This window comes from Mytilus edulis, chromosome 9 (genome assembly GCF_963676685.1).
Source record: "Mytilus edulis chromosome 9, xbMytEdul2.2, whole genome shotgun sequence".
Taxonomy (NCBI): domain Eukaryota; kingdom Metazoa; phylum Mollusca; class Bivalvia; order Mytilida; family Mytilidae; genus Mytilus; species Mytilus edulis.
Genome location: NC_092352.1, coordinates 46,409,904 through 46,518,310, shown reverse-complemented (window position 1 = coordinate 46,518,310; position 108,407 = coordinate 46,409,904). Strand labels below are relative to the sequence as shown.

Below are 108,407 nucleotides of genomic sequence, written 5' to 3'. Positions count from 1 at the left end.
TATATAAACAGATTGTTGTGTCTAACTCGAAAAGATTTGATAATAATTGGTCATCAAAAGTGATTAAAAACATGAGGAAAATGTTTTTGGGTGATTTTATGATTGAATCAATGCAAATTGTCAAACATATTTTGTAAAAACAATAACGAAATTGTGTGTTAATCATTTTATATTTTTTTGTAGAAGTGTCATTTTTTTGCTTTTGCTGTTGGTTACATGTTGGGTTATTACTATTTAGGTGTTTAATGCAAGTTATCTAAGAAATTGCTTTGAAAAAAAAGACATTCTGTTTGAGGTGCAATATATGTTGCATCAATATTGAAAACCTATATTTTTTTAACAGAGAGGATATAAATGTTTAGTTTTTAAGAGAAAGAATTTTCATTGACATTGACTTTGTTTTTGAGAGAGAGAATTTTTATCGACAATGAATTTGTTTTTGAGAGAAAGAATTTTTTACTAACAATGACTTTGTTTTTGAAGGTATATACAGTTGCATCATATCTTACTAGCTTTATCGATTCTTTTTCGAACCATCAGCCAGGCTTGTCATTCTATATGGCAAAGAACCTTGGTACTATGGAGCTGCATAATAACAAAATATAGTATTGATACAAGAAGATTTATGAGCCATATAATTTGCATAATAAGCATTCCATATCTTTTTCCTGCTCAATTGTTCTCTTTACTTCCAGGTTCTCAGGGATGACTGGTTTATTTGGGGTTCATAATCTTTTTGACAATCAGTTCTTTAAAATTGACATATCATTATGCTGTCCTAAACAAAGAGTAAAATTATAGTTTATAATGTTTGATCACTGTTGTTAGGAATGGGTCAGTCTTAACGTTTATGTGGTAGATTTATAAAGCTTATTCCAAAAAGTAAAGTTACATGGAAATGAACCATCACTGCACACAAGTATAAAAATAAACTTCAATAAATTCAGGAATGTATGATTTTATGTGGGGTTAAAATCTTTTGTCTCTATTCAATGGTAGTAAATGCTATGCAGAAAATTTCAAAATTTTGTAAAATTTTCTGTAAATAATTGCTTCTTCATGATGTTATTTTATCCTCTTAAAATCATTATTTTTCACTTTAATTATTGAGATCTTATCCAAATATTTAAGGTCTTTAAGGTTTTGCATAATTTTGAACAAATTTCATAAGAGGGGGCAAAATTGGCAATTATAACACCTATGAGCTAAAATCAGCTAGAGCATTGAATATAGAGCAGATATTTCTATCTTGACTTATGCAGTGAAAATCATTCCAATACTGCATTTTGCTTTGTTGTTTTTTTATCTAAAAATTGTGATCTCTCCTTGATGTTATGTGATTATCATTGCCTTTCAACAAACAAATCCATCCAGATAAATTCTATGCAGACAAAAATATCATTCCAGAAGAATTGTAAATATTTGTTGTTTTGTACTGCCAAATTTTTTAATGGCAATGCATTGTTAAGAATATTTTAAGCATATCGTGAAATACATATTTTTGTATTGTTCTCAGAATTCCAGAACTATCTGTCATCATATCTTTAATATACGAGATTTATCATAATTTTTTCTTGTCTCTAATAAATTTTTATAATTCAATTATTTTAATTTGTCATCATTCAATTATTTTAATTTGTCATAAACCAATATTTTAATTGTTATAATTCTATATATTTTTGTATGTAAATAATTGTGTAATTTTTATGTTTCAAGAAATCCAATGCATAATGCCATTACTTTTTTGTGTAATCATGATATAGAATATATTTAATCTTATAAATAATTTTATTATTACCATTATATATGTATATTTACATTTAAATTTACCTTCTGTTTTCTTAGTTATACATGTATTAGCTTTATTTGGGCTTTAATATTTGCCAAAAGATAGTGTTATACTTGCAGTGTGCAATATGCAGTTTATTTTTTGATTGAAATTGGCAATGTCCAGTTGTAGCCAGAATTGGTATCTTTGACAGAGGTACAACCAGAACATGATGATTTTTCAAATGATTCAATAGTCACAAGAATATTTGTGCAATTGTTTTATTGAATGTCAAAACTTTAGAAATAGTAAGGTACTATTTGAAAATTCTCTTAATGTAACAGTTCTTAAATATATTAGTCCTGTGCAGTTCTATGGAATTTTTACCTGCAAGTGCAGTAATATAGAATGTTGCCTGTGAGTGCAGAACCACATCTTCTGAAAAAATCATTAAAGTTTGTCATATTTATTAAGACTCTTTTAGTTGACCTTTTGGAGGTGCTTATACTAGTTTTTATCAATTATTTAGCCATGGAAAAAAGTATCATGTTGCTTATAGTGGGAAAGAATATTATATAGTAATACTTCACCGGGTTTCATTGTTTATTATTAGGGTGAATATTGTTTTAATTCAATTGTTTATGAAGAACAGTGACGAAGAATTTTTTAGTTTTAATCTTTTGGTTTTTTTAAACATAAACAAAATTAACTTTAACTTTAAGATATGGTCTAGAAAGTTATTTTAATTTTTTTTCTAAGATTATTAGTTCCATTCAGGTTCAGGTTTCTTGGTTTTGTTACAAATGCACAGATTTAGATTGGGAGCTTTTCGTCTAGTTTTCCCTCAGTTTTAGTTTGTAACCCAGATTTGTTTTTTTTCTCAATTGATTTATGATTTTCCAACAGCGGTATACTACTGTTGTCTTTATTTAGAAAAACATAATCTTCCTCAAAATTTAGTTGACTATATTCTTTGGTATTAACTTGCTGGTTGTGATATGTCCTTCTTTAAACATGTGATCTCTGTTGCTGCTTTGTACAATGTCAGGAGCTTTATTTAATGTTTGATACGCTTTTGTGATCTTGATATTGTGAAGTTTTTTGTTAAATTTGAAAATTTGTTTGTGACTGATTGTTAAAAGGAGTTTTTGCGTTAATGGATAGTATTTCTGCAAATAAGGCCTATTTTTGGGGGTATAAATGAACAATACCCATTTCAAATTTAACATTCACTTAAAAAATTAATAAATTTAAGACAAAATAAATCATGTTAGCTTTATTGTCATAAAATTGTTTATTTTTTGTATAATAATTTTACTAACAATATACATAGATTATTTGACTCAGTTATTTTTAAATGATTCAAGAGAAGTTTTGAATTTACCTTTGATCTTTGCTAAAATCTTTCACAATGTTTTTATGTTTAAAAATTTAAAACTTCACCTCAATATGGTTTCAAATGTTGATTTATCCAAATGACTTCAGATCAAAAGTCACCAACTTATGATCATGACAAGTGTTCTATAATACAATTTTAATTGAACATACAGATTTACTTTTTATCAAAATGTATATTTTGAATGTGCCTTATGTTTCCATTTACATGTATGTGTAAATGTTTCACAGATTAATAAATGTACTTTTACATGGTAAAATGTTTTGTTATTTGTTAGTAGTCAGAATTCACCAGTAGCTTAATTTAAGAGTTAGGATTCCAATTTCAAATATGTTATAGTAATCAAAAACATTACTTTATATAATGTTGTGTTGCTTCCATAACATATATTGTTGAAAGGGTGTATTAAAATACTAATTCAGTGGACACACGTTTACATCAGACTACTAGCAAAAAACATGAGTCTGTCCCAATGACAGTCAGTTTATCTAAAAAAAAACATTTCACTATTGTTAGAGATGAAAGAAGTCTTCTGCTGCTTTTACCTGGACTGCCTAGGACTGTACTATATGAAAATCCATGTTAACTTTTTTAAAGACTGTCAAAATTAGTTACAGTGACTAACAGTTGATGATAGTCCAAGGTAATGTTTTTCATCTTAAACTGTTTAAAGTGATCAGCAATTCTTATACAGACAAAAAATACCACTTGTATGGATGCTTGTACAGTAATTTTTAGTTGAACAAAGGGCCAGGTGAGGTATTGTTATCACTTGGCTTCGATCATCAACCGAAACATCTAAACATAAGACAATGTGACTGAAATCCTCCAGTTTTTTAAGAAAACTTTTTAATTTATTTTCAACTATTTTGAAACATATAATACACAGAGAGAAAGCTTAGCTGCTTAACTGATATGCAAGATAAAAAAGACTTATTGTAAGAGTGAAAACTTCAACTAACATTGAATCCCCAGTTTTTGCATTTTCAGATATTTTCTTAAAATCTGGCATACTTAATGGAGAACAAAATGTAAAAAAATATTAGTAACATAAGTTCTGAAAAATAAGCAATCGCAATTGCTTGCAATAAAGACAAAAAAGAATGTCAAGATCTCATGTTTTTTGCCAGTAGAGCAATTCAGTTCCCGAGGAGCCTCTTGTATTTGATGTTGCCTCCCCGTTTCAGAATTTTCCACACAATTTATCTTATCGATTTATTTATCAATAAGAACTTAAGAAGTTCTATAAAATATTCATGAGAAGAAAACACAGATCAGAAATAAATGTCTTCGTGAAATATCGAATATGTTGAGCTTTCAGTGTCCAAGGTATTTACTATTATCATCTGTTGATGATCAATGTGCTTTAGTCCAAATCTCCCCCACAATCATTCCAGCAGCCTCTTTTATGACATGACCTACCTATTGTATTTACTGTTAACTTGTTCTCGTCCTGAACATGCATGAAATAGAAATATTTGCCACAGGACGTTAAGCAACCAACAATCAATCAATCATGTTTTTCAAGTCATCACAGTGTGAGTTTCCGTTGAGTTCTTTTTGTTATCCTTATTCCGACACTGTCAATCTGAACCTTTTTGAAAAACGGTTCTGCTCTGAGAAAAACTTGTTCAAATGTTATTTAAGACTATAGGAATGAGACTGATTAGGGAGAATGTGTATTCCAAATTTCACAAATATATTTTCACGTGGTCAACTAGAATTAAACTGCACAGCTGTTAAGAAATATAGCCAAACTGCTTTCGGAGAACCACAATCAAGACATCATTTTTAAGATGCAAGTGAAAAAAGAGGGTACAGAAATTTATCTACAAATGGGTTTTTTTTTGCTGTCATCTTGAAGATATTATAGTTATATGTTATATTTGATGTAACACCACTGTCCCAGTTGAGGAGATCATTGGATGTCCACAAACATATCTAAACCCGCCATATTGTATGACACTGTGACCTAAATTTACTGACTTCTATATTTTTTGGTCTCTGGTAGAGAGATGTCTCAATCGCATTCATACCACATCTTTTTTTATAGCACATAATACTTGAACGTGGGCACCCTCAATCTTAATTGTATCCTAAAATGTTTGGTGTAGAAAATGCATTATCTCTCTTATCTGCATTTATCGGCAATTGCTTGATAGTCATATTGAGGTCCTAAACCGACTTCCACTTAGGATCCACTCAGTGATATATTCTATGCATCGGATACTCATCTGCAATCGTCTTATCATTCATTTTGATTTCCAGAAATGAAAACCGAACGACATTACAGATCTTTCGTCGGCACTAAAACCAAGCCTTGGACTTTTCATTAAATTTCTTGTCTTCTAACTTCTTGACTTCATCATCATTTGTGTGTATAAAAAGGTATTCTTTGCAGTTTCTTTACTGAACGATCGTATTGCTTTTTAATCCTATACACACAAATCGTTGATTTCTTCCTGTAGAACAATTCGCTCATTTTAAGTTCGAAGCCAGACTACAATGTTTCTTCTTTTCTATATTCATGTTTTGGCATTTCAAGTGTGCACAGTTTGTCCGTCTTACTGTATAGTCATGATATTGATGTATGAAACCTTATGTGAAGTATAAGGTATAACACTTCCGATATTAGGGAGTAAAAATTGTTATATCTATGAGCCGGACAAATACTTTGATATAAATACAAAGAAAGGGATAATAGGAATAACCAAAGCTGTGCAATAGACCACACCAACAGACTACTCGGTATTCTTCCTAGAAAAGACCGCACAAAGACAAATAACAACAAACAACACCCAGTGCGTCGACTACTAGTATGTTTTGATATATTCTATAGATCGGATACGCATCTGCAATCGTTCTGTTGTTCAATTAAGAAATAATTCATGGAAGCCATAGATTTGTTGGAAATTTACACATGGCCTGGGCCGTGATATTCGAATTTTATCCTGAGCGTTAGCGAGGGATAAAATTAACGAATATCACGGCCCAGGCCATGTGTAAATTTCCAACAAATCTATGGCTTCCATGAATTATTTCGATTCTAATAGGACAAATAAGTTCATTCAAATACTGAAGCGAGAGTGGGTATGCCATGTGTGAAGCTGTTCTTTTTTACTCCTTGTTAGATAAAGCTCAAATATTCTCATAAATATTTAGCTTGCATTGATTATTTCGTTAATAACCGCTGGAAAAAATATGTTTAATTCTCAAACCCAATATTTCCGATTTTTAATTTACATATTTTCTCGTAAGCTACCGTCAAATCCAAAATTGACATTTCGTAACGAAGGAGCTGCCATGTTGACTCGCTGAAATCAAATGCAATAGAATAGAAAACAAAACAAAACCTACCTCAGAATTCCATTTTAATACAATTTATACGAACTTCAATGGTTACAAAAAAAGATTATATTTTTGTGACATTGACTAAATATTGTTTTTATACTGCAACTTAAATTAGTATATTAATAGCTTTTAAAATCGTAACATAAATATCAAGCTTATTTTCATCCCTTAATGAACCCCTGATTGTAGAGAAAGTGTTCCATGATGAAATTGACATTGCACAATATAGCTGTGTTACTATATTTAGGAAATAAACAAAACTAGTTGCATTATATTAATTCTTTTTATTATGCATCCGAATAAGAATAAAAGTTCTTTTGTCTTTTGTTTTATTACAATTTCTAATACAATAAAATTGGCAAAGCGTTTGCAAAGTAGGTTCAAATACATGTGGATTTACGTGGGAGGTATATTGTAACATCCATTATTATGTATATCTCTGAGTCTGCGCTGAGTATAGATATATCGAGAATTTTCACACAGTGTTGTTTACAAAGCGAAAGAAGCATGTCATATTAGAATATCCTAAAATTAAAGCACAGACGCAACCACAGATCTTTCGTCGGCACTAACACAAAGGATAAATAGATAAAGGCAACAGTAGTATACCGAAAAATTAGCACCTCTTGTTTGTGGTTTATTATGTTTGCCGCAAGTCAATTGTTTTCTGTTTGGTATTGAATTAATTTAAGGATCCATTTGTTACATCTTGTGATCAATTTATTTGGCAATCGTCAATAGCAGTCATCATGGTTTAGGAACATCAGTTGTTCGACCTGTTAGTCAATGTGTTTTGTTGAAATATGCTTTTCACTCTTTTTTTGTCTTTTGGAGAATGTTATTTGTGCTGTATTTAGACCCCTCTACAACGAAATATGTTTTACATGCACACGTATAAAAATTGCGGTTTGTATCCAACGCAATCATAGGTTTGAACGTTGTTTTCAATTTAGACTTGTATATATATAACGCAATCATTGTTTGAACGTAGGCAACGTGAAGATGGGTATCGTGAGCCTAGGAAGGCAGCCTGTCTAGGAGATGGAAAACTCTGATTTCAAATACCGTATGGTGGTGACCGCTAGTCCTACAAAGACAACCATTATATATACTGGACAAACAGCAGGGAGATCACTTCCCCGGCGGAAGATAGCTGCCACGCCACAACGGCAAAGGGCATAGGAGGACAAACGATAATTTCCAAACCTTGTGTGAAAAAGAAGGAAGACCTTTAGATAGAAGGAGAATGACGTTAGATGGCCAAAACTAATGGAAGCCTCACACCTGAGACGTTTTAACTCTAGTTCTGCAACGAAGATAGGAACATGGAAAGTGCAATCTAAGTATATTCCAGAAGAAGCGAAAACCGTCGAAAATGAAATACAAGCATATAAGATAGTTTTACTAGAAATAGCAGAAGCAAGATGGTCAGTTTCAGGACAGTCAAAGATGTCCTCAGTAGAAGTGAGTATAAGCTCTGGACACATGGAGGAGAACGTCCAACATACTGAAGGAGTTGCCAACACACTATCAAAAGAAGCTCAGAAAAAATAAAAACATTAATTAGATCGAAACCACTCAGTGTCTCATAATCATCACTGCAAAATTCAAGACCACACATAAATGAATATCATTAAACATCATCCAATTCTATTTTCCGACAAATGATTCAGAATACTACATCAAAGAGGAAGTATATCGCATGTTAGAAGAAACTACCAAAAATTATAGCTAAAAACCACTATCTTAATGTAGGGTCTAAATGCTAAGGTAGGAAGTGACACTGGTAACGAAAAAGTGAATGAAAGACCTGGACTATGAGATATCAGTGAAAATGGCGTGCTCTTTGTCAATCACTGTTGAGATCACAATCTTGTCATTTGTGGATCACTTCCCCGTCCTACCCCACCCCAAAAGTGTCATCTAGTAAAATAGACCGTGTCTGTATCTCGAAGAATTTTAATAGAAGTTTACTAAATATCTAAGTTGAAAGAGAAACAGACACTGCTATAGCCATCACCTTATTATGACAAAAGTAAAACTAAAGTTAAAGAAACATCATCAAACAGGTAAGCAATTAAACATATCAATGTTGTCCAACAAAACAAAGAAATCAGAAATCCACTTCTCAACATTCCAGATTGTTACTGAGAAAATAGTTACAATAGATGATATCCGTCAACAGATTAAAGAAGCTTTCACAACAGCTTACGAAACATCAGTTTGCAAAATGGGAAACATCAGACATGGATATCATCAGAAACACTTCTAAAAGTGGAAAAAATGAAAAACAAATCCTGAAAACAGCAAAACAAGATTAGCAAAACAAACAGTCTCAAAAGCGTACACTATAGCTAGCAAGAATATCAAGAACAGAGGAAGGTTAGATAAGAGGGCCTTTGTAGACCAATAAACAGCAGCAGAAAAAAAGCAAACAGAGCAAGCAACATCAAAGCTCTGTTTAACAACACAAAACTGCTAACCGGGAAATATCAGAAAGGATGTAGACAGGTAAAATGCAAAGAAGGGAAAACACTTTACACACATGAAGAAGAAATGAAACGGTGGGTTGTGTATTCCAAGAATGTTCTAAACCAAGAGCCACCGTTTAATAATTAAACTCATCATAGATATAAGGACTGATTATATATTTTATATCTACGACAAACATATCTACGACAAACGCGCGTTTCGTCTTCGAAAGACTCATCAGTGACACTCGAATAAAAAAATGTTAAAAAGGCCAAATAAAGTACGAAGTTGAAGAGCGTTGAGGACCAAAAATTCCTAAAAGTAAAATAAGTTGACACTCCATCCTGTGAAGAGCTTTTGGCAGTTGACTGTTAAAGACCATCTAAAGAAGGAACAAAGAAAGCCATAAAAATGCTGCTGAATAAAAAAAATCCAGGGCATGATAGCATATCTGCAGAAAGAATGAAAGCAGATATTGAAACATTAACTCAAATGCTATATGAACTGTTTGGAAGGATCTGGGAAGAAGAAGAGGTATCTCTTGAATGAAAGGAAGTACACATTCTTAGGCTAATGGTTCCAAAGAATGGCAATTTAAACGTTTGTGACAACTGTAATGCTACTGTCAGTTCCAGGGAAGGTTTTAAATAGAATTATGTTAGGTCGTCTCAAAATACAATAGACGATACAAATCATGTGCAGACCAAGCAGTAACCATACGCTTCAGCCTCGAACAATCACAAGAGTTCAATTAATCGCTCTATTCTGTTTTTGTCGACTTTACGAAATCATTTGGCAGCTTAGATAGAGCTGTGTTGTTGAAGTTAATGAGACACTATGGCATTCATGAAAAAATATTACCAACATCAGAAACACGTTCACAGGAATGCAGAGCAAGATCATCCATATAACACAGGCCTTTGATATTCTATGCTATTCCTCCTGGTGGTTGACTAGATTATAAAGCAAGCCACAGACGACAGAAGAAATGGTATCCACTGGACCATGTTGACCCAGCTAGATGGCTTAGACTTTGTCGATGACATTTCTATGCTGTCCAACAACCAACACAAATGCATGGCAAACTAGCACAGTTTGAAATAAGAGCTACAGAAACAGGCCTATTTATGAAATAGTATCGGACCACAATTTTTTTTAAACAAAACACAAGGACCCTAGCAAGTCTGGTGGTTTATATCAAAGCTTCAGAATAAGTTGATTCCTTTACATATAATGGAAGCGTAGTGGACCATCTTGGTGGCTCAGATAAAGGTGCAAAAACCGAATTGGCAAAGCTAGAACTGCATTTAATATGATGGATAGGACACACACTGGGAAGACAGATAACAGCATTACAAAGCAAGCCTTACGATGAAACCCGTAAGGTAAACGTGGCATGCTTAGCTATACCGTGACAAGAAACGTTGCAGTCGAGATGGAGAAAGAAGAATGTCATTTTGGTCTCTTGTGGAGAGTTGTCTGATTGGCAATCATACCACATCTTCTTTTTTTTATACCAGTGGCATGATCATGAGAGGCTAGCAAAAAAAAAAAAAAACAGTACAAGGTGGAGGTGGATCGTGGTCTAGATCGTGGTCTAATAAGATTAAGCAAGTAAGCATAAGTTGGAAATTGTGTTCAATTGACCATCAGTTGGGTTCACGGCCACGAAAGAAGAAAAATTTAAAGAATGTTCTTACAGTGAAGTCATTTAATTTGTTTTAGCTATAATGTTAGCAAAATTAATGAATTCGAATGCATGCATATATACTAAACCAAGTCATGTCTGCACATTTCACATTTATTTCGAAATCGACAAAAAATATTTCATTCGAAACATGCAAATTTTGAGTTTGTTACCAAAATGTACCGGATCGTGACATTGATAAAAAAAAATAAGCATAGAGCATGTGGAGCACGTGAAAAAATGAGTCAATTGATAGAGCCATGATCGATCATGATCATGATAGTAAAGTAAAGTAAAGTAAAGGTAAAAGGAAGTTGAAGTCAAGTGAAGTTGAAGTTGAAGTTGAAGTTGAAGTTGAAGTTGAAGTTGAAGTTGAAAAGTGAAGTGAAGTGAAAGTAAAGTAAAGTTAAGTAAAGTTAAGGTTTAAGGATGAACTTAGGTGAGTTTTTGGAATGTGTGTCAAATGTTCGGACTCCTTGGTGTTTTTTCCATACAATACAATGTAAAATATTTTGCCCCATAACACCCATTTATTTTTTCATATAAGACTTAATAGCTCTTGAAAGGTCATTTACCAAAATTTTAGAAGATTCTTGATTTTCTCTCTTTTGTTTTGAAACCCAAATAATACCAATGCAAATATAAGGTAAAAGTCCGAGTCAGCCTTTCCCGCCATATTTTTAATCTCAAGTATCTGGAAAAGGAGGTCCATGACCTATCAATATGTTTAGCCTATCTTTATCCTTAATTGATGCTCTACCAGATATAGTATCAATTTTAATTTTTTAATTTCTTAATTTTTACATAACCTCACCTAAGTACATCCTTAAGTAAAGTACAGTAAATTATGTAATAAAGTAAAGTAAAGTAAAGTAAAGTAAAGTAAAGTAAAGTAAAGTAAAGTAAAGTAAAGTAAAGTAATCTTTATTCAAAGTAAAGTAAAGTAAAGTAAAGTAAAGTAAAGTAAAGTAAAGTAAAGTAAAGTAAAGTAAAGTAAAAGTAAAGTAAAGTAAAGTAAAGTAAAGTAAAGTAAAGTAAAGTAAAGTAAAGTAATCTTTATTCAAAGTCGTTGCATATTCATATATACACAGTGGCGGATCCAGAAATTAATATAAGTGGGGGCCTACTGGCTGCCTAAGAGGGTTCCCGATCTCGTCACGCTTCAATGATTCCCTATATAAGCAACCAAATTTTTTTCTCAAAAGGGGACCTAAATCCGCCTCTGATAGAGTACACACAACTAAGTACATCCTTAAGTAAAGTACAGTAAATTATGTAATAAAGTAAAGTAAAGTAAAGTAAAGTAAAGTAAAGTAAAGTAAAGTAAAGTAAAGTAAAGTAAAGTAAAGTAAAGTAAAGTAAAGTAAAGTAAAGTAAAGTAAAGTAAAGTAAAGTAAAGTAAAGTAAAGTAAAGTAAAGTAAAGTAAAGTAAAGTAAAGTAAAGTAAAGTAAAGTAAAGTAAAGTAATCTTTATTCAAAGTAAAGTAAAGTAAAGTAAAGTAAAGTAAAGTAAAGTAAAGTAAAGTAAAGTAAAAGTAAAGTAAAAGTAAAGTAAAGTAAAGTAAAGTAAAGTAAAGTAAAGTAAAGTAAAGTAATCTTTATTCAAAGTCGTTGCATATTCATATATACACAGTGGCGGATCCAGAAATTAATATAAGTGGGAGCCTACTGGCTGCCTAAGAGGGTTCCCGATCTCGTCACGCTTCAATGATTCCCTATATAAGCAACCAAATTTTTTTCTCAAAAGGGGGACCTAAATCCGCCTCTGATAGAGTACACACAATATAACAATAGCTAAAAAGCTTAAAAGTTTTAAAAAGAGCTCTTTAACGGACTGTTATTAAATACATGTTATAACATCAGAACGTAAAAAGGCCACCATAAATTGAACCCGGTATTTATTTATTGATTTTTTTATTTCATATATCACCGTCTCATATCAAATGGAACAGGAACGGATTTTCATTGCACCGTTTATAATGATTTTGTCTGTGCCCCTCCCTTTTTTGTTGACTAACCAATGAAGTGTACCGTAACAAAGATGGAAGCAATATGGCAGACAACATGAACTTGGTTGTGGAGGGGCTTGTAAAGTTTCGAGACGGCAAAAAAGTGAGTATCTTTGCCTAAATTTAAATCAAATATTGTTTAAATACTGGTAGCAATGTTTATTTTCACTTGTAATTTATTTTACAGTGGAAACCTCGTTGGTGTGTACTGAAGAAACCGTCTCCGGTCGCTGGTAAGTTTTACAACTTTTTGTTTACATTTTTTCGTGTTCATTGCTGTCTTTGTATATAATTTTTGTTTCTGTTAATTTAAAGAGATCCTAACAAAGTAGCATTCTCTTTATTTGCCAATTGAAAGTGTCTGTGAACAGTTGATGAATTGTCATACACCCTAGTACATTTATTATTATTTTGAGTGTGGTTCCTTATTATGATTTTACCCAGAGTAATACATAAGTGTTATCAAGTTGTTGCCCTTGGTACTCATACCACATCTTCCTTTTTCTCTGTACTTTGGAGGACTGTTGAGGTCCAATTTGTGAGTTGGCATGAAGTATTCAACTTTACATATATCTTATATATGACAATGTTTTCCTCATAATTAATGATTCCAATAATTAACAGATTAACAAGTTTTAATCCAATTTCAATACCAAATCCAAAAGTATACATTTCCCGTAATTAATCAGTACGTTCGCCTCTGTCAAGCGCACCACCAAGGGATGTTTTTGGGATTTGATATATACACAGGTCATATTAATCACATCCAAGCATCATTATACCTTGAGGTTTCAAAACAAGTGAGAATTGGATATCGCTTGATATTAACTCAAGTTATTATATAAATATTATGATAAATAAACCTTCTCTCAATATAAAATAAACAAGGAATTGATTAAATATTTCAAGCACAAAAAATTATGCAAATTCCATAATTAAAAATAGTTCCAAGTTCAAATAATAGCCTGTTTCTAACTTTCTACTAAATTCAATCATTGGTCTCAAAAATATATCTTTATGTACAAGTAGTTTCCTGTTGTAATACGAAAACCAGGACTGATTCAAACACAAAGATTTTGAAAGCAGAGAAAACTATACACATTATAATCATCATGACTTAATCAAATGACGAAATGAATACTTAAAATCCAGGCTAAAAATAATGCGTAGATCTCAAGGCGTAGATACTTTAGTTCAATCATGGACCCAAGGTGTTCTTGTATGTATTCAAATAAGTATCTGTAACAGAAATTATCAAAAAGTCTTGCATGGCAATCTCATGTATTTGATTCAAATATGTGTTATGTAAACCCTTGAGGGATTTATCATATTCAATACAATGTATATATACATGTATATATACAACTCGTCTAAACATCAACCCAACAATGTTAGATCTGTAAATTTGCTTTCGCAAATTTTTGGTTCTTCCCTCGCCGGGATTCGAACCCATGCTACTGTGATATCGTGACACCAAATCGCCTGCACTGCAGCCGTCCCGCTAGACCACACGACCACCTGGGCTCTCAATAAAAGAGCTTTCGGTGGGCATGTGTTACCTTTCCACGTCAGTTTTAATCTAGCGGCGTACTACAGTACATGATATATAAGGCATGAAGATGTTATTGTTACAGATCAGCTAAATTATCTATAGTAAAGGATCCTACAAATTAATGTAAGATAGTCACAGAAAATAATTATATTCATAAGTACGTCTGAGTCAGTGACAACCCTACAACAGATGTATCCATTGGATCGCCATCAATGATGGTGATACATGGCTGTGTACATAATGTATATACAACTCGTCTAAACATCAACCCAACAATGTTAGATCTGTAAATTTGCTTTCGCAAATTTTTGGTTCTTCCCTCGCCGGGATTCGAACCCATGCTACTGTGATATCGTGACACCAAATCGCCTGCACTGCAGCCGTCCCGCTAGACCACACGACCACCTGGGCTCTCAATAAAAGAGCTTTCGGTGGGCATGTGTTACCTTTCCACGTCAGTTTTAATCTAGCGGCGTACTACAGTACATGATATATAAGGCATGAAGATGTTATTGTTACAGATCAGCTAAATTATCTATAGTAAAGGATCCTACAAATTAATGTAAGATACAGTCACAGAAAATAATTATATTCATAAGTACGTCTGAGTCAGTGACTCAGTGCATGTATATATATATATATTAAAATTGTATAGTTTATCAATATTGAATTTTAAAATTAGATGATGTGGTATGATTTCCAATTAGACAACTCGTCATTTGAGTCCAAAAGACACCGAAATTAACAAGTATAGGCGTCAACAATGAATAAAATCCATACATCATAGTCAGCTATGATAGGTCTTGAAATGATGATAATTCAAACAATAAAACTTACGGCCTGATGTATGTATAAAATAATGAACACTAACACATATGTAGTACAGCAAAAATTGACAACCATCGAAATATAGGCTCCTGACTTGATTGCCAAATATTAGGGATACTGTCCATTTCGGAAACAATTCTGCTATAATTTTATGTAACTCATTACATTTACATCACTGTGCACAACCATAGTTAGTTTGACATGAAAGGAATCACAAAAAATACCACTCAGAAGTTCAGAACAACATTAACATCATTATGACTCCTCCATAAAAAAAACTCTTGACACACAAAGTTTAAAAATAAGAACACTAGATACTAAGTCCAATAGCTGGACTTAAAAATGCACAAAATGTGTTAGGTTACACCAGTTTCAAATGATGTCAGATTGCATATTTCACAATACCCTTGGCTTGAAAGATAAAAGCTTTTTTAAGAATAAAAGGTGATTTCCTATTGTGTAATATGCTGATAAGAGTATTATGGCTTCGAAGCAAAAGTTACTTTTATCTATACATTTTTTAGCTATAGATTCTAAATTCAAATCTCAGATTCTTTCATGTTTTTGCAAGACCTACATGTACAACTATATAAAGATTATAGGCATCTAGACTACATTTGCAAGTGAGCATCTCATACCAACCCTAGACAATGTTAGGTTAATTTGAGTCCTTTTCATGCTTCATTGACTTTCATTTTTGTATTCCCATTTCAGTACTCAGATACTAAACAAGGCCACAATTAAAAATATTTTGGTTTGCCCAAACCCTACCCAAAGGTTGAGACAGTGGGTAGGTAGGTAGGCATTTTCTTTTTTTGTTTTTTCAACAAAAAGAAATTATAGTATCTATGGTTTATAAGTCTTCATGGCTATCTGATTAAAAAAAACTTCTTCAAATCAGGACAATAAAAGATTTTAAGTAGGCAGCTTTTTTCTGGGTAGGTAGCGTTTGGGCAAACAAACCTATTTTTTTTTTATGGCCCAATAAGAACAAGGCTTATTAAATATGCTATCTGGATGCTTCTACACATGAACTGAAGATAAATGGCCTTTTATCAATTAAATGTGAAGCTTTAATCACTCTCATTAGGTTTATACAATTTTCAATCAATGTGTAGTTCCTAGATACATGTACTATATGGACTTAGTTTTTGTCTATCGATATAATTATAATAAGATGGCTTCTATGGGAGAAAAATACTTTATGAAGAATAGATAAATAATAAAGTGTCATATTGGAATTGTTAATTGATAAAACACTATATCAGAATCATGGTACCTACTCAATGGTACATTTTTCACCACAGCTAGAACTTAAATGTGCTATAAAAAAAATTGAAATGAACAAACACTTTTTTGAGATTTTCTGATTTTCTTGTCATATATATATATATATATATATGTAATCATGGTAATAAGATTTTTTGATAAAAAAATAGTTTTTCAATCAATTTTTGACAGATTTTAATGCAGCTTTTACAATGTATTCATCTTAGCATTTAACTCCTAAGTCTAATTTGGTCTAGATCTATTGCAGACCATTTGACAAAGAAATTAAAACATTAACTTAATTATTTTCCTTGATTTCTCGGATAAACGAGACAATATGCTTTGCCACATCTTGCAATGTGTTGTAAATTGTAGTAAGTGCATGCTGTAAATTGATTTAAAAGATTTAAATTTATAGATGCTTTGACCTATTTCTTCTGGAAAAAATCTACAACACTTCAAACATTGTAATCATCTAAATTCTTTGGCACACTGTCAGGTTATGGTGCCTTCATCATAAAAAATAATAATGAATCCAATTTATTTTCATAGCAGGCTTAAAAAAAATACAAACATCAATTTCATTATTGAAAGACTTGTAAAGTAACATATATTGATATTTAATTTAAAAAAGATACAATATATTTATAGCATGTATCTAATTTGCTTCAGCAATTCCTAAGGCAACAGTATTAAAAAGTTTTTCTCTAAAAAAAAAATGAAAATTGCAATTCTTTGTTGTATGAGATATATTTTGAATTTCATTCATTTAGTGGGTTTATTGAAACATATCCTGACCTTATTATCTGCATGTAAATACACTTGTAGGCTAGCCAAGGTTAGGAGTTTCAGGCTTCCAGGTCAAATAAAAATAAAAAGCGACCTAAATCTGAACATCTTGGTTACTGATCTATTAGTATATTCATGGCTATCTCAGATATGAGAAAACTATATCTAATATATACAGTTCTTGTAAATTTCACTGTCATGACTGTAGTCTTCAGCATCTCTAGAAAAGATACAGATTACTTGATACGACTAAGAAAAAGTGGTATAAATGACCACAGTGAAAATTTACATGAGTTTATAAGAACTTGGTCATGTACTTCAGAACAGACAAACTTTATTTTTGATATACATGATATATTAAATATTAGTTTAACTTGAGGACTAAAAATCAATACACAACAATGAGAGATATTTAAATTTACTCTCAGTTGTTCAATAATAAATGATAGATTAAGCAGATTATCAGCCTTATGTAGACATACTGTGTACCTGTTGGCCTTTCTATTTAAATATCTGTTTAGTCTGGGTCAAATTACAATACATGTCAGCGAAAGTAGTTATGCCTCTGCCACAGGCCTCTCAAAGAAAAAAAATAAAGTTTAATATACACTTGTTCCTGATATTTATATAGGTTATATTTATATAGTCCTGTATTTAATCCTCCTGAGAGTGTTCATTTTTATACGACCGCAAAAATTTTAATTTTTTGGTCGTATATTGCTATCACGTTGGCGGCGGCGTCGTCGTCCGAATACTTTTAGTTTTCGCACTCTAACTTTAGTAAAAGTGAATAGAAATCAATGAAATTATAACACAAGGTTTGTGACCACAAAAGGAAGGTTGGGATTGATTTTGGGAGTTTTGGTCCCAACATTTTAGGAATTAGGGGCCAAAAAGGGCCCAAATAAGCATTTTCTTGGTTTTCGCACTATAACTTTAGTTTAAGTGAATAGAAATCTATGAAATTTTGACACGAGGTTTATGACCACAAAAGGAAGGTTGGGATTGATTTTGGGAGTTTTGGTTCCAACAGTTTAGGAATTAAGGGCCAAAAAAGGGCCCAAATAAGCATTATTCTTGGTTTTCGCACAATAACTTTAGTATAAGTAAATAGAAATCAATGAAATTTTAACACAAGGTTTATGACCACAAAAGGAAGGTTGGGATTGATTTTTGGAGTTGAGGTCACAACAGTTTATGAATTAGGGGCCAAAAAGGGGCCCAAATAAGCATTATTTTTGGTTTTTGCACCATAACTTTAGTATAAGTAAATAGAAATCTATGAAATTTAAACACAAGGTTTATGACCATAAAAGGAAGGTTGGGTTTGATTTTGGGAGTTTTGGTCCTAACAGTTTAGGAATAAGGGGCCCAAAGGGTCCAAAATTGAACTTAGTGTGATTTCATAAAAAATTGAATAATTGGGGTTCTTTGATATGCCGAATCTAACTATGTATGTAGATTCTTAATTTTTGGTCCCGTTTTCAAATTAGTCTACATTAAGGTCCAAAGGGTCCAAAATTAAACTTAGTTTGATTTTAACAAAAATTGAATCCTTGGGGTTCTTTGATATGCTGAATTTAAAAATGTACTTAGATTTTTAATTATTGGCCTAGTTTTCAAGTTGGTCCAAATCGGGGTCCAAAATTAAACTTTGTTTGATTTCATCAAAAGTTGAATAAATGGGTTCTTTGATATGCCAAATCTAACTGTGCATGTAGATTCTTAATTTTTGGTCCAGTTTTCAAATTGGTCTACATTAAGGTCCAAAGGGTCCAAAATTAAACTAAGTTTGATTTTAACAAAAATTAAATTCTTGGGCTTATTTGATATGCTTTATCTAAATATGTACTTTGATTTTTGATTATGGGCCCAGTTTTCAAGTTGGTCCAAATCAGGATTCCATATCAAGTATTGTGCAATAGCAAGAAATTTTCAATTGCACAGTATTGCACAATAGCAAGAAATATCTAATTGCACAATATTGTGCAATAGCAATTAATTTTCAATTGGAGTTATCTTTCTTTGTATAGAATAGTAGTTGATAATATATGTTGGAAATTTGCCAGACATGACTATGATGTCATTTTCTATTTTTATTTGCCAATAACTTTATGTAAATAACTTCATTGGAAATTTGCCAATATAAAATGTTGCTGATGAAGTTTTTTTTATTGTTTTATACAATAAACAATGTATATTCACTTTTACTACCATTGTAACCAATCTTTACTATTCAGTGATAACAAGCACTTTATTTTACATTTTAATATTTTATGATGTATTTAAAAGAGTAGTTATTGTTGCAAACTCCATTAGAAATTTGAATTGATATCAGTTTTGGAAAAAGGGAAACGGGGATGTGAAAAAAGGGGGGGGGGGGGTTTAAATTTTTCTCATTTCAGATTTCATAAATAAAAAGAAAATTTCTTCAAACATTTTTTTGAGAGAATTAATATTCAACAGCATAGTGAATTGCTCAAAGGCAAAAAAAAACTTTTAAGTTCATTAGACCACATTCATTCTGTGTCAGAAACCTATGCTGTGTCAACTATTTAATTTTAGATTTAAAAGTTTGAAGAAGAAATCTTTAATTGATTTGTAAAATCTTGACATTTGTTTTGTGTAAAAAAAAAAACCACCATGTAATGTCAAAAATTTGATGACAATCCAAATTCAGAGCTGTGAATGTTTTGTCCATACTTGCCCCAACTGTTCAGGGTTCGACCTCTGCGGTCGTATAAAGCTGCGCCCTGCGGAGCACCTGGTTATATTTTTTTCCTTCCCCTAATATAGTTTAAATGTACTGGTAATCGAAATTGGTTGTTCCAATTACATGTATGTTTTCACTTTAGTAGGGGCTAAATTGCAATTACCTTGTCTGTTCAGTGTTTCATACAACAAATATTTTCAACACAGAAAATATTAAAGAGAATTACTTCAAATTTGGACAGCATTTCAACAGTGATTAGCTGTAACAAAATAACACTTTTTTGCTGCATGTTGAATGCACTTAAAAATTGTCAACACACTTTTTCCCCAAACTTATTAGCAGAATGACCTCATATTTGGTCAGCAACTCAATATTGATGACGTGTAAGTCCCCGTTTACACTAGCAAAAAAGATTGATCTTTGGTCTAATGTAAACATGAAAGATCAATACCATCTTTCTCTATGTTTCCAATACTTTTCATTACTAGTGGGGTAAGCTAAAGTTTGACATGTATTCTTGTTCAATAAGCCTTTACTACTGGAAAAGCATACATTGTTGACATGCCAAGGGAATAAAAACTGAAACCTGAACACATAAAGCTGACAATTTATGCTTGTCCCTTTAAAGCATATCTATTGCAAAAAATATATTATGTAATACCGTTCATGAAGTTAACTTACATGTTTACATGACATGAAGAAAATCTGAAGAACAAAACAGTTGACAAAATACCATACAAAATTGATAGTTTTTAGGTACATGTATAGATTACTCATTAATACAGAACATTTTAGTATATATATGTAGAACAAATGCACTTTGAATTTTTATAGGAGATATAAATATTGCTATCATTTGGTCCTTTTGTATTGCAGGTATATGTATGAAAAAATGAATATTTTGATATATAACATAAGTAAAAAAAAATTCATGCGTTTGAAAGTTCTCATTCATGTTGTTTTTCTTTAGAGAAAAATTAGAAGTGTTTTTTTTTGTGTATTTTGTATCTTTTATTTCTCAAGTGGAATAGAGATAATAAGGGATACCAAGTGGAATAGAGATAATAAGGGATGCCAATTCATATATAACTTCTTTGCTGGTTCTTTTGAAAGTTGAAAACAAAGTCTGAAAGCAGATGAAACAAAACAATGCATACAAAACTTCTGTTTAATTACTTAGGTGTGATGTTTGTAGAATGATATGAAATGTATCCATGCATAGTTCAAAGCAATTAGGACATATGCAGAATCTGTACTGGTAGTCAAAGGAGTATTTCATTCAGATCTGTTTTTGTTGTTCATTTATAATGAGATGTAGATTACATCTACATAAGTAACATATCTTTGTGGATTATATCATAAAAGTCATTCAAAACTTCCTTCATAGTAAATAGTGTACACATAAAGTCACAAATTGTGTCAGAAAAAAAAAATCACTCCTAATTTTTTGTGGTGAATTTTCAAAGTGAATGTTGGAGATTGTGAGTGATTCACTCTGAGTCTGAGGGATATCTATTGATGATGTAGGTAATATACAACAGGGTTATTAATTAGACTGTTATCACCTCATGTCACTAACAATCGCTGTTTGACAGTTTATCAATAAACACCAGTGAAAATGATCATTTACTGAATCACATTGTGTGTTTGTAACTGTTACCACATAAGATGTCTCATGGTGATTTATTGAACATTTTGCAACTTGTTCTCCCCACAAACTGGTTAACAGGAAATTTTGAAATACCATCTAGTTTCTAAGAAATTAGACTTAAAACATCACAGCAATAACATAATCTACATGAATAAGAAAATTATATCATATTGAATCACACACCTTAATAAGCTATATAGCATCACTTTAACATGATGCTAAATGACCCTTCTTGGGAGAATACTGATAAAAGGCTGATTCTGTCACAGGGACTTGTTTATTGGGTCAGACAAGGTTTTACTGTCAATGGCGATCACTATTCTATATGCATAAAACATAGGATAGCAGCCACCATTGACAGTAAAACCTTGTCTGACTCACTAACAAGCTCCTGTTATTCTGTTTCTTTAGATCATTCTAACATTGTGAGTAGTGAATATTAAATGAATGCATGATCTATGTCAATCTTTAAAGGATAGTTGATGTTTATATACAGACAAACACTGTGGTAAATTTTCTACAGTAGCTGCTCCTCTTATGTGGTCTTGTACTTTTGAGTCAGAAATCTATTTGAAAATCAGTGATTATTTAGTTTTCAGAAAAGAACCTCAGGAGATGCAAAGAAAATGTGTATACCCAGTGGAGCACTGGGGTGGCACGGGCCCCCCTTTTGTGGTTGATTTTATAGGGAATCACTGAAGCATGACTGGAGTGGACCTCCCCCCTATGAAACGTTCTGGATCTGCCACTGATATCCTTAATATTCAAAACCATGCTGATCTGAATGTCATCTTGTCCTCTTTCTATATATAAATACGTTTGTATATATATATATATATATATGTAAGAAATATTGCAGCAAAAAGTGTTCAGGTGTTCATCATCGGGTTATCGTGGCATAGATAAGCTATTTATTTAACTTTAAAAATAGCACTGAATCAGTAAAGGTTCACAAGATGCAGACTATCAAACATAAAAATTATCATTTTATAGTTCTGCCATTATAATCATTAGAATTGATACCAACCATATTAAAAAACGTGAGATGCTGATTATTGCCAGAGTAATTTGAAGTTAAATTTTGATGTCAGATAATTTTTTTGTCTTTTTAAGTAAATATTATCAGGTTAGGTAAATGTAGGTGCTCACTCAATTTTGTCAACACGACTCATATACAAATCAGAGGTTTAGCCTAGTGTATACTTTCTTAAGAATTGTCTGTACCAAGTCTGGAATATGACAGTTGTTTTACAGTTAGCAACATTTTTAATCAGTATCACTTATAATAATATTACTTGTTCGAGTAAACAAGGTTTTGATACCTAAGAACTCTGGAGGAAATAAAAATGTTAAAGTTTGGAAAGTCATCAGAAAGTGTATTGCTGATAATGTTTTGTCATTAACAGTTTCTACTTATATTATAGTTTTGAGATAGAGGCTCAAGCTAAAAGAATGGCAAAAAATTGTCATTCAAGTGCAATAACTCAGTATAGAACTATCTGATAATTTTGTTGAATACACGTGGTTCATGTACATGTAGGTAAAAAATCAGTTTTGAGCATTTTGCTCTTATCAAATTGTTGATTTATTATAGTTTTCAATACTTTAGAAAAAGAATGTGGTTAGGAGTGTTTCAGAGCATTGAGGTTTTCCTGTATTTTTATAATCTGTAAATCCTGTTTAGTAAATAGTAAACAGTGCTAATTTTTGGTAGACATCATGTTTGTGGTAATTCAAGATTTTGATAGTTGCATGAAAGTTCAAAGCTATTCATAATTATTAATTTTCAGTTTATAGAAAAAATGCAAAATTTGTAAAATTCCAAGGATATCCTCTTGATGCACAGGTGTTTCTTATAGTTAGTTTTTGTCTCATTCTTTTGTGTTATTTCTGAATAATGTTTGATACTTAAAGATTTTCAATATTTATTTTTAAGTATTTCTGATAAGAAATAGATTTTTAATATGCAATGTTGTATGCTGCAAATTAAATTTGTGACTTTTTAACCAATACCTTTCATTTTATTACCTGCAATTTTTTGCAGCAAATTAAATTTGTTTAATTTTTAACAGCCACATTTCATTTTCATTATCTTTTATTGTCTCTTAACCAAGATATACATAGTACTTTCTCAGTTTGTGTTGGCACATTTTATAATGAGATGTAAAATTCACTAAACAAACTGGTAGGAGCTTTGACCAGGGTACCTATTTATACTTAATTATACTCCACCCACTGGGTAAACTAGAACCACCTATAACCAACTCTTTGTCCTGTTATTTTGTCAGTCCACATCTTTTGTTGCAAATTTTTGTCAGCTTTTGTATTCATTCAGGAATTATTTGAAATTTGGTTAAAAAGCCATATTATCTGTAGGCTATTTTCCTATCTTCCAGGCAGTTATTGCTTGTTTGACTGTAAATTGAATTTTACTTTAAATACCCTCTCACCAAGAAATTATTTGTCAACATCAAATGACGGTATACTTTTACTTTGAACATTGTTTGCAACTTCTTTATTTGGATTGACCTGAAAACTTGAAACTTCTTTGACTTATGTTTTTTTTTGTACTGCCAAATCTGCATTAATAAGAATATCTTTATGCATGTCTTTGAAACAAACAGCTGTATAGTTAAGAAGGTTTTCAAAATCATAAAAAGAATAATTATATAGATCTACAAAGTAAATATTTTTATCCTAATTGTTTTAGAAAACTGCAAAATAAGCAGAGTATTTGTTTTAGCCATATGTTTTTCTATAGTTTAATTACAGCCATATTAGATGGAGTAGCAGTTATCTGTCTGTTTCATCTCTTTGAACAGGAAATAAATGAGTCACAGGTTATGGCGAATTAAAATTCTTCTCCCCTCTTCCAAAGTCTTAAAAATAGCACTCAAAAATAACCTATGTATATTTTGTTGTTTGTAAATAAATTGATGTTGATATTTAGTTGCTATCTTATAAAGATAACACATGTTGTTAAGTATGGATATGTTTTGCTTTGTACAAGTATAAATAATTATATTTATTAGGATTTTGAAGTGCCCAAAGAATTTTTAACAGTATTCCTTGGAATAATGGGCATATTGTAAATTCCTGTATGTTATCATAGACTGGACCTGTGGATCGGTTTTAAGTTTACATTTGTCAGTGCATCCACCGCATTTGAAAATTATAGGTTTTGAAATCATTATCAGATCTATAATCTCCTCAAGGTTATAATATACTACAAAACTAATCACGGAAACCATCACATTTTCCTGATGTTTGGTGCATACAGTACACATTATCATTTCCATATGGTATTACATGTTTGTCATGACTAGAAACTAAGAAATAATGTCTTCCTCTGAAATATATCAAGATTAGTTGTCATGACATGAAATTCTTACTTTCATGTCTCAAGTTAAAATAAATATACATGTGCGTAAGTGTTGAAGTACATAAGTATCATACTTTGTAAATGTCAGTGCTGCTACTGTGGAATCATTATTTTTATGGGTACTATTTTTCGTGGATATTTGTAGTTTGATTTCCAGCTTTTATCAAAGTCTGCATACCTAAGCCTAAAGAAAATGAATAACTCAACATTTAAAATTTTTGGTTCACCTTAACTCATGAAATACTCGATAATTGGTATCTGATAAATAAAAATTGTCCGGATAAGGGACATGATTCGAACTATTTCAATAACTAATATTATTGACTTTTATGTCCTAGTTATGGGCATTATGTTTTCTGGTCTTTGTATCTGCTCAATCATCCCTAAGTCCATCCGTCGTCCCACTTCAAGTTAAAGTTTTGGTGAAGGTAGTTTTTGATGAAGTTTAAGTCCAATCAACTTGAAACTTAGTATGGTACACATGTTCCCTATGATATGATCTTTTTATACGACCGCAAATTTTGAAAAAATTTTCGTCGTATATTGCTATCACGTTTGCGTCGTCGTCGTCGTCGTCGTCGTCGTCGTCGTCCGAATACTTTTAGTTTTCGCACTCTAACTTTAGTAAAAGTGAATGGAAATCTATGAAATTTTAACACAAGGTTTATGACCACAAAAGGAAGGTTGGTATTGATTTTGGGAGTTTTGGTCCCAACATTTTAGGAATTAGGGGCCAAAAAGGGCCCAAATAAGCATTTTCTTGGTTTTCGCACTATAACTTTAGTTTAAGTTAATAGAAATCTATGAAATTTTGACACAAGGTTTATGACCACAAAAGAACGGTTGGGATTGATTTTGGGAGTTTTGGTCTCAATAGTTTAGGAATTAGGGGCCAAAAAAGGGCCCAAATAAGCATTATTCTTGGTTTTCGCACAATAACATTAGTTTAAGTAAATAGAAATCAATGAAATTTAAACACAATGTTAATGACTACAAAAGGAAGGTTGGTATTGATTTTGGGAGTTTAGGTCCCAACAGTTTAGGAATTAGGGGCCAAAAAGGGACCCAAATAAGCATTTTTCTTGGTTTTCGCACCATAACGTTAGTATAAGTAAATAGAAATCTATGAAATTTAAACACAAGGTTTATGACCATAAAAGAAAGGTTGGGTTTGATTTTGGGAGTTTTGGTCCCAACATAATAAGGGGCCCAAAGGGTCCAAAATTAAACTTTTGTTTGATTTCATCAAAATTGAATAATTGGGGTTCTTTGATATGCTGAATCTAACTGTCATGACTGTGTATGTAGATTCTTAACTTTTGGTCCCGTTTTCAAATTGGTCTACATTAAGGTCCAAAGGGTCCAAAATTAAACTTAGTTTGATTTTGACAAAAAATGAATCAGTTAGGTTCTTTGATATGCTGAATCTAAAAATGTACTTAGATTCTTGATTATTGGCCCAGTTTTCAAGTTGGTCCAAATCGGGGTCCAAAATTAAACTTTGTTTGATTTCATCAAAAATTGAATAAATGGGGTTCTTTGATATACCAAATCTAACTGTGTATGTAGATTCTTCATTTTTGGTCCTGTTTTCAAATTGGTCTACACTAAAGTCCAAAGGGTCCAAAATTAAACTTAGTCTGATTTTAACAAAAATTGAAATCTTGAAGTTCTTTGATATGCTGAATCCAAAAATGTACTTAGATTTTTTATTATGGGCCCAGTTTTCAAGTTGGTCCAAATCAGGATCTAAAATTATTATATTAAGTATTGTGCAATAGCAAGTCTTTTCAATTGCACAGTATTGCGCAATGGCAAGAAATATCTAATTGCACAATATTGTGAAATATCAAATTTTTTTTTAATTAGAGTTATCTTTCTTTGTCCAGAATCAACTTAAATCTTTGTTATATACAATATACAATGTATATTCACTTTTTACTACCAACTGATAAATTAAAATAATCTTTACCATTCAGTGATAACAAGCAGTTTTTTTACATCTTAATATTTTATGATGTATTTAAATGAGTAGTTATTGTTGCAAACTCCATTAGAAATTTTAATTGAGATTAGTTTTGGAATAAGGGAAAGGGGGATGTGATTAAAAAAATTGGGTTCAATTTTTCTCATTTGAAATTTCATAAATAAAAAAGAAAATTTCTTCAAACATTTTTTTGAGAGGATTAATATTCAACAGCATAGTGAATTGCTCTAAGAGAAACAAAAATTTTAAGTTCATTAGAACACATTCATTCTGTGTCAGAAACCTATGCTGTGTCAACTATTTAATCACAATCCAAATTTAGAGCTGAATCCAGCTTGAATGTTGTGTCCATACTTGCCCTAACCGTTCAGGGTTCAACCTCTGCGGTCGTATAAAGCTACGCCCTGCGGAGCATCTGGTTAATTTTGATGCCAAATTAGAGTTTTGACCCCAATTTCATGGTCCACTGCACAAAGAAAAGGATAGTGCAAGTGGGGCATCCATGTACTACGGATACATTTTTGTTTGTATCAATTTTCATCATTAGTAAATGTTGGGCTCTTGTTAGAATCTATCTTTTATAAATAGCTACAATTGGGGATTTCTGATTTTTGCAAAGAGGGATCAACCAAATAGTTTACAAAAAATATGTTGATGGGTGGAATCTACATCTAAGAACTGTACTTAAAAACACAAATGTCTGGCTTTTAGTAGTGTGGCAGGCAATAACTCTGTCTGGCTTTTAGTAGTGTGGCAGGCAATAACTCTGTCTGGCTTTTAGTAGTGTGGCAGGCAGTGGCGTAGCTAGGTCATTTTTACGTGTACGCCCGAACCTTGGCAAGGGATCCGAGGACCCCAAACAGGTCAATGTCAAACAACTGCTTGGTAGTGGGTTAGAGTTAGGGAGCTAAATCGCCGGAAGCCAACGAGATATACCATTCCTGTTATGAAAAACTCATCAGTAGCAACATACTTAGATTTTAAATGGTTTATTATATACTTACTGGAGGTGTGATGAGATGATTGAAGCTGTTAATTTCTCCTTGATAATATTTATGTACGTTTCGGCAACAAAGTTTATCAACAGGTTGTAGGTATCCCCATGGGCATTAATTGTGCCCCTTAAATAGCAGACTTGTTTTGTACTGTTACGAATCACAGTTCATGACTAAACTCAGTAAAGACCCGTCGAAATTGCATTTAATTGATAAATTCAACAACACTTACCGTTATCTTGATGATATTTTTTCGTTAAATAATCAAGAATTTTCTCAATATACTGCGGAAATTTACCCCAAGGAACTTACTTTAAATAAATCAAATATATTCGGTAATAACTGTCCTTTCCTGGATTTAGATATTTCGGTTTTAAACGGGAAACTCCACACTAAAATTAACGACAAAAGAGACGACTTTTTGTTCCCTATTGTTAATTTTCCATTTTTAGATGGTGATGTTCCTTTGGCACCATCTTACGGTATTTATACTTCACAACTTGTTCGCTATGCCCGTGTCTGTTGTGAAGTTTTTGATTTTAACGAACGCAACCTATGTATTACTGGTAAATTATTAAACCAGGGATATCGTTACCATAAATTATTTAAAACCTTTACTAAATTTTTCCATAGATATAAAGATTTGGGTTTGAAGTTTGGTTGTACCTGAAGAAAACTTATTTCAAACGGGATAGCACATCCTCATTTTTACGTAAATGTTGTTAACCGTGCCTGGAAATTTAGAAATGACCCATGTAAACTTGTCGCTCCTTTAAATAAACTTATTCTAAAAGGTTACCTATTCAACACTGTAATAAGATTATTGAATATTGTTTTTATTGGTATAAATATTGATTTTGTTATCAGTAAATTAAAAGCTAACTAAATATTACTAGTATGTTATATGCATACAAATATTCATGGATCTACAATCTGTCGATACCTGTAACTTGGCATTGCACAAGGTCATGTTTTTCTCTGACTGTTTATGACGTCTTTACACTAAATCCATTGGATGTTGGATGTGTACGGATTGATAGTTTAGTCTTAGTTGCATGATTTTTGGAAAATGACGCAGTCATTGTTCCATAACTGCCGACCTGATTTCTCTGCCTACCGCGCTTGGTTTCATATTTACTAATTTCAATACAAACTGGAGGAATGTGCTTGTGTTATCATTATGCATGAGCATTGTGTAGTAATCAGCCAGGAACCAGTTTACAAACTAACTGGTTTCTGTTTGTATTCCACTACAGTCGAAGAAAGTGTTGTAGTTTGACAGGAACCAGTCCAGAATTTTGTAAACTACAAAACGTAATCGGTTATTATCATTCCGTTTTGGTGTTTCATACCGACTTATATGGTTTGAATAAGCTTAAGACCCTTCAAACATTAATGTGATAGGTATATTAAAGACTGTTTTACAAAAGGATGAAACTGTTTTGCTTTAAAAGTCGTACTATAGTGATATATGTTATGTACGGATTTCCACTCTCACCGGTTAATTTCTTCTTTTACACGTGCTTTTGAAACTTCCTGTTTAAACATCGCAAGTTTTAAAATTGTTTTTTGAGTGAATTAAACTTATTTTAACAATCACGAAGCGTTCGGGAATCATTTCAAGCAGTGTCTTCTTCTCTTTGATGATGGAAAATAGGTTTTCTCAAGAAAATACCGCAAACGATCGCAGAGGAATTGAAACGTACAAGTCAAATCGGCACCTGGTTAAATTGGCATCTAGTCAAATCGGCACCTATTTGACGTCAATTCGGCTTCCAATAATATTTATTATAATATTTTCTATTCAATTAATTAATAACTGTTACCAAGTACATAAGTGAATATTAGGTAAACAACGAGACCAAAGTGAATATGTTGTTGTGTATAAAAGTAAACAACGAAGCTATTGTTTTAACCATTAGACAATTATTAAAATTAAATGGAAAACTATGAGTCCCTTTCAATAAATCAAACTTTCATGCCAAATAATTAGCAAATTTAAGGTGGTTTTTTTTCCAGTAATGTTTAAACAGCATTAAACAAACAATCCTGTAAAAGACTCAAATGGTTAAATAATGCATAAAAATATCCAATAAGGCTATTTTATTTTTTTCTGGGACGCCTTCCTAAGACGTTCGTAGGAAGGCTTCCTAAGAAGGCGTCCCAGAAAAAAATTAACATAGCCTTGTGGTCATAGGAAGGTGTCCCAGAATAAAATTTAAAAAGCCTTGCCAGACTTAATAATTATTTGGACTACTCATATATATCATTAAAAATACACCAAAAAATTCATGTAGTTGAGAAAAATAAATACATTCAAAATGTACATGAACATCCAAAAAAGTGAAAGTTAGTATTAACTCTTTTTGCTTTAAAAATTTACAACTGCATATAAGTATTGAATGCTTTTTTTTGTAAATTCATTGAGGTGTAAAAGCGTTGACCGAAGTACTTTTTGTATGAAGCGCATAAGCGCTTCATTCTAAAAATGTGCACACGGTCAACGCTTTTGCAACCCTATGAGGTTACAAAAAGAAACATTCAATACTTATAATTACTTTTTTTAGCTAGGATCATGAAAACACGAATTTTATAACTTTTTTATTCAATTCATCTGTGCACTTTATTGTGGGACCATGTGTTATCATGAATGAAAAGTTTTATTGAGTGATGCAATTGCTTGAGGAATAACATGTGATGTGCAGTTAGCCAATCAGAATAAAGTATTATAATGAAACATATATCAAATGTAATTATAACAAAATACATTACGTTGTAAGAGTTATCTCCCCAAACACTGTTTTTCTTGTGGCCACCTCTCCTTCGTAACCGTAAAAGATTTTATTTTACCAAATTGCTCGTTACATATTTAGGATAAGAATATTCGTTTGAACCATAGCTCTATGGGGACTCCATATGAGAGTTATTCCCCCTTTTTCATTTGATTCAAGCGATATGCATTTTCAACTGGTAAACCATAACTGATAGAGACCTAGGGTCTTCATGAGGTCATTGGTACTAAAAATGAAAATGAGGTCAATGTCAAAGGTCAAGGTCATATTATAAATTTTGATTTTGGCTTATTTTCACTTCTTTTCAAATACTGTATGACATTTTGACAAATAATTTTTCATAAATTATTAGTTGCGACATGTCCTTACTTGTATATTTTGGTTGAAAGGCTGCGCATACAATAAAAGGGAGTTTTTGTCCATCTTACATTTAAAATTACGCGTCAAGTGGTAGTTCTCATTAACCAAACATATTAAAGACCTAGGATATTTTGATTCAAGGTCCATGGTTTGTGACCTTGAAATTGAGGTCAAGGTCATAGGTTAATAGGACGTCATAAAGCCATAGGAACTAACATTTTAAACTGATTTTTCATATTTCAATATAAAAATAGATCTTTTCTAGTGGAAAGACTTCAATTATTCTCTGAACAATTTGTTTTTAATTTACATCATATTTTGTGGGAGAAGGGGGTTCAGACTATGTGGTATCAGGTCTGTTTGCGCCCAATACACTTTCGCACCTCGCACGTTCACACCCAAGGTCCATTCGCACTCTACTCATTCGCGCCCAATTTTAATTCAATTCAAGTTGAATAATTGGAAAATCATGATTGTTGTTTTAAATTGCTTTGGTGTAAATACTGAATGTATTTTTAGCTTGGTATGAGTAAAACATTGAAGATTTTAAAGGAAAAACACAAAAGATAATTGTTTTTAAGCCCTTTGATCTGAAACAACGAAACAATAAAATATAGGAACCAAAATATAGAAATCCACTATTATAACCAAAACATGATAAAATTTATTCAACACACAGAAAAAAAAAAGTCAGAATCTCACTTCATTATGAAAGAGGTCAATGAAACAAAGTATAGCAATACACTAACCAAAACATGATTAAGAGTTATTCAACGCTAAATAAAACGTTGACAAAATACCACTTTATTTAGAAAGGATTATTATTATCTTTAACAATACGCTATCCAAAACATGATTAAGATTTATTCAACACAAAAAAAAATGCTGTCTCACTTTATTTTGAGACAATGACAACAATTATACTTATAAGAAAACACTTGCTTAGAGTTATTAAACACAAAACCAATTAAGATTAGTTGCGAACATGTAGGGTGTGAAAGTGAAAGGGGGCGAACATGAGTTGGTGCAAACGTGAATGGGCGCGAACGGACCCGGATTCAGCCTATGTACCAGTGAGAAATATAGAAGCCTTTCTACGGTATTTATTTGTACAATTCAGGTAGTCTTGACCTATTCATTTGTCTTAAAAAAAAACCAGCCAGTTGGCACCTTCACTTCACACACACACATATACGAATATCAATTATATGCTTACGAGACATGTTGCATTGTTAAACTAATTACGGTATGTGAAAATCAAGACTTGCATAAAAACTATCCCAATATTAGAGACAGTGGCGTCATTTTTCTTCAGAGCTTTCAGCTCTTTGATTTTATTAGTTGTTAGTGGCTTTGAACTAGCTGTCAGATAACTGCGAGTACTCTCAGATCTGTTCATTGTGTCTTTTTGTGTCGGGATGTATAAGTACCGGGCCACGTCCACTTGTATTTTTGTCCTTCTGATGAGTCAAGCCTTTTTCAACTGATTTTTATAGTTCTTTCTTATGTTGTACTGTTATACCACTGTCCCAGGTTCGGGGGAGGATTGGGATCCCGCTAACATGTTTAACCCCGCCACATTATTTATGTATGTGCCTGTCCCAAGTCAGGAGCCTGTAATTCAGTGGTTGTCGTTTGTTTATGTGTTACATATTTGTTTTTCGTTCATTTGTTTGTACATAAATAAGGCCGTTAGTTTTCTCGTTTGAATTGTTTTACATTGTCTTATCGGGGCCTTTTATAGCTGACTATGCGGTATGGGCTTTGCTCATTGTTGAAGGCCGTACGGTGACCTATAGTTGTTAATTTCTGTGTCATTTTGGTCTTTTGTGGATAGTTGTCTCATTGGCAATCAAACCACTTCTTAGTTTTAAAATATTAGTTATGTTAAATTATTCATTTTGTTTATTTGAAATATAATGGTAATTGGATTTAGATAAAATGTCAAAACCAGTAACTTTGAAATATGTGTAAAAAGAGCCGTGGGGGTAAAGCACGCGACCAAAAAATTGTGTCCAAATTTCGTAAATGAACATGTAATAATAAATCTGCAGATATGTGCAGGTGCAATACTTAAATATCGTAAAGGGTTCTGTGGAAATAGGGGCATTTCCCCCGCAAAAAGTGAATCCATTTATCAGTCCATTACAGGATTTAAAAAAAAAAATCAAAAAAATTCTTCAGATAATTTTTCTTGATCTGGAATATTAGTTTCGGCCCAAGTTTCGTGACAAACTTTGAAGGTTTATGCATTTTTAATTAAAAAAAAAAGCCATACAGTCTGCCAGTATCAATATTCATATTGAAAAATGAATAAACAAATTCACTTTCAAAACTTTGCTTCAAACCAAAATATTAAAAAATGCTTGCATTCTGCTCAATTTTAATTTAATTCGATTTGACAAAGAATTTGTTGTTTTAAAAATGTTAACCACAGACTATAACTATTAGTACCTGTTATTTTTTCCCGTAAAACTGCATATACAATATTATGCTCTCAGTCAGTTTACTCATTTGACCACAAACAGTTTTTGTTCAACTTCCGTAAAATTTCACAAAAGTTTGGCAAAGTTATTGTTATCTAAAAAAAGTTTAACATAATGAACCTAAATATTGACACTTTCAACGAAATTAAGGATTGCTATGTCTTGCTTTGGCGTCATAAATATGTCACAGGCTCGACAAAACTGTAAACCACAAAACGAATCTCCGAAGATGACGAAGTGCTTTAAACAAAAGGGAAATGAGTATAGAACTCACAGCATAGATTCAGACTTGACAGAAAATAAACGAATATATAATATGATACCATTTGGCTGAAAAGTAAATTCGATCCGCAATTACAAGCCAATGAAGAAAGAATTATAAAGCTGATGTGCTTCTAACAAGTTCTTTTTATTTTCTTTTGGTTAAAATATTTTTTTTTATCTCAATTCAAGTGTACGCCCGGGCGTTTTGACGTAAACGTAGCTACGCGCATGGCAGGCAATAACTCTGTCTGGCTTTTAGTAGTGTGGCAGGCAATAACTCTGTCTGTCTTTTAGTAGTGTGGCAGGCAATAACTCTGTCTGTCTTTTAGTAGTGTGGCAGGCAATAACTCTGTCTGGCTTTTAGTAGTTTGGCAGGCAATAACTCTGTCTGGCTTTTAGTAGTGTGGCAGGCAATAACTCTGTCTGTCTTTTAGTAGTGTGGCAGGCAATAACTCTGTCTGTCTTTTAGTAGTGTGGCAGGCAATAACTCTGTCTTTTAGTAGTGTGGCAGGCAATAACTGTCTGTCTTTTAGTAGTGTGGCAGGCAATAACTCTGTCTTTTAGTAGTGTGGCAGGCAATAACTCTGTCTGACTTTTAGTAGTGTGGCAGGCAATAACTCTGTCTGTCTTTTAGTAGTGTGGCAGGCAATAACTCTGTCTGTCTTTTAGTAGTGTGGCAGGCAATAACTCTGTCTGTCTTTTAGTAGTGTGGCAGGAAATAACTCTGTCTGACTTTTAGTAGTGTAACAGGCAATAACTCTGTCTGACTTTTAGTAGTGTTGCAGGCAATAACTCTGTCTGGCTTTTAGTAGTGTTGCAGGCAATAACTCTGTCTGACTTTTAGTAGTGTGGCAGGCTATAACTTTGACTTTTAGTAGTGTGGCAGGCAATAACTCTGTCTGACTTTTAGTAGTGTGGCAGGCAATAACTCTGTCTGACTTTTAGTAGTATGGCAGGCAATAACTCTGTCTGGCTTTTAGTAGTGTGGCAGGCAATAACTCTGTCTGTCTTTTAGTAGTGTGGCAGGCAATAACTCTGTCTGTCTTTTAGTAGTGTGGCAGGCAATAACTCTGTCTGTCTTTTAGTAGTGTGGCAGGCAATAACTCTGTCTGTCTTTTAGTTGTGTGGCAGGCAATAACTCTGTCTGACTTTTAGTAGTGTGGCAGGCAATAACTCTGTCTGACTTTTAGTAGTGTGGCAGGCAATAACTCTGTCTGGCTTTTAGTAGTGTGGCAGGCAATAACTCTGTCTGGCTTTTAGTAGTGTGGCAGGCAATAACTCTGTCTGTCTTTTAGTAGTGTGGCAGGCAATAACTCTGTTTGTCTTTTAGTAGTGTGGCAGGCAATAACTCTGTCTGACTTTTAGTAGTGTGGCAGGCAATAACTCTTTAAAAATACTTAAGATATAGTTTCATGGACATACAGTTTACTCATGCACTACTCTTTTCCTATTTTTACTAGGAATGAGATCAAATTGTCACTCTTTTCCTTTATATACTAGCAAAAGTACCTAGTTTAACCACCAACCTTTGTCCAGTAGTCACATTTGAATAGAACATGGCTGAAAATGCTTTATTTTCAAACCTGAGCTTTCTTCAAACTGTGATGCATTTACCGGTACTAGTAATTGTCATAACTTTATTTTACAGATCGCTTACAAGTCCAGTTATACAAAGACATAAAAGATGCAACAAAAGGGAACCCACCAAAGCAGGAATTTTACGTGGAAGGATTTTATGGTTTGGAAACGGTTAAGTTTGACAAGGAACCTAATGTCCTCTGTGTGGTGTGCCAAAAACAAGTGACACTATTTGCATTTGAAAACAGGGAACAAGTTATACAGTTTGAAATCAAAATCAGAAAAGCTTTAGGAGAAGGTAATTATGATTTCAACTAACAGAAAAAAAGGGTACTGGTAGTTATTTCAATTCTAATTATTCATCCTTATATTTAAAACCCAGGGTGCATGTTGTAGCAAGCATGTTTTTGCAAAATTGTAGCAAACATGTTCAAATAAATTTGACTGGCTTCACTTAATTTTTGAATGAAATATTTATTGAGATCCTTAATGGTGTAAATTATATCTTCTGGAAAATAAAAAAATCAGCTTATAATTAGGGAGCTTTTTGGGTCATTTTCTTGTGAAAAATCAAGGGTTTAATTGTTTTGAGATTTATATTATGAGAATTAAATATGTTTTTTTCTCGTTTATCTTCTTGAAACTTAATTGACAGTAGCTGTCAAAATTGAAAAAACCACAAGTGAAGACTGTTGATAGAGACCTAGTGATCATTATTTTGTCAGTTCTACTAAAAACCTTGTGCTTGTTACTGGCATGATTTATTATAACAATACATTTTATTGACAATTTTCTCCCTTAAATGAAGTCAACCTTTTTTGAGTTTGTTGTTTCATTTAGGTATATATTTAGTTTTTTTGTTCTTTAATTTCATCCATATTTTCCTCTTTAATTTTTTTTTGTCCCATCCATAAATTAAGCCATATTAAATTTTTGACCTTCAGACCTTCACCTTCATCATAATTGATGAAGGTCATGCATGTACTTTGTATGAATTGATAAAATAAATAACTGTACAAGGTGTTTTGTTCTGATTGAAGTTTCCTGCATGGTTATTAATATTTTCTAAAACATATATCTGTTGATAGTGATACAAAAAAGAAATACCCATTAAAATTTTTAAAACAATTTCAGAGGAAAGAACACCCTTCCTCTGTCATGTTTTTGTACTTTTATAAAGTTGTAGTGGTTATTTAAATACCCCCAGGCTTGGTTGAGCAGGATATCATGAAGATAAAGATGGCCTTTCCTGTTTCCTGAAGTGGTCTGTTTGTTTAGCATTAAAGAATAAACAAAATATTGTGAAATCATGTATATATCCCTCATCAAAAGAAAAGTGTGACAGTCATACTCATATACCATATTTTTGGGAAATATATCTTTCTATGTCAGTTTGAATGTGTAAGTTATTATTTATTTATTTAATTTTAAAAAAAGAGAAAACAAATGTTTTCTTAACCTAACTGGATGACTGGTTATGGGTTACAAACTTTCATAGAACACTCACTGTGCACATGGTGCAGAAAAGGCTAGATTCAGAGAGTGTGTGGTCATCTTTTATGAATTGCTTCTTTTTCAGTAAGATGAAATTTCCTCTTTTATATCTGATTAGTGTCACAAAGTTAGGACTATCATTCCAAAATTTGATAAAGGGCGTTTAAAAAGTAAGACAGTAATTAAGGAATGCAATACTATGTACAGAAGTGCAAAAAGAAGGAAATACAATATCATTAATCTTTCTCATAAAATGGAAACATTATCTTTTTATAGCAGGAGTCTATTTTGTTGATAATGCATTCAATAAAGTCTGCATTAAACCCATGTTAAAAATCTATTAAAAGTAAATAAGCTTGCCTTTCACATTAATCTTGCTTAAAGTACAGTATATCTTGCAAAAATCTAGGTAAAAATGCCGGGTCTATAAATCTTATTAACATTTCTTCATGTTTATTAATCTTCCATGGATTCTTCAGGTAGAAAGGTGAAATAAAATAAAGAATCTCGATTCATTTCAATATTTATGAATGAAAGGAATTTGGCTTCCTGCACTTGCAAGCAATTAATTTTGCATTTAACACTTCATGTTTTTGTTCTTCATCAAGGTAATATATTATGTCTTAGAGAAGTGTTAAAAGCATCTATATTGTGATTGAAATTTACTATGAAATGTATTTGTGCATCATTACTATAATTTATTTCATCTCTAAGATGTGTGAAAATATTGTATAGTTTTCTGCTTTTTGCATTGGATTTACAACCCGTACACATTAAGTGTTGAATTTTCATCCAAAAATTGCATGGTCAGTTGAATTTATGGAAAGCTTTAAGAAAGACAATTTACAAATTTATTAACATTGGTTGCAGTGCAACGCATTTTGACGGACCCTTGTGAAAATTCATTATTTCTAATGTTAATTATATATTCAATTGAAAAGTCAAACTGGATTGACTGTAACTTACAGTAAGTTCTCTGGATGAATTTGGATGAACCAGATGTTAAACTTGTCAATAATTATCATCAAACTATTGAGAATATGATGATACCCAGCTGAGGCTGAGTCTAATTGGCGATGATTATATTCATTTCTAATTATCTCATAAATGTTATCTGCATATCTCACTGATAGCTGTTAAAACTTTATTTGTTTGTGCATATGGAAATAATAATTTACAAAGATTTATTCTATTCTGTATGCTTGATGGAATTAAAAAAGATGGCACTTATATAATTATTTGATAGTGAATTTTGTTATAATGCATAGATTTAATTTAATAATTTACGTCATTGGTTATTGAATGAAAATTATTTTGTAAATCATTTTTTCCCCTCCTTATATGAAGGAAATAATTAAGTTTTCACCCAATATCTTGTAAAAACTTATTGACCATATATTTGAAACCCTGGGTTGTATTTTTAATTTTTTTTATATCAAATTTATTCTAGTTGTTAAATTTTGCAGTTATAATTTTTACATCACAATGCAATGTGCATGTATCATTAGAATTCATTGTACATGTAGATGTTTCAAAAAAATGGTGTCATTTCTTTGTATGTCTGTAATAGGAGTTAAGAAATAGGGGTGTCTCATCTTAAGTTTCTGAGAAAATAAATGTCAATCCCCAAATTCTCTTTAAAAAATTATGTGACCCACATCATGTTATGATTAACCCCAAATGATCCCCCATTCCCAATGACTTAATTTTGCTATGTCAGAATTCTAATGAATTGAATGTCTCAATACTGGAAATTCAGAGCCTCTTGGCTTTATGGAATCCAAAATAAGATTGTTATCAACTACACTTGGCAAAACATTAACATACAAAAAAGATCAAGAAAAATCTTGGAAGTTATTTTTTTGAACAAATACAAAAAGTCTAAAGACAGGTTATCATGGTTCCCAATCTCATTATTCACATGTGATAAATTGTAATCACCAGATCTGGTATCCAGCATACCCATTGTCTACCCTAAGCTCTTAATGGGGGTTATATGAAGGATTGATTTAATTAAGGAAACCGAAAATCAGATTCTGAGGGTACACATGTGCTGCTGTTTATGAAGTTATTTCATTTGATAAGCTGTCCTGTCATAGAGTTCTTGATGATCATTGCTGATAAATATTGATGTCTGACTCTAATTTGATGTTTTGATGTATGTTAAAGTGTTCATGTTATGTCTTGTCAGACCATCATGGCTGTCAGCTGTCTCTACCTTTAAACAGGAAATGTACATCTTTAAAAATGATTTATGGCCTGAATATAACATTCTGTTGTTTTTTAATCAGTTTTGTTCTTTTACACTCTTTAAGTTTTTAAACATACCGGTACTAGCTAAAAATCCCCTATAATTTTGAAGATTTATATGAAAAATTATTTTATTTCCCACCCACACAGGTTTTTTTGTATGTAAGAGTTAATTTAATGTTGTGTTTTAAAAAGTATTAATATACTATAAATAATTCTAACTTTTTCAGAGGATCAATTTGTAGTTGATATAAAGAAAGTTCCAACTAACAGTAAACTCCAGCCAGATCGTGTCAGACTTTTGATACATGGACAAAAGTTCTGTTTTACTGCAAGTATTCCTCCTAAAGTTTTATGTTCTTGGCAAATAACCGATCTGAGAAGATTTGGAGGTGTTGATGGCAAGTTTGTATTTGAAGGTGGATCCAGGTGTACTAAAGGTAAATAATTGAATACACAAATTGTACTTTAGTATACCTTACGGGTAGTGAAATGTTTGTCATTAAAATAAAATATGATTTATTTTACTTTCAAAAGGGAATTTCACAAATCTAGAAAAGATACCAAAAGGACATTCATTCTACTAAATAAAAAAATAAACTGACAATGCCATGGCTAAAAAGGAATAGACCAATAGACAAACAATAGTACACAAAACACAACATGGAAAACTAAAGAGTAAGCAACAACACCCCACCAAAAAGCTGGGGGTGATCTCAAGACATGCTCTCCTTTCATGAATGTATTGGCACATCTTCATCCAGTTCTTAGATACTGATTTACATGTAGAACAATGATTGTTTTATTAGTTTAAGTTTGTTTATTTTAAAAAGTTTCTACAATAGTTTGTAAGAAAGTCCTGTCTAAATGAAAGGGGCATAAGGTTTTTTATTGTGTGTGTGCTCTAAGCTTGCAGGGCTGCCTACTTGTTGATAATGCATTGGGTTCTAATTTTAATAAACATTAAGGTGGTACCTAACACTACAGGGAGATAACTCTGTAAAATCAACAGAACGTTTTAATGATGTTGTGTTCTTAAGGGAATATTAAGCTTCTCAATGATCAAAATAAGTGTTTGTCAAACTGCTATATAACCAGTGTAATTTTTCTGATTAAATGGTTAGTTCAAATCTTTTGAAATTTTTATATATTTTTGTCAAAGGGTCAAAGTAAATACTTTGTCAAAATTTTAAGAAAATTAAACGAGCCAAATTAATTTTAGTTAAAGTGTTAGGTACCACCTTAAGGGAGGTGCTGAAAAGCACAAATGTCAAAAAGGTTTAATTTTTGCAACTGGTATATGTTCTTGTAATTATATATTTGAACTATGAACTAAAGCATACATTTAAATACTAAAATACTCTAAAATGTTGGCAACAATTAAATTTGAAAAAATTGCAGCTGTATTGAATACAACTATATGAATATGCACTTGTGTAACTTGTGTTTAGGCTAAGAGTCAATATATTTGATATTCAACAACCTTGTGTAAGCTATAGTTTGATAAAACCATGTAAAAAACAAATGATTTAAGTGAGATGTGGGACATATTTCAGTGAGATAGCAATCCAACAAAAATTTAAAAAAAACAGAGATTTAAAGGTCTATATTCATATCATACTACATCTCCTTATTTCATGTATACAATTGAAAGTGAATGATATCTTCAAGCGCAAAAACATTTAAAAAGAAAAATTGCAAACATGTTGCAAAAAAAATAACCCTTTGCCGCCCGCACATATATAAATTAATATATGCTAATACTGTAGCTTTTGTATAAGACAATTTTTATTTGTGAAAATTATTTTTAATTATATTTAAAAAATTTAAATATTTCATTGAACAGGTGCAGGATTACATTGTGTAGCCAGTAAGCAGGCAGAGGAGATAGCTGAAATTGTCACGTTAGCTAGCCAGGGTAAAACTGCAAGCTGTAGAAAGGCAAACAAGAGGAGTAAGTTAATAGACAATTAGATTTATGTACACATATTGTTCACATTTATATATTGCAATTTCCCAGTAAAATGGTATCTGATAATTTCACTCTTTTAGTTTGACCTGAATCTATTGAAATTGACACCATTAGAAGTAAAAGTTTTTTAACAGTTATAATGATAATATAGATTTATATGTAATATTGACTGTTTTTTGTTTACGAAAAACAAAGAAATCTTATGTATCTAACTGAGAAGATGTGGTATGATTGCCAACCAAGAGACAACTCTACACAAGAGACCAAATGGCGCATTAATTAACTACAGCTTCAACAATGAGTAAACTATTTTTATAATGAAATTGATAGATTTGTATGCCAGAGTTGAAACTACAGTTGTTTTATGGAAAACGATATATTATGCTTTCCAAATAAAAATTGCAATGTATTCCAGAAATGCATGTTCATGGTAAAATTATAACTTTCAAGTGTTTTCAAAGAATACAGGTTGTTGAATTTATCAATTGTAATAACTTTCTGAATTTTTGTCCACAGGGTCTCAGTGTTGTGATTCTTTTGATTCTGGAAGCCGAGCATTCTCTGATTCAATTTACAAGGATTTTCACAGTTCTTTCAATGATTCACAACATAGATTTATGCACGATAACAGATGGCCTAAGCGAGCTTCATTCTATTCAGATCATAGTTTGCACTTACGGAGTATTGAGAATTTGGAGCGTGAAAGATTAATGTCTTTATATGATGTCCCACCTAACAGAATTCGTAAAGTAGAGGCATTCAAATGTACAAAAAAGCATAGCTTTAGCAGTGTAGAAAACAAAAGCCTTGAAGAAGATAATTCACCAAGTTCCTTTGGTTCTGGGAATACTGTTATAAGTCGTAAAGAAGAACCACTACAAAGTAATGGCATGCCATTGGACAAAAATAGCGAACAAAATGTCTCAAGTCTCAGTATAATCAGTTGTAACTCAGCACTAAGTTTAGCGGAGAACTGTTTAGCGGAGAACTTTGACGAAAATCAAATGTATCTTGGATGTAATACCAAAGTTTCTGCTAGTGCACCTGCTCTGTGTGGATATGGTGCTTACATTTCTGATCCAAGGGGAAATCTGACTGGTTCTGTGCCAAATAGAATTGATGAAGAAATCGACAAAATGGCTGATTATACCAGAAGACAGGATGCTTGGGATAGACTGCAGGGAGAAGAAGTTAACTTACAAAGAGAATTATCACTATTGGATGAAATATTGGAGGTTTAGTATATTTTATTTGAATTATTGCAGGAATAGAAAACTTTAATTATACCCCTGCTTTAAAAAAAAAAGTGTGGGGGGGGGGGGGGGGGTTACTGTTTTCCCTCTGTCTGTCCATCCATCAGTCTGTCTGTCCCATGAATATTTTCTTCACATTGCTTTCAGGAACTACTTAACAAGGATTTCTGAAATTTGGTGTCAGGGTTTATTTAAGTCAGTTATACTGTGTGATGCATTTTCAGATTCTTAACTAAACAACTCCCTGTTACCCGAACACTTGTATCATTTACACATTATAGCCGAATTGAAAATTTTCCTAACATTTTTCTCAGGAACTACAATTCAAGGATATCTGAAATTTGGTTTCAGGGTTTATATACGTCAGCTATACCGTGTGATGCCTTTTCAGATTCATCACTCAACAACTTCCTGTTTACTAAAATATTATGGCAGGGGAATCATCAGTGAGCAGTAGCTCGCAGTTTAACTTGTTTGAATATCAATAAATGGTTATTAATTTCATAAGACTATCATTAATAAGGCCCAATTGAATTATTAATACATGTACAAGGCTCTTGGGCAAATGTTGGGCGAATACTGGACTTAATTTCATAGTTTTTTTTTAATGTATTATCTCACTTTTTGCATTTATCAATTCTAGAAGCACCTACAATCTAATGAACAAACATACACAATTAATATCAATAATTAAATATAAGCAAGTTTAAGGAGGCAAAAGACATGGTCAGTTTCATGTCATTATTTGAATAATGAAAACAAATAAACTACACTCAGAACATTCTGTAGTTATATATATATGCTGCCATAAAAAAACTTTCGTTACAAAACTAAATCTTCCTGTTAACTAATATATGTTGTCTTTATTTTTAGGGTTGTAAGGTTGAGAGCAGAAAGAAACAACAGGAAATCAAGAGAAGAGAAAGAAATAGACCTCCTCCATTACCTTGTCGTTCTACAAAACCAACAAAACGACCTACAAATATTAATCTGAATCCAAGAAATGTTTTAGAATACAACGATAGTTGTTTGAGTCCAAACCTGGCTAGTAAACTTAACAAAATACCTCCTTTTTCAAAACTGTCAGCACCTCTACCGTATGTGAACTTAGAAAAATATGATATCGGAGATATCGACAAAAGTCATGTTTATGTTCCCGCTGGTATACCTCCTAAAGATATCGGTAACTGGAGTGCACCATGTTTTAGATCTGGCAGTTTTGATAATATGAATAACAAATTAGCGAACAAGGAGAATCGTAATAGTATTTCAAGGAGGAGTTCAAATAGTAGTGACTGTCTTCAAAATATGCATAATACTGAAGATTTTAAAGTGCCTTTGAGGGAAAATATTTATGCCAATGAAATTCCATTTGAAAATAAAGATAATGTGCCACCTAAATTACCACCAAAGGGACCAAAATTGAAAAGACAAAATCCTGAAGATATTCCGCCACCACTGCCAACTAGACGTCGTATAAGTGATGCACAATATCAAAATTCCTTAGATTTTCCGCCAAAACAAGAACCCACAGAATTAATACGAGAAGAAAATTACCTGATGATGGGTAACTTTGCAAAAGAACCAAATACTGGCAAGTTACAGGAAGAACTGGATTGTGAACTTATGGTGAAATTACCAACAAGGAAATCCAAACCTAAGAGGGACCCCCCAAAACCACCTCAGGATGAAAACTCTGGGGATCCTTCCAGTTGTTACATTGACATGGCTGGACAATTTCTACCAGAACCAAAAAAGGATCCTGCTTATCAAAACTTAGATACAAAACCCCCACAATATTTCCGATCAAATAGTACATCTGCCATTTCAGATCGTAAAGTCTTCCCGCCAAATTTCAATAATTCATTCAGTGGTACAACGGAAGCTAGTACGAAAGGACTTGTAAGGGAAGAAAACTATTTACTGATGTCAGCTTTTAAAACACCTCCAAAATGTTCATCGGAAAGTTCAATTTCGAGTCAAAATACAGAGGACATGAGAAATGAGTTAGTACTTGCAAAGGAATCATCAGATTCTCTAAGCAGTAGTGAAAGTCAAAGTTCAGAGGCGAAATGTCATAATACAGAACGAAAATCTTCAATTATACCTTTTCCAAATCTGATTAATTTTCAAAAGCATAATGTGATCAAATCAGCAAAAACACCAGAAAAACAAACTCCTCAAAGAACATCTTCAGAAAAACTGCATAGTGAAGGTGGCAAAAGTCCAGGTTTTCTTTCACGTCTCATTAGAAGGAATTCCGGCAATAGGAAGAGCATGTCTCAGAGTCAGGAAAACTTACTAGCGTCAAGTTCAAGTGAAAGTTGTTTGGAACGTGTTCACAATACAAGATCTCAAAATAAAGATGCAATATCTATTTCAAGTGGTTCTTCTCCAAGCAATAGCCGTAGGGCCAGTCAGCAGGACATTTCAATCATTGAGAGGCGGAGGTCGTCAAGTTTTCCAAATCGCTCAAGTTTTTTGGATATGTTACCTCAGGGTAGTAGCGATGAGAAAAGGGCACATCACGAATCTCAGGAGTCATTTGTTTCTACCGTATCTATGGACGACCAAATGCAGTTGATCGTTTCTGAAGAAATGCCTTGTTCTTTGGAAGTAGACAGTTGTAGCAATGGATCTGATAAATCCAAACAATATTACATGGGACCATGTCAAAATAACGAGGAAGAGAAGAAACGTCCTGAAATCCGAAAAAAAGTGAGTGATTTTCCCTCACCGAAAACTTCTTTGAAATTTAATAAGAATAATGTGAATAATGTTTATACTGTTAGACATGTTAAAAGAACAACATATGATTATGAGAAACCAGAAAATACGAGTAAAACAGATGATGAGAAATTGATTGAATTATTGACACGTGATAAGAACAAAATTGGCATGGATGACTGCGATTCTCTGAAATTATCTGTTGACTGTAAACAGGAACATGACGGAAGTCCTGTAAAATTGCAAAAACAGTCTCCTGCAGAGGAGGCAGCGGCCATTGCTCGCTTAGTAACATCTCTACCACCTTTCATACCTCCAAAAATGAAAACTAATCCATGCTCTCTTTCACCTGTACTAGAAAGTGCTCCATATACCCCATCATCCAGAAGTACTTTACCGAGTAATCTTACAGATACATGGAGATCCAGTCAAAGTTTTAAATCCTTTCATTCGGAAAGTATGAGCAATAGACGTTTGCCATCACATTCTGAAATTACTAGTGCAATGCTGAAAATTGTTGACAACAGTCAAGGAAAAGATTTGTCTGTGTGGGTTAAAAAGTCCAGTGATTCAGGTTAGTTATAATTCATATTCTAATGATTTAGGTAAATTTTTAAATATAGAAAAAGATTTGCAGCAAATCAAATTACAAGAACAAGTAACCAAACAACAAATAAGGGAAATAATAAAAGACCTACATGACACATTAAATACTTATTTATATCCTTTGAGCATTCTTATTCTCTTGTGAAGAAAATAAAACATAGCTACAGATAATGAACAAAGCTTATATAAGTACAATTGTATAAAAAGATCTTTGAAACAGTGTTCTTACAAAAGGCATATAATGAATTAGCATGTTCACCATTCCTTGTATGGAGGGATACAATACTTCCGATCGCCCTACACTGTACAGCGTAGACACGGTTTCATCCATGGAGATCCCTGATATTGTTAATCAGATGAACCTTTATTTACTAGTTTTGAACTAAATATTTAGGCCATTATTTTATTTAGGAGTTTGATGAGACTTTTAACACATTAAGAGAGAATGTGTTACATTGTAATAATGGAATTGTTTTACACATTTAGACTTGAATAAGATGCCTAAACAAATGGTATTACAATTGTATTTTTGAATTAGCAATTAGTAGTACCAGAATGTAATACATGTAATAACTAATAAGGAAAACAGGAATTACCCAAAAATAAAATTGAACAGTGCAACACTTTACAGCAACCATCAACACTAGTACTTATTCTTCCTTGAAAAAAAGACATTTAAACAAAGATCAACAACAAGGAACCTGATTGTTTTTTTTATTTTGATTATGAAATGTGGTGGGGTTGAACCAATTTCATTTGCTCACATATCTAATGATCACTATATATCTACCATATATGTCGTAAAGAGTAAAACTCACCAAAAAAAAAATTCAAAGTCTAGCTTCTAACAGGATGACTCCTAAATAGAAGAAAAAATAATGTTTGCAAACTTATTTCAAGAAATAACAAACAAAAAATGGCTAAAACAATATTTCATTCTATGGGCACATGGTAGCCAGATGACAGATAATCAATCTATAAATGTATAAATTTTAGTGTATACATTTGATAAATATATTTGCATACGGTTACTGGTATACAATTAACTTGACTTACAATTATTTTTACAGGTAAAACTGAATCAGTAGAAGAACAAGAAGAGAAGTTTAAGGCAATCGTAATAGAAGTTGATGAAACACAACATGAGGATGACACAATGTCACTGTCCTCACAGGAGAGTAGTTTGGATGATGGAACCAGGAGCAGCCCTGCATCAACCATTCTGAGGCCCAGATCAGGGAAGGAATACAAAATGATAGAAAGAATATACACGGGTACTGATAGCTTTACAACTAGTCCAGTACCAACACCTACTTCTCCCTCTGGAACCTCTGTATTTACATTTGACAATTTTTCGGCGTCACCATCAACACAGAGCATTTATAGTCACGATAAGGAATCTCTTGCTACTTCAAAAGGATCTCGACACGATGATAATCCGCCAAAAGTGCCTGACCGAGTTAGTCCATACAGGGCTTATGTGAATATAACACCCCCAGCTTCACCTTTGAAAAATAGCAGCACAACATTGCAATCGGAAAGTGAAAGGCAATTGATCTATGCAGAAATTGACTTGACTCTACCAACAAAAACAAGTCGTAAGACCAGAAAGCCTTCAATGAAATCTCAGAGATCTTTAGGAAACAATGTTGAATATGCTTTAATTGATATGGAAGCGACACAAGCAATACAGAGTGCTGGACGTGAACATGCCCGAACACGAGAGGACAGTTCTAGTCTCAGGAGGGTTGATCGAAAGGCTTCATTGTCAAGCTTTAGAGATCGTAAGGCCTCTGCTAGTTCTCCATCTCCAACATTCAGAGAGAGAAAATACAGCTCATCATCTTCAGATTCGGGTCATGGGGAATGATCCTGTTACAACAATAGTTGTATTGTTTTGTGTGCTATTAACCACTTTGTTCGATCTGCTGATATCCATATATAAATCAGTGCTTCCATTGTCTTGTCGATTGTTTTTGAAATCATCATTGTTCAAATTGTTATTAAGTTTTTCTAGTCTTATATCCTATGAAATGTCTTTGGGACCAAATTGGACCAATTTGGAGTTTACTGTCATTTATTTGTATATCATTTTATAATGAAGCTAAGGTTGATTATACTTCTGTGTCTTATTACACCTCTTTTAACATATTATTTCAATAATGATCAAAAAAGATAATCGTAGATGTTTATTCAAGAGTTGGAGTAAAGAAAAGTGTTTTTTTTTTCTCACAAAAAACAAGGTTTTTAAAATGTTATATCCACCCACCTCATGCTATATCATAGAATTATTTAGATACATTTATATTTTTCAATTTGGCCTCATAATAATGCAGGGAGAAATTTAAAGTTTTTGTTGAATGAATTATATTTTAACTTATTTTTCATAGAGAGTGTGTTTTACATATGTTACGCTTCCTCAACCAAGAATCATTTCGAAAAATCAAATACGGTACAATGTATTTGCTTGAATTGCTAATCAAAAATTGTATGTTTAGGATTCAAATACCTTAGATGTTAAGTATACAATGAAAATGATGTTTTAACTCTTTTAAAGTAAATCCATAGGACAGTTATGGAGAGGGGAATAAAATGTGAAACTAAATCCATCAGACAGTTTTGGACAGGGGAATGAAATGCAACGATCTGATTGAAATACATATTCTGTGTCCACACTTTGCTTACAAATATCAGACAAATGTTTTAAGCTTGGGATTCTCATGTTTTGTCTAAATAATACATATATGCTAAAAATTTAGGAGACACAAATTTCATTGTTTGAAACTTTAGAGAAATGAAGCTAGAACGGAGTTTTGCTAAATCCCAATAAGCAAATCATGCCCAAAGGATCTATATTTAAACAGATTTTAAAATGTAAGTAATAAAACAATAGATAGAAAATCCCATCTTGTCAAATCCCGTAGGTTTACACCTCTTCGTTTAGACATAATGTAAAACTATTATATTAAATAGGTTTCTGTACAACGAAATATGATTATGCATGGCGTGTAGTGATATATGAGCTACATAGCATTTAACTGGTGCTTAGGTCACTCAAAATTATTTCTAGTGTGCACAAAAGAAAGGGCATTTGTCATTTTTTTTTTCAATTAATGTGTTTTAAATGGACACATTTTTATCCAGAAATTCTTTACATAATATATTTTTGCATATATACTTAAAATCTTGTTCAGCTGTTAGATTGAAATATTTTCAAAATGTTTTTGATTTTTTTTACCCTAGCTTAATGAAAACAATTATGGAAAAAGAACTAGGAATCATATTTGTGTGACCTTAAAATGTAGTTTAGGTTGTTTTACATTATCAAATATCTGTATATTTTGAAATTTTATATATATATATTTTAATGGTTTTTATATTCATACTACACATGTTTTTCAGTAGGAAAAAAATAGTACCAGGGAACAATAAAAATTGAACCAGTGTTATATTGGAAACCTGTGGTTGTGTTTTATATTTTCAAATACATGCTTATTAATTTATTTTTGTAATCAGAAACCTGCATCTCAAATTGTGCTTTAAAAACTTGTTTATGATGTAGAATTTCCTTGCAGGAAGATTTGATATTTGGATTTTTTATAAACAGAGACTTTAAGGCTTAAGACTTAAGTGTGATTTTATATTTTTACATATTAAATTTAATTTTTATAATTCTTAATTTAATTTTGGTCTCTTCCATTTATTTCGTTTGCTTTATGTGTTGATAAAATCTTGATTCGATAGACATTTGTTTTTTCTATCATTAATGCTAGTTGCTATAAAGAATGATGGGGAAATTGTATTGCTATTTTGTCATACACTGGCCATTTGACAAATTTTTTGTACTATTAATTAAAAGCAGCAGTTTCACTGTTTCTTTTATCAATGTAGCATTATATATAGATTTTTTTTTAATCAAGAACTAAAGCAGTCACTTAGACTGGAAAAGTTTCTTTAAATTTCAGATGTTTTATTTAATTCTTTACATATTAATCTATTCTGCCATATAGATTTTTTTTCCAATTTTATAGTTCCCAGAATAGCAAAGTAAAGATATAATGAATTTACCATTATTTTTGGGACCATCATCCTTCTAACAGGTTTTATATCTATCTATTTGCTTCTAGTAAATATGTAAGAGTCAAAAATAGAGTCAAGATTTTATGAAATATTAAAAAAGCAGTTTGCATTTTTTCGCTCAAATGGAAGAGACGATGTTACCACAAACCAAACAAAGAGCTCTTGCTATCCAAAGTTGTTCAGTAATTTTTTTTTTAAAGATAGGTTTATTTATGCCTTTACTACAATAGTAGGAGGTATTATTTTTGTCTGTGAGTTGGTCCATCTCAGGTTAAAGTTTGTATTTTGATAGTTTACCATGGCCATGAAATTGTGGTCACATCAACTTAAAAATTGGTGCACATTGTCCATATGCTGTGAACTTTTTATACGACCGCAAATTTTGAAAAAATTTTCGTCGTATATTGCTATCACGTTGGCGTCTGCGTCGTCGTCGTCGTCGTCGTCGTCGTCGTCGTCGTCGTCGTCGTCCGGCGTCCGAATACTTTTAGTTTTCGCACTCTAACTTTAGTAAAAGTGAATAGAAATCTATGAAATTTTAACACAAGGTTTATGACCATAAAAGGAAGGTTGGTATTGATTTTGGGAGTTTTGGTCCCAACATTTTAGGAATAAGGGGCCAAAAAGGGCCCAAATAAGCATTTTCTTGGTTTTCGCACCATAACTTTAGTTTAAGTTAATAGAAATCTTTGAAATTTTGACACAAGGTTTATGACCACAAAAGAAAGATTGGGATTGATTTTGGGAGTTTTGGTTTCAATAGTTTAGGAATAAGGGGCCAATAAAGGGCCCAAATAAGCATTTTTCTTGTTTTTTGCACAATAACCTTAGGTTAAGTAAATGGAAATCTATGAAATTTAAACACAATGTTTATGACCACAAAAGGAAGGTTGGTATTTATTTTGGGAGTTTAGGACCCAACAGATTAGGAATTAGGGGCCAAAAAGGGACCCAAATAAGCATTTTTCTTGGTTTTCGCACTATAATGTTAGTATAAGTAAATACAAATCTATGAAATTTAAACACAAGGCTTATGACCATAAAAGGAAGGTTGGTATTGATTTTGGGAGTTTTGGTCCCAATAGTTTAGGAAAAAAGGGCCCAAAGGGTCCAAAATTAAACTTTGTTTGATTTCATCAAAATTGAATAATTGGGGTTCTTTGATATGCCGAATCTAACTGTATATGTAGATTCTCAACTTTTGGTCCCGTTTTCAAATTGGTCTACATTAAGGTCCAAAGGGTCCAAAATTAAACTTAGTTTGATTTTGACAAAAAATGAATCGGTTGGGTTCTTTGATATGTTGAATCTAAAAATGTACTTAGATTCTTGATTATTGAAGTTTTTTTGGTCCAGTTTTCAAATTGGTCTACATTAAGGTCCAAAGGGTCCAAAATTAAACTTTGTTTGATTTCATCAAAAATTGAATCCTTGGGGTTCTTTGATATGCCAAATCTAACTGTGTATGTAGATTCTTCATTTTTGGTCCTGTTTTCAAATTTCAAATTCTACATTAAAGTCCAAAGGGTCCAAAATTAAACTAAGTTTGATTTTAACAAAAATTGAATTCTTGGGCCTCTTTGATATGCTGAATCTAAACATGTACTTAGATTTTTGATTATGGGCCCAGTTTTCAAGTTGGTCCAAATCAGGATCTAAAATTATTATATTAAGTATTGTGCAATAGCAAGTCTTTTCAATTGCACAGTATTGTGCAATGGCAAGAAATATCTAATTGCACAATATTGTGAAATAGCAATTTTTTTTTTAATTAGAGTTATCTTTCTTTGTCCAGAATAGTAAGCAAGAAATATCCTATTTGTGCAATAGCAAGAATTTTTTTTAATTGGAGTTATCTTTCTTTGTCCAGAATCAACTTAAATCTTTGTTATATACAATATACAATGTATATACACTTTTTACTACCAACTGATAAATTTAAATAATCTTTACCATTCAGTGATAACAAGCAGTTTTTTTACATCTTAATATTTTATGATGTATTTAAATGAGTAGTTATTGTTGCAAACTCCATTAGAAATTTGAATTGATATCAGTTTTGAAAAAGGGAAACGGGGATGTGAAAAAAAAGGGGGGGGGGGGTTAAATTTTTCTCATTTCAGATTTCATAAATAAAAAGAAAATTTCTTCAAACATTTTTTTGAGAGGATTAATATTCAACAGCATAGTGATTTGCTCAAAGGCAAAAAAAACCTTTTAAGTTCATTAGACCACATTCATTCTGTGTCAGAAACCTATGCTGTGTCAACTATTTAATTTTAGATTTAAAAAGTTTGAAGAAGAAATCTTTAATTGATTTGTAAAATCTTGGCATTTGTTTTGTGTAAAAAAAAACCATGTAATGTCAAAAATTTGATCACAATCCAAATTCAGAGCTGTATCATGCTTGAATGTTTTGTCCATACTTGCCCCAACTGTTCAGGGTTCGACCTCTGCGGTCGTATAAAGCTGCGCCCTGCGGAGCACCTGGTTATAAAATATAAGCCAAATTATATTTTGACCTAGATTTTGTGGTTCATTGAACATGCAAATGTGATAGTTTGAATGAGGAATGTTGTCCAAAAGACACATGTAATTTTTGTTATCAAAACTTTTTTTACAAAAACTGTATTTTAAAGTTATAAGCAATGCAATCTTGGAACAGAAAATTCTTCACAAGACATCTTAACCTAAAATATGAATCAATCCTGTTGCTCATACATTTGTTTTTCTATTACAAAAAAAGCAAAGTTTATAATTTTGTAAAAATTTTCAATAGTACTTTAGGATAGTTTGCAATGACATGACCAAACTATATAATCCAATTCATTCACAATAAGAAAAGAAATAATTTTTGAAAGTTTTTTTTGTTGCTTTTGCACTAAACAAGAAGGTCAACATGGTCAAAATATTGTAATTTATTTTCATGTAGGATTGTCATAATACAATGTAATATACCCACTCTTCTATGTTTAATAAGATTTTATGGAGCCATTATCGTTTTTGGGTATCCTAAAAAAGGGACATTACACAGTGCGGCTAAGTAATAATAATCTCTTATAATTATGAAAATATGAAATTTAAAATGTCAATGATCAAAAAGCTTCAAAATTATTTATTGTAAAATGATAAATTTTCTATGAGATACATGCAAACACATATCAAAAAGGGAGATAATAACACATTTGAATCAAGAAAAGGGAGATAATCAAGAAAAGAGTGAATATTTTATGACTTTCACATTTAGTTGCTTATAGAAGTAAAAAGAAATTAATATATATTTTTTTTAGAATAATTCAAGTTTGAACAGAATGAGTTATTTGTGATTTTTTTAAAATCATTTATAATTAACTAGAGCTTTATAATCAAATTTTATATAATTACTGTGCCAATAATTAAATAGATATTTATATATTTGAATGAATAAGTGACTGTCAATTTCATTTATTTCTTTTTGTGTGTGTGTGCCAATTCTAGATCTTTTATTGAAAAGGAATAGATGTATTTTCATGAATGCTTGATTTCAAAGTTTGAAAAATTCTCAAAACAAGTCTAGATGATATTTGTATTTCATTGAAGACTAAAATTTGTAATAACAAAATTCCTGGAAACAAGTATTAAAAGAATATTACAGCTTTTACATTAATGCTAGCAAGACAAATCTTTGTTTGGCTTGCTTGCTTTGCTTGTATCAATGTTTGCTCAAGCATGTCAATTAAGATAGGCGGGGCTTCAGCTTGTTTACATCATACCTTAATTTTATTGGAAGTTATGTTTGAGGTTAAGGACACTAAATTTTAAAACATCACAGGATGACAAATATAAAGTGCAATAGTAGAAATGGCAGCCAAAAAAATGCATTTTTTTTCCTCGAAGATATGCATTTTCATCATCCATCTTAAAAGACTGCCGTCAAGTACTTGTAGTAAAACAAAATAGCTATTCGAACACACCTACTCTGATTTTGTGATTCATTGCATAGGTATTTCATTTGACATATATATTTCATCTTTTAGTACTGTGATTGTTTTATGTTATAAAGTCAACCTGTAGCTTTGCTATATAAAAATGATAGAATCTGAAGCGAGATGATGTATTGATTTGTACGTTTTCAAGACAAACAATTCATCTCAAACACACACTAACATAAGAAGGTGCACTCGATTTTCTCTTTTAGTTACGATTGTAACCAATTTTTGTAATTTTTTTCTTGAGTCACATATTTGAAGGACAGACATGGAAATAACTGAACTCATAGATTGAAATGTTCTCCGTCCGTCGTAATTTAAAAAAAAATCGGAGGTTATGAATTTTCTTCATCCAACATAATAAAAATAATCAGTTTGAAGGTTTACAAGCAAAAACTAATCCAAAGTGTGCAATATTCAATTACAATGGACATAATAAATAAAAGGGAGGAATTAAGTCATTTCTCCCTACTTTATTTATCCCTTTTATTAGAAAATCGAGTGCACCTTCTTATTTTAGGGTGTGTTTGAGGTGAATATTTTGTCTTGAAAACGTACAAAGCAAGAATATTTGATACATCATCTCGCTTCAGATTCTATCATTTTCATATAGCAAAGCTACAGGTTGACTTTATAACATAAAAAAAGCACAGTACTAAAAGATGAAATATATGGGTCAAATGAAATACCTATGTATAATGAATCACAATATCAGAGTAAGCCGGTGTGTTCGAATAGCTATTTGGTTCTTCGTCCAATAAAATTTAAGTATGATGTGTACAATGTCAAATTGACAATTAAAGAATGAAAATCCAAAGCCAAGTAAAAAATATTGTCCTCCCCGGCGGGGAATCGAACCCCGGTCTCCCGCGTGACAGGCGGGGATACTAACCACTATACTACCGAGGATCTTAATTGCCATGCTTGAGCAAACATTGATACAAGCAAAGCAAGCAAGCCAAACAAAGATTTGTCTTGCTAGCATTAATGTAATAGCTGTAATGAATCCACAGTGTGCGACTGTTAATAAAGTGATGTATTAAATGATGCCTTTACATTTAAAATGCAAAAATAAAATCCATTTACCAAAGTGAAAAGTCTTATTAAGTATTATTATCAATATATGATACATGTACATTTTATTGTTCCATAGAAATTAAATGCTAAATAACAGTATCCATTACCATGCAACAATAATTCAAAATAACTTTCACTTTACATTAAGGATGGAGTCAGGTGCAATTAAAAAAATCTGGAATTTAAAATTGATACTTTATGTCAGAAAACTAAAAATATAGATAGGACTACAATATAGAACTCCTTTTCAAGATATTTCATTTTTAAAAAATGGCTCATACTTAAATCTGATATTTAGCATTGACATTATTTGATCTCAAATTGTAAGTAAGAAAATCTGGCATGTGCCATAATTTTGGTAATGATCTTTTATGAGCGATTTTCTATGAAAAGAAAAGTGGGTGATGGGGCAAACCCTGTATCATTGGGGAAAAAAAACAAGGAGTCCAAAATTTTGGCAAAAATTTACTTGAAAAAAGTGAAATGACTGCATCTTCAGTTGTCTTGTCATTAAAATCTGATTGGTTAGGTGTAATAACAGTTCATTATTTTTATTGGATTTTACCTATTTTATGTACATAATTTAAAGAAATGAAACTGAACTTAAAATAATCTTATCATTCAAGTATTTATTCTGTAAACTGAAATTAGTAGTGCTGAGTTATTTATTATATCCTGAAATTTCTTCTTAATGCTTTTTCTCTGGGCTGAAGGCTTCCTCCACCAATATAAAGTGGCCTCCACGAAATTTTCTTAAAAACAGTGCTTAAAAGTGGCCTTAATATACAGAAATCAAATTAAATCTTAATTTTAAATACGATAAATGCAGTTGTTTTATGCAATTTTGTGTTTTTTAAAAGGCAAAAACTAGAGAAAACATTGCTATGCACTGCACTGCCCACCATATCCTAAATTGTATTGTTAAACATTGGTATTAATATCCATAGTGAAAGGGATGTTCCAGAAAATTGTTGAGGGGGTGTTTAAAGGCACTTAATTATTTCTTTACCCCACCAATGAATTTTATTTATACGTTTCCGATTTACAATGTTTTGATCAAAAACAGAAATTAAAATAAAAGTGCCTTCATAAGACCTCCAAAGATAATTAGTTTTGGAATAGCCCTAACTTAATTGCTAGATGTTGTGAAAATCTTAATTTATATGTTTTTGTTTATGCACATTTATTTTATATAAGCATTTATTATCCAAAATGATTTACTAAATGTGACCATTGTTGTCTTATTTTTTGTTTTGTGCCCACCAGTCAATGTGTTGTATTGTATTTAGTGCTTTATATGTTGAACATTTTATATCTGTATTTTGTATGTTAGTTCTTTCTAGAACACATTGTTTTAGAATAAATTTATTCTCAGCTAGTTATATTTCTTTTACTTTGCTTTTTTTTTTACAGATATCTATATCATACATAAATTTGTTCAGTTTCAATGTGGTGCTTAGACTTTTTTTCTCTAACAAATCTGATGATTTATTAGTCTAGTATGGAATGAATTTTTTTTATTTGATAGAGGAAGATTGGTAATTTAGAGGCTTTTTTATTTGATTTCATGTGTCAAAATATGCATACATGTGCATAGGAAATGTGGACTTTCATGAACAATTGAATTTAAAAATAAGATGACAATAAATGGCTTTTTAAAGCCAAGTCCAGTGGCATATTCATGACAAAACCAGACCATGTTTTCAAGAAATATCAATCTACACTTCTAACAAATTTAGAGTGATGACATCATATGTAGTTTAAGAAAAGCATGACCCGCTGCCAAATATCATTTAACTCAACATTAGTAGTTCATCTTAAACTGATTTAACCACAGACTTTAACATGTTAACTATGCAAAACATTCAAAGTCAATAGACCATGACTGAGGAGTGGGTGCCAATGCTTATACATCTGCATACCAAATATCGTTACCATTCATGGAAAAATCACGGCCACAAAATAACACACTAATGCTGAAACAGGTGTTAAATAAAAATCTATCAATCAATCTTGCTTTTTCGAAGCTGGACAAAAACAAAATATTCTCTTCAAATCAAGTTTTTGAAAATTACATGTTCACCAGTGATTCCACTTACACCAATATGCTTAGTAGGGCTTCAGCAAAACACCCATTTCAAAGTCCTTAGTATTATCCATTGAGAAATAGAACCCATGAACATACTACTTTCAGACAATGAGACCATTGACAAAATTTAGAGATACATATAACAGACTGTGTTTGGGAGCCAAGGCTCTGTGTTGAAGACCGTACTTTGACCTATAATGGTTTACTTTTACAAATTGTGACTTGGATGGAGAGTTGTCTTATTGGCACTCATACCACATCTTCTTATATCTATATATAAACATTCCTGTACAAACACACAGCATCTTGCCGTTAAACAAATTCAAGACAAAACAACATTCTAAAATTCAAATATTTATTTTCTGTAAAAAATGAAAACAATATAAATATCACAGTCTTTAAATGAACACATCTGGTGGAGATCGCTGCTGTTTAAAAGAGAATTCTTTTAGCTGCCACTTCAGGATGTAAAATCAAGCATCCATCTACTCCTTTCATAATTCTGAGAACTCCTTCAATGTAGTCATCATATGTAGTTCAGTCATATACAAACATGGTGATATACATTTTTTTTTACAAACTACAGTCCAAAAGTTAATGAATGATATTATGATTTTATAGATATTTTCCCTGAGTTTGCAAAAGTCAAATCAATAAATGTATATTGAACAATTAGATAATAAAATTTAACATATTTTGGTCTCTGAATCAAATATGATCTCTTCTATGACATACAATAAATCATTTTGTGACTAGGTCTGGCCTTTATCCATTTTAGTGCATGTAATGAAGTGTAAGGCCTGCTTTTCAACATTTTTAATTTCCGATTTGAAACAGTCACACTGGTAGCAGAACCCATGTTTATATCATCTTGCAATGTATAAATTTTTAAGTTGTTTTTGTTTAAGAAGGTCCCATTGTTGTTTGACTTGTGTTCTGCCAATAATACAGGCATATCTATGTTTGATGAACTAACATTGTTGGTTTGCTGCCTCATTGATATTTACCACACATCTCATTTCATTTCATATTATACATTCAATCTTGAAGTTACAATACCACAATACATCACAAATGTTCTATAAATTCTGTTTTGATATTGTTTGAAAACATAGACCTCCATAACGGTGATTGATCATTTATGTGAATGGACTGAAATTGTGATCAATAGATATGGTCTGGCAAAGTAGGGGACATGCATATACAACATAAATTGAATATCATTCACCTCACTTTTTTGCTGGTGAGGGCAGGATAAGATGATTTGTGATCATGATGTTCTAGATCCCCCATAGGTGTAATACAGAATCAACTTGTAATAATAAGTTTCTAAACAATTAGTAATCATATTTTCAGTTTTTAAACAAATTAAACATTTTTGTTTAACATTTTGCCTCTCACGTTCTTCAATCTCTGATAGCTTTCTTTATTTCAGCTTCTACATGGAAACCTAAATGAGGATTTAAACATAATCAAAAACACAATTCTACAAAGTTCTAGCAATACTTTAACAAATATGCAAATCTGAAAAATGATGATGGTAATATATTACATGCAAATGCAACAAATCAACTACAGACATAGAATTATTACAGGTGGTGTTTCATAACATTACCAGTAATAGAATTACTTCACGTTTCATTAAACAGTCGTAACATTATTACAAGTGATGTTCCAATCATTAAAAACAACAAAACATATTATAAACAATGTTTGATGAAACCCTCCTCCATTTTGATAATACAGATATCAGCTTCAATATGTAACAAACAAGCTACTACATTTTGAGTTCATTCAGTGTGTTATATGAGAGGTAATAATTAAATTGCCTGGAAAGTCATGATGAGTTACAATAAATGATAGTATTACAGTTTGAACAACTATCTCAATATTATCACTAGCATTTCTGAAAACTTTTTAAACATTTGATTACAAAAATGTATTATTTTTTTCTGATGTTACAAAACACACAAAGAACCTTCAATACTTAAGCATGCATCATACTATGTTTATATTTTCTGCAAGCCATTTTATACACATACATTTTCATATTTGTACAGCAATCATTCCGGATAACAGTAAAGTATATGGGAAACAGTGTGTCAATATTTTTTTCTTTAAAAAACTTTTGCCTAATGGTCTAAAATAACTTTTATTCAGCGTACTCTTTCTTCATTTTAGAAAAAAATCATGATAAAATATGAAAATCTCTTAAATATGACTCAATATTCTGTCATACAAACAACACACATTTTTACATTTCAATCTAAGAGGTTAAAATCTACAGGCATATACATGTGTTTAACACAGTTTTCAAATAGTTGTTGCTGAGATAATTGTATTCAGTTGTCAGAAGGCACATTTTCTCTTATATAATCTTCATTAAACTTATGTCTTGTATATATTGACCACTTTGTCTTTTGGAAATGATATACACATCAAATTTTATTTTAACAATGTTTAAGTGTAATCTTATCCAAATTCAATTATATATGAAAAACACAGAGACATATACTTCATAACAATACAAATAACACAACTTAGAACATATGTGGCAAATTTAAACAAGCACTTCTTTAAACAATTTCTTTTGAGTTATTTTTTTACATATTCACTTTTGCACTTTTCACTCTTATACAAAACACACAATTTAAGCATTGTCATCTTTGGATGTCGCAGCAAAATATTTGATAATCAATTGTCTAACAACTGGTAGATTCAATTGTATCAAGAGCTATTTAGAATACAGTTTACTGACCTCATAAATTACTATACATCCATACTTTTCCACTTTCCCAATTATGATCATTAAAATGGAATTTAATCAGTACTTTTATTCGATACTCAAGATTATGTCAATGTTCCACTGAAATCCTGTAAGAGTTTTGGAAGTAGTTAAAGGTAATGTCAACCCCCTTCCGTAAATATGGTAAAACTTTAACAAGAATCGGAACAACAAATACATGATGTGGTGCCAATGCCATTATGAGTTGAGATTCTCTATCAAAATTAATTTGCAACCTGTCAATGATAAATGAGCAATTGAAAAATGTAACTATACATATAGTCAGCAATAAAAGGTCATGCACGAAGATATGTGAAACAATTCAATAAAAAAACCTACAGCCTGAAAAATGGTCAAAACAAGAATTAAAAAAATAAGACAGATCGCACCATTGACAACCTCTAAATAACCAGCTTTTGATCAAATAAAATAATAAATTGACCACATGCATGTTAATTGTTCAATACGTTTGTCTTTTTTGTGTAAAAATTCTAAAACCTTGAACATACTTAGTTTCCAAACAAACCAAAAGTAAAATTAAACACAACAGTTCAAAAATAATACTCAAATGTACTGTGTAATTCAAATGCTTTATATGTAAAAAAAAATATCAAATGATTATCATTGACATTCATACATGTAATAATGATTTAGGAACATTATTAGTCAAGTCTTTCATACATAAAAACAATGTGGTAATAATTTCAGAACATAATCAGACATGCATTATAGATATTACAATGTTGCAGTAACGATTAAGCCCATAATCAGTTATTTTAGATAACATAAATTTTCTTATAATTTTTAAAGGAACATAGTTATTATGCCATTTTGATATTATACAATATTTTAGTAACATAATTAGTCATGCTTAATACATATTTATAGTTTTCTAGGTAAAATAATTAACAGAAATTGCAAATAAAAATTCTAACAACCATAACATAAGTAATAAACTGGCAAAAAAAATTACAAATCTTTGTAACAAATTGAGTAACATTAGCATGCATGAATTTTGTATTAACATTGGTGTTGATACGTCTAAAAACTTTCATTGACAAACAACATTTATTGGCTGGTTTTTTTTTTTACCATCACCATTTTTTCAACCAATATATAATATTGAACCAATCAAACCTTCATGTCTTTATTTTTCTTCAATCTAATGCTCAATTTTTATTATTATTCAAGGTTAAGGACATCATATTTCCAAAATTCTAAGCATTTCATTATGTCAATGTCTTTGACAATATCAATTCATGTTGTCAAAAAGGTGTTTAAAAGGACAATGTTATTATTCCAAGCAGTTAGAAAGCTTTCCAAATGTCCTTTGAGTCTTAATGCCAGTCATGCCAGTAGCCTACTCGAGCTTCTATATATTCAAACTTATATTTCTTAGGGAGAAAACATGAAACTTTGACAGTGCCTACATTAAAAAGATTTGAAAAGGAATGTAAACAGTATCTTATAAAATGCAGATAAGTTAAATTTGAAAAAAAGTTTATTCAAACCTTAACAAATTTATCATTTTGAAATATTATTATGCAACAATCTAAAGAATTGCTTGTTCATCTTAATTTGTTATCATTCAAATATTAATTATCCCAAAATTTCCAAATATTTCTGTTAGATATATCCACAGACCCACAAAAAATGATCAAATAAAATAAAACTGAAATATTGATAAAATTATACATAGAATGTCTTTTATACTTAATATGAGCCTCAGCTGTCAGAATCAGAATAAGTGTAAAATACACCCCCAAAAAAATCCAACTCCAAAATACCCCAGAAATTAGAGATTAGAAATACATACACAGAGATGTACCATCACATGTGTTATATTGGAATTAATACAAACTCTCATGAAACAATAAGAGATATTAAATGCTGAGTATCATCTGATATGCATCAAAATAATAGCTGTTCAGTGTAACAAGGGACACAATTCCACAAAAAAATTAGTCAACTGAAATGAGAGGCAATTTCAATCTTCAAAAATTAGCTCAAAAGTACATGTGTACTGTGTAAAATGGAAATAAATGAAAGATTATGATGTAATTCTTTACACAATATAAGCATTCAGCTTGATATTGAAAGCTAAATAAAAAGGTCCAAACTAGGACAGTTTGTATGACAGAAAAACTTGAAATATCTTTCATTCAGGATGACGAAAAAGTAAAGTGGAATAAGTAAAGAACAGATACGGTTAAAATTAATGGTAAAATTAAAAAATGACATCAAAACAATGGATATGATCACATCCATGCAAACCTATACAAAACTAGGAAGATATACTGCCACTGCTTGAACAAGATTAACAGCATCTTAACCATTACGTCGATTAAATAAGTGGCTGCTGAATGGCCCTCAGAATCCCAAAAATACAAGGAACAATCATTTTACCTACAGATACTGCACATGCAACTGTACCAAAAGTCCAAATCATGACTGTTAGGATGAACTTTGAAAATATACATTTACAATGTCATAACAAACAAAGGAAAATTACCCATCTTGACCCTCTTATTTCATTGTAATGTTTGGTTACAAAATCCTATAATAGTACATTGTAAGACTATTCCTAGAAACATTACAAATGAGATGTTGTCATCAATTTTCACTTTGAAATATTCAGTAATAAATAGACAACTGTTTTTATTTAGGTCATCAGTTCTTTAAAACTCTTAATAAAAAGTACCACCTCAAGTTTTCAATCCTACCTTGGGCAAAAAACATCATTCAAAGGCAATTTGACCTGTTTCCCATTCAATAACAAGTGGAGTTAGTTTATTGTATAAATGTACTGACATTCTAATCAATATCACATTCTGTGAGATATATTTACAAGATAAATCATTCACATACAGTAACAGAGGTTTATATTTTCACATGTCCATGTTTATTTATATCACGTCAACTATATTTCTGTTGGTCCATCATCACTTCGTGTCTTCGTTTATTTATTGCTTCGTTGTTCCTCTGAATCTTCTTAATTCTTTCTTCAAGATCATTACACTGGTACCCTGAAATTAAATCCTCAATTTACAACATAAAACTTCATTAGTTATAGGTCTTCCAGGCATATTGAATCTTAACAATGGAGAACATCATGCAGAAAATCTTCCTTGCGCCCAGCTGATCATGATCAACCTTGAAATCTGAACGCCCAATTACCCTGAATATTCTAAATAAATAACATACAATATTTTCGTATTTCCATATGTTTGTTAAGTCTTTTTAAGACTGTTCAGAGCTTACAATTATCTTTCATAATCAGAAATTGAATTGATGTTACAACTCTGATTTTTTTTATTTCAAATATTAAAGTTTTGTTGATTTTAAATAATTTCAGATGTTCTGTATGTCATGTTATCTTCCTGCCAAGTTAAAGATGATAACAATGATAGCCAACCTTTTTGTGCAGCTTTTTTAATGCAAAATTTGGTAAATAAAATGAATGCTTTATAAATTTTATGCAACTGAACTCATGGAACGCTTTTCTCAACTTTTTCCTTCATCAGGAACACTCAGATGAACATTTAAAAAAAGCCAAGGATGTGTAAATATATCGAAAGTATGAGTTATGTAACCAAAACGGACATAAATGCAAAATCAGTTAAGGTAATTTGTTATTAGATATTAAGTTATACATGTACATGTATATATAATTTGAATACCTGATTTTGAATTCCTTTGGTCTAATTCATCTGAAGATCTCCTTTCTGGTCTAACTCTATCAGCAACAGATGACCGTACTTTTGGTCTGTCATCTATTCTAAGTTTCTTGGAAGGCCTATCATCATCATCATCATCATCATCAATTTCTTCCACCCTCCTGGCCTTTGACTTTGTGACAACTTTTCTGTCATCTGACAATTGTTTACCAAGTCTGTCGTGGACAGACACCTTTGATTTTTTGACAGACAAGTTATTTTCATCATCTCCTATAGGTGAAAACAAATAAAATGCTGAGTGCATTGTGTATTCTTTAATATACATGAAATTTGTTATAATTTGTCTGATTCTCATCAAATGTTATATAGAAAATATTTATAAAAAACATAAAAAATTTAGATTGTAATTTATAATTATAAACTTACATGACTCATGCTTTTATATCTATTGAAATTTCTGATATTTACAAAATACCACTTATTTCTTTCTCTGAACATCTGAAGATTCAAACAAATTACAAATGTATACATTCTACTAAGCCAGGCCCATTTGTACATGTTGTAGAGATAAGGCAAGGTGTCCATGTTTCTCAATGAAAACCAGGATAAATGATGGCATTTTGTACAATTCTGAAAATAACTGAAACCAAGTCTGTAGCTAAACATGTTAAAGGAGCTGAATATATTGTTTGTTTGAGTCTTTAGAAAATGAAATATTTAAATAAAAATGTTATCCATTCTTAAAGGTTGAATGTTAAAAATTTATTTTTTCAATTATAACAATTATATAAAAATTTATTATCAAGATAAATACAATTGACCCCCCCTTTCTAATCCTTTAACTCATTTTATCCACCGACCAAACATTCATCATACTTCATGTCCCTGGCCAAAAATTCATTATGTATGGCCTTACATCTTACCTGTGTTGAGGGTTACAGTTACTGTTGGACTCTTAGAACGACCTTTATCAGATCTCCTTTGACCTAATGCTGTTGAATCTTTATCATCAGTAGACACTAGCCGTGTTCTCTTCTTTCCATTATCGTTAACCTCTATTTTAAGCGATCTACCATCCCCATTGTCTTTAGATTCAAAGTATGATTTCCGTGAATCTGACCTTTTGTGACTAGAATATCTTCCAGAGTCTTCATCATCACTCATTTCAACAAATATTTTATTTCTATGTTCTTTAAATCTATCATCTCTTTGTCTACGATTTTGCCAACTATTATCACGATTATCGTTAAAGTTTCTGTGGAAGGTATTTGATTGAGTGTCTCTACTTGCTCTCCTGTTGTGGACTCTCTCTTGCTTAATTCTCTGCCGCCTTTCCCTTTCAATATCTTCTTGCATTCTTTCAGACTTCGTAGATTTTTTGTTCCGCCATGTTTGACTGTCAGAATCACTTTCACTGTCACTTGACAACACATTCTCTGAGCTACTAGAACTGTCAGAATCATTGTCTCCATGTTTCTTTGGTGTAATCTTTTTCTTTGAATCAGATTTTTTATCAGTGCTGCTTGTTCTCCTTTTCTCATGTTTCTTTGGAGTTTTAGATTTTTCATTTTTATCTACTTTCTCAATATTTTTCAACTTTTGACTAGATTTTGTTTCACTGATTGCTGGTTCTCTCTCAGTAATTTCTCTTCCATGTGAAACTTTTTCACTTGCTGTCTTACTCCCAGTTTCCTTCATTTTTTTCTTCTTGCCTTTTGTTACAATTCCTTTAAGAGATATTTTCTTCGAAGACTTATCACTTTCAGGTATATTAGCACTTTCAAACTTCTTTTTCCTAGCTTCAAGTTTCTCGTTTGTATTATCATCTGAAATTTTACCTTTTTTCTTTGACACTTTCAATGATTTTTTAACTGTTTTGACCTGACCTTTACTTACATCCGTATTTGTTTTGGACGTTTTAGAGATGGGTGATCGAGACCTAGATTTCCATTTACCAAATGGTGACACTGATCTATGACGCTTTGGTGAATCAATTTTATATTTTTTGGGAACCAAAGGAGACTTTGACCTTGAACGTCTTTTCCTCACTGGAGATTTTCTTCTTACTGGCGACCTTGACCAAGATTTTTTCTTTTCTACACTAGTTGATCTTTTTCTTCTGATTGGAGAGCCAGACCTGAAAGCCCATTTTGTTACAGGAGAACTAGACCCAGACTTCTTCACAATGACTGGTGATTTTGACCTCGATTTTCGTTTTGTAACTGGAACCTTTTTTCTCTCAGGTGGAGTTATGGATCTAGATTTTCTCTTCCGGGCTGGAGGAGTTAAGGACCTTGATTGTCTTCGTTTGACTGATGATATCGATCTTGTATTCCTTGCTCTTCTATTTGCATCTCTAATTTTTTCCTCTGATTTTGTAGGTGACCTTGATTTTCTTCTAATAGGTGATCCTGATTTGAAGCAGAATTTTCTCACTGGAGTCTTTGACCTTGACCTTCGTTTGAGGTCTGATTTTTCCTGAGGAACTAACTTAGTTTTTTCAGATTCAGAAATTATCTGTTTTGTAGGAATGGAATCCTTCGATTCTTTGGGAACATTGGAAGCCACTCGTTTTGGCTGAATTGTCTTTGATTCTTTAATACACTCTGTAGTTTTCTGTTTAGATTTAATTTCTTTTGATTCTTTTTTAGAATCTGAAGTTATGCGTTTAGAAGATTCATTTTTTATTTCTACTGACTTCTCCGGTGTCTTTTTAACGGCTGGCATCGGGATATTTTTAATGGTATCCTCCACCTGTCGAGACTTCCCGTTAGATTTTGCACCATTAGATGTACTCAATTTTGTGTTAACAATCTGTTTGGAAGTACTCAATTTTGTGTTGACAGTCTGATCACTTTTAGCCAAATTTTCGATTTTCTTTTCTAGTTCCGAATTAAGTTTTGACACATGTTTAGCAAATTCATTTTTTACAACATTTATGATATCTTTTTCTGGTGAAGATGACTTATTTAAATTGGACACAGTACTTTTATTTTTCTCTTCATCACTTTCACTGTCAGAACTAGATGAAGACGACGATACTGATGATAATGACTTTGATGATTTGCTATCATCTAGTTCATTGTCAGGCTTGTTACTCTTCATTTCATCGTCATATCCCTGAAAACTTTTTCGTCTTTCAGAAAAATCGCCATCAGAGCGACCTGAATATTTTCTAGATCGATTTGAATGGTTTGTCCGACTATCATCTGCGGAATCGTTATCAGAACTGAGATGGAACCTTCTTGATTTATCTGTTTTCTCATTATCGCTGTCATCTGAGCTTTGTTCACTCTCGCTGTCTGAATCTGACTGATATCTTGAAAACTTGTCAGTGCCTGTAGAAAAGTTAAGTAGAAAAACAAACAAAATTTGTCATATATATACCTTAACTACAGCTAAGATTGATTCTGTTTATTTTGCCCACAGTGAGTACCCTACTCATTTGTTATAAAGTTTAGGTGCTATATTTGTATATCTCTTCAACTTCATACTTGATTTGGTGATTTTAAAACTTTTATGATTTAAATGTCACTGATGATCAAGTCTTTTGTAGACGAAAACATGTTTCTTGTGTACAATACTAAATGCCTGGTATTTTTTATGAGGTTATTTTTTGCTTGTATACGTATAATAAAATAATTACATTGCTCAAACCAGTGATTGGGTCTGTCTTAAACTGATGCTCCATTGTTTATGTCCAAAATGTAACTATGATATGAAGAACAGCAATATGAGCCTTTATTTTTGTTTTGGTTTAGTTATAAATGGATACACTATGTTTCCTTATTTTATAACGCACAAGTTAAATAAATCTCCAAATATTATTAAACTAACCCTTTGTTCTGGTAGGAGTAGATGACTGGCTATCCTCATCTGTCAATGCCCATTTATCTTGAGGTCTGATTAACGCAGGTTTGGTAGAATCACTCTTTTCTGTAATATTCTTTCCCGTTGTTTTTAATGCTGATTTTTCCTCACCCTTCATAGGAACAGTATTAATAACTATCAAGTTACTCTGTCGAGGAGGATTACTGGCGACATTTTGTCTCTGCTGATTTTTCCTAAATTCCGGTACCTTCTGTTGATTTTTCCTAAATTCTGGAACCTTCTGTTGTTGTCTGCCAGGAAAGGTGCCACCAGTACTGTAGTTGTTGGTGTTACTGTAATGTTCCACTGTACCAGTACTGTAGTTTCCTGAGTACTGCACTGGCTGTCCAACAGGATATTGATGAGTAAGTGGTTGTCCATAGGGAGGAGCATAACTACTATAGCTAGTGATAGGTGTATTCTGTAAGATGTTCAATGTTTTCATGAATGAAACAAAGAGTTGTGTATCATAATTAAAAGTTTAAACAATGATAAAGTATACACAATTCTAATGTATAAAAAATTTGAACATACTTTCAAAAGCTTGAATCTGATTTTAAAATAACAATTGAATACAAATTAATTCCCTTGTTAAGAAATATACTGGAATAAATGCTGTACCTAGCTGGTATATAAAATGTTAAGAATGCAATATAATATTCATAATTCAGTCCTTAAATTCTATTTTTCCCTATAACACTATAAACCAATAATAATTGTAGGCTTTGAAGTGTTGTGTATACAGGTAAATTCATTTCCTATTACATGTACTATTTTGTCTCAACTGAAATTACATCACATTTTTCTTATCTAACTGCTGAATACTGAAGTTACCTTAGTAACAGACTTTGTAATAATACCACTTGTAGCTGTTAACACATCGAGTGGATGTGGATGTAGATGTACACTGGTCTTTGGTGTGTCTGACTTTTTAGGTATATCTGGCTTCTTTTTCTGAAAATGCAGTTAGATTACATTAATATTCTGAAATGATAATTCAAAATGTAACCATGTTAAAACCGATGAACCAACTCCTGGATAATTCAGGAACAGTTGTGGAATTAGGTGGCAAAGAGGGTGTACACCCACATTTGATTCGAAAAAATCAGCATTTGGCATAAAATAATCAATATATTTTTGCATTGCTCAGCTCTGTGATACATTTAGCGTTTTCCAGTATTTCTCTCCCCTTTCAAAAATCCTAGATCCACTTGTAGAGATGGATACCAAAGGGTAGCCTAATTAAACATTAAATAAATAAAATAATAATAAGGATACAACTCTTCATTGGAATGCAATTGCATGGAAAAATAACTTTGGATACATCATGTACATTAACATTTATCTACCACTGATAGATATATAGGCCTTTTATCAATGTTGTGTTGATGTTACCGATACATGTGATAAATATACGAACATAGTCATATGAAACTGATATATCCACTGTAAATAAACACATGCACAGTCCTAGAGAGTTTATTTGTTATCATTATCACTGGACTAGTACACATTTTTGTTAAGGGCCAGCTGAAGCATGCCTCCGGCTGCAGGATTTTCTTGCTGTATTGAAGACCCATTGGTGGCTTTTGGCTGTTTAACTGCTCTTTGGTAGGGTTTATGTCTCTTTGACACATTAACCATTTCCATTCTCAATTTGATAGATGCTCATATACATGTACCGGTAGTTTAAATTTTCTATAGTATATAAGCATGTGGTAGAGACAAAGAGATATTATGATAAATAAAATTTTCCATTTAAATCTCCTCTTCTGATTTTTTAAAGCAATAACTATCATGACTATGACATTAAAGAAATAAAATGAAAAATACATTACTCACATTTTTCATAGAAGCCAAGGCCAACATACGAAGTGCCTCCAAGTCATCCTAAAAAATAAAATAAAATAATGAAATGAAATGAAAATCAATGAAAGTATAAAAAATTCTAAGAAAGTGTGCCTCTTAGTTTCTGTGTATTTTCATCAGGAATGCATTCGTATAAGATTCCTTTTAAGGAGTAATGGGCAGCAATGATCCATTGAAAGAAAGATACATATATCAAATTGAAGAGACTTTAGTTTAGTTTCCTGTGTAAATAGCTATTGTTTTTTGCAGATAAAATAAATTTATTGGAGCCATATTTAAGTGTAGGCTAAAAGAAATTAAAATTATTTGGAATACAATTTTTTCTAAAGTCTAGAGGTAAGGACAACAAGCTGAAGATGACTGATTTATGAAAAAATTTGAGCACTACAGTTACACAGGTCTTCAAAATAGGGACAAAAGGGAGGTAGCTTTCTCAAATTGTATGAATTCGAAACCAACCTTTTCTACCAACATGTGCAACAACTTACTAGATATGTACAAAATGTTCATAACACATGTAATTAAAAGAAGAAAATGGGGATAATAATAGGGTCATCATTAGTAATATACATTTTTGTATGGTAAAAAATATGACACAATTTTCAGATTAAAAAAATGTCCAAACAAAATTACCATGAAATTGTAAATCTTAAAATTTGTCTGACTACATAATTGGCAACAAGAAGGATTTTAGCGACAAGAAGCAACAAAAAGAATAATTTAGCAACAAGAAGCGACAAAAAGACTATTTTGCGACAAGAAAGTTAAATATTCTATCAATAAATATAATTTATACGAAAAGTCAATATTAATAGTAATATAGCATCATGCATTTTAAACCTAGATCCAAGGATTTGTATAGTCATGATAGTAGTCCTAAAAATCCTTGCTAGATCTAATTGTTACAATTATTTATCATTATGTATTCTAGCCAAAATTACGTTTTCCTGTCATTTATGACCTGTGTTTTAGAGCACTCATATATTCATGTTATAATTTTTGAACACTCTTTGTCTAATATACATGAATATAATAAACTCACTGCATGCAAAATCACAGGCACTTGTCTCGAAAAAAACTTCTTTTTTCTGAGACAAGTGCCTGTGTGCAAAATGCATTTATTTTATTGGTGCATCCATGCATATTTTGTTTTTTAATAAATTTATTTGGAATAAGTAGTTTTAATGAGATTTTTTAATTTCTTGTCGCTAAATAGTCTTCTTGATGTTTCTTGTCCTTACATTATATCTTCTTGTCACTTCTTATTGCTAAATAATATCTTCTTGTCGCTAATAAGTGATACCCTTTATAATTACTGTCACATGCTATTTAACAGTTACAAACCCATATGGGGAATTACAAATTATAATGAGTAAAATGGTTTCTTTTACAGTGTAGATGCATTATGAAAATTATCCAGGTTTAAACCATGAGAACTGCTCCTAAACAGAATGAGTATTTTGTAATTTAGTTTTTTTTCATATCATACTCCAAGATTTGATTATCATAGAACAATATTTAATGCATTTTGGAAGCATGCAAGTGTAAAAATGTCAGGAACAAGATTTTATTCGACATGAAAAACACAAAATTCGGTCTGTCATTATACATGTCAATCATTCAATATTAGGATATGAGGTGTAAGAAGTTGACAATTTGTATCAAACGTGATATATTTTCATTTTATAAATATTTTCTAAGAAAGACGAACCTCATCGTCGGAGGCCATTTTGGTGTTTTCTGACGTTATTAAGGAAACCCGAAACCTTCCGAAAAGTAAATATTACTGACACGGATCAAGCAGGCGAGTCATTTGTTAAAATATTTTACCGTCAATATATTATGGCTCAGATCAACACTATTGGAGCAATGTCAAGGTCTGAAAATTATTTATTTTGTTATCTGAACGAGAAATTGTAGCTGTCATATATTTTTTATATTGTAATCAAATAATTTAAATTCGTGCGCAAAGTCAAACTAACTCACGGAATTGTAACCGATCATGTCCGAGATTTGTTTTTATTTTGACTTTCTTCCGCAATTTATGTAAACTAATTTGTTACGAGATTTCGGATTGGCTCCTTGAAAAAAGTGCGAGTTTCAAACAAATCTAAAGACCTACCTGCAGATTGAATGATTTCTACTGATAATACAAAAACAAGTACTTTTTAATGCAAAATAACGTTACAAATTAATAGTCATAAGCGTCTCCACACATTAAAACACTCGTCAATGTCCAATAATAATTAAGGGGGAGACACAAGGGTCTGTCTCATAAACGTTTTCAGACAATCAGACCCCTAAATCTGTACATATTTTTTGCAACTGCTTCAGTTTGGTAAAAGTCATACTTGCCCAAAACTTCAGATCCTTACTTGTCCTATTCCACTGCTTCAGTTTGGTTAAAAAAAAAGAGCGTGAAAGATACCAGAGGGACAGTCAAACTCATATATAGATTGAAGATTCAAAGTTTTATTTAGAGTTGAAATTCAATAAACTACTTAAACACAAGTTATTATGAGCTTTTCAAATCGATTTAGTATCTAGTCTTAATAAAAGAGTAACACATTATTTGAAAATAAACTGACAAAGCCATGGCTAAAAGTAAAAATAAAAAGACAAACAGGCAAATTTAAGTACCAAAGACACAACATAGAAAACTAAATACTAGACAACACAAACCCCACCAAAAACTGGGGATGATCTCAGGTGCTCTGGAAGTGTAAGCAGATCCACATGTGGCACCCATCGTGATCGGCCAAAATTTCACCCCTGTCAGAGTGTGACTTGTTCCACTGACATAGTAACTTAGGCTTAACTATGGGAGTATGAATGCCCTTACCGTCAGTTGTCAAACGGTCATTTATGACTACTTTCAAACTGGTTTAAATTTTACCATGATTTTTTAAAATATCGTGATTGGTCAGGGGTCCTACTTTAAAAGCGCCCAGGTGATGAAAAAGCCCTCGGGGGAGACAAAAAAGCGCCAAGGAAAAATATATAGATGTTGTATTGGCATGAGACATGTTTTTTCAAAAACAATATTAAAATGAAAAATGCAAAAACAACTTAAATTTCATAGATAAATATTAATTTTATAAAATTAAAAGAGTAACACATTATTTGAGAGCAATAAACGTGACACACACATCAGCATCAGCAAATAAAACAGGTATACTATGCATGTAAAAAGCAGGTGTTTGGTATACAACAAATATGCATGAATAGTTCATATTTTTGTCTGTGAAGAACATCTCAAAGTCTGCCAATTCCCCATTTCATCCCCCTACTTGCTATTTGAGACGTAAATTTGGAAGGGGAATAAATATTTGCTTTAGCAGTCGGTTTTAACTTTTCTTTTCTTAGTGGCAGGCAGTTGGTTGAAACTCTTCTAACGTCAATTCAAGTGTGTTTAATACAATACAAAACTCTGAAAAGTGTTTACCATGCAGTTGCGAATATTAGACCTAGGTCACTGATTTTTTTTAAATAATGAAATATATGTTTTGATCGAGGTCAATATCGTTCATGATTCTTCTATTTTACTTTTGTATATATTCATGTATTCACTTACTTTTAAAACTACTTACAATTTTGAAATCCAAAATGTAAAAGTGCAACAACGCTATCTCATTTGTATCTACACACTTTAGATGTAGCATCGTACATATAGGAAGATGTGGTGTGAGTGCCAATGAGACAACTCTCCATCCAAATAACAATTTAACAAAAAGTAAACCATTATACGGTTACATATGTCCCCATTTATCTATTAAGAACAAAACGAGCAATTGGTTTTTTTTTATTCAGGAAAACATTTATTGTTATAAAATATTATTATTTTATTCTCCCGTGGGAATTTTTGTCTTCCCCAGGCACTTTTTAGTAGGAAAGTTGGTCAGAGGTCTCCAAGTCAAATAATTATTGTTAACTTTTATTTACGGAAAACAATTAACGTGATGAATTGTAAAAATCAGTAGATTTTTTTTATTCATCTAAAAGATAGTGTGTATTATATCTTCATGTATAAAAAAATTACCTTATTTTATTTATTTTGTAGATGATCTATTGAAACTGTTTATGAAGAACCAGTAGAACTTGAGACAAAATGACTTCACAATATGCTGAGTTAAGGGGGTTGTATCATTTAAGGGAAACTATAGGCTCTGGTAGGTTTTCTTTGTCACAATTTAGAATTGAATATGGAATATGATTAGAAGGAGAAATTGGATATATGTCTTTGATAATGTTGATGCAGCAAGTTAGCAAACAAAAACAAAAATGCCCAAAAAGCACATTTGTATGGAGTCATTGTAAAATATTTCAAATGGACCTTGTCACACAAAGATAAATGTTTTTCAATAAGACAAAAATATTTACAATTTGAAACATGGAGATCATTGCTAATTGCTGTCATGTGTCATACTGAATATAAAAATTATAGGGACTAAGGAGATGTTGAATTGGTAAGGGCTATTCCATCAAAATGTATGGGCGGGTAGCAAGGGAAGTTTAATTATTGAATGTGGGTCATGGGTCTTTTTCCAGTATGCTTCTATAACCATTAGGCAAAATGATATAACAAATGGTTTTTGGTTGTAGGGATATTTTGAAAGTCCCTTCCTACCCTCCCTCATACATTTTAATGGAATAGCCCTAGGCACATATTTGATCCTATTAGATGGAAAGTATTTCTTACATATTTTACAATGAAACTTTAACATTGATTTCATTTATTATCTGCATGACTTGTTAATATAGACAAAAAAAATGTCTTTTCCTTTTCAGGAGGATTTGCTAAAGTCAAGTTGGGATACCACTCTCTCACAGGAGAAAAAGTTGCCATCAAAATTATGGATAAGAGAGCTTTAGGGGTAAGTCTAGGCAAGTCATTCTACTTCAAGACTTGATAAGGGCCTTGGTGGCAGAGTGGTCTAAGTAGTAACTACAATGTACTATATTCACTAGCCAGTCAACACTGAGGTTGTGAGTTTGAACCCTGTTGTGCAGGACTCCAATCTTTATTGACTAGGATTGTCAGTTTTCCTATCAAAGTTTGCGTTAAAACACCAAAAATCAAATCAAATCAAGACTTGATACATGTACAATGTAGTTTAAAATTATACTAAATAAAACAAATGATAATTGATAAAGAAATGATATAATGGTAATCGATTTTCATTGTCCTTACTATTCAGTAAATTGTATGCCAAATCTAAATAATAATTCAGTTGGAACACTACAAAATATGAAAATACAAAACTGAACGAAAATCGGTAAATTCATGGAAATTTAAATTTTGCAAACAATACAAAGTGATCAGTTTTGAATAAATGGTATACCAATCTAAAACCTTGAACTTTCCAAACCATGAACAAAAATAACCAGAAAGAATAAGTAAAACATTAGGTTTCATATGTTGCATTCTGTCAAGTACTATATAAATTTCACAGAATTTTCTATTCATGAATATGCTATACATGCATCTACTATAAGTTGTATCAATGTATTTAGAATTATAATTATAATGACAAAAGGTCTTGATTTTAATCATTTTTCTCTTAACAGGATGATTTACCCAGAGTCAAAACAGAGATTGAAGCTATGAAACACTTGTGTCATCAACACATATGTAAACTGTATCAAGTAATAGAAACAGAACAGAAAGTTTACATGATTCTTGAGGTATTTAAGTGAACACTATAAACTTTTTTTTAAATGAAAAACTTCATTTCTGAAGTCATGACTTTCACTGAAATAGATCATCAATTTTGCACGCCTTTATGACGTCATTTACCAGATAGAAGGCACATCTGTATCCCTGCTCTATTAAAAGTTTCCAGCACTTTCAGAATCATCATTCTGAAGGATACTGTACAATAGAAATAATTTATGTTCGGTAAATACATAATCTTGATTGCCGTAAAACAGGGGTAGGGTGATTATTTCATTAGATTTTTTAAAATATCTGAAATATTTTGTACATTATTTAATCAAACTTTTCACCAATTTGCTCAACATGTGTTGGAAGTGACTATTCCTACATATTGGTCACATGGTGATGGAAGTCACATGACAAATTCAACTAAAAACCATATCCCAGAACTGCTGTATTGATGCAAATGTAGACCAGACATTTGAGAAGGACAATCTATTTTGAATTTGTCTGAAGATACATCCTGATTGGTCGCACAGTTGATTGCATTTTCCTGTATATTTGGAAGTTTCTGTTATTTTTTCTGTTATTTTGGTCTCAATGATTGTTATTCAGGTAGGTTCTGAGTGCCAGTTATATTTAACAATAAATATGTATATATAAAGAAGTCTGGCAGAGGCTAAATGAATCCAAGTTTTAATCCTCTTGATAAAAGGGGATATAAAAATGCTACAGTATCTGGGCCATGAGACATTGGTCTAATATTAAAAACTAGCTTTTATCCCTGTCAAAGGGTTCAACACTTACATTCATGATTTATTAAGGTTGTCAAGGTCTGATTGGCAGTGACAAGTGAAAGTCAATTCAAGGCAAGTAAATGCTTGATTGTACTTGTCAGATGGACAGATATATTTTAAAAAAACCAAACAAAATGCATATAAGTCTCTATGCAGAGAAATAAAATAACGCAATATGAAACTGTCTGACTTAAAATTGCCTTTCAATATATTGTTTTTTTACCTAAAAAATGTAAGTGCATCATTGAGTTCAAACCTGTACATACCGGTACACACATATTCATGTTTTTATATGAGTAGGATCAGTCCATTTTCTTACTGATACATTTTATCTTTGTATGCAAATTTTTTCTATTTCAGTATTGTCCAGAAGGAGAGTTGTTCGATTACATTGTTTCTAAAGATAGACTTGCTGAAGATGAGGCTAGGATATTTTTCAGACAAATAGTATCAGCAGTTGCCTACATTCATAGCCAGGGATATGCTCACAGAGATCTTAAACCTGTATGTATATTATGGTTAATCTATTTTCTGACAGTAAATCTTTTTATTTAGATACTGGATATGCAGAAGATTTACTTTAGTCATCATCATTTTTATAAAATTTAACAATAAATGTTGCTTTGTTTCCCCTCCATTTTGATCATCATGTAACAATTACATAAAGACTTTAACAAATAGATATGTAAATGGACCCTTTATTAAATTAAGTGTATATGAATGATTATGTTCATAAAAAAGAGATGTGTGAATTGAATTCTTGACATTGTTTAGAAATTCTTGGAAATGTTGCCATCAAATGTCTTTAGTGAAGTGTTATGGTAAGACATGCCCATACAAACTAAACAGAAACAAGCAGGAGGTGATAAAAGAAATTTTATTTTTCAAAGCACTTGCATTTAGATTTAGAGTAATGCTTAAGTTGTCAAAAGGCATTTCCTAAATAACTGTTGTGAAGTTAAATTAAGAAGGGTAGCATCAAGGTGTTTTCTGAATGTTCATTCAATATGAATTTTGTGTAGATCAATGTACATTTGGATCTTCTTTTTTTTTAATTGGTTGATTGAATAGCTGTAACAATTTCACAAGTTTCTATACTTTTGATTTGATTTCCCTGGCCACATATATGCTATTTTTATCCAGTTTATCTGCACTTCAAAGATTATATTTTATCTATGAACTTTAACCTTATGAAAACCAGTTACTAAATAGCTAATAAACTGTGAGTTTTGAGATAATCCTTCCAAAAAATATTAAGAGTCACTTTTATTTTTCAGGAAAACTTATTACTGGATGAAGACCAGAATTTAAAGTTGATAGATTTTGGTCTGTGTGCCAAGCCACAGGGAGGAATGGAAAACCATCTGTATACCTGTTGTGGTAGTCCTGCATATGCAGCTCCAGAACTTATATCTGGTAAAGAGTACATAGGGTCACAGGTAAATAGATCCATATTTAAGTCCTTTGTATGCAGCTCAAGAACTTATATCTGGTAAAGAGTACATAGGGTCACAGGTTAATAAATCCATATTTAAGTCCTGCGTATGCAGCTCAAGAACTTATATCTGGTAAAGAGTACATAGGGTCACAGGTAAATAAATCCATATTTAAGTCCTGTGTATGCAGCTCAAGAACTTATATCTGGTAAAGAGTACATAGGGTCACAGGTTAAAAAATCCATATTTAAGTCCTGCGTATGCAGCTCAAGAACTTATATCTGGTAAAGAGTACATAGGGTCACAGGTAAATAAATCCATATTTAAGTCCTGCGTATGCAGCTCAAGAACTTATATCTGGTAAAGAGTACATAGGGTCACAGGTAAATAAATAACAATTTGTGGGAAACAGCATGAACAGGAAAATTGTTTCAAAATAAATCTATTATGGATACACATGAATTTTGCAATGGGATAGACATACACTTGTTGATTGTGAATTTTATAACAAAGTGTGGTTTATATGGAAGATTATATGTGTACACTAAACATATATTTTGAATATACACAAAAAAGAAATCATTGTACACATGCAATATAAAAATGAAGCAAATCACTTTCATAAAGTGAATCCCATTTTAAAAAATAAATACTTCAGCGTTTTCACATCCAAATAAAGAAATCAAACACTAAATTTCAGTTGTTACTATTCGTTAACTTTCATGAAAAACACATTCAACAGGACGTTTGTAGTAAATACTTAGTTTTATCTGTTGCTTTTTTGAATTGCATACTAGTTAATAATTAGTCAGAATCTTTTTTTTATCTAGGCTGATTTATGGAGTATGGGTATTCTGTTATATGCATTACTGTGTGGTTATCTCCCCTTTGATGATGAGAAAATTCCACAGTTGTACAAGAAAATCCAGGTAAGTTAATTTTTGTGTATGAACAAATCCTAGAAAAAATAATTTGAAAGAGCTATTCCATATGCACTTCATAGCTACCTTTCAATTGATTTATTTTGTTTCACTGAATGAAACCCTTTCCAATTTTTATGCCCATTTATGGGCATTATGTTTTAATTTCTGGTCTGTGGGTTCATCTGTCTGTCCGTCTGTCCCACTTCAGGTTAAAGTTTTTGGTCCAGATAGTTTTTGATGAAGCTGAAGTCCAATCAATTTGAAACTTGGTACACATGTTCCTCATGATATGATTTTTCTAATTTTAATGCCAAATTAGAGTGTTGACCCCAATTTCACTGTCCACTGAACATAGAAAATGATAGTGTGATTGGGGCATCTGTGTACTATGGACACTTTCTTGTTTTTAAATGCAATGGGTTGCTTGCTTATTCATATACAAGGCTTGGTTACATTCAACACCATGTATCCCAATCTGAAACTGCAGAGGGATCCAAATCCTGAGGAGTAATTAATGAAAAGTTTGTAACTGTGGGTAAGTAAAATCTGGATCCAATATCAATTTTTGAAGACAAAAAATGTTTATAGTTTCATTGAAAATCTTTAAAAATAAAAATTATTTATTTTCATGTGCAGAGTGGGAAATATGAGAACCCACCATGGTTATCAGAAGATAGTAAGCTATTGATATTAGGAATGCTACAGGTTGATCCCCAGAGTAGATTGACAATAAAACAGTTAATAACACATCCTTGGTTAACTAAAGATACAAATGTACCTGTAGAATGGAAGAGTAAATATAAGGTATTATACACTTTCTGTATTGCTTTCTTTTTGTTTTTGACTATTTTAGGGTACAATTACTACAACTGCTACTTCTTTAAGATGAGAAATTGTTCACTTAAGATGGTACATAATGTACTGGGAGAAAACTCTGTGACAATCAGTTGACTATTTAAATCACATTTTATCATTAAGGAAATAATGAGCTTCTTAATTATCAAAATTATTGTTTGTCAAACTGCTATATATATCCAATGAAATCTTTATGATAAAGTGTGGGGTTCAAGTTTTTGAAATTTTTATATTTTTGTCAAAGGGTCAAAGTAAATATTTTGACACAATTTTTTGAAATTTTAAAAAAGGCAAATTTATTTAAGTTAAGGTGTTTGGTACCACCTCAATGGGTACCAATATTCTGTCAATTAATTTCATGCCAATTCATCTGTAGTAAAATGTATTTTGTCAATTAAGATATGTAAAAAAAAATATCTGTATATTAGAATATGAAAGTTTAATGATCTAAAATTTGCATAGGTTAATAGGGTAAGTCTGTTTTGTTAGTGTTTACAATTTTACATATATATTTCACTCACAATGTCAATATATAGTGTGTGTATGTTTTTTCATTGTTCTGTTTAGTGTTACTAACTTAGAGTTTGATATCTAATGTTTTTTTAGTGTGCAAAATGGTTTATTATTCTCATTTATATATTCCGTACATAATTAATTGGTCTGTGTGTCAAATTTTTGTAGAATTTCTAGCATTATCTGAGTGCTGCTTGCACTTTTTACAAAGAAAATAATCATAATAACTTCTATCTACTTATATATTAATCAGACTCTGTCACAACTTGTGTCTTTTGGGACAAAAGGTGAGGGACACATGCTTTTTTTTAAAAGCAAATGCAGCATTTTGGAATAAAGACTCATACATGTACCTTGTAAAATTAATCGGTAGTTACCAGATAAATGACCTTTTCTTTTGTATAAACTAACTTGGCTATCTATAGGTTATAAAACTGTATCATTCTCAAACATTCCAAGGTCAATATTTTTAAATAGAAAATATTTCAGGTTGTGTGAAAAACTACAAAAACTGATTGGGTCTAGGCATACATTAACATAAGTTATTGATTTCACAAATTTGTTTATTAATTAGATATTTTGAATAAAAGTAATTTCTTGCACGAAGTGTTTCATTTAAAAAGTAATCTTTTTATTAATACTTAAACATAATTTATTTAGTGAGTTGTTAAGTTAAAAAAAAGAGTTGAAAGAGACAAATTATTCTGATGAAATATTCAGCAACTAATACTTAAATACAAGCAAGATACAATTTTATTGATACAGGTATATAATATTAATCATTGACTTATTACAGAGAAGTTTAGACGAGGACTGTATTACAGAGTTAGCTGTACATTATGGTAAAACAAAACCAGAAATGGAAAGGGATGTAACTCAGGTCAGTGTTAAGATTAAATCTATTTGTGCCATTGTATATGTTACAGATGACTGATAAGTTTTGTTGAAAGAAATAAGAATATTAAATATGAGTGCTATCCAAGTCACTATGTGTAAGCGGTAAATGGTAAACAATTATAGGTTAGAATACAGCCTTCAACATGAAGCCTGGGCTTACACCGAACAGCAAGCTATAAAGGGCTCCAAAACTGCTAGTGTAAAACAATTCAAACAGGAAACCAATGGTCTATCTAAAAAGGAAAACCAACAGTCTAATCTATATAAGAAACAAGAACTGAGAAACAATTATGCACCACATCAACAAACAACCACCACTGACCAACAGTCTCCTATAGATGTATGTTTAAACGTGTTGTAAAATGCCTAAACTTGAGTTTTTACTAGCAACCTAGTCTGTTGAAAAACTCTAAAATTAACAATAAAAGTGTATATTTGAAAAACTTTGATTTGCCAGTTTTCCTGCTAAATGTCTGTGGCTCTCTCTTGGTACTTTGGTGTCCTACACCGATAACGACTGGCCGCCATCTTGATATAGTCATATTGCTTAAAGTGGCGTTTAACACCACCAATCAATCTGATAAACAGTTTAATATTTTTCAGCAGATACATAATTCTTTTCTTTTTTGTTTTATTATTTCAGTTCAAATTTGATTATTTAACATCATCTTACTTTTTGCTGCTGGAAAAGAAAATGAAAGGTAGACCTGTCAGATTACTACACCAGAAACAAATGCAACCTCAGACTCCTTGCAGGGTAATTATAAATATGGTTGGAGAATTTGAACAATACTAGAGGTGTTTACTTGTACAGATTGTCCGTATTTTACACGGGTTTTTTTAATAAAATTACTCAATACGATTTTGTCATGAAAAAGTACGGATTTTCTAACAATCCAGAAAAAATCATAGTTGCTACTGTTTACGGTGATCAATGTCTAAAAGTCGCTTTTTTGACTGGGAATAGCTGCTCTTTAAAGCAAAAAATGATAGAGATCAAGTATATTTCATGGACGGCATGAATCAGGATGCCACCGTTTGGAATTATGAAAATTTCCCACAGTAGCGCACATTGTGAAAAGTTTTTTCTTGCGTTAGAAAAAAAACCAAACTGAACAATGATCCTGCGAACTCTGAACTGTGAATTGAATACGATCTACTTAGTGCCTTGTTACAACTTTGTATTGATCGTAACTTAATAATATTTATAGTCATTCAATGGCAATTAAATTTCTAGTCATAAGTATGGAAATCTAGTCCCTATTGAGTTTATTAATTTGAGGTTTTGTATTTTTAATGTGTTGTACAAGATTAAATAATCAATGAAATTTTAAATGTACATATCTTGTTTCTTTATAAGTACACAGTGAATACCAGATTTGCATGTATTGACATTCCAAATTTAGCTCAACTTTTTGTCAAATCATGCAAATTTTAGGTTATAATCTTTGTTGCAAAAATATCTGAATAAGACTGCAAATTGAGTATTACTGACAACATTGCAAAACTACTGACAATTCTACTGATGGGTGGGTAAACAGGTCTGCAATACATATAACAGACACTTGTCTTTGACATTTTTTCTATTCACACAATTTAGATCGGACTCATAATGTGTTGGCTTTACATTATTTTTGTTAGAAAACACTCAAAAAAAGAGTTTTAGTGCATTAGAACTTGTTGTAATGTTTTTTTCTAATAACCATATAAAAGATCTAAAAGAATAATCATAAGATCATTGAGGAGAAAAACTCATGTTTTATTTGTAAAATAATTTTTTATGGGGAGGATTATGCATGCTATGTTAAGATTCGCTAAAATAATTATTTGAAACACAATTTTTATGAATTTTAGGTGTATTTACATGGGACAATAGCCCTGAATATTTGTAAAAGCTTTATAATTATTTCTTTGTTATTTTTAAACCACCATGGAAATATAGAGTTGTAATGGCAAAAGAAATACAAATGTTTACATCCAGTTTTTGTCGAGCCTGCAACTTTTGTTGCAGAAAGCTCGACATAGGGATAGTGATCCGGTGGCGGCGGTGTTAGCTAACTTCTTAAAAGCTTTATATTTTAGAAGGTGGAAGACCTGGATGCTTCATACTTTGTATATAGATGCCTCATGTTACGAAGTTTCCGTCACTCACATGTCCAATGTCCTTGACCTCATTTTCATGGTTCAGTGACCACTTGAAAAAAAAGTTCAGATTTTTTGTAATGTTGAATTCTCTCTTATTATAAGTAATAGGATAACTATAGTTGATATGTGCGTACCTTGAAAGGTCCTCATGTCTGTCAGACAGTTTTCACTTGACCTCAACCTCATTTCATGGATCAGTGAACAAGGTTAAGTTTTGGTGGTCAAGTCCATATCTCAGATACTATAAGCAATAGGGCTAGTATATTCGGTGTATGGAAGGACTATAAGGTGTACATGTCCAACTGGCAGGTGTCATCTGACCTTGACCTTGTTTTCATGGATCAGTGGTTATAGTTAAATTTTTGTGTTTTGGTCTGTTTTTCTCATACTATATGCAATAGGTCTACTATATTTGTTGTATGGAATGATTGTAAGGTGTACATGTCTAGCGGGCAGATGTCTTGTGACCTTACCTCATTTTCATGGTTCAGTGGTCAAAGTTAAGTTTTTGAGATTTGGTCTTTTTATCTAATACTATATGCCATAGGTCAACTATATTTGGTGTATGGAAATATTTTATGATCTTTATGTCAGTTGCACAGGTTTTATTTGACCTTGACCTCATTTTCACGATTCATTGCACAGTGTTAAGTTTTTGTGTTTTGGTCTATTTTCTTAAAATTAAAGTAATAGGTCAACTATATAGGTTGTATAGAAGCATTGTTAGCTGTACATGTCTGCCTTGCATGGTTCATCTGACCTTGACCTCATTTTCAAGGTCTTTGTTTAGTTATCTTGGTTAATGTTAAGTTTATGTGACAGTCGTATTAAAGCTCAGCTTTATACTTAGGACTATCAACATAATATCAATGATTAGTATAGAAGGCGAGACATTTCAGGGTGTGCACTCTTGTATTTTTATAGCCGAGGAGCCAAAGTGCTGATCCATCTTTCAGCATAGAGTTAACTCCCATTAGTTACACACCAACACAAAAGACCAATACAAATTGTGATACAAATGACCTTGGACCAAGGCCACCTCCCTGTGGTGCTGAGGAAAGAGGAAGAAGTCGAGCTAGAGAGAGATTGCCGTTTTCTACAAGTGATGAAAATTCAGAAAATAAGGAAAATGAAAATAAAGAAAATTTTCTCGTTCCAAAGACACCATCAATAATTAACAGAACACCTAAACCTAAATCTGCAAAAGCTCCACGACCTGTATCCACACAACCTATTAAAACAAGGTCACCTCTAATGGCTAAACAGTTACCTTTGTTAGATGATACATGTAAGTAATAATTCATGACACTTGTTAAACTGTATGACCTTTATCAACACAGCCTGCAAAACCAAGGTAATCTATTCAGGGCCTTTGTGACTGAATAGTCTAATTTGTTCATCTACAGCCTGTCAACACTGAGGTTGTGAGGTTAAACATGGCATGTGCATTCAAGGCTTCCTCCTAATAAACCTCGCCAAGAGAGCTGACCTCGCCAAGAGAGCTGAAAGTTGATTGAAGCAGCAACAATTAATCAATTTACCAATGTCTTCTAAATTTTTAATGCCAATTAAATAGAGTCAAATCATAAAAGCTGAAAATCATAGAATTCATTGTGACTGTGAAGGGGATTTCCAACCATAGTTACATTTAATCATTTCAAAGATTTTTTACCTAAATAAATATTATTTACAAAAATGCTATTACAGTTTATACTGAATATTGTATACTAATTGCTGTATTTAATATCAACAGTATGTACACCTGGAAAGTCAGATAACTCCTATATCAACACAACATTATCACCGTCACGGTCGTATGATTCACAACTCAACAACTTACAAAGAGAAAAAATTCTCAGTGCCAAAAAAAAGTAAGTAACATTGGGAATTTCAAACGTTTTGTACAAATATAAAATAGTTTTTTAAGTTTAATATATTACTTTATTGCTATTTTACGAAATTTTCCTTTGATCTTACTGACAGATAATTTCCTTACTCAGCCCAGTTTAGTGATATGAAAGATTATCACTAGAAACTAAGGGTACACATGCAGTTGTCAGTGAAATTAACAACATCATCACAGGTAAAATAACAATAAACAGATTATCATTGGTCATCTCAACTTGATTGTTTTTCTCACTGTCGCCGTCCCGACTCAGCAAGAATATCAATCTCGATGAGATGACCAGGAATAATTTATATGAAATTTACCTATGATCTTTCTGACTGATAATTTCATTTCGCAGTGAAGTCAAATGATATGAAAAATTATTGCTAAAAACTAAGGACACATGTTCCCGTTGTTACCTGTTAATGAAATGAAATTAACAACGTTGTCATAGGTAAAATAGCAATAAACGGATTATCATTGGTCATCTCAACTCGATTGCTTTTCTCACTGTTGCATTCCTGACTCTAGAGAGAAAATCAATCTTGTTGAGATGATCAATGATAATCTATAAATAACATAATAATTTAATATATATGTTAAGTATTGTTCAACTGAATAGTCATTATTAAAATCAAATGAATAATGTTAAAGATGTAGAGCATAAGTCTTATACTACTTTTTATCAAAAAATGCAATTCTGTAAAATTCTGAAGTTTCTTTTGTGAAGTAAATTCTAATTATGTATGTGTATTAATATAAATCAGCTAATTTTTGCCAGTGATGTCTTTGATGACTATTGTTTTGGAGAACAATTGTGTGATATAAATCAGCATGAATACGTACAACTTAGATATTTCCTTATACAAATGCAGCAATAATATTGGAAAATCTCAGAAATAAATCACTGTGAAATGGATTAGAAATTGGGCTGACTCAATTTTCTTTCATGATATGTTTTATAACTTAATAAACTTAATAAATATGTTTGACATTTTTCAGAACAATAGATTGCCAGAGAGGATCGTCTGTAGATGAATGTTACCAGAGAGAACCTGACACTCCCGGCTCAGCCTCCAAGACAAGGAAAGGATCTGTATTTGGTAGTCTTGAAAGAGTGTTTAACATGTTAACCCCTAAAAAACAGAGAAACTCATCTACAGATGGACCTAGAAAAGTTAAGGTAAATGTGAATTAGAATAATGTCTAAGTAGGCTAAAAAAAAATGTGCTGATACATTATTATCTTGCAAGACATTTATAATTTGACCTCATTTGGATTTATATTTATGTGATCTTTAATGGAGAAATAGTTGGACTGATTTGGTCTACAAAAAATCAATCTGATGATGAGATAATTATTTACACCATTTTTTTTCATCTTTAATGTGAAACAAACCAAGCTAGTAAAAAATATTGCACATGCTCCAAATGCATCTATTTATATTTATAAAGAGATTTCACGCCCATCAACAATCTTTGGAGGTCACATTGAGGATTAATTTGATGTTTATTTATTGCGGCCAGTCTCAAAATATGAAAAAATGTTTATACTTTATAACAATTTAATGCATTGGTTATTGTTTCCTATGGAACTTTTGTAATTAAGATACACATTTGAGTGATTTTTTTTTTTATTAAATTTGATATACCGGTAGTTATGGGATAAATTTTGCAGATAAAGCACATTTACAATTGAGTGTACCTTGAAGCAAGTTACAATTCATATATAACTTTAAATTATTAGGTTTTGGGCATAGAGTTGTATATTTAAAATTGGTTAATTTTACATCTCAATTTTTATATATCTTTAGGCTTTACATAATGTATACAGGACGGGAGAATTTAGTGCTGACTTTGTTTTAAGTAGAATCAAAGCTGTGATAGAAGAAAAGTTTATACCCTACAAACAAAGCGAGTAAGTATTTATTAGTGTTGTCAAATCGTACAGTTTTGCCTAATCTGTTCCTCAAATAATCGTTTGAAAGATTATCCGGTTAACTGGTAGTTTAAGTTGATGTTTGAAGGCCTGATCTATAGAACCCTTGAAATGTATTTTGCATAATATTGTCCATTTGACTTTTATATATTTGCAGAAAAAAAATCTTAAAAATTCATTTTTAGAAATTAAATATTTTTTCCATGATGTATGTTAATATATGGTATATACGAACTCTGACTATTAATTTCATAATTTTTGGTCAATTAAAAAAGTTTCCCATTAGGTCTCTATGTTAATTTTATTTTTTGAAGTGTTGATTACCTGATGGAGTAAGTATAAGTAGTGTAACGGCCTTCAAACCAAAACAAAAACAACATACATGTGCTTTTAATGTTTGTTTATTTGTACCATGTGACTATACCAATTTGAATATTAAAGGACACCACTGAAAATGATCATCACTTTATAGTTTTGATTATTGATTTTGTATCATTATATAAGTTAGCTTCCTATACACAAGCTTTTCATGCTTTTAGCATGGGGAGTTGTATAACAATACAATAAGGCTCTAGATACTTAAAAAACAGATTTAAGTTAATATACATTTCAGTTATTTTTTAATGTGCAAAATGCACATCTTGGAAGCAAACAATTTAGGAAAATGGAAAAAAAATGTTTTTATAGTTGGTAAATTCTGTCATTACTCATGTCCACAAACATAACATATGAAGGTAAAAATATAAAACAATATTCATTTGCATATACTTTCCCTATACAGTACTATTTTACTACATGTAGTTTATACTATATCTAATATTTTTTTAAACAGAAAATGGAAATTGCGGTTTCTTATCATAGATAGAACAATTGTTACAATCACATGACATGAAACCTATTAAAGTTTAGTTGATGGTCAGTAGAGGTCATCTCAATATTTAAATATGCAAAGTCACATGGTACAAATAAACAAACATTAAAAGCACATGTATGTTGTTTTTGTTTTGTTTGGAAAGCCGTTACATTACTTATACTTACTCCATCAGGTAATCAATACTTCAAAAATTAAAATTAACATAGAGACCTAATGGGAAACTCTTTTAATTATTGACCCAAAATTATGAAATTAATAGTCAGAGTTCGTACATATCATATATTAACATACATCAAGGAAAAAATTATTAATTTATAAAAATGAATTTTTAAGAATTTTTTTCTGCAAATATATAGAAGTCAAATGGACAATACAATGAATTGAAGTTTGTTTTTTGGCATTATAAAGCTGAGCAAGGCTTGTCTGTGAGGATTCCTGGCAAAGTTTAACTTTTAATAATCCAACACTCTGTATTTTCTATGTCGTTTGTAATAACTTCAGATTGAAAAATAAAAAAACCTTCTTGATCTCCTGGAATCGAAAATGTCTGAAACTGATGATTCTTTAATTTTTACTTGATGTCTCTGAAAATGATGTGAAGGGTTTCAATTTAAAATGATTAAGCCTGTTACTCATACCATAAAGTGTACATTAATTTCATTTACCTTGATTTTCATTTCACTATTTCGTATTAAGTAAGACAAAGCCTTGCATGAGTGAGGCTGCACATTCAGATGTAGGTCTATGCAATATTAGATAAAAAATAAAATAGTGAAGTAAATCATGAAATTTAATCGGATTACTGATTTCAAAATTACTGTTTAAAAAACATGTATAATTGGTCTAGTTATTTTTAAAGATCTTGCCTGAAGCTGATAGATAAGTTGTCTAAATTTTAATTAATTTTATGCACAAGGGCCCTGCTATTTTTTTTTTTTTTTAATTAGTAATAACAATCAATATACTGGATAATTGATCTGTCAAATTAATTACCAGGACGATAATTTAAAAAAAAAAACCTGTAATGATTTTAATACACATTGATATAAAATCTACTAAAATTGAAAAAAGTCTGGTTAACCGGTGAGCATTTTTGGCATTCGATATTCTATCCTTTCAACGGTTAACTGGTTAATTGTTGACAACACTAGTATATGTATATAACAAAGAAGTAAAATAGAAATTATTTCCTGAACTAAGAAGAGAAAATATACGTTTGTATCCTTTAATTTATGTATTATGGTAATTACATATTACCCCTAATATTGTACTAATTTGCTGTATAAAGATAAAATAGGGTCCAGATGTGTAATTACTGTACACTGCAAAACAATAATGTTTTATTTAACCCATTTAACTCCAATCTCATTGTACTTTTAATTGACACACTGTTTTATCAGGAATCTATAAGATCATGATGGTAATTTTTGCAAACCTTAATTGCGGTTAATTTATTTCAATTCAAAATGAGAAAGAAACAGTTTTATCAATATATCACACCCATTTAAGATATAACTAGAGGCTCTAAAGAGCCTGTGTCGCTCACCTTGGTATATGTGAATATTAAACAAAGGAAGCAGATGGATTCATGACAAAATTGTGTTTTGGTGATGGTGATGTGTTTGTACATCTTACTTTACTGAACATTCTTGCTGCTTACAATTATCTCTTTCTATAATGATCTTGGCCCAGTAGTTTCAGTGGAAAATGTTAGTAAAAATTTACAAATTTTATGAAAATTGTTAAAAATTGACTATAAAGGACAATAACTCCTTAGGGGGTCAACCGACCATTTTGGTCATGTTGACTTATTTTTAGGTCTTACTTTGCTGTACATTATTGCTGTTTACAGTTTATCTCTATCTATAATAATATTCAAGATAATAACAAAAAACGTCAAAATTTCCTTAAAATTACCAATTTAGGGACAGCAACCCAACAACCGGTTGTCGGATCCATCTGAAAATTTCAGGGCAGATAGATCTTGACATGATAAACAATTTCACTCTAAAATTTGCTCTAAATGCTTTGATTTTTGAGTTATAATCCAAAAACTGCATTTTACCCCTATGTTCTATATTTAGCCGTGGCGGCCATCTTGGTTGGATGGCCGGGTCACCGGACACATTTTTTAAACTACATACCCCAAAGATGATTGTGGCCAAGTTTGGATTAATTTAACCCAGTAGTTTCAGAGGAGAAGATTTTGTAAAAGATTACTAAGATTTACGAAAAATGGTTAAAAATTGACTATAAAGGGCAATAACTCCTTAAGGAGGCTCACGGGTATAAGATTTTCAGAAAAAAAAATAAACATTTATTTTTCATTACAAATTTTATTTATTACCTTTAGCAGGTGTTACTTTATCATATGGTACAAAAATTATTCCAAAAAATCAATTCGTGTGGCCCCGTGTGACTTTTAAAATGCAGATATCATTGAAAAAGCTCCAAATTATCTCCCTTTGGTGCAAAAAAGCAATTTTTTGGCATTAAAATTGAAATGTCTTTTTTAACTCATCGGTGACCTATATTTTTTATTGTTGTTTTTGAGTGCGCTGTACATAAACTAAATAATTGTAAAATTTAAGCGATTTCTGTAATTTTGTAAAAAACGACGCAAAGTGATGGGAAAAGCTCACTTCGGGCCAGGTGGGCTAAAAAAGGGAATAGCCTGAAATTGATTACGTTCCATCCAACCAGTTCATAAATTGAACAGTTTGTCAAAAAACATTAAAAGAGTATTTAATTCTTAGTTTTAAGGAACATTAATTGATGGATCTGCCATAAAGCAGATAGAGCTTTAGAACTGTTTCCCAATTAGGGCTATTCCAGAAAAAAATGTATCAGTATGAGGGGATTGGAAGGCAGTTTTTGTCAGCACCTGCCATCCAGACAATTGTAATTGAGAATTATAGTGCATTATAGTGTGAAAAGTTGCTCCGATACCCAACACCCATGTATTAATACAATGTGCCTTCCAACCTTCCCATACATTTTTTTCTGGAATAGCCCTTACTTCGTTCATGCCTGAATTGATTGTATAATTTCAGCTACACATTAAGATGTACTGTGATGGATGATTGGAGAAGAGTTCAGTTGGCATTTGATTTAGAAGTTTGCTCATTACCTAAAATGCCTTATATTGGAGTATGTAGAAAGAGAGTGAAAGGGGATACCTGGCATTACAAAAAACTCTGTGAAGATATTCTAGCATCATGTAAATTATAATGGTAATATTTATATCTGAACACTTTTTACTCCATTATGAATTATATTTATGCAGAAATACTTGGAGAAACACACTCCTAATTTACTCTATGTTCAAACAGACTCTCAGTATTCATCTTTTATTAAGGTAATATTACAGAATTACTTGTTTTTTTTCAACTTCTATGTACCTTTATAATTAATCCATTAGCAAAAAAAAACTAAATTATCTTATCGATTATGTTCGATTATTCATTTGTTTATCAATTCTACCCTTTGAGAAAACTGGTGTTTAGAATTTTCCAAGTCTTATTTTATTTGGACATAAAGGCCTGTTAGAGGAACTAAGACTTTACTTTGTCATAAAACCTTATTTCATTACACACAATTTTCTTGTATTAAGCAAATGTTTTACACAATCATAGAAATATTTAATAATTTTATGTTTTATTTCAGGTTAAACTGTGATATAGCCAGATATTATGATGAGGGAAAAGATATTTTAGTAACATTAGGCAATAAAGTGCTGTGGATATGTGATCAAGTTTAAACTTAGCTTTGACTGCTTTTTAGCTCACCTGGCCCGAAGGGCCAAGTGAGCTTTTCCCATCACTTTGCGTCCGTCGTCCGTCGTCGTCGTCCGTCGTCGTTAACTTTTACAAAAATCTTCTCCTCTGAAACTACTGGGACAAATTAAACCAAACTTGGCCACAATCATCATTGGGGGATCTAGTTTAAAAAATGTGTGGCGTGACCCGGCCAACCAACCAAGATGGCCGCCATGGCTAAAAATAGAACATAGGGGTAAAATGCAGTTTTTGACTTATAACTCAAAAACCAAAGCATTTAGAGCAAATCTGACATGGGGTAAAATTGTTTATCAGGTCAAGATCTATCTGCCCTGAAATTTTCAGATGAATCGGACAACCCGTTGTTGGGTTGCTGCCCCTGAAATGATAATTTTAAGGAAATTTTGCTGTTTTTGGTTATTATCTTGAATATTATTATAGATAGAGATAAACTGTAAACAGCAATAATGTTCAGCAAAGTAAGATTTACAAATAAGTCAATGTGACCGAAATGGTCAGTTGACCCCTTTAGGAGTTGTTGCCCTTTTTAGTCCATTTTTAACCATTTTTCGTAAATCTTAGTTATCTTTTACAAAAATCTTCTCCTCTGAAACTACTGGGCCAAATGAATCCAAACTTGGCCACAATCATCTTTGGGGTATATAATTTTAAAAATGTGTCCGGTGACCCGGCCATCAAATCAAGATGGCCGCCACAGCTAAAAATAGAACATAGGGGTAAAATGCAGTTTTTGGCTTATAACTCAAAAACCAAAGCATTTAGAGCAAATCTGACATGGATAAAATTGTTTATCAGGTCAAGATCTATCTGCCCTGAAATTTTCAGATGAATCAGACAACCCGTTGTTGGGTTGCTGCCCCTGAATAGGTATTTTAAGGAAATTTTGCTGTTTTTGGTTATTATCTTGAATATTATTATAGATAGAGATAAACTGTAAACAGCAATAATGTTCAGCAAAGTAAGATTTACAAATAAGTCAACATGACCGAAATGGTCAATTGACCCCCTAAGGAGTTATTGTCCTTTTCTAGTCAATTATTAACAATTTTCATAAAATTTGTAAATTTTTATTAACATTTTCCCCTGAAACTACTGGGCCAAGTTCATTATAGATAGAGATAATTGTAAGCAGCAAGACTGTTTAGTAAAGTAAGATGTACAAACACACCACCATCACCAAAACACAATTTTGTCATGAATCCATCTGCTTCCTTTGTTTAATATTCACAAAGACCAAGGTGAGCGACACAGGCTCTTTAGAGCCTCTAGTTTAATTGTAAAACCATTCTTGATGAATAATTCACCCATCTATTTGAATGTTTTTATTTGTGTATACAATTTTATACTATGTTTTTGAAGTAACATTACAGTGGCTTCATTGGGTACCAATTTCATGGATAATGGAAAACTATATTCTCATATTCAAGATTTTATGGTTTTACTAGTCCTCAACCAAGCCGTTCAAATTTAGAACATTGAAATTCATGGTTCAACAGTACACAAAAAAAATGTCCATAAAAACTGGTATCCCACAAATATAATGAATCCACAGTATATCATTTATGAAAGTTTTATGATTTTAATCATGCCATTCATTGATTATGTCCAATTTATATTCTGGGCTTCAGCCATCAGTGTTTTTATTGTAATGATATCTGCCTTTTACATTTTACTGACAGATTTTTAGCTAGGAAAAATTTCAAATTATCTATGTTCTCGTGTTTATATAACTTTTTTTTGTTTATCATTCTTAACAAAGTTACTTTTATCTCAAAATCTCAGCAAGGTCAACAATTTTTTACATATTTTCCAATTCATTAAGGACTGTTTTATCTATGAAATACATATGGAAAATAATTTTGGCAGATTTATGGATTTAAACAATTTGTATTTAACTCACTAAACAGATATTGATTTTCATACATTCTAAAACAAAACAATACTCCATTAGGAAAAAAAAGAAAAAGTCTTATTGACACTAGGCTTTGATCCTGTTTTATTTACCACATATATACACTTGCACAAATCTTAGTGTTTTAGTTGCATTTTGAAACTTTATATTTCTATTGTGTGTTTTGTGAATGTATAGAGTATAGCTTCTTTAATCTTGTTACAATGCAAGACTACAATTACATGTAAATACTATATAAATGCAGCTATGCTTTAAAAAATTATTAACATCTTTCTAAAATATAAAAATTACTAGATGTGGAGACAACTCTCCACAAGAGACCAAATGAGATAGAAATAAACAACTTTAGGTTACTATATGGCCTTCAACAATTAGTAAAACCCATACCAAGGAGCTAAAAGTTATTTGGGTGAAAAAAGAGAAAGGAAAGGTCAGAAATGCAATGTAAATATTAATATGGTGCTTTTATTTATTATAATACTTCAAACTTACATATTGTTACACATTATATTTAAAATTATTTTCTTCTTTGTATTAAAAAATAAAATTTATTAAGTGTTAGTTGTTCAGGACCTAAAGTACACATAATTTTTTTTAATGTCATATTATTTCTATTTGGTGATGTAGAAAATCATTTACTGCATTACGTTAATATCAAATTGATTAAAAGAGACAATGTTTGGTTTTTGCCTCCCCCAAAAGACATAAAAGATGAATAAAAGAATTAGAGGCACTGTTTAAATTGATGCTGTAACTCATAGAATTTATGCTGCAACTCAAAGAGTGTATGCTGTAACTCATAGAGTTAATGCTAAAGGACAGATACTCAAAGTGTGGTTGTGTTAGAATATTCTGTATCTTCAGAATTTTTAATTGTATACATTTTTTTTTACATATTGTAAAGTACTGAGACAATTATTGTAAATATTAAAGCAATAAACTAATTATACACATAAAATATGTTTCCTTTTTGAGTCCATCTCTTTCCTTGTACTTGACACAATTTCAATAGGAATGGTCTTCCTTGACTCAGATTTTCACTCAGTGTTTGTCCAATAGTGCCCATTTTAACAAAGCTCATTGAAACCGATTTTGAGTAGATTGTAGCTATATTATTCATTTTCAACTTGGGCCCATTTTAGTCTCGACGTAGCAAGCTTCTTTCCATTTTGTGCAGGAATCTTTGTGCTAGATCTGCACCAGACACAAGCAAAAACCAGTAAAAACTGATATTTGCTGACTCAGCCAAGCATAAAGAATTTTGAAGTATACTATTTGGCTTCACAACAAATTCCTCTGAAGAGATATACCATTTTAATAGGAATTTTCAACCTTGCGAGTTGTACTCAAAAGTGGAAGTTTTCCATCAAGCAGAATATGTAATGTTTGCTGCTGCACCTTAAACTGCAAACAAGCAATTTATTTGGAGGATTGTAGTAATGCATCAGTTCCATTTCTTTGAATTTCAAGACATATTGTTGTCTTCTTCATAATAACAACCAAATGTAGTCAGGCTTGGCAAAACATGTTTTCCTGATTAAGCTACATTGATGATACACATGTGTATGTCGTTAAAGTTATTTCAGTCATCACCTCAGTCAAAGATATAAGAAGTATGTTTGCCCTTCCCTTCTAAAAAAATATATAAGTAAGGGTATTGAAGACTGATTTGCATATAATAGGAATTGAAAAGGTAACCTGACAGTATTTTTTTTTATTGTTAGTTTTACTTTATATTGAAAGCTTTTACATTCGAATGAAGTCTACTGGTAAAATAAATAATCTCATCATAGATACCAGGATTAAAAATTAATAATAGTTTTGTATACAAAAGACTCATCAGTGACGCTCGAATAATAAAAAATGTTAAAAGGGCCAAATAAAGTACGGCGTTGAAGAGCACTGAGAACCAAAAATTCCTGTAAGTTTTTTCAAATACAGCTACGGTAATCTATTCCTGAGCTAGAAAAGTCGTAATATTTTAAAATTCAAAGTTTTGAAAACAGTTAATGTGTTATGACCATATCAATGATAATTCATGTCAACACAGAAGTGCTGACTACTGTGCTTGTGATACACTCGGGGAATAAAAAAAGGTTCTTATAAATACGATTTGCCTATATTCAGAAATGCAGTGTAATATGTTCTTATGATTTAGGGTCATTTAAACATGTTTTAAGAAAATATCAATTAAGTTAATTTCCTTTCATAGCTGTATGGTCTTGTCTTAATCATAAGAATAAAACTATTCTGGGGAGAATATCTCATGATATTTTGTTGGTAGTTTTGTTTACTTTATTGGTTTGGGTTGGATGATTTGTATTTGTTTCTTCTTAAGGATGTACTTAGGTGAGGTTAGGTGAAAATTAATAAATGGCGGGAATAGGCTGACTCGGACTTTTACCTTATGTTTGCATTGGTATCATTTGGGTCCCAAAACAAATGAAAGAAAATTAAAAATCTTCTAAAATTTTGGTAAATGACCTTTCATGAGCTATTTAGTCTTATATGAAAAAATAAATAGGTGTTATGGGGCAAAATATTTTACCTTGTTTTGTATGGAAAAACACCAAGGAGTCCGAAAATTTGACACGAATTCCAAAACCTCACCTAAGTACATCCTTAAGCATCATATACGGTGCATATTTATAAGAAAAGCAGATAGAAAGAATTCATGGAAGTATTGTACAATTCATACTATGTATGAATAGTTGTATATAAAGAATTTTTACTTGAACCATATATTATTAAAGGCTACTATATCTATGCTTGAACGATTCCGTTTTTGCAGATACACAAACTATTATCATCGTACGACTTTCAACAGATAAGCTTCTAAAATCTGCAAAAGTTTATGATGAATGCAATTACTATGTATTACTAGTATCTGTCTTTTACTACTATTCAGCATAAGAAGTGTCAATTTTATTTAAGACAATGCAATCTATATTTGGAAATACATTGAGAATTCATGCTAACAACATTACAGATTACACATTTTACGACAGTATCCGAAGTACACTGCATAATTTATGACAGTATCTGAACAAAAATCATTACTTTCTGCAATGAAAAATGATGCAGATGTAACTTGAATTAGCATGCCGCAAAACAATCACATTTAAACAGGAATGGTACATTATACAATATTGTAATATTACTATAAAGTTTATGTTTCTTAGTTCCCTCTAGACACTGTTTGGTTGGAGGAAAAAAAACTGCTCTATCAGTCTTTCGGTATTTATGGCATTAAAAAGTAATAGAAGAACAAGCCTGCACACCCCATTGCCTGTAAATCTGGCTCCGCTATTTCATAGTCAATCTGTTCTGGCTGAGATTTTAACCCAAAATGTTCGACTATTTCATCAACTGATATGAAAAACGGAGGTCCTATGCCAATTGGTCGATCAGCAGTATCAAGAATATAACCCGCTCCCGGTTTCAAAATAGATTTCATGATGTCAATGTACGTTTTCCTCATTTTAGGTTCTATGGCTTCAAGTGCCCCTCTATCCCAAACACCATCAAAATCCTTTTCTAAATGGGAACCGAATTTGAAGAAGTCTCCACAATATATCCGGATTCGATAGTCATCGTTTTTATACAGCATGCCGCCCATAGATGATACAGAACTTGCCGTACAGGGCACGCTGTTCTCTTCAAAGAACTGTCTTACAGCCAACTCAGAAAACTCAACCCCAACAACTTCATGTCCCATCTTTGACAAGTGTAGCATATCCAAGGTTTTTCCACACAATGGAACAAATAGTTTTGCTTTGTTTTCTTTTCCAGTTATCTTGTCTAAATGTTTTTCCAATGTCGAGTTAACGCCATCCATATGCCAAACGGCGTTATCTTTCTCCCAGGCGTCTTTCCAATCGAACATTTCTACAGAATAACAATATAATATAGGAAATATGTAAAAATAGATTACAGGGAATATTCATATAGTTTATACATAATAAAACAATGTAACTTTTACATTTGACGTAGGAGCGCGGGGTCTTAAATGGTTGAAAGCAATCGCGATGCATTGCAAAGTCAAAATTGAATTTCTAAACTGAGATATTCAACATTCACGATTGTATGTGCTGCCGAAGCAGCATTACCATATTGGATAGAAAACTAAATCTTGGTATAAATGGTACTTTTTATAGTAGAGTATATAATTGTAATTTTTAGAATTGAATGCAGAACTGACTCAGGCTCCCCTTAATATATATTGTGGTGTACAAATATATTTGTACCACCACAATATATAAACCGTATGTCGGGTTATTTTCGCGGGGTGTAAACTTTCGCTTATTTTCGCGGATAGAACAAAATCGCCAAAATAAATTCCGCCATATTAAAAGTGTACATGCAAAGGTATTTGAATCCGCCAAAATATTTCGTATACCTTATTTAATAAAAATCGCGAAATTTTACACCCGTGAAAATAACCAGCTTTACGGGTTATGATCATATATATCATACTCATACTCCCTTTACGTATATAACATATTCATACACATACTGAACTCGAGAAAAATTCAAAACGGAAAGTCCCCAATCAAATGACAAAATCAAATGACAAAACACATCAAACGAATGGACAACAACTGTCATATTCCTGACTTGGTACAGGCATTTTCAAATGTAGAAAATATACCTGAACTCCTATATACATATGCTTCATACATATACTAATATACTATATACACCCCAATATACATAACATACTAATACTAATACTGTATATTTCATTTGGGGTTAGTAGGTGGGGCTAATTTTAATACACGTTAGTTGTGCTGTTATACGTCCCTCATTTGACGTGGCTCTGTACTTATACTTGTCATTGTGTTATTGTTCTATGATACTTTTTGTATTCTTGTCTTTCATTTTTGCTAATGTGCTGTCTATATGACTTTTTGTGTTTCTTTGTTACATATGCCGTGACTCTGTACTTATACATCCCATCATTGTGTTATTGTGCCATGGTAAATGTTTGTTTACATGTTTTGTTTTTGTTTTTATAGTGATCAAGATGGTATCACAATGTTGATTGCTGTACACCTATCTTTGTCATTTTTTCCTATTATGTCTGTTTGTTTTGTTCACACATCGTTGTCAATATAATGGAATTTTATTTGACTGTCGTACAAGTGAGAGGTTTAGCTAGCTAGCTACAAAACTAGGTTTAACCCACCATTTTCTACAGAAGAAAATTCCTGAACCAAGTCAGGAATATGACAGTTGTTGTCCATTTGTTTGATGTGTTTGAGCTTTGATTCAGCTTTTGATTTAAATTAGTCATTTGATTAGGGACAGTCTGTTTTGAATTTTCCTCGGAGTTCGGTATTATTACGATTTTACTTTTTCCCTTAATAAAAACAGCATGGCGTTGAGGAAAAATCTGAGACATTTCTACAAACAAAGAAAGGAACGATTGAAAAAAATGTAGAAAACACATTAAAAGCTTTTAATTTGTTACTGTTGGTATTAGTTTTTGTATAGACCAATGGAAGTAGGTTCTTTATATTGAAGACTTGACCACTTTGTTCGACCACTAGTCTAAATGCCGCATGTTAAGATAGTCGGTCAGATGAATTTGTTACACAGTGAACTGGTGACCTAATACACTATCTTTTAGTCAATAAACTATGCATGGGATTTGTTGACCCCATAAATATCGTATTTGTCACTATAGCACACTGTGTAAAGAATATATATAAATATATAATGTCATACTCATGTATCTTCTACCTAAACATCTAACATATTCATACTCGCTATACACACTCATACCCTCCAATATCATGAATATATAACATATTCATTCTCACCCAACATGTACAACATACTCATCACCCCAATATATTTAACCAACTCCCCCCGTCATATGTATAACATTATCATATCCCTGGATACCCCTTAAAATTGTGGCGAATCAAGGAAGAAACTTGCTGTTACAACACTAATCACATAACCTACCGTGAACTTGATCTGCAATATATTAAGCAGGTTATATACCTGTGTACAAATATTCAATGTGATATTTATAGCATCACTGACCTACTTTTGGAGAGGAAAAAAGATACGCATGTGAATATCAACGTTTGTGGTTTTCAAAATGATAACAAAACGGTCCGTGTAACACTTATCAATTCAAAGTTTTAAAAGTTTTCAAATTTTAGATTTTTGAAATTTTGATCAAAGGTTTTAAAATATCAAAATTCTAAATTGTGTAAAAGTTTTTAAATTTTGAAATTTTAACCAAATAATTAAAATATTAAATTTTAAATAACGTTTATAAATTGGTGCAATTTTGATTTATTTCACTTTTTGAAAATTTGATTTTTTAAATTTTGACTAAGATATCAAAATAGAAAAGGGGCGAAAAGAGGGGTACGTATAAATAGAGGGACGAAAGTACCAAATTCAAACTCATAAATCTAAAACAAACTGACAACGCCCAGTGGCGGATGCAGGAATTTTCGAAAGGGGGGGTGCTAGCCCAGGGCAAAGGGGGGGGGGGGGGGTGCAGGGGGGTGCAAAACATATGTCCCGATTCAAATGCATTGATCGGCCAAAATAAAGGGGGGGTGCGGACCCCCGGAACCCCCCCTCTGGATCCGCCACTGACGCCATGGCTAAAAACGAAAAAGACAAACAGAAAAACAATAGTAAACATGACACAACATAGAAAACTAAAGAATAAACAACACGAACCCCACCAAAAACTATAAACTGCGAAACGAAATAAAAGCTTTTTTTACGTTGAAATTGAGATTAGTTTAGAAGTAACAGTGAAAACTGATCAACTCGCAGTAGGCCAAATAGTATTATTCGCCTTTTTGACGTTCCTGATGAAGGTAGATCCAGAAAAAGCGCTTTGGTCGCATGCAACTTTAAACTTTTTGTTTTGTTTTTTATTGATATGATAATATATTGCCTTTTATGATTGATTTTAGTTCCAAGTAATGATACGGAAGGAATACTTAATGTATGGTGTCGCAATGAACGTTGTGCTGGGCAGGCGTGCTTCAGCTGGCCCCTAGATATACAAGTGTACTGGTTTAGTGATGGTTCAGTGACAAAAGACGTAATACTAAACTCCGAAATATGCCAATGAATCAAAGTTAAATCATACAAGACTAAAAAGGCAAGAGGCGCCTGAATTGGGACAGTCAGGCGCACAAATGCGGCGGGGTTAAACATGTTTTGTGAAATCACAACCCTCCCCCTATACCTCTAGCCAATGTATAAAAAACCAAACACGCAGCAATACGTACAGTCAAACGCATTTCAAAAGAAATCAAAGTCCTATCATGCCAAGAAATTGCCTCCGTTGAAATTCTGCAAACACCCCATAGAGCAAATTACATGGATGATTAATATTGACCATTTGGTATATGGCTGTGTTCTAAGCGACACGTACAAGAAGGTCATAAATTAATTTCTTCAATGAAATCAAATCTTTAGCTACTAATGACTGCCGTAGGGGGTCGACCGGAATTTTTAGCGAGGATTTCTTGGCATGTGTATAGCTCTTAACATTATAAGTTATTTGTTTGATAGTGATATGTATCATCATTTCTTGAAATTTGAACTTTTTCGGATTGCATTGTGGGATGAAGTGTCAAAAATGTATGAAAGGCAACTCTGTCTACTTAATAGCGTAAAAATCGTTGTTTTAAAAGTGCGACTTTTCCCATGTGTCTAAATGACTTTATATTTCATGTCATTAAGCAGTTCATAATAAGTAAGCACACGAGTTTGTGTTAAGATGTACTACAGATTTCAACTTTTGTTTTATTTAGTAACTGTAAATCTTAAAAAATGTGTGTTTGCCAAAAAAAAAAAAAAAAAAAAAAAAGTATGTCTTCACTGGGAACTCCAGAGCTGAAACCTACAGACTTCAGTTTAGCAGGGACGTAACTCTATTGCCATTTTGCGCATAGAATCTTTACAGACACAGTCAGTGTATCACAATTGTGCTTCCCAACGACATGTCTACTTAACTACCGATTGATGCATCCAAATAATGACTGCGCGATACATTCTTCGAAATTTTGCAATCCTTGGGCATAAACCACACCCTTTCGTAGTAAGTTAAAAAATTCTATATATAAAGGTGTCGTCCTAAAGTTTAACAATGAACTGACTAGTGTAACTTAAAATATAGAGTTAAAACTTTATAAAGTTTATACTTAAAGGTCTTCACACTAAAATAGTGATGGACACAAAGACCTTTAAACACAGGCTCTCTATTACTGATGCTGTACGTATACCTTCCCTACCTTTCTTTTAAATCTTCTGACACTTCTTAGTCATATACTTGTTGGAAACAAGTACAAACTGATATTATAATTTATGTTTCTTAATAAATCAATCAATACTACAAGGCATTGATGAACACAATTTTATTAGATGTAGCTGCTTCATGTCCAGCGACAAATATACCAGTCACATTTCAAAAAAGATAGTAACATATAGGTGTTGCAAAACATTGCTTTAGTTAATTTAAAACTCCAGTTAATAGATCATACAAAGCATTCAAGAAGAACTTTTAATCATCGATGAATCTGCTTCATGTCCAGCGACAAATATATCAGTCATAATACAAGAAGATAGTACATGTATGTGTTGCAAAACATTGCCTTAGTCAATTTAAAATCCCTTCAACGGATTCTTGTTTACCAAACCAAATACGGTGTAGGAAAGGGTCTTGATAAACCCTGATTTATTTTATTGCTTTTTTTTGGTGTTTAATGCCACTTTCATCACCACTGGCTTTGTCATTGCGGACAGGTTTTTTTTATCAGCAAAAAAAAAAAAAAAAAAACAGCTTGAAAAAAACCCAAACAAATGGTAGCATCAGCAAAGTGAATATGTCATTCATATATATCTGTAGTCGTTGGGATGCTGTCTCATTGAGGGAAATCGCATCTCCTTTTCTCTGTTCAGCGTGCACATGTCGTTTGCATATTTTTGTCGCTAGGTTGCTGTCTCATTGACGTTTACCCCACAATCTGTTTGTTGCACACTTTATATTTGCAAACATGCAGTTAAAAATGTTATTGCATATGTATAATAAAGTGAGAAAATGCAGAAGAGAAGACCAAAGGACTTAATAGAAGAAAAAAAGCAAGGATATTTTTCTTTCTTCAAAAACGACCTGTTTGGTCACTAGTATATTGGTTGTCTATAAATATAGTTCCTGACAGTTTTATGAATGTAAACTATAAGTACTGTGTCTTTTATGTGAAAACTGAGTAACAGATAGAAAATTCAGGATTAGAATTCATAGAACAGAAAATGGGCAGTGGCAAATATTTCATGTATATTTTGAACACGGAGAGAATTTACCTGCACCTTTTGCCAAAAAAAAACCTTTCTCTTTCTCATTTGTGCCTTCCGACTTTATGTTTCAATTGTAGTTTCACTTTCCATATTCGGTATGTATTCAAATGGTACAAATCACGTGATGCAGAAATATAATATCTTGGAGTTAGACTATTTCTTTCTTTTCGGGTGAAGACTCCAAGCAAACAACATGCATGTGTATAACGGCACTGTAGATTTTCGTATTAAATAAAGAAAGTTGCCGGTCCGGTACATGAATAGATTGGTTAGAAAGCAAGGTTTTAATTTTAATTAGTTTCGAAAGCTTAATTCGAGGGTTGAAAATAGAGAGCAGAAATAAAAAAAAGAGGGGGATCTACAGGGAATATTTGTATCTTATGAACTCTATATTTGAAAGGGTTATTTTTTTATGTAATTAAAAAAGAGAAAAAACAAATATAGGACAAATTGTGATTGGTCTTTCTTCCTTCCTCACGTGTATAGCTTAACATTATAAGTTATTTGTTTGATAGTGATATGTATCATCATTTCTTGAAATTTGAACTTTTTCGGATTGCATTGTGGGATGAAGTGTCAAAAATGTATGAAAGGCAACTCTGTCTACTTAATAGCGTAAAAGTCGTTGTTTTAAAAGTGCGACTTTTCCCATGTGTCTAAATGACTTTATATTTCATGTCATTAAGCAGTTCATAATAAGTAAGCACACGAGTTTGTGTTAAGATGTACTACAGATTTCAACTTTTGTTTTATTTAGTAACTGTAAATCTTAAAAAATGTGTGTTTGCCAAAAAAAAAAAAAAAAAAAAAAAAGTATGTCTTCACTGGGAACTCCAGAGCTGAAACCTACAGACTTCAGTTTAGCAGGGACGTAACTCTATTGCCATTTTGCGCATAGAATCTTTACAGACACAGTCAGTGTATCACAATTGTGCTTCCCAACGACATGTCTACTTAACTACCGATTGATGCATCCAAATAATGACTGCGCGATACATTCTTCGAAATTTTGCAATCCTTGGGCATAAACCACACCCTTTCGTAGTAAGTTAAAAAATTCTATATATAAAGGTGTCGTCCTAAAGTTTAACAATGAACTGACTAGTGTAACTTAAAATATAGAGTTAAAACTTTATAAAGTTTATACTTAAAGGTCTTCACACTAAAATAGTGATGGACACAAAGACCTTTAAACACAGGCTCTCTATTACTGATGCTGTACGTATACCTTCCCTACCTTTCTTTTAAATCTTCTGACACTTCTTAGTCATATACTTGTTGGAAACAAGTACAAACTGATATTATAATTTATGTTTCTTAATAAATCAATCAATACTACAAGGCATTGATGAACACAATTTTATTAGATGTAGCTGCTTCATGTCCAGCGACAAATATACCAGTCACATTTCAAAAAAGATAGTAACATATAGGTGTTGCAAAACATTGCTTTAGTTAATTTAAAACTCCAGTTAATAGATCATACAAAGCATTCAAGAAGAACTTTTAATCATCGATGAATCTGCTTCATGTCCAGCGACAAATATATCAGTCATAATACAAGAAGATAGTACATGTATGTGTTGCAAAACATTGCCTTAGTCAATTTAAAATCCCTTCAACGGATTCTTGTTTACCAAACCAAATACGGTGTAGGAAAGGGTCTTGATAAACCCTGATTTATTTTATTGCTTTTTTTTGGTGTTTAATGCCACTTTCATCACCACTGGCTTTGTCATTGCGGACAGGTTTTTTTTATCAGCAAAAAAAAAAAAAAAAAAACAGCTTGAAAAAAACCCAAACAAATGGTAGCATCAGCAAAGTGAATATGTCATTCATATATATCTGTAGTCGTTGGGATGCTGTCTCATTGAGGGAAATCGCATCTCCTTTTCTCTGTTCAGCGTGCACATGTCGTTTGCATATTTTTGTCGCTAGGTTGCTGTCTCATTGACGTTTACCCCACAATCTGTTTGTTGCACACTTTATATTTGCAAACATGCAGTTAAAAATGTTATTGCATATGTATAATAAAGTGAGAAAATGCAGAAGAGAAGACCAAAGGACTTAATAGAAGAAAAAAAGCAAGGATATTTTTCTTTCTTCAAAAACGACCTGTTTGGTCACTAGTATATTGGTTGTCTATAAATATAGTTCCTGACAGTTTTATGAATGTAAACTATAAGTACTGTGTCTTTTATGTGAAAACTGAGTAACAGATAGAAAATTCAGGATTAGAATTCATAGAACAGAAAATGGGCAGTGGCAAATATTTCATGTATATTTTGAACACGGAGAGAATTTACCTGCACCTTTTGCCAAAAAAAAACCTTTCTCTTTCTCATTTGTGCCTTCCGACTTTATGTTTCAATTGTAGTTTCACTTTCCATATTCGGTATGTATTCAAATGGTACAAATCACGTGATGCAGAAATATAATATCTTGGAGTTAGACTATTTCTTTCTTTTCGGGTGAAGACTCCAAGCAAACAACATGCATGTGTATAACGGCACTGTAGATTTTCGTATTAAATAAAGAAAGTTGCCGGTCCGGTACATGAATAGATTGGTTAGAAAGCAAGGTTTTAATTTTAATTAGTTTCGAAAGCTTAATTCGAGGGTTGAAAATAGAGAGCAGAAATAAAAAAAAGAGGGGGATCTACAGGGAATATTTGTATCTTATGAACTCTATATTTGAAAGGGTTATTTTTTTATGTAATTAAAAAAGAGAAAAAACAAATATAGGACAAATTGTGATTGGTCTTTCTTCCTTCCTCACGTGTATAGCTTAACATTATAAGTTATTTGTTTGATAGTGATATGTATCATCATTTCTTGAAATTTGAACTTTTTCGGATTGCATTGTGGGATGAAGTGTCAAAAATGTATGAAAGGCAACTCTGTCTACTTAATAGCGTAAAAGTCGTTGTTTTAAAAGTGCGACTTTTCCCATGTGTCTAAATGACTTTATATTTCATGTCATTAAGCAGTTCATAATAAGTAAGCACACGAGTTTGTGTTAAGATGTACTACAGATTTCAACTTTTGTTTTATTTAGTAACTGTAAATCTTAAAAAATGTGTGTTTGCCAAAAAAAAAAAAAAAAAAAAAAAAGTATGTCTTCACTGGGAACTCCAGAGCTGAAACCTACAGACTTCAGTTTAGCAGGGACGTAACTCTATTGCCATTTTGCGCATAGAATCTTTACAGACACAGTCAGTGTATCACAATTGTGCTTCCCAACGACATGTCTACTTAACTACCGATTGATGCATCCAAATAATGACTGCGCGATACATTCTTCGAAATTTTGCAATCCTTGGGCATAAACCACACCCTTTCGTAGTAAGTTAAAAAATTCTATATATAAAGGTGTCGTCCTAAAGTTTAACAATGAACTGACTAGTGTAACTTAAAATATAGAGTTAAAACTTTATAAAGTTTATACTTAAAGGTCTTCACACTAAAATAGTGATGGACACAAAGACCTTTAAACACAGGCTCTCTATTACTGATGCTGTACGTATACCTTCCCTACCTTTCTTTTAAATCTTCTGACACTTCTTAGTCATATACTTGTTGGAAACAAGTACAAACTGATATTATAATTTATGTTTCTTAATAAATCAATCAATACTACAAGGCATTGATGAACACAATTTTATTAGATGTAGCTGCTTCATGTCCAGCGACAAATATACCAGTCACATTTCAAAAAAGATAGTAACATATAGGTGTTGCAAAACATTGCTTTAGTTAATTTAAAACTCCAGTTAATAGATCATACAAAGCATTCAAGAAGAACTTTTAATCATCGATGAATCTGCTTCATGTCCAGCGACAAATATATCAGTCATAATACAAGAAGATAGTACATGTATGTGTTGCAAAACATTGCCTTAGTCAATTTAAAATCCCTTCAACGGATTCTTGTTTACCAAACCAAATACGGTGTAGGAAAGGGTCTTGATAAACCCTGATTTATTTTATTGCTTTTTTTTGGTGTTTAATGCCACTTTCATCACCACTGGCTTTGTCATTGCGGACAGGTTTTTTTTATCAGCAAAAAAAAAAAAAAAAAAACAGCTTGAAAAAAACCCAAACAAATGGTAGCATCAGCAAAGTGAATATGTCATTCATATATATCTGTAGTCGTTGGGATGCTGTCTCATTGAGGGAAATCGCATCTCCTTTTCTCTGTTCAGCGTGCACATGTCGTTTGCATATTTTTGTCGCTAGGTTGCTGTCTCATTGACGTTTACCCCACAATCTGTTTGTTGCACACTTTATATTTGCAAACATGCAGTTAAAAATGTTATTGCATATGTATAATAAAGTGAGAAAATGCAGAAGAGAAGACCAAAGGACTTAATAGAAGAAAAAAAGCAAGGATATTTTTCTTTCTTCAAAAACGACCTGTTTGGTCACTAGTATATTGGTTGTCTATAAATATAGTTCCTGACAGTTTTATGAATGTAAACTATAAGTACTGTGTCTTTTATGTGAAAACTGAGTAACAGATAGAAAATTCAGGATTAGAATTCATAGAACAGAAAATGGGCAGTGGCAAATATTTCATGTATATTTTGAACACGGAGAGAATTTACCTGCACCTTTTGCCAAAAAAAAACCTTTCTCTTTCTCATTTGTGCCTTCCGACTTTATGTTTCAATTGTAGTTTCACTTTCCATATTCGGTATGTATTCAAATGGTACAAATCACGTGATGCAGAAATATAATATCTTGGAGTTAGACTATTTCTTTCTTTTCGGGTGAAGACTCCAAGCAAACAACATGCATGTGTATAACGGCACTGTAGATTTTCGTATTAAATAAAGAAAGTTGCCGGTCCGGTACATGAATAGATTGGTTAGAAAGCAAGGTTTTAATTTTAATTAGTTTCGAAAGCTTAATTCGAGGGTTGAAAATAGAGAGCAGAAATAAAAAAAAGAGGGGGATCTACAGGGAATATTTGTATCTTATGAACTCTATATTTGAAAGGGTTATTTTTTTATGTAATTAAAAAAGAGAAAAAACAAATATAGGACAAATTGTGATTGGTCTTTCTTCCTTCCTCACGTGTATAGCTTAACATTATAAGTTATTTGTTTGATAGTGATATGTATCATCATTTCTTGAAATTTGAACTTTTTCGGATTGCATTGTGGGATGAAGTGTCAAAAATGTATGAAAGGCAACTCTGTCTACTTAATAGCGTAAAAGTCGTTGTTTTAAAAGTGCGACTTTTCCCATGTGTCTAAATGACTTTATATTTCATGTCATTAAGCAGTTCATAATAAGTAAGCACACGAGTTTGTGTTAAGATGTACTACAGATTTCAACTTTTGTTTTATTTAGTAACTGTAAATCTTAAAAAATGTGTGTTTGCCAAAAAAAAAAAAAAAAAAAAAAAAGTATGTCTTCACTGGGAACTCCAGAGCTGAAACCTACAGACTTCAGTTTAGCAGGGACGTAACTCTATTGCCATTTTGCGCATAGAATCTTTACAGACACAGTCAGTGTATCACAATTGTGCTTCCCAACGACATGTCTACTTAACTACCGATTGATGCATCCAAATAATGACTGCGCGATACATTCTTCGAAATTTTGCAATCCTTGGGCATAAACCACACCCTTTCGTAGTAAGTTAAAAAATTCTATATATAAAGGTGTCGTCCTAAAGTTTAACAATGAACTGACTAGTGTAACTTAAAATATAGAGTTAAAACTTTATAAAGTTTATACTTAAAGGTCTTCACACTAAAATAGTGATGGACACAAAGACCTTTAAACACAGGCTCTCTATTACTGATGCTGTACGTATACCTTCCCTACCTTTCTTTTAAATCTTCTGACACTTCTTAGTCATATACTTGTTGGAAACAAGTACAAACTGATATTATAATTTATGTTTCTTAATAAATCAATCAATACTACAAGGCATTGATGAACACAATTTTATTAGATGTAGCTGCTTCATGTCCAGCGACAAATATACCAGTCACATTTCAAAAAAGATAGTAACATATAGGTGTTGCAAAACATTGCTTTAGTTAATTTAAAACTCCAGTTAATAGATCATACAAAGCATTCAAGAAGAACTTTTAATCATCGATGAATCTGCTTCATGTCCAGCGACAAATATATCAGTCATAATACAAGAAGATAGTACATGTATGTGTTGCAAAACATTGCCTTAGTCAATTTAAAATCCCTTCAACGGATTCTTGTTTACCAAACCAAATACGGTGTAGGAAAGGGTCTTGATAAACCCTGATTTATTTTATTGCTTTTTTTTGGTGTTTAATGCCACTTTCATCACCACTGGCTTTGTCATTGCGGACAGGTTTTTTTTATCAGCAAAAAAACAAAAAAAAAAA

The 108,407-nt window shown here is 31.7% G+C and overlaps 4 protein-coding genes and 1 non-coding gene across 5 annotated transcripts; 2 read left to right on the top strand and 3 right to left on the bottom strand.

The window, feature by feature from the left end:
• Positions 1–12,655: 12,655 nt before the first annotated feature.
• On the top strand, positions 12,656–47,634 carry LOC139489710 (uncharacterized). Its single transcript, XM_071276441.1, has 8 exons — positions 12,656–12,786; positions 12,871–12,916; positions 35,400–35,627; positions 39,304–39,513; positions 40,920–41,027; positions 41,562–42,280; positions 43,172–45,599; positions 46,702–47,634. Exons 1-8 carry the CDS (start codon positions 12,727–12,729, stop codon positions 47,499–47,501), a joined length of 4,599 nt encoding a protein of 1,532 aa, XP_071132542.1. The 5' UTR covers positions 12,656–12,726; the 3' UTR covers positions 47,502–47,634.
• A 6,882-nt stretch (positions 47,635–54,516) lies between these two features.
• Trnad-guc (transfer RNA aspartic acid (anticodon GUC)) lies at positions 54,517–54,588 on the bottom strand. The gene has a single exon. It is a non-coding gene; the product is annotated as a tRNA-Asp (tRNA).
• Positions 54,589–62,173: 7,585 nt separating this feature from the next.
• Positions 62,174–70,801, bottom strand: LOC139489709 (uncharacterized). Its single transcript, XM_071276439.1, has 7 exons — positions 70,758–70,801; positions 69,020–69,067; positions 68,012–68,131; positions 67,145–67,598; positions 64,231–66,645; positions 63,311–63,577; positions 62,174–62,656 (listed from the first exon to the last, which is right to left on the bottom strand). Exons 1-7 carry the CDS (start codon positions 70,773–70,775, stop codon positions 62,547–62,549), a joined length of 3,432 nt encoding a protein of 1,143 aa, XP_071132540.1. The 5' UTR covers positions 70,776–70,801; the 3' UTR covers positions 62,174–62,546.
• A 103-nt stretch (positions 70,802–70,904) lies between these two features.
• Positions 70,905–93,638, top strand: LOC139489707 (maternal embryonic leucine zipper kinase-like). The gene is made up of 16 exons (XM_071276437.1): positions 70,905–70,923; positions 73,107–73,215; positions 73,835–73,920; positions 74,615–74,731; positions 75,860–76,003; positions 76,777–76,938; positions 77,766–77,864; positions 78,495–78,662; positions 80,023–80,106; positions 80,767–80,880; positions 83,193–83,556; positions 84,022–84,139; positions 85,159–85,339; positions 85,970–86,073; positions 90,022–90,201; positions 90,635–93,638. The coding sequence occupies exons 2-15, from the start codon at positions 73,155–73,157 to the stop codon at positions 90,197–90,199; spliced, it is 1,980 nt and encodes a 659-aa protein (XP_071132538.1). The 5' UTR covers positions 70,905–70,923; positions 73,107–73,154; the 3' UTR covers positions 90,200–90,201; positions 90,635–93,638.
• A 1,954-nt stretch (positions 93,639–95,592) lies between these two features.
• Positions 95,593–98,740, bottom strand: LOC139489708 (probable thiopurine S-methyltransferase). Its single transcript, XM_071276438.1, has 2 exons — positions 98,654–98,740; positions 95,593–96,568 (listed from the first exon to the last, which is right to left on the bottom strand). Exon 2 carries the CDS (start codon positions 96,564–96,566, stop codon positions 95,922–95,924), a length of 645 nt encoding a protein of 214 aa, XP_071132539.1. The 5' UTR covers positions 96,567–96,568; positions 98,654–98,740; the 3' UTR covers positions 95,593–95,921.
• Between the last annotated feature and the right edge of the window lie 9,667 nt (positions 98,741–108,407).

Coding starts and splice junctions, on each gene's coding strand:
- LOC139489708 (XM_071276438.1), bottom strand. CDS start 96,566: ATGTTCGATTGGAAAGACGCCTGGGAGAAAGATAACGCCGTTTGGCAT.
- LOC139489709 (XM_071276439.1), bottom strand. Junction 68,132..69,019: donor CCTTGGCTTCTATGAAAAAT/GTGAGTAATGTA, acceptor CTGCATTTTCAG/AAAAAGAAGCCAGATATACC. Junction 62,657..63,310: donor CCAAAGGAATTCAAAATCAG/GTATTCAAATTA, acceptor ATTTAATTTCAG/GGTACCAGTGTAATGATCTT.
- LOC139489707 (XM_071276437.1), top strand. CDS start 73,155: ATGACTTCACAATATGCTGAGTTAAGGGGGTTGTATCATTTAAGGGAA. Junction 74,732..75,859: donor AAGTTTACATGATTCTTGAG/GTATTTAAGTGA, acceptor TTTCTATTTCAG/TATTGTCCAGAAGGAGAGTT. Junction 76,939..77,765: donor AAGAGTACATAGGGTCACAG/GTAAATAGATCC, acceptor TTTTTTATCTAG/GCTGATTTATGGAGTATGGG.
- LOC139489710 (XM_071276441.1), top strand. CDS start 12,727: ATGGCAGACAACATGAACTTGGTTGTGGAGGGGCTTGTAAAGTTTCGA. Junction 12,787..12,870: donor AGTTTCGAGACGGCAAAAAA/GTGAGTATCTTT, acceptor TTTATTTTACAG/TGGAAACCTCGTTGGTGTGT. Junction 39,514..40,919: donor TGGATCCAGGTGTACTAAAG/GTAAATAATTGA, acceptor TTCATTGAACAG/GTGCAGGATTACATTGTGTA.